This window comes from Callionymus lyra, chromosome 7, assembly GCF_982586985.1.
Source record: "Callionymus lyra chromosome 7, fCalLyr1.hap1.1, whole genome shotgun sequence".
In the NCBI taxonomy this organism is placed as follows: domain Eukaryota; kingdom Metazoa; phylum Chordata; class Actinopteri; order Syngnathiformes; family Callionymidae; genus Callionymus; species Callionymus lyra.
In genome coordinates, this window is record NC_141824.1 from 26,009,163 (window position 1) to 26,153,341 (window position 144,179).

Consider the following 144,179-nt stretch of genomic DNA (forward strand, 5'->3'; position numbering starts at 1 on the left):
ACTGATTGAATGTGTAAATATATACCTGATAAAAGTTTGGTGTGTGGTGTGAGAATCTATCAAATGAAGCAATTTACTAATGGTGGCCATTTGATTGAGTGTCAGACCCCTGGTCTGAAAGATCTGATGGACAAAGAGAAGTTTTTCATACTTTAACATTTTATTGAGCTACGATTCTCCCTCTACCGCATTTTTATTTTTCACTTAGTTTAGACCCACCAGTGGGACCAAGATGTTTTGTTGCCAGAAACCAAAAACCACCAGCGCAACAAGTCTCACCTACTCATGTATATTGTATTATTAAATCAGTTTTCTTACTACAGCTTTGAACATAAGAAGACATGGAAAGGAATTGGCACATAAAATGTTATTTTTTAAAACATTTTTAGACTGAGCTTGTCGAATATATATCAACACTAACCCTTTGAATTCAGGTGTTCCCATTGGGAATTCTCAATGTTCTACTTCGATTTTGTGCGATTTAAAGGGTAATGTGAACCAAGACCAAGGAAAATAAAATTAAACCATACACTTTTTTTTCCAAAACTTTAGCAATCAGTGCTTTCCAAAGAGGCATCTCACGCCTTTGACGTGTCCAAAACACCCCATACCTAAATATTGCATCTGGTATTTATCTCTACATACGTCACATCATATATGCCGTCATTAAACCGAGATCACCGCCACGACTGAGTGCGTAAATGCATTTAAAAGGCCGCCGACTCTCTCGCTGCATCATTATAGAAAGTGCTCTCCAACATAAGACAGCGAGAAGTCGCCGTCCCAAATGATTCTGCAGAGGCCATGCTAAAACCATTATGTGCTCCAGTCGTTATAGTCATTACGCCTTCAAGGCTGTGCAGCTGAAGTTCCAGGGATATCGAAATGACGGTCATCTTAATGACAGGTAAGTATGCCACTAGGAACATGTGACACTGGCCGTCCTGTGTACCATTAACACGGAATGTCGTAATTCGCATAAAAAGATCTTAAATGCCGAAATTCTCTTCTCTCCCATAATTTACAACCACATAAAGAGCGAAGTGATTTTGCTAATGGACTGACCTTCAGTAAACCTCTCTGGCTCAGAACTTGGATAAAAACATCAATGTAAAGAGCTAACGTAGAAAATGATTGTTGCGCCCAAGCAAAAGTGAGATGAGCTATTAAATGGATGTTTTAGAAACTTAATGTCCGTCCTCATTCTGGATCACTTAAATGAAGTGAAAGTCCGATATAAAGGGCAAGAATGAGGTAAAACAGCTCCGGAAAAGTTGACTATTTACCAAACACTTATACAAAAAACCATGTGAAACTCATAGTTTAAGTATGACTGCTAACATTACTCACTCAAAATTCTTTGATTTGCGATTGAAATTCTTTCTTGTTTTCTTTTGTTTGAAAAAACATTTTACATTGTGTTGTATGACATATTCGCAAATGATCAAAAGAGGTAGCAATAAACAGATGGCCTCTATGCAACTGTGAAATAACAACTGAGTTGTAATATATGTGAACGGGTGCACTCCCCTACACACAATCGGATGCCGTGGTACTGTGATGGTAACTTGAGGAAAATCAGATTACAGTTGTGTTAAAAACGTTGTATATACAATTTATTAGTTTATTATTCATTATTGTTGCGACATCATTAAAAAAAAAAACTTTTGGCAGAAACAGGGAGGCGGAACCATTGTCGTTGTCCAGAGTTGCGTGGGGAAGGTATAAAAGGTAGCACTCAGAGCGGGCCTCAGATGCAACTTTTGTGAAAACAAAATGACATCTTGTGTTTCTTCTCCCATTTCCACCTTCACAAACAGATATTTGTTACGAGGTCGACCACTCTTGGACCTGTAACATTAGACAAACTAAAATAATATCCGAAATCTCAACCACAGTCACGTCAGGGAATACAATGATTATTTACTTATCAAACCGACATCGCTGTTGTTGACTTCCTTTGGCTTCAACTGTCAACAGACCAGCCCCCTTTGTCGCTTGTCTACTTTCCCATTTTCATTCAATTTTGTCTATTAGAAATTATAGTAGAAAAACATCTCTCAGTCGCTCATAAATAGAAATAAATTAGAGTATTCTTTCTTTCACAAAGGTAACACACAAAGAGTTGTCCTGGACAGTAATTTCATCAGTACATTGTGTGAACAGAAATAAGAAATCATCGGAATTGGCTACAAAGAACACACAAACGCATGAAATTATTTGATTAACTTGTTCTTTCATGTGAGAATGGGATCAAGCAAAGTGACTCCATTCACAGCTGAAATGTTCTTGCCTGGAATTGAATCCTGGATGAATCAATGAGTGAGTGTCGTCGTGGCATATGAATGTGGCTCCATTCAAACCACATCCAAGTATTCAAAAAATAGACATTTTTTGTGTTTCTTCTCATATATTTATTCAAATGACTTTCAAGGCATTGAGGAGATTCATCGCACATTGTAGTGTGTTCTTCTTCTTCTGCCCTTATTTTCATATTAGTGAGTCGCCACAAGTTTGTTCATCTTCTATTCTTCTCCAGATAATTATTTTTGTCACTTAATTCTACTTCCTAGTTTTACCTTGAGCAATGGATTTCAACAGTTTTTAAGCTACTCTTGTTGAATTTTAATGTTTGACTTCCACAATAGTTGAGTTCACTAACAACAAATCTAGTAACACTCTCAGGAGTTTTATTTAGATTTAGTCGAAAAGCTGCGAGCTACAGTGCTTGTCTTGCTTTACCTATTGTTTTAAATTGTATAAACTAGATTTTTAATAGCCGTAACTGAGAAACAAAAGTACATTTCTGCAGTACACTTGGATTTTTCTGGTAGCCTTTCCAGGGTGTCCCACACCTCTTATGGAATTTGGTGTAGCAGGCTTTATGGTGCATATGTATAAACCCCTTAACGTCCTAGAGCTTTTCAAGAAGCATAATAGTTCAATAATTAGATTGAGACGCATAAGCATACGTGATGCATGACAGCAATATAGGACTAAGCTTTTGAACCAAAGTGCGCCTCTTGTACTCTTCAAGCTGAGATCTGAATATGGCTCTTTATTGGTGGAATTACTTTCCTGGCATAGCTATATAAATGCAAATGTGTCTGTGTTTGTAACATACGAGCAAATATCCGTCATTTTGAGTAAAACCTCATCATTTGAACTCTTCTGTGCAACCCATCCTCTCTTCTCAATAACAGTGCTGCTGTTGCTCGCCAGGACGGAGAGAGAAAACCTCATCACAGCGAAGATTGCAAGTTAAACGCCTCCTGTGTATAGAATTTGTGTTGACAGGAAAATTATAGATTCACCGTTTTGGTTTTGCTGGAGCTTCTCATTGAAACTCTGAGTGACGACCTGGTGTTTGCCCTCAGACTCACTTCATCCGAGCGCTGTTGTTGCTGTGTGTACAGTGACCGCAGTAGGTGCTGCGTTTTGGTAACAACATTCATCTTGACTGTGTCTGTTCCGGGCTGTGAGGTTAAAAAGAAAGTCTTAAGTACTAATATGAGACTGAAAACTTTAACATTAACTTGTCCACAACACTTTGAAGAACGTCTACCCCACCTTAAAACAATAAAAAAAGGCACTGATAAGGAATCACATTAAAACTTGACAAATGCAACAGAGACTTTTTGTAATTGACATACTTTAATCAGGCACTTGGCTTCTTTAAAATGAAACAAAACCCAGAGGAAGTCTTCCTCCATCTGGTACCTTCATATGTACAGTTTAGAGACAAAAATAAGTGGCGACAAGAGCAAACAAACAAACAAATATCCTTCATTCTAGTCAAATTAATTCAGATATATTTGACCACCGTCTAATTCAGTCCTTTTCCTTTCATAATAAATAATAAAGACATTAGCTTTCTAGCTGAAACTAACATCCCTAAGAGTCATAAAGAAATGTTTGGCACTAGAGAGTTGTAATGCTTATAGAAGAGACAAAGTTTAGGTCCAGACTGTTTGTAAACAATTTTAATTACATTTCTTCATGAGGTCCGGTACTAAAGTGGTAGCTTTAACACATTCTGCCGATCAAAACAAGCCTACAAAAGCGAGCACAATGGTTTATTTTTAACGCAGCAGCAATGTCAGTTCCATTCAGCCACTTCTGCAGAAACTCATTCATTCATCTTCAATTGATTCTGTGCGAAGATAAAAACAATTGAATCCAGTTCAGAGAAAGAACAATAGCCTCACTGCATTATTATAATATAATATATAATATTGCTGAGATTTTGAGAATGCTGGCTATTTTGTTTTCGCCAGTTTGTGTGTAACTGCAGGACATACATATGTACAGCCATCTTTGAAGCTCTTCTGAATTACCGCAATGTAAGAAAATATGATTTTGAGATGAAGTATGAACAACAATACAAGGTAAGGTAACATTTAAATGATGTTCTATATCATGATGGACAGAGTCCATTCAATACTGGTGCCAGAAACACGGAACCCTAGTCCATGTTGCAAGACTCAAATGATATATATATATGATTTTGCACTTGTTTCAATTATAACAAACTGTGTTTAGATTCTTTTATGCCAAGTATATTTGTGGCTAATTTTGTTTCCATCGTAACAGACTTTCTGTCGGCATTATTTTGGAGCAACAGTGTGTGTGCATGAGTGTGTGCATGAGTGTCTTTGCCAGATGAGTTCAGGTTAGGTCGGCCATTTATGTTATCTATTCCTAGTGCTACACCAGCAGCTGCTAATCCCCAAAATGTCAGGAGCATTTTACTACAAATACTCAATACAATCTATCTACAAAAATCCTTGTCGCGCTTTACCCTGGAGTTACAATTAATTTTTAGTTGTATGTTTTAATGTCTTCATGTAGAAATGGCTGTTATTATAATTTCGGCAGACAATTCAGAGACTATATTAAAGAAATATAATGAAAAGATTTCAAACATTAAACAAGATTACTACATATTTTTCTGACCTTTAGACTCTACAGGGTGTATAGAAAAGAAAGTATTTATCGACCTGGCCTTTTCGTATATCACTGACTTTGACTGACATGACAGAAGCTGCTGGTGACACAGCCGGAGGGTGCAGTGAAGTTGAGGCCAGCCAGTGGCAGAAGCAGACGTGATAGGTCAGTGCCCTGTGGCTCAGAATGAGATACTAGCTCTGACGGTTCATTAAAAACGACTGACTAAAATTTAGAAATCGCCATGAGGTAATATGTATTTCCTAGCATTTTCTTTCCACTGAGTTATCTTGTCTATATAGTTGTGGTAACGTTTTCAACTTGTCTTCATGGGACAAATTAAAAAGATATTTGTGGTTTCCATTTCAAGATTTTGTGGGCTGTTTTGTACCCAACTAGCTGAATGCAACAGAGAGTGGGGATCGGAGCAAGGACCAGCGACACAACTGCGACAAAGACGCACCGAGTGTTAAGTGGGTTTAGTTAGGAAGAAACGAAAGCTGCTGACAATGATCTACTGTGACATTTTTGTTGGTTCTCTGTCTTCAAATGTATCACATGTATAAATGGAATGATGTCAATGATGAGTGATGGACATCAAGCCAACATCAAAACATTCATGTTCTTTTATCAAATCTACCTAAAAAGACTACAGCTACTTCATTCTACCACGACCTTCATTGACCACCAATGATTGTTTTTTGAAGAAATTAACTTACAGTACAGATGAGTGTACAGTACAATCTACAAATATACAAAATATAGAAATATATTCTGAGGTTTAAGTTACATCGTTGAATGCCAGAAAAAACAAAAATGTATAAAAATATAAACAATGCTATGGTACAAAATATTGACATCATGTATGAGGCCCCATTAGCATGTGCAAATTAACACTGATCAACAGGAGTTTTCTTCAAAAAGTCACTGAATGCAACAGCTAAGTGGAGATAGCTTGATTGAATACTATTTTCTTGTGTGGCTGATAAAAATGTACAAGGTTAGATCCTCAGTTCTGCTTCCTCACTGTGCTCCAGATTGTGGTCCGTCGCACTGATCATGGAAGCCGATGGCCCCTGGGAGACACTGAAGGGTGTGACTGCAGGGGAGCGTGCAGCCAGTGGCGAAAGTGAAGGTGAGAAGCTTGGGGACATGGTGGCTGAGGAGATAGAACCCTCGGCACTGAGTGGCGACCTCCTAAAAGTGGAGAGGGTTGGGTACGTCCTCCCAACAGGAGGTTTCGGAGGAACTGTCTTGGCCCCTGGATGGGCAACTGAAGTGATCAAGGGAGGCGGGTCTATTCTTGTCTCTTTTGCTTTGTTATGAAATGACCGGCGAGGGTGAGGGGGGGTGGTCTCGTCCTTAAGGCGAGCTATTTCAGTAAAAACACTGGCCAGTGGCTGGAACTGTGGGCACCAGTTCAGAAGATAGTCCCAGTTGTAACTCCCCCTCAGCTCCTCATCGCTTGCCACTATAGCAGTTAAGGCTCCGCCAACTGTCGGTTTACCATCCTGTGGGAAAGCATAGTCTTTAGGGTGGGAAATGCTGAGTCCACGTCCCACACTGGCGTACCCGCCACCCTCATCCCTGTAGATTGGTAACTGGCCAGCCAATATGGAACCATTCAGGCTGCCCAGTTTCTTCCCTTTGAACCAGTCTATGGAGGGCTCACAGGACACATCCGACAGTTGATCAGCATCCTGTTGGATTCCAGAGTCAGGACCTCGTGCAGAAATCCGCTCCTGCATGGAGGAGGATATACTTGACACACGTGGGTATTCATTTATCATCCTTATCTCATCGTCCTCTGCCGCCTCAGCCTCTGCAGAGCCTCGCCCACTAGAATGGGATGGATCAAGAGATCCGCCTCGGATAAAGGGACCCCCACTGCTGCTGTTGCCCTGGTCCACCACATAACCAGGAAGAGCCTGGTGGTAAATAATTTCACTAGCTGCTATTTTTGTTTCCTCTAGCTTGTGCAACATGGTGCTGGTTGCGGTACATCGCCCGTGCATTTGACGCTCCTTCTTATGGCGTCTGAATTTAACACAAAACAGGGCCACTGCGATTATCGTCAGTATGACAATCGTCCCAAGTGACACAGCAATGACGCTCACGAGCAGCATGTTCATGTCTGTAGTCAGACCAAATGTTGTATGGGTTACATCAACCATGACTTTGGCCACCGCAGCACGGGACTTCTCCAAAGGACTGTGGGCGTTTATGTACATTGTCATGAGTCGCAGTTCTCTTTTAGAGCGCCCAACATTTCGGCTGTAGCTGTCCATCTTTAAGGAAATGGCACCAGTCGTCCTGTTGACCTCAAAATAAGGCGAAAAGTCAGCAAGAGAGTAAAGCACGACACCATCGAGACCGCCGTCTTCATCTCGAGCTTGCACTCGTCCTATGATATCGCCTTCTTTTGCTCCCTCAGGCACTTGGACTGAGATCTCAGGGGAGGTGAAAACGGGATCATACTCATCCTCTCCTTTTACATAAACATGCACTGTGACTGTTGCGGAGTAGTTGCCGGTATCCATGGCGACAGCTGTAAAATGGAAGGAGTTCACCTTTTCAAAGTCAAAGGTGGAGCGAGTCCGTACTTCCCCTGAAGTTTGGTTGATGACGAAGGCGTCTCTTCCATCTTTTGAACTGTCCAACATGAAATAATGCAACTGACCTTTGTCGTTGTCGATAGCGTGCAACATGGTCACTAAGGCATTCTGGGGCTGGTTTTCCCTGATGCTAGCTGTTACTTGTTTAAGGGGAAAATAGGGCTGATTGTCGTTAATGTCCTTCACTTCTATGGCCACTGGAGCTAAAGCGAAGTGCCCACAGCCGTCCGTAGCCTGAACCACGATCATATAAAACTGCTGTACCTCACGGCCAAAAGGACGCTTAAGCTTCAAAGCTCCCGTCCACTGATCCACCTGGAATAGATCAGCATCATCGCCTGAACTGATGGAGTACTGCACCTCTCCATTAGGGGCAGAGTCTGGATCAGAGGCGGACAGAAGCAAGATTTCCGTTCCCCTACTGGCGCTTTCGCTCAGCATCACGCTGTAATCTGCTCGACTGAATATCGGTGGGTTGTCGTTAGCGTCTGTAATGCTAATGAGGATCGGCACGCTGGAGCTACGTTGAGGGATCCCACGATCTGATACCACTACAGTCAGGTTATAACTGGATACGGCTTCAAAATCCAGCTCCTCCACAAGGATCAGGCTGCCCACGGTCTGGAAGCCTTTACCTTCCAAGAAGCGCACGCTGCTCTCAATCTGGAAGGCATTACCAGAGTTGCCACTGGCAATGGCGAAATCAAAACCACAGTTGTCCCTGGAGAGGTCAGCGTCCACAGCCTCTAAGGTCAGTACAGTAGATCCTAGAAGCCCATCTTCCGCCACAGTGGCTCTGTACTCAGACTGGTGGAAGGTGGGGGTGTTGTCGTTGACGTCGGACACTTGGACGTGCACGGTTGCGAAGGAGGAAAGGGAAGGAGAGCCCTGGTCCTGAGCTCTGATAACCACCAGGATGGATGGATTCTCGAAATCAAACTCAGTTTTCCTGCTAACAAACAGAGTTCCTGAAAGAGACAAAAAGAAAACCTGTTAGGAAGGAAGGAACTCCCTTGAAAGAAGAGGATGTTGATTACGATCTTGATTGTGACTCTGATAAAAGCATGACTCATCATAGGAGAAGGTAGGAACTCAAATTGACATCTGAATCTAGATCTCAAGTTTTTTTTTTTTACCATTTAAGGAGATTGATGAACTTCCCTGCGTCTAAGACAACGCCCAGATGATCTCAACCTCTTCCACTACAGTGTTGAAATATTTTGGACAGACACCAGGAGATTCTCATATTTGCTCTCATAATTCAAGTGACATTTTTTCCCCATTCTTGAGTTTAAACTGAATTAATATGTTTAATATATATTTTTGCAGCCATATTTCCACTGGGAAAAGCCACTTGGAAGTCGACAAACAATTTTAGTTTCGCTTTTAGAGAGAGAGAAGTCTTCCGACAGAAGCTTAAAACAACCACTAGCGTTCAAGTCCAGGAGAGAATGTTTGATTTTGTAAAAGTGTTCAGAAGTTCATATTCATTATCTCAGTTATTATTATCATATGTGTACTGTTCTCACCATGAGTTAGGTAGAGAAATCCAGTCGTGCTTTTCTGCATTTTTACCCTTTAACAGCTTTTACCCACAAAACATTCAGGAAAGTAGATTGAGTGCATATCTTGAAAATAGTAATGATCTTTAAAGGAACACACAGAATTAAAGAAACATTGTTTACATTCCTACAGTCTTTAATAGGAAGTATATCGATATTGCAATATTTTCCTTCATTATTGCAGCTCAATCCATCCTAATCACTGTATCTCTGTGTTCATCAAACACTGCCTTGGAATTCACAGCCTTTGATGTGTGATTTACTCTTTATGGAAGTAACAATATAATTGTCGACATAGATAATATCTGTTCCTTATCTTATCTTAAATACTGAACTCTTTATAGGTCACAAAATCTATGTTAACATTAAAGGGCAACTAATGTGTTGATTTAAGTGTGTCTTAAATAGATGTTGGACTCTATTGTACTCATCAGTATGTGTCTGTTTGTACAAAATTAATTTTCATATTATATATATATATTTACATTAGAAAATGTGCTTGAGCCCCGCCCACTGAAAAAATTTTATAACCTCTTGTTCGCTGAGATTTCAGGCGGTGCCAAAATGATAAAGTAATAACTTTAAACCATGGTCATGATGAGGTCTTTACTGCATATTGGAGAGGAAGACTTCAACATTTGAAACATGGGAGTGAGTCAGAAGAGTCTGGTTTTCACATTAGTTGCCCTTTAATCTACTTTGATATTATTAAACTATATGGAGGGCCATGTAAAATGACTCTGCAGGCCATATTTGACCTCTTGGCCTTGAGTTTGAAACAAGTGATTTAAAGGGCTGAATGTAAAAGAATCTTAGGGTGTTTTTATTTGTCAGCTTTTAATCTACAGTTTTAACTTGATGAACACAAAGGTAAAACCTTCATACCGTTGCTGGGGTCGACGTAGAAGACGCCTCTGGTGGACGACATGACTTTGTATGTGATCTTCCCGTTGTCACCGGAGTCGCGATCAGTAGCGGTGACTGTGACGATGGCGCTTCCCGCTGGAAGGTGCTCAGAGACAGTCACCTGATAGAGAATATATAGACTCAGTCACAGCATTAAAGCAGGACTCATCACCTCATGGAGGCATCTGTACCTGGTACAAGTCCTGGCTGAAGGTGGGTGTGTTGTCATTGACATCGTCCACCAGCACGGTCAAGTTAGCTTCACTCTGATGTTTGGAATCTGACGCCCGTATGGTCAGCGTGTACCAGGTCCTCTCCTCGTAGTCCAGCGGGCCAGTCAGGGACACGCCTCCACCATAGCAATGGATTCCAAACATTCCCTGGCTGTCTCTGTCCAGGTGAAGCGTGTAGGACAGAGCTGGACCAGAGTCGACATCATTTCCTGTGACCTGGGTGATGACGGTGCCGATAAGAGTGTCTGAGGAAGAAAATCAAAAGTGGATCAAGGCGGGAAAGATACGAAAGTTGCTCCTGAGATTCCTCCCGTTATGAGTAAAATATCCTGAGCTGCGATCACACAACAGGAAATGACCGGAGCTTTGGACCTGATGTAATCAGCGCAGATACAAATCTCACTTCCACTTTGACCCACCTTCAGGGACGCGGATCTCTCGTGGGAGGGGGATCATGGGACTGTTGTCGTTGAGGTCGACGATGATGACGGTGAGAGTCGCGGAGCCGGCCAGCCGTGGAGTTCCACGGTCGGTTGCCGTGACAACTAGCCTGGAGGTTACAAAGCGGCATTAGAAAAGTTGTTGTGAAAGTGATCACATAATAATGTTGAAACCAAATTGCCTTTTCATTCTTTAATTTTAATATGCCTTTCTCTTGTTAAACCTAAAGGGTGGTGTTGGCACTATGTTTTGAAATGAGTAAATGAAAACATCAACAAGAAACTCAAGGCGTTTTTCTTCAATGACAACTTTGTCATACTTTTCTTTCTTGGTTGTTTAAGTTTTTTTTCAATTACCTTTTTCAACATTAACACATCTTGTTCATAATCTTTTTTTTCAACAGTTCTTTTTTCAAGTTATTTATAAATGTTTTTACTACACGTGGGAAGGTGAAAGTGTTTTATGGAGGGCTGAAAAAGGAGGAAGAACAAGATGCTTAATCAAGAGTAGGAGGTAAGGAATCTGAGCAGAGGTAAGATTCCCAAGAACTTCCTTTTTGCCATGAGCCAACACAACTCTTAAATCACAAAAGTTTTTGTTTCAGCTTATTTTAAGCAGAGTTTTTTCCATGAAGCAGTAGCTCCTTGGTAGAGATACACATTAACGTTATTCTTTTTTAATTTTTGTGAAGTTTGACCTTTTTTTCTAGATTTTGGTCAAATCTTTTTCTAAAAATAATTAATTAAAAAAATATATATATATATATTCCCTTAAGTTAAAACTTAATAATTGACCTAATAAGATGTATTTCTTCTGATAAATATACAGATACAAAACTGAAAAAACGTTCTTACTTTAAAGAAAAAGAAAAAGATTTCTCCAGTAGTAAAATACATTTAAATATTCACAATAACAAAACGGACTCCTTATATTATTCTCATTCTATTGTTTATCATTATTGTTGCACCAGGCAAGTAGAAACACTTTCTGGTGTTGATATGATTTAGACAAAGCAATTTAAAGTCACACTGTGAGCTCCACTGTTCAAAGAAACAACAAAGACTCACTTTGTCTGAGTCCAGATCTCTCTGTCCATGATGGCCGCTGTGGTGATGCTGCCGGTCAGCGGGTCAATTTTAAACAAGCCACTCATGGATGATGACCTGATGGAGTAGGTGACCTGACCATTCTGCCCTTGGTCCAGGTCTTCTGCTGCGACCTGAAGACAGAAACAGAGAGGAAGTTTAGTGAAGTCCAGGAGTCATTTCAGCAATATTGTGCTTGGAACTGTCGAGCGTATGCGGAGAACATTATACTCTCTGGATCATGAAAGCAAAAGTCTTCCCATTCAACACTGAAACTATCCAGGTTTCCAACACTCAAGTGATTTCTCAATCCACAACTTCACACTTTGCACCAGCCAACTTAAATAAACTGATCTACTGCACCTGAATGATGGGAAAGTCGTGTCCCTGCGCCTCTCGGATGTAAGCCACATAGTTCTGGAGCTGGAATCGTGGAAGGTTGTCGTTGATGTCCTGCAGGATCAAGTTCACCGCCATGTAGGAGCTGGAGGATGCAGTTTCTGCTTTAACCACCAGGCGGAGTTTGGGGTTTTCCTCAAAGTCTATCCCATCTGACTTCTGGACCCAGATTTCGCCTGACGGAATAAGGAGTGAGTCAGACACACTCAGGATGAGGTTATTTGTGAGAGTCATGTCTGGACTTTACCAGTGATGGTGTTTATGCCAAACGACTGCATCCTGTTTCCACTGAAAATGCTGTAGCCGATGCCGCTTCGAGAGCCATCAGGATACTGGGCCTGAGTCTGTGTAACAACTGTGCCTGAAATAAAACATTTTAACTAAGTCAGTGTGTCGAGAGTGCTTACAAAACGTGTGAGATAGTGATCACACGCCTACTACATAAGACACGCAAATGTTCCAGAACTTTATCTTGAAAAAGAATCAACTTTTTGACAAGTAAATAACTCGATAGAGTATTGATCCGGTAGAAGGATGAACTCTGGTTTGGACTTCACCTCTTATTGCTGTCTCTGTTGGTGATGCACATGTAAAGATGACATTGTGTTATCAACCCTATTGTAACACACCCCCACCACACCTTAAGAAGTTGGCCTTCTTTGTATTCTCTCATCCAATCAATACTGGGTACTGGTTCTTTCATTAATGGTACAAACGAGACCGAAAAGTAACAGATTTCTGTGTCTTATTTTGGTGCCTCATTTCCTTATCTTTCCTTGTTTATGCCTGAACTATCTAAAGCACACACAATTTAGCCCCCAAATTACATGAATCCGTATCTTGTATTCATTTATGGTAAATTATTAATTATGTTTTTACCAATTTAGCACCAGCACAGTTTTAGAAGTACCCATTTGGCACAGATATTGGTTAAAACATAAATAAATGAAACACAAACTTTGCCCAAATATTTATATTTTTCCCAACAGTTTTGCAAAATAAAAGCTTAATTTAACAACTTTACTTTTGTACTGGTTGTATGTCCATTGTAAGATTCTTTACGGTTTATACGATTGTCAGTATTACTTTCAGGCAACATTTTCTTTTTAAGTTTTTATTTTAAGATACTTTCTGTATTTTTTATATTTTCTGTAATACATTTTTTCAGTATTATTTAGTTTTAATTTCCATTATATATCTTTATGTTTCTGTGAGAAGGTGGGTGAGGTCAAGCACTGATTCTTAAAGGACTATATATAAAATATGCTGTTTTTTTAATGAATATTTCCATAGGGAAAATTAAACTGACACCAGAATAAATAAACGGTTTCTCTTGTCTTACTACCATTTGTGCCTGTTTATTTGTTGTACCCATCTCTACCTTTTGCTTTGGATTAGTAAATCATGTTTTTTGTTTTAGTGTGTTGAATGAAGCCAAAGGTCTAGTGATGCGTTCGTGCAGTGTCTGTGGCTGTTTGTGTGTAGTTTTCCGCACAAGATGATATTAATGTAATTAGCATGTGTTTTATTTACTTCTGGTGTACACAATATTTCAAAGTATGTGAGGTCTTGTTCAAGTTCATCACCGGAACGAAATAAAAAGCAGGATTATTTATTTTGATACATTTAAATGAATCGCGTGAATTGAAGCATGATTTAAGCCTCGCTCAAAGGCACTGGATTCAAATCGTCATCTGTGTTTACGGTCTGCAGTATTTAAGCTGGCGAGGGAAAAGAGCAAAATGACAGATTAATGACAAATCATGCAAACCTGTTGCAGCGTTCTCCTGCAGGCTGACGTCTCTGGCTGTGCGAGAGAAGCGGATGCCCCTGTAGCTCTGCTCCCGGATATAAACGATCACCACTCCCAGTGAGGACTGAGCCGGGTTGCCCTGGTCCATGGCTTGTACGATCAGCGTCCTCTGGCTCTGCGTCAGACCCTGCAGCTTCTCTGTGGCCTGGATGTCTCCAGTCAGCGAATTTATGGTGAAACCCTTCACAGGGTTGGCAAAGCGATAAAAGACTGAACCGTTGGCTCCAAAATCCTTGTCCTCCGCCCTCATGGTGGCCAACACTCTGCGGCTGGACACGCCGCCCACGGAGATGTTGACGATCAGTGGGTCCTGAACGAAGAACGGCGCGTTGTCGTTCACGTCCTGGATGTAGACGGTGACTTGGACGCTAGAGTTTCGAGGGGTTGACGGAGAAGAGTCGGTGGCGCAGACGTTGAAGGTGTAGGAGGCGGTTCTTTCTCTGTCCAGCGGCGCCACCGTGATGATACGACCGCTCTTCTGGTCGATTATGAACATGCTTCTGGAGCCCTCGTCCAGAAAGTAGACAACCTGGCTGTTGGGCCCCTGATCCAGATCGACGGCTTTCACCTCCAGAACCAGAGAACCTATGGGCACGTCTTCGGATATGTCTGCTGTGTAGCTGCTCGCCTCAAACTGGGGACTGTGGTCGTTGATATCCAGGACTGTGACTTCTACTGTAGCAGTGCCACTGAGGGAGGGTTTCCCCTGATCGTGGGCGATGACAGTTAACGCATAAGATGGTTTCTTCTCTCGATCCAATGGTCTCGAGGTGGACAAGGCACCTGATTTTCTGTCCAAGGTGAAATCCCCTAACGGGTCACCAGCTGGAAACAAATTGTGAATGGATCAACATCAAAAAACAACCTTAAAAAACTGATTCATGATTAAGGATGGGCATTCTTAAGGTTGCAAAACTGATACATTGTGGTGCCAGTGATTTATCAGTGGCACCACAATGGTTCTTAACCCTTGTGCTATTTCCATTTCAAGGTGACCTGAAGGCCCCAAAGCAAATGTGTTTGTCAGAGACAACGCAAGGAATGCCACAGACACATTAATTTTCAGGCCGTAGGGTCACTTTGAACCTGGTATAACAAATAGTCAAATAATGGAAAATAAGCACTTCATTTAAATCTTTCTTTCCCCGAAAATGTCATTAAAGTACAATTAATTTTTTAATGTGTTTCGATCGCAACAGACTTCGAATCACTGATACTTTATTGACTCAACTTTTAAATACATTTGTATTCAAGATAGGAATTTTCATCATGAGCAATGACAATAAAATGAAGCACTGAAATCTGCACTGCTTTTTAATGTGATTATTACTGACATTTTTATCTATTTGCACCCATCCCTTATCATTATCCAAAGGAACCAAAAGTCTCTCACCTATAATTCGATAATTTATCTTCCCACTCTCTCCGGTGTCCTGATCTGTTGCTTTGAGGGTGAAAAGCAGCAACGAATCCAAATTCTCTGGCACTTCGATGGTGTAGAAGAGACGTCCAAACGCCGGAGTGTTGTCGTTCTGGTCCAGCACCGTGATCCTCACCGTTGTTTTGGAGTAATTTGGCGGAAGACCCGCATCTTTGGCGTAAACTAGAAGAGAAATCATCAAGACAAGAGAACTGTGAGAGGGTGTCGGTTGAAGATGTTTATTGTGTCTCTAAAAAAAACACCAGTTGTTGCATGTGATATGTATAAATCAACTTTTAACTTAACATTTAGTCTAATGTGTCCGTTAGGCTCATTGGAGAAGTGGTTAACATCTTCTAATAAACGGCAAGTTCAACCAACTCAAGGAACGGTTTTATATCAGTTCAAGTTTCACATTTTTTGTTGACAAAATCAACATTTAAACAAGGAAGCTATTGATGATCAGGAAACCTTTTTCAAGATACTGTACAACTGTAATCAGTTATGAAAGTAAGGATTAGTGACTAATCCTGTATTCAGTCGGATACATCTGAATAGCAAACAAAATCCATCTGAACACTGAGGTGCAAATTGTCCTCTGCTCAGTTTCAAAAATTCGATTGTGATAAACAGAAAACTACTGCATCATCCACACCAGCTCCTGAAATGAGACATATTGTGTCTCGTCAGTCTTTCTCTCCCTTCTGGTCGTCACTCTGGATGTTGTTTTTCAGAAGGCACGGCAGCAGATTTGTTCATTTACAAAATATCTTCAGGGTTGTTTTGCTTCCATTGCAGCTCAAAGAGCTCAGACAATTCAGGATTTGATTTCATGGAACATCTTCATGCGGCTTTAACGGGAATTTCCCAATCTCTTTTAAAGTTAAAGTATCAGAAGTGCATAAACAATTCTTGCATCTCCCTGTTGGAATTTAATGACATAATGACCCCTGGTCATTTTTTAGCTCTACCTGTTACTGTGTAGAATTCCTGAAGCTCTCGGTCCAGGGATTGTGTTGTTGTAATGACCCCCGTCACAGGGCTGATGGTGAAACCCTCCACTGAGATGCCCCCGTATGTCACCTGACCATTGGTACCTGCATATAAAGGGAGAACAGATATTTGAATAAACAATTATGGAATGAAAAATGTGTGCCTCGACATATTTTATTTTGCTCATCCGAGGTCAAGTCAGCAGCCAAAGTAAATAGACTTCCTTCTCCCCCAGAAACCTCCACCCCAAGCTTTCTAGGTCTGACCCAGGCCTCCTCCCAGGTAGTCGTGTTATTTATTTGATTTCAATCATAGTCAAGTCATTATATTTTCTACAACCTGATTAATATTGTAGAAGAACATTTTCAGTAAAGATCAAATTGACAATTTCAAAAATGTATTATGATATTTTTATTTATCTTTTATTCTTCTCTATCTTTATACATTGAACATTGAATCAACGATGACAGTTGCATTAATTTCCATTATAGGTGAAGTATTTAACTGACTTTAATCTTTCTAAAACAAATTCTACACTTTAAGCAAATGCAAATGTGGACTGTGGGGGAAAAAAAAGGATGTTTTCTTATTTCCTGCTGTACATATATATCCAAAATTAATATATATATTAAAAAGTAAATACATTTTTCTTGTCAAGATTAGTAAAAACATCGAAACTTGCAAAACATGGGTTGATGGTGAAATCATTTGTCGTAGCGTACCACAGCGCCACCTAATGTCTAATTAAAAAAAGGTAGTCCTTTAAGACGTCAGGGGACTGATGATCCGCCTTTTGGTCCTTTATTATTAATACAGTAGATACTTTAAAGTTTTCATCTAACCAAAGAAGCAGTCAATCATTTTGGGCAAAATCCTATAAAACTTTGACGGTCGTTCAGGTTTAAGAGTTCAACTGACTGGGCTCCTGTTGAACTCAGTCACTAGCTCTGTACAATACCACAACATAGACCAGAGTATAGACATAAAAAAAACAATTTCACAGTCAAAAGATTAAACATTGCAGGCGTCTGTTTGAAAGCAAACATTGTAATTGTTTGTATGTTTAGTTTTTCCGAGCATTTGGCTGCTTTTAATCAATTTGGGCGTCTGGCTGCCAGATTGTGCGAATAAAACTCACCCTGGCACATTCACCTGTCATTAATGGCCGTGTGGTGAGAGTAACGATTGTGAGTGACGTGAGTCTGATTCATCTGGTCGAGGATAAAGTTTTATTTTTTCCTAATAAAGTTAGCGTGTTTTACCTAGGTCCAGGTCGGAGGCGGACACTCGCAGCACTGTCGTCCCCGCGGGTCTGTTCTCCAGGATCTGTGCCTGGTAGAGGTTCTCCTCGAACAGAGGCACCTCGTCATTAACGTCGATCACGTGCACGCGCAGCTTTTGGCTGGTGGAGCGACGGGGCGTTCCGTGGTCCTCTGCCATGACTGTGAGGTTAAAGATGTCCTGCTCCTCACGGTCCAGAGGTTTGAAAATAGACAGGGAGCCTGCGGAGAGATGAAGCGAAATGTGAGCAGGGATTTCCTGTGGGTCTAAAGGGAGGGTAGGCTTTTATTACACACCATAGAGTAAGAGCACGCCATCCATAAAAAAGCCACTTTCCCTGGATGTGTGTAGTCATGATTTTAGAAAAAAAAGTTGCCGTGTGAGGGCCAAATCAGAGTTAATCTCCTCCACGCAAAGCTTCGCCTACCTGAACGTTACCAACACCAGCGCCGCTGAAACACCCCGACGGGCTGACCACAGTTTATGAGATTTTCCATTGAAGAATGCCACAGCCATCGAGAAAGAAGCTGTAAACACACGCTCTAGACACGCAACAGCCAGCCTTGCCGTGCCCTGTCGAAATTAGGGGAACTCGTGCCTTTTCATTATCCCTCGCTACGAGGGCAGAGCTTGCATTGATTCAATTTCAAGCTTTCAAAAAAGCGAGAGAAAGGACCCAAAGCTGTTTTGAACTTCTCTGTGTTTGTATTTTGCCGAGCGCTGAGATAACTTGCCCCAGAGCTTTCAATCTGGTCGGAGTTACTGACTGGAATATAATTTCTAACCACCTCTGACTCGCCTGTGAGGCTGCCGTGTCCAAATTCACTGATAACACATGGACGGAGAACACACACACAGCAGGAACGCCAAACAGATTTTTAATGGAATCGGTTTCTACTTTGGACTTCATTACGACAAAGATTCTGCTCTGGCTCCAGATAGGTTGTCAGTTTTGTTAGTCTAATATAGAAGACATTGCGTTAGAGCACTAAACCCCCAACCTTTTTGAATCAATACACTTTGTTTTCAGTCATCTGCTTAATTGAAAGACAAATTGCAAATTGGGAACAAATCAGGGTTCAGTGTTTTCCTGACAACTTTGCAGTGAAATAAAGCTTTCTGTTTGTATTATTATCTATGTGATGAAGTTTAAATGTTTGCCCAAAATAAAAAAAGTAAATGAAATGATATCCAATGCTAGTAAAACTGCAAAGCTAACCTGTGCTAATACATAGAAAACAAACCCTATTTTTCTACTTTGTTCAAAAGTAAACACATTATTCAATACAAAATATCTCAAATATTAAATGCTAATAAACATTAGCATGTCTAGGTTGTACTAGGAACATAAAGTTTTGATTAAGTATCAAAGGACCTGAGTGGATCAATGACAACCATCTAAAACATTAAAGCAGAAAAGTTGAGTAACATAAAAGTCCTAAATCTGATATGTTGGTGTGATTAATCTGCTTATCGAATCAAAACCTTGACAGGATCAACATAATTACAGACAAACGGGAAAAGATTTCAACTCCCAATCATCATTAAGTCAGTCCGTGTCACTGAGAGGTTCAACCAAGGTTTTCCCGACAAAAACCATTCATCTCACAAGTCTTTATCTTCAATCAACGCAAATGTCAGACTTATCGCAATCACATCTCTGCTGGTGAAATTCAAACTTTCTATCTGACAGTGAGAAATGAAGCTTTGTCTGCTTGTGAGATGCAACTTACTTTTCCCAACGAATAAAAAAGCTACTTGAATAAAAACATCGCTAGCACCATTAATAAATTGCTTATTTAGATTTGTGAACTCATTAGTGACTATATTCTACCAAAGTATGTTTCACACTTAACACCCACTGTTTATTAAAGAAAATGATAAGTTTGCTAATGTGTTCCATAAACAAAGTTAGGTAACTTCTTAGGTCTTCTGCCTACAATGCTGAAGCGCTAATTTCGTCCATACCACTTTATACTGACACTTTGACAATTTAGAAGTAAACCTGCATAATAAACACTGAAAACTGGGTAAAATGTTACCCTGTTACAATTGGAAAACGAAGTAGGAAATCACGTTTCCTTATTTTACATCTACTATTTTAAATGGTAATCTGGGACCAGTGATGCTGGTTACCGTTAATAGTGCGGCCCCACAGATTTTCTACATCGATCAACTTTTAGTTATTGTAAGTTTTTATGCTATTGTTTGTATCTTAGAAAAATGACAACAGTTTATTTACTTATGTGATTGGTTACACAAGATTGTGTGAGGGTGTATTTTTGGGATGTTTTTATATATAGATATGTACAGGAATGCGTGGTGGTAATGTGTATTACTTTCTTGACCTGTGTGGGAGTGGGATCTGTGCATCTGAATAGGGTTTTTGTGTCAGTGTTTTGCAGTCTGCAAGGTTGTGTTCTAGTTTTGTAGTGTATGTAATTGTGTCAGTAGGTGTTGTGAGTTTTTGGATTTGCCTGTTTATAAAGATCTGAACTCTGACAGTGTTCTGAGTCGCACGTTTCTATCCACTGAACCCCGAACGGTAGAAGCGCAGGTGCTTCAGGGATTAACTCAGACACCGGTGGTGTAGATAAGTAGTGTGCATGAAAACACTTCAAGATTAGAAAGCCAAGGATTGGGCCCCTACACTCCACGTCCCTGGGCTGCTCTGGAGGGGCGCTGCCTAAGGTGCACTTGGGATTGGACACGTGTCTCGCACGCCACAGCGGAGCCCACAGGACCAAATAGCTGGAGGTCATTGCAGACTCAGTGACACAGTCCCACACAAACATGTCCATGCCTACGCACACGTGCACACATATAAACACGCCGCGTAACCGATCCCACTCTAATGGTTCCCAGAAGCACGAGCAGGAGGTTCTTTGGTCTTGCCTGGGAATAGATCCACAACAACAGATGATCGCTTGTGTGTGTGTTTAATATTTGGCAGACCTCGACGTCTGTCTGGCCCTCCAACTGGTAGAAATAACTTGTGAAAGGTAAAGTACAAGACCTTTTGAGAAGATAGGGGGATGGTCTGGCTATCACAGTAGGAGGTTCAAAGACTTATTTAAACTTCTAAAGAAGTGAACGCGAGAATGCCAAATTAAGTTTTTAAAGTATTACGACTGAATGTAAAATGAGGTGAGGTGGAGAACTGTTCAGCCCAGGATGGAGATAAAACAAGGATTAAGACTGTAGAGCACAATCAGGAGCCACACAAATTAAACTGGAACTCTTTAAAAGTTTCTTTCAACTGTGATAAGATGATTAATTGATCATTTAAGAGGTCGCGTTCATTATATTCTCATTTTAGTTACTTACTCACATGTTTCAAAGGTTGAAGTCTTCCTCTACAAGATGCAGTAAGACCCTCATCATGACCCTGTTTTGAATTTATTAGTTAATAAGGTAACTATTACTTTATTACTTCTCTACTTATCACTCTACTCAGACTTATCACTAAGTCTCGGCAAACGAAAGGTTACGAGGCTTAAGCCTATGTAATAATGACTTCACTCCTCATCCAGCTGTAACCACGACCGCTTTGTTTATATAACGAGTCCCTTGGTGGTGGCGCACAGTGACAAACCTTAATGCTCGAGCAATGACAGCAGAGTGGGTGTGGTTTGGATGTTTTTAGGCATCTTTTTGGGCAAAGATGAAGACAACAGCAACCGAGCACTAGTATGGACTAACAATTTTGCCTACAACTCTCAAAAGGAATGACTATTCTGAAAATAATCCCAACCCATGACATAAGGTTGAGTCGTAAATAAGTGAAATTTGAGATTTTCGATTCTATTAAAAACAATGGCACTACAAGACTAACCTGTGTCAGGGTTCAGACTGAACGTTCCGCCAGTGTTTCCGGACTGAATGCTGTAGGTCACCCTCCCGTTCTCTCCTTGATCTGCATCTCTGGCCATGACGTAAAGCGCTACGAATCCCACAGGCTGGTCCTCCATCACGCTGACGGCTGTCGGCGAGCTAAATAAAGGTGAGTTGTCGTTCTCGTCGGTCACATAGATCCGCGCCGTGACAGAACTCCAGCGTCTCTGGCTCACATCAACTGCCGAGTCTGTTGCCTTGACGACGAGAATAAGGCTGGATGTGGCTTCATGGTCCAGCATCTTGTCTAACATCAAGACTCCAGTGGTGGGGTCGAGGGATAGTAGACCAGGTGTGTTCGGCCACTGGTGTAGAATAGAGTAGATTGGCTCACTGTTGGGTCCACTGCCATCCTTGTCCGTTGCCTGAAAGGTATAGACGGATGATCCGGGCTGCATGCTCTCGGAGATGACGACCGTAACCGGGTCCTCAGGGAACTCTGGAGCGTGGTCGTTGCTGTCCTGAACATCAATGTCGAGGTGAACCAGGGTGCTGCTGGGAGGCATCCGAGAAAAGTCGTCAATCTCTATCTTTAAGATGTAGTGCATCTCCTTCTCATAGTCCAGAGGCTGAGCCAGGTACACGTCCCCGGTGAGACGATCCACGACAAAAGTACCGTCTCTGTCCGTCCCCCCGACGACAGTGTAGGTCACTTCCCCATCCTGTGAAGGCTCCTCGCCGCTAAGACGGACAGAGCCGATCATAGAACCAGGTAATGTATCCTCGATGGAGTTGAAGGATACGGACAAAGAATTGGTCTTTGAAGTCGGTCTGTTGATGCTGAGTACCTGCAAATAAAACAGAATAACATTTAAATCACTAGAATTCTATACAGCTGACCTGAGATAAGTAGGATTTTATGGCAATAGATATATAATAAAATTCAAAATTAATCTTTTGTACCTTTAAGTATGGCAGATTTTTTTTTTTTCAACTGTGTAATAGCAGTTTTAACATGCATAGTTTACACCATTATTAAAATTACTTTGCTTAGACTATTAGCCACTATTAGCTTAGATTATTCAGTTTCCCTGCCGGTTAATCCTGAACTGAAACAAATACTTATACTTCTTTATTATTGTTTTGAGTGAGACTTGCGTTAAAATATAATCCCTTTCCGACTCATAATCTTGTTTTCCTCTCTCTCAAAGTCTCAAAGTGCCGTCATCATTGCAGCTGTGTGTATTAAGCAGATTTTAGTTATCATTTGTGACATACATCTCTTTTTTTAGAAACATTTAATTCAAACTCATCAAATTACTTTTGTGAAAACCCCACAAAACTATTGACATCTCTATGTTGACCTACACATGTTTGTTAGGATTTATCTTCTAGCTGTAAAAAAAACCTCTGATGAGTGACAGTTATTGAATATGTGCATGACACATATTATCAGGGGTGACATTTGTAATTAAAGGGTTACATCAGGACCAAACCAAGTTATTAGCGTACATTTAGAACCTTTCATCTCAATGGCCACTTCTCCAAGTCCCTAAACTTGTCATCCTAAATGATTCCTAGTTGCTATGATACATGAAATCTTCTTGAATTGTGTCTTTCAAAACAAATATCTTTTTAATCCTGTTACACCATGTTCCAGAGCCAGAGTGACCCTATAATAAAGTAAACAAATCCAGTACGATATATACAAACCGAAAATTTCATGGATTAAATTGAGAACAGATTTGGCTTACTTTTGAATGTGTTCACAGGGAATAAAAAAAGGGAACAGTTACAGGGTTTTTATGGACCAGAATAACACGGCTGCTAACATTAATCACTCTTAATCTGATACGGGCTTCACTGCCAGGAAAAATAATGGATGATAAAAGTACAACAAGGAGAGAAGGAAACAGTGGATGGATTTGAAGTCAGCCCTGAGACGCATTTGTGTTCATGCTGGGTGTCAACTTACACTTCTTCATAAGCAGTTTAGCCTGAAATGAGTTTAAAAAAAATCGAAATAGAAACACAGACATGTGCTGGTAGCTTAAAAAAACAGCAAGCACTACAATAAAACAAAGCCAATACTTCTAATAATTCTAAAGGTTAACATGGCAAGGACTATAATAGCAGTATAGCAATAGTATAATTGCTAACGCTAGGTTGTGATACTATAGTCAGAAACTTGCCCGAAAGGTCTATAAAAAGAACTAATATCGTTGCTTTGAACTAGTGATGAGTTTATGAGGCCTTAGGGTACATTATCAACTGTATCATGATACAGTGTTTTGTTTTGAAAGGCCACTAGATGGCACTCTATCTATATTCTTTGGCTCTGATCTACTAATTCAATGAATCATGGAATAATTTTCTAACCAAGAGTGCCATCTAGTGAGAGTAGGAGCACTTCAATTGCTCTCTAGAATAAATAAATAAATAAATATAACCTGATTTAAATTAATTAGTGTATTTCACCTAATTTAGTCAATTTAGACTAAAATTTTTTTTTGCATTAATAACAGAACTAAAAAGTAAACAATGCTACCTTGAGCTACAAGTTCAGCTACATTGGGTGTTTCCCTGATATTTGACATGGAACTGACGATAAAGAGATAAAGAACACGAAAAGGGAGGAAAGAGACAAGCTTATGGATCTAAATGGATCTTGATTCTAGAGTCGACATACAGGCCAGTGCTCATAGGTTTTAGACGGTAGCTTATGTGTATTTCATCCTCCATATATATATATATATATATATATATATATATATATATATGTATGTCTTCTCAAAATGAATGATAGGTTTGATTATGTCTTTTGAATAAAATAGCTAAACTGATTCATTGAAAAACGGATCGAAACATGATGAATGTCATCAAGTTTGACAAGACAATATTAAAAAAAAACCTGAATTTCAGATTTGCAACATGGCTTTGTAACACTGAAGCAGCTCTGAGCGACGACTGGGATTTAACCTCCATCAATCAGCAGCTGGACCTCGTCACACACCAGCTGGATGTATTTGATTCAGGGCCACTTTTTCCATTTTAGATAGAAATTTTTCCTTTTGAAATGTCATCAGGGGAAGAAAAAAAGGGAGTGGACGGGAGGGAAACTTGTCAGGAGTGAGGCTGACATGTCTGCAGCTTGTCCAAGGGGCCCCAGGACGTGGAGCCACTCAGCCTGCAGGCTAAATCGGCGAGCGGCGAGGGTGTTTGGGCTGGCGGGGGTCCAACAGTATACTGACCTGAATAGTGATGGAGCAGGAGGTGCTGCGAGGGGGGAGTCCTCTATCCATGGCCGTCACCGCCAAGGTGTACTCGGCTCGCTCCGAGTGGCTGAGAGGAGATGATGAATAGAGCTCTCCGGTGTTTGTGTCCAGGGAGAAGCGCTCGGCCCTGAGACCTGAAAAGGTGTTTCATGTAACTTAGTCCTTGATGCAGAGAACAACAAAGAGCAGATGGCGACGGAAGATAAACAAACTTGACTCTCAACCCTCTATCACGCCTCATCTCAACCTTACGTCGCACATTTTTACAAAAACACTCGAATAAAACATTGAAACACAGGGAAAGTCAGACGGCACACTCACCTCGGTCAACATATCGTCACTCACTGGAACGCACCAGAAGTGTTTTGCTTAAGGCAGAGTTGATGAAAACTCTTTTAAGTTATTGACCTTTTTAATATTCATCTATGGCAGACCTGGGCAAAGTGCAGCCTGAAGGCAACATGAGCCCCTTTGACTGAGACCCTTATGATGTCAGAGTGAACTATAAAATGATGTAGAAATGTTTGTGAAATTTAAAATAACATTTAACAAATAAATATGTATGTTTTTTCTTTGTCATTTGATTTTAGTTTTAACATTAAAAACAACTCCATGCGATTGTGATAACTAAATTTAAACAAATATAATATAAACCACATGTAATTTCATTATTAGTTAGTTAGTAGTTAAAAGAAAAAAAAAGTTATTTTTACATCCTGCAAGACACTTCAGGTAATCTATGGGTAAACTCATTTTTTTCTCATACATGAATAATACAGTTCTACAAAAGGCAGACACAGCTGTGAACATAAACACATAGATTCAAATGAAGCATTTTTCTGTCTTCTCTCTTGCTCTGATCATATATCTCTCTTATAAACAGCTTTTGCCTGACTCAGCTAACACTAATGTTGTTCCAAATATAAATGCATTTTCTTTTCTACGCCTCTTAGTTTAGCTGACATTATTCCAACAGTTAGAGTAAAGCTCAGTTAATGATAGTTTATATCTGTATTTTAAAGTGGAGTTTCGAGACTATATCTGTCGTGTGGTGATTGATTTTGGAAAATGCCTTGTAGGCTAGCATTGTCAAATGGTGAGCCTGCTGTATTCCCGTTTTCACATTTTATTTAAAATACTTATTTTGTAGTTTTTTTATGTTTAATTTTTTTCTTTAAAGAAATTAAGCAGATTTTATCAGGCTAATTCAGTGGTTGCAGTATAGTAAAATAGAAAAAAAATCCAAACAAATACAGAACTGTATTTGGTAATTCTAATGTAAATGAAGCATGACATATTTTTAAACATGAATAGTATTAAAACCTTTATTAGTTTCAAGCTCTTCTGTTGAGGCAGCAATCACATTTTCGGATGTACTTCGGGGTTGCAAGCTCCCTACCAAACTTTTTAATCATTTACCCTTATAGTGCAGGAGGTTGATCATACTGTTTTGAAAGGGTATATTTTGTTTATCTGTAGTTTAAAGAATGAAAGTACATTTGCTAAAACGAGTTCTTACCTGATAAAGAGTAGAACACGGTTCCGTTCTCTCCATCGTCTGGATCTTTAGCCTGCAGTGTGCCCAGCAGAACACCAGGGGGCTGTCCTTCTGACACCTTTAGAAAGAATCACAATGTTAAACATATAAAGAACAACTTCTTTCCATTTATTGTTGTTGGACTGAAATCACCTGTAGGATGAGATTCTTTCCAGACTGGGTGTGGGTGAAGGCAGGGTTGTTGTCATTCTCGTCCAGGACGCTAATAAAGGTCGTTCCAGTGGCACTTCGAGGGGGCGAACCTCCATCCTGCACCACCACCACCAGCTGGTAACTGGACTGCTGCTCTCTGTCCAGTGTCCCCCTGGTGCTGACCTCACCTGAAATTAAACATCCTTATCAATACAGTTTCCTAATCCAGACTCTTCATGTGAATGCTGAGATGACCAAGGGGGGTCTATTGCTGATGGTGTCCCCACAGGTGTGCAGCTGTACCCCTGAGATAAGTCACAAATCTGAATTCTGCTTTAGGACAAAGTCAGATCCAGACCTTGGGCGCAAAAGCCAAACACCCCGTGGTAGAACGAGGATGTTATACAGCTGCTCTTGAGCGCTTTCTTCATCCTAAAAGTTCTCCTGATACAGGCTAACGTTGAGAAACCAACCCTGTAGATGAAGTCACCAGCCGCGACCAGCAGGACTTGATCAGCAGCACTGGAGTATCAGACATTCGCAGCATGAGGCCGCACATAAAACAAGTTTTAGAGATCTGCCAGACTGTGATTTAAACGGTCAATGACTCAGCCAGACTCCGATCGCAAATCACAGCCATCGTCCACGCCCACATGTTAAAGTCTCAGTCGGCCAATTAGGGCTCAGCGAGGGGCCTGAATAACAGGAAGCAGATCGCTGCGGCGATGGCAGTGGAATGCCATAAACCCTTTATTGACGATCCTGACAGGATTTGATGTTTGCATTTTCAAATGACCATAACTCCTCAAAGGTTTATCTGATCTACAACATTTAGGGGCTATCTCAAAGCATGGCTTTACGCTCATCATAGGACCACCCAAAAACAGACCGCTTTCTCCTACACATGCATCAAGTGTTACGTTCACTCAGTAGAATAACTCCTGAAAAATCAGTACATTTAAAAAAAAAGTGTCAAATGTTTCTGAAATATTTCCAAAATATTTATATTTTATCAATGAATTCGAAAAGAAATCTAAACATACCTGTCTGGGAGTTTATCTGGAAGTTGCGATCAGGATGCAGTAGCCGGTAACCAAGGCGTCCGTTTGTACCGCTATCTCTGTCCGTGGCGGTCACATGACCGAATCCTGTACCGGCCGGCAGGTTCTCTCTCACTGCCAGGAAGACCCTCTCCTGCGTGAACCGAGGGGAGTTGTCGTTTTCGTCGGTCACAGACACTCGTACGGTGGCACTGCCAGTCTTCTTCATCTGACCCTGCCCTGTGCTCGCCATCACCGTCAGAAGATACATGTCTTTGACTTCCCTGTCCAGAGCACTCTTAACAAACAGCCAGCCGCTATCCGGAGCAATCCCAAATCCGGCTGCGTCACCGTCCGGACGTAGGTGGTAGGTCAGTGGATTAAAGTAACCAGCAGTCTCTCTGTTCAGAGCTCTGACTTGGAGGAATCGGGTTTTTATTGGCGTACCTTCTTTGAGCTCTACTCGGTACGTGAGGGTGTCGAACACAGGTCCTTGATTGTTTTCGGCCTGAACATGAACAACCAGCATGAAGGTAGCGCTCAGTTGAGGAACTCCCCCATCTTTGGCTGTAACTTGCAGATCATAGCGAGGGACGACCTCATAGTTGAGACTTCCGACAAGTCGTAGCTCTCCCGTGCTGCGCTCTAGACTGAATGTCCTCTGATGTCCACTCGGGGATGACAAGTCAAAGCTAAGTTGCCCGTTCGATCCCGAGTCTTTGTCCTCAGCCAAGACGCGATAAATTACAGTTCCCATTTCAGTATGCTCGGGCAGCAGCAGTGACTCAGCGGACGACGGGATGAAAACAGGCGGGTTATCGTTGACATCTCTGACTTCAACGTGCACATGTGTCTGCCCGAAGGCCGGCGGGTTTCCACTGCGAACCTGCACCTCCAAGTCGAACGTCGACTGCACTTCATGATCCAGTGAGAGACTGGTTCTGAGGGCGCCGGTGTCAGGGTCCACTGTGAAGTATCCAGCAGGGTCTCCTGAGCTGATGGTGTAGGAGAAATCTTTGGAGGTTCCTAGAATACGAGAGAAAGAGTCTGATCCATGTGGCTGCAGTCAAATCACTGAAGTATAAACAAATGCTTAAAAGTTGGCATTTATCAAATTGCATTGACGCTTTTCTTACAAATAGATTTGTTGAGATGAATTGTTCAAGAGTGCTCATTTGTACAAAGCATTGAGTTTAGTTACTGACGGATGTTTGTAAACAGCAGAAACTTGTTTTGTACAGTTATTACAAAATAACAAACAGAGCAATTTAAAACCCAGAAAAGACTGACTGGATAAAAACTATGAAACGTCTCTGTTTAAAATAGTTAACAAATATTTGAAACATTTCCTAATTGCTTGTTTAACACACTCCAAGAAGCTTAACGAAACAAAGTAGCTAAACTGCTAAGAAGTACTGGAACTAGGGGGTTGATTATTCACCTGACTTGCTGGTAGCCTGGACAACACCGACCACTGTCCCCTGCAGGACGTCCTCCATGATAGTGAAATAGTACTGCTGGTGCTCGAACACAGGTGGCGCCACCACACCTGCCACCACGCTGATGTTGACTTTGGCGTTAACCATAGCAGTAAGTCCTCCGCCATCTTGGGCCGAGATCACCATGGAGATCACGGAGTTGGCTTTCCCGTAGACGGGACGCGAGAGCGAGATCACACCTGGTTAAAAAAAAAATTGCAATTTATTAATGGCTTGTTATTGGAAAGCTGGGTTTTCAAGATAAGGCTAGTATTTTTTTTGCTCTAGTTGCTAAAGTAAGAACTTTTATTGTGTTTCAACATGTGTCTTTAATTTTGGTTAAAGTTTCCTGATTATCTATCAACCTGCTTATGTGGCTAGACGGTGGTGAATCATACCTGTGTCTTTGTTGAGTGTAAAGAAAGGCGACGCCCCTCCTGGAACTGTCTGATAGGTTATTTTGCTGTTCTCCCCGGCATCAGGGTCCACTGCCGTCACCCTTACAACCGAAGTCCCAGGAGCACTCTGGGTACTCAAGCTGACGGCGTAGCTCACAGGGTAGAAAGCCGGTCTGTTATCATTAATATCTAACAGATCGACCTTGACAAAGGTTGTGGAGCTGAGTCCACCCTGCACAAAAGAGACCAAGACTTTAAATCAAAAACTGTGAAAAAAATACAAATTTGAGCCACATTAATGGTGCGAGTAAAAGGGGGCTGTTAAAAATTCATTGTAGAGCGAGGCCTCTAGAACTCTAGATTGATAGTTTCCCCGGGGAACAAGTCGTATGTCACGACCCGTGGAAAGCGAGCGGACTCACAGCGGCCTGCGATCTGCTTCAGAGGCAGAGAGCACAGTGCAGGCTTTTCATTTGGACCAGGTGGTCAAAATAAAGGAGGCTGGAGTCCAACTTGTTAAAATATTACCACTTGACAGTTGACGCTTTTTTTCATGTGATTGCTTTAACATGTCTGCGACCATTTCTTTTATTTTAACCTTTTGTTTCGAAGAACTATTAGTAACATTTCAACCCTGAAACATGTAACACAAGTTTGTTCCAAGCAAGTTGGAATGATTATCAGAATCATTCAATAACTCCAAGGGAACAAAGTTTGAATTTATTTTTGTTGAAAGGTCCAAAGCTTTCACTCCTCTCACATGGGGTCAAGACAGAATGTGATACAAGTATTTTTTTATTAAGCAAATGATAATTTGATACATTTGTGTCACAATAAATGATCCTCCTTAAACTTACCATTTCCAAAAACACATCTGCTTTCCCATCTTTTATTGAATTGTCCTACATCTGCATCAGTTTTCTTGTCTTCGAACGATTCCAGATTAAAGTGATAGTTCACCCAAAATTCAAACTTCACTGATTTTCTACTCACCCTTATGTTTACTAAGGGTTGGGATTATTTTCAGAGTAATCTGTTCCTTTTATAGAGTTATAGGCAAAAATTTCTTTATAAATTTTCAAGTGCGCATTTTTGTACGAAGATGATGATGACAATTGTCACTCCAATTGCTACATTAAAATGGACATACATGTTTTCCTAAAAGTCTAAAAAGGAATTGATTACTCTGAAAAAAATCCCAACCCTTGGTCGAGGAGGGTGAGTAGAAGGTGACTTAGCCTTAAATAGTGAACATTTATGAACTTCAAAACAGAGGTTGCACATTGTTATCTCAAAATGAATACATAGGCAGTTTTTTGTGCATTTAAAATGACCATTTAATCGAATGCATTTCCAACTATATTGCCTGCCACATAAAGTGAGCTCCCAGGTTGGATTTGGCAAACAGGCCTTGAGTTTGACACATGATTTATATAAAAGTTTACCTGTTAGATCTTCAACCAGCCGTGGCATTCATTAACAACAATTTCAGTCTGAACACCAACTCACCCCATCAACTGCAGTGACGGTGAAGTCGTAACTGTTCGGCCCTTGATCTCGGTCAAGAACTGCGCTGGTGCAGATCTCACCCGACTCCCTGTTGATGGTGAACGGAGCCGTGACGACGTTGTTCGAACCAGAGTTTAGAGAGTAGGTGATGGATCCGAACGAACCGCCATCTTCGTCTGTAGCAGTCACCTACGGAGAAGATGACAAGATGTTGGTTAGAAAGGGCTGAAGAACTGATGAAGTTGGATGTTAAATTCAGCACAGCATTTAAAAGATGAGTTTAAACCCAAGGGTGTGGGATCTTCTGTATTCTTGCCTCACAAACAGAAAAAGTACTTTGTCAATGTGTGTAGTCTGAAAAACCTCCATGATTTGACATAAAGACAGATTTATCTTTTATTTTGAAGGTTCTTAAAAATCATGCCTGTTGAAACATAAACTCTGCTGCTAAAGTTCTGAGTTAAGTTAAAGTTTCCGCTGTCCTATTTGAGATATACAGCTCTGGTTTACTTTCACCTGGACTTCCTTTAAACATCGATATATTATTCTCGGGGAGCGTTCCGTCTTTCTGCAGAAGTAAAACAGCAGGGATTATAGTTTGACTTGCCATCAGGAGCAAGGGGAGGGTTTGTCCCGGCGGGCCAGTCATTCCGGGGGCCCAGATTAATGCTTTGTCGGAAAGATTTCAAGCACCTTGGCTCTGAACCCACCGCAGACCAAAATCTAGCTGCCATTAGGAGGGTATAGGAGCGATCCGCAAATTAAAGCAAGAGCACCAAACCAGGTGCTTTTGGAAGTATCGCTCTTTGTTGTTTATTTGAGCCGAAGAGGCCCCCGGGCAGTCGGGATAAATGAGGGTGGCGGGAAAGAGGATGAATTCTGCAGGCGCTGGGATCAATGCCAGCCGGAGAAATTAGCTTTTTACTGAGAGTGGCGTCGACCTGGAGGACAGTGACAAGGATGGCATATTAATAAGGCTGTAGTCCTCGGCTCCAAGGTGGAGGTCTGGATTTGATCTTGCCACTACACTACACAGACATTACTAGAGACTGATAACAGCAGAAAAGGATTGGGACAGATGTTGGCAAAATGGTGGCATTGTTTTTGTCAAGGCTGGTTGGTTATTGAAAAGAATAAGTGAATGTTTTTTTTACAAGTAAGGTACCCACTCCACCTTCTGTTTGAGTAAACTTGCATTTTGTAATCGTGGTTTGTTGGTTTTCTTTTTCCTTTTTGATTGTTTGGGCCATTCCTGTTCTGTCACAAGGTTAAAGTGACAATAACAGGTAGTGATGGTCTGATGAAGCTTTAATGAAGCAGTGTCATTGTTTTCTTATTTTCCTTTGTTTGGAAAAACTGTTCTAATGAAACATCACATAATTTTTATACTGATGGCGCCACCTACTGACCTCTAAACAACATGACACTGTTCCATGAAGCTTCATCAGTCCTCCACTAATAACAGGGAGCCTTTGTTAAAATCTAACTAAGAGAAAGTGAAATAATGTGCAATAGATCAGAAAGGTTATGTTCCTGACTACGCAAACAAACAAACGTCCGCCAGTTTTCCGAGGCTTTTTTTCCAACTTCGGTAACTGGAAGGTTTTCGATAATGAGGTACATTTGTGTCCAGCGATTACGTCACGTGGACGCTCGACTGCTGCAAGGTTGTGTTAGCGAGGAGCACGGATCGATCACACCAAGCCTCGGGTGCCCGTCGTATAATTAGACGATAGTTCACGACAGGCAGGCGTAGACTCTCATTAAACCCCATCAGTTTGTCAGACGTGTGAGGTGTGATGGGGAGAAGTAACCGGAGGCAAAAGTTTGGAACTATTATTCGTCGATCACCCACTAAGTGGACAATATGTGGAAATTTTCATGAAAGGTGGTGAGGCCATTAGTGGAAACAGGAGGCTATCATTCTGATAGGTCAGAAGTTTCCAGGGTGGATTCGTGTTTTTTGCCGTTAATCATTCAGCAACATTTGGAACCCTCAGATGGAACAGTGTATATGAGCGAGAGAATGCAAATGAATATCACAATCAGAAACAGATTTCTGTTTGGCCCCTGGAATACAGATGCAATAAAGCTAAAACCTCATCAGTTAATGAGAACTTGTTCCACCTTGTTATGAATGGATGACTTCAAGAAAACACTAATTACGAGAAAGAGAGGAGAGCAGAAGCTCGAACATTGGGCTGATGATCCGGCAGCAGCGAAACGAGAAGCAGCGATCCGGAGTGCTGCCAAGAACAACACGGCATCGTCAGGAGCGAGTGGACGGAGCGCCTTCATTGGAGGCGACAGAGGTTTTTAGGCCGAAGACATTCCGGCTCCAGCTCCTGCCCGCCTCGCAGATGAAGACAAAGCTGGTTCCTAAATCTCCCGCGTAAGTCTGAACAGAGGGCGCGAGGTGTGTAGGAGTGAGGGAAGCTGGCAGAGACGCCGACCAGAGACGGAATAATAAACCACATGAGGAAAAGGAAAAGGGGGGAGCAACAGGAGACTCCATCTCCGAGTAAGCGGGGGCATTGGCGAAGTAATCTATCATTCTACAGGAGAGCCGGTCATGTTGGTTGACCTCACGGCTTGTTTACTACACTGCTGTATGATAAGTGGCAGCTGGATGGAGATTACCAATCAAATCATGAGAAAAAAAAATAGATGTGTGCTTGAGGGACCCCAGATTCTATACTGAGAGTATACTATATATATAGTTTCAGTGGACAGAGGTCACATCAACATTCTGAAAGTTAACAACCATCGAAGATAATGCATAAATATGCTGATTGAAGTATAGGTTCTTGGTAAAAGTAAACTTTACAATAGAATCAATAGTCAGATGCAAATATAATAAAATAGTTTTGCTTAATAAATATTAGTTGATACTGAATCATAATAGAGAGAGAGAGAGGAAGTCCACAAGGGGAAATACTAACATAGATAGGTCCTATTGATCCTCAACTGTATTTATGTGTCTACGGTGAGGATGTGGGAATTAAACTATAATGGTGGAAAAGATTCAAAAATATTAATTTAATTATCGTCTTTTGAAAATTCTGTCTTTTGGCTCGACGGCCACCACAACATGAATAATGTTTTTATACTTTATAATGTGGCCCTTTTAAAAATGTGTTTGATCCTAAAGGTAAAGGGTTGATTTCCAAAAGCCAAGGGTTCTCTCTAGAGGTATTTGTTTCTCAAGCTACACCTAAATGTACTCAGGCTCATTAATTGTACTATCAGTTAAATTTTCAAAAGTTGTATTTACCGAACCTTAATTAAAAGAAAAATTATATGAAAATGAGTGATATTGTATTGAGAACTGAGATTCCTTTTAGCAGAGACTATTTGTCTATAGAGTTTACTCATTTATATTTAATGTGCTCACAAAGCATGAACACGATCATAAAAGAACAATCTCACATTGACACTGAACTGCTGTCCTACTTTACAAATCTAAAACCATGTCTGTCAGAACTATATTTTGAAATTTGACGGTCATTATTTTGGCCGACTCTTAGTATCAAATGTTCTTGACGGATTTTTTCCAAATACCAGGCAGGAAAGTCACACTTCCAGAGCGATGCAACTAATCTCTGGGCTCAGAACTTTTTAAAAAGTATCTCTGCAATCACTGCTATCAAGCTCAAACACATTTGATTGTGGCAGTTTTGATATTAAGTATTGCAATGAATGATTTATGTTGTAAAATAAACAGCTTCTAAAAACAAATCACATCATAAGTCAGGATTGTTGATGCATTGATGGTGATCTTGTGTTTGCTGAATTTTAAAATAGTATTTGAGACTTAAAACCACTTGATTTTGGTCCCTTGTACTTAATTTTGACACATGACACATGAGTTAGTTACATTCACTGAAAGATGAGATACGAGATGAGATACGTGGTCATCAACCTTCAGAAGGGGTTGAGAAATATAACTGGAAGGATAAAAAAATCATCAAAAAAACAAATAATTAAATGAGAGACGACTATGACAAGTATATCTACCAGATTGCAATATATTTCAATTTAATCCATGGTATAATGTACTGCACCATAACAATGATAATTTTCTCATAACATTGACTTTTCAAACATAATCTTTCATACAATACTTGTCGACCAAGACAACTATTAAAAAAAGGTTATATTTTACCAGATTTTATATTCTTTTTGCCCATTTGGTAGTCAAATGTAACACTATCATTTAAAGTGTTGTTTAAACAAGCCCGGATATTGATCTAGGTTAAGTGTGTCAGCCAGGACTCTTTGGTTAGTTTTGGTCTACCAAGTATTCTTACACATGTTGATAGCTACAGTTTCCACTGGTAGCCATTGAATATACAAAAATAAGAAAGAAGGATCCCTCTGTTAACATGTATTTTCCAACCTCTTGTTTTGATTTACATTTTAGAGTATAACCACGCAACCCACCAGGTCAAGCTTTAATGGTGGAAAAGATTAAAAAATATTAATTTAAATATATCATCAGTTACATTTTCAAAAGTTGTATTTACCGAACCTTAATTAAAAGAAAAATTCTACAGTGATATTGTAGTGAAAACCTGAGATTCCTTTTATCAGAGACTATTTGTCTATAGAGTTTACTCATTTATATATAATGTGCTGACAAAGCATGAACACAATCATAAAAGAAAAATCTCACATTGACACTGAACTCCTGTCCTACTTTACAAATCTAAACATCAGAGAAGCACTCAAGGGAATCTGTGTCGCCCTCCAGAGTAACAAGCGAATATCCTATAAGACAAAAAATCACAGTCAAACAGAATTCACTTCTTTAATCATGAAACCGCCTTAAATATTTAGACACAAAAGACACTCTCTCCAGGTGCTCTCTCAGTTCGGAGAGTTTCAACTGGAGCAAACTTCAAGTGAGTGCTACCATCTGACAGAAAAGTTAAAGTTGCCAGACGGTTTAAGAGAAAATCACAGTGTTGCAAAATCCAGACCGAAAATGTAATAATTGTTTGTTGCTGAGAGATAACATCAATTTTCCCGTGTGTTATTATTCTGCGATTGCTATGGGATTTCTAATCGTGAGTACAACGCCAATATTTAATGTCTGTTGAAGGAATATTGCGTCATTCTCAAGTTCTGTAATTCAGAAAGTTGTTTTTGTTCTATGTACAATTTCAAAAACTTGCAATTGTGTTAAATAACTCTCGGGTATAAAAGATAAATCTTTAGGGGCAAAAAACTCTCACTCACAACAGAGCACGATAAAAATACCTTTGGAACACCTGAATAAAATAAGAGTAGTAAAAGAGTTATTGAGGTTTAGCTTAAATACTAACATAGCAGTCGGTAAGTTGGAGCAATGTTGCAGTTTGTTTTCATCACTTCATGCTGATCTTCAGGCCATTCTTTCAGGAGAAATGTTAGCTTTGATAGTTTGTTTAAAAGAAAGTTGACATCCTCCTGTGACTTGTGACCAAAAATCTTGTCAACGAGGTTTTAAACCCAGGAGCCCTTTCTTGACTTTAAACATCTATGCTTCAAACCTTTAAAAGTGGAACGGATGAAAGGTAAGAAAGAGAGTTGCCGACAGGATAACAAGTGTGATGTTTCCTTTGGGAATCGCACGTTATGGCACAAAGTGCTTTCAGAGGTGTTCATATATCATAAGTGTTTTTGAGAATCGCATGTTTTTCCGGAACGCAACGGTCTCCGGAGGGTAAACAGTGAAAGCAGAACTCTGAGCAGCTTTCATGTCATTTTATGTAACGCTGCTGCTAAACTCTGCGGTCATCCATCATTTATCTTAACATTTGTGAGTCATTTAATTTCCATTTCAAACTCCCTCTATTAAGCCCATCTTCCAGGAAAGTGTGCATTTATAGTGTCCGTTGAGAATAATCAAGTGTGAAGGAGGTGAGAAAATAACAATCTGCGCTACGACATAAACACTCCAGAGCTTTTCCACTTCAGGAGTAGAACATAAACTTTATTTTTTCCATTAAAAGTTCAAAAGCGAGCGTAATCTTAGATCATCGGCTGCAGCAGCCAGCGGTATTCTCCCTACACTCCGGGTCTGTGAGTGAGGCATGATGGGAGATGCCTTATCAGCGGGGTAATGGTTTGGACCACTCTTCGGTAAAACAAGCTAAAGGAATCCAAAGATAACTCTGCTGCTTTGTGGTTCCCGTGAATCCTGGATCCAGAGGAGACTTTGTGCCGATGGCGCGATCATGAGAATTGGTTTTCACAAGCCTTCACATGTTTATGGATAAAATACCTAAATGGAATAATGAGCCGGGGGCTGTTGGGTGTTCTGGCTCAAACGTCCGGCTTTGTGGTCTGAGATCAAGCCAGATCGACAATCACTGATGCTGTCTTTATTTAAATCTCTGGATCCAACATACTTCTTAAATATGACAGCATGTCTGTCAGAACTGTATTTCGAAATTTGACGGTCATTATTTTGGCCGACTCTTAATATCAAAGGTTCTTGACGGATTTATTTCCAAATACCAGGCAGGAAAGTCACACTTCCAGAGCGATGGAACGAATCTCTGGGCTCAGAACTTTTTAAAAAGTATCTCTGCAATCACTGCTATCAAACTCAAACACATTTGATTGTGGCAGTTTTGATATTAATTATTGCAATGAATGATTTATGTTGTAAACAACATCATATCATAAGTCAGGATTGTTGATGCATTGTTGGTGATCTTGTGTTTGCTGAATTTTAGAATAGTATTTGAGACTTAAAACCACTTGATTTTGGTCCCTTGTACTTAAGTTTGACACATGACACATGACACATGAGTCAGTTATATTCACTGAAAGATGAGATACAAGATGAGATACGTGGTCATCAAGCAGAAGGGGTTGAGAAATATAACTGGATGGATAAAAAAATTATCCAGAAACCGAATAAATAAATGAAAGAAGACTATAACAAGTATATCTACCAGATTGCAATATATTTCAATATAATACATGGCATAATGTAATGCACCATAACAATGATAATTTATCATAACATTGACTTTTCAAACATCATCTTTCATACAATACTTGTCGACCAAGACAACTATTTAAAAAAGGGTTACATTTTACCAGATTTTATATTAATTCTGCCCATTTGGTAGTCAAATGTAACACTATCATTTAAAGTGTTGTTTAAACAAGCCCGGATATTGATCTAGGTTAAGTGTGTCAGCCAGGACTCTTTGGTTAGTTTTGGTCTACCAAGTATTCTTACACATGTCGATAGCTACAGTTCCCACTGGTACCCATTGAATATACAAAATTAAGAAAGAGGGATCCCTCTGTTAACATGTATTTTCCAACCTCTTGTTTTGATTTACATTTTTGAGTATAACCACACCACCCACCAGGTCAAGCTTTAATAAGCAATAATAAAGAAACACTTAAAGATTTAACAAGCTGTTGCTCTCTGGCTCACACTCTCTGCAATATCTTCAAATGATGCAATAGGTAACCTGAATACAGATATGGGTAAAATGCCCACTCTTTTGGAATTTAAGCTTTCGTGGAATACCCACAATCCAAAAGTGGTGGATGTGTGAGTGGTTTCCATTTACATCGAACAACTGGCACAATGAAAAACACCAGGGAAGAAAATGATTAGTGGGCTGAGAGTCGGTAATTGATAGAATCAAATGCTCGCTGAGGCAGGAGAGAGGTGAAGTGAAGGTGATGCTGTTTTTAATCAGACTTGAGTCAAACAAATGTTACACCGAAACCAGTCATTCGGGACTCTGCCAATGCTATTAGACCACAAATGAAGGGGTGAGAAGCGAAAGTATGCCAACTTGGAAATGATCAAATGGAGGTTTGCGTGTTCAAGGTCACCTGAGTGGGGTCACTACAAACAGATCCTACGACGAAGACTAATCCTTTCAAACCTTTTAATGTGAACCTTTTTAAACGTCGTACAAAGTGGATTTCTCAAAGTCGAACAGAAGCAGAACATTGTGTTGCTCAATTTTCGGTCCATCCTTGGAGAGAGGTAAAATACACATACTTGGTAATGGAACACTCTTTGGCAAGCGCCCCCACCACATTCTTCAAGTGCGCCCTTGAAACCGCAGAAGAACAACTTGTTTTACGCTTGTATATACACTTATATACCTCCTATTCAACCTTCTATTGGATCTTATAGCCGCTCTTCGCAAACAAAAGTTTTTTTTTAAACAACTGCATGTTCTAGTACAGCTACAGTAGTTATGTAGTTTTAAAAAATCGTCGCCCCTAAAAATTGTGAAAACATTGTTTGTAGGGATGGGTATATGAATGTATCTCAGACAAACTCATTTTCTTGGGCTTAATTTCTTAACAGACTTAAAGTTACTCTTCTCTCAATATACATTTGGGTCTAAATTTTCTTGGCGAGCGTCTCTTCCAGATGTTTTAATCAGTGTCATGAGTTTATTTTTAATACATTTCTATTGTTCGTATAGTAGACAATTTCATTATAAGGAAGATTACAACAAAACAAACAAAGTACTAATTATGCAAGAAACAATACTATTATTAGTACCCGTTCATCTTTTAAACTTGGAAATATGAATGACTACCATACAAATGTTCGGGTAAGATTAGGTAATACGCATAAAACCTTTACTGAAGTTCAAAATAGCCCAGTTGTATCTTGACCAGGGCCGGGTCTAGGCAGGGGCAAGAGGGGGCCTGGCCCCCTCAAATAAATGTTGTGCCCCCTCAAACTTACATGTAAGTAAGTAAGTAACAGCACAATGCCCCCTCAAGATTTGTGGCTGCCCCCTCATACATGCCTGTCTAGACCCGGCCCTGATCTTGACTGCTGAATACCCTGGTCTTTGAGAGTTTTGAGTTTTTTATTAGCTAATAAATGTGTTGCCAATTTGTTCATGATCTCAACGATAAGTACCATACAAACACCAGCACTCAGCACACACACACAGACATTTTACACGTGTTCTTCTTTTTCTTATGTTCTTGTTGACATTTATCACAAGCCCTTGCCTATTAAAAAAACCCCTCAAAAACAGATGAACCAAAAAAAGGTTCTAGATTTACACCATAATGATCTGAAGATTCATCCACTTCTACTCATTTAGATTAGCTTGAGGGACACACTCAGATGTGAGTAGTGAAGAAATTGTTTCCAAATGGTCTAATATTCAACCTAAACGCTCTTAAAAAGAGTTAGAAAAGAGAATAAAAAATAAATTCCTAATAAGCTAACAAAACAAGATTTTCTCTAAAGACGACACCAATATTCACATGCTAGTTACAAGACTTTACTTTTGTGATCAGTTGGCACGAGAGCGATAGAAGCCAGCGTGTGATTGACTGAGCCGGGGATCGTCTTGAAAGAAAAGCAAAGGGAAAAACAACGTGGGCTTCTGGAGTGGGCAGATCTGCAAAAATCTGGACCGAGAGTCAGCGTTGGCTGTCACAGCTGGCGTGAAGGCGTCTATTGTGTTGGCAGCGGTTCAGACGAACAGAGCGGGGTGCAGACCTCCTCGGCAACTCTTTCTCTTTACAAGTCTGTGTCCAGACCAAAGAGTACGGGACGTCGCCCCGTGACGGCCCCCGGTTGAAGACCACAGTGGAAGGAAGGAGCCCACACGACGCTGATTAATGTATGAAAGCAACCGCCATTCCCTGCAGAGGCAGAAGAGTGTCCTGCGAGGCTGAATCCTCTCAAATATTGGACAAATGTAACACACTCTGGCTGGCAAACCTTCAGCTGATAACTCATTTGTATTCAGCAGCGTTTCTTTAAGACATATCCAGGGTGAGATGAATCCTCAAGAGATCTGCGAGCAGATTAGTGCCGGCTTAGAGGAAGAAAACGCTGATGATTTTAATTCTATTAAGAAAGGTAAACAGTGTGTACAATTATTTATAAACAGTCGTGATGCAGCAATTTTCCCGTGGTCTCACCAGAGACTTTCTACTCACTGAATTTTAATCCCTTCTTCATTATAATTCCATAGTTATTTTTTTCATACAACGTCATCCATATCTTTCAAATCTATGACCCAGAGAGCAGGTACAACAAAGTCCACTAGATGGCGGTCTCTGTATTTATTTTACTTTGTTTTGAACAACTGTTCTAATGAAACATCACATAATTTTCTAACAAATGGCGCCACCTACTAACATCTAAACAACATTACACTGTTTCATGAAGCTTCGTCAACCTATCAATAGTATTCAGGCTATGACCATCCTAGAGGCAGTTTTGTAGACCACAATTATTAAAAAGAAACGATCTGAAAATGTTGATGAAAGCATTCAAGAAGGAGGTTGTGAGTTCGTTTAGATTACTTTGAAGGAAAAGAAGTTAAGGACCTATTTGAAAGTGGCAAGTTTTAGACAATGTGTAGTTACCTTGGTTCAGCAAGTAACTCATTGTATCTTAACAACAACATCTTAACTTACAATTATACTTGATAATAAAGCAATAAATGATTGGTTCATCTACCTTTTTAGTAAATCATATAGATAACTTTTAATACTGTAATGTTTCACTATCTTGTTTTTAATTGATTTCCCTTGTTTCTAATTTCTTTATCTTGTTTTTAAAACTGTAGCGCTTTGAGATCTGTTGACCAAATATAAAGTTCAAAACAAATAAAATAGATTATTAATATTATGATCCAGATGACTTCTCTTTTCTCCCTCTCTTTGAAGGATTACTAACAATACCATAAAGGGTCCACCTAGAAACGCACTTTATATATATCTATAAATGGAAATTCTATATGGCAACTACATAGGGTGAGAGGAAGGGGACACCCTGGACAGGTTCCTAGTTCATCAAAGTAGAAATGAAGATAGACAACCACTGATGCACACTCTCTGTGTGTTTCTGGACTGTGGGAGGAAACCGGAGTGCCTGGAGGAAACACACACAAACACCAAAACAACACACAGGCTGGACACAGACACGACACAGGTTCACTTAAAAAACCCAGAAGTGCCTGAAGCTTGAATCAACTTTCTTGCTGAGGAGTCGTACCGCTAACTCAGCGGTAGCTCCTGAGTGTTGGACCCTTGAGGGAAGATTGTATCTCCATCTTCAACTGCTCTGGATGTTTTCAACCAACTGTTTGTCCGCAAACTGCAGTCCCAGAAAGGACAATATTATCAATGATCGAGTGATGGACATGTGGAGTGGACGTCAGCCCTTGATCTGGTCAAGTCGTTAACCCCCCCGAAGTCTCCCAGCACATTTCCACTGGAACCAGTACAGTCGGCAGTGATAGGAAAATGCCAAGTGGCGTGAAATTGGATGTTTTGAGACAACTGTCTGTGATGAAGATTGTTATTGACGTGGACAGTTAGACGGCAGTTCCCGAATCACAGATGACAGATTTTATTAACAGTCTGGACGAAGCAAGTATCCTAGAAATCTGAACCCAAATGTTAAGTCATACTGGGACAGTCTTTTCCCCTCTGTGTTTGTTTGTTCTGCAACCTCTGCCGGTTTATGCCAAACTGTTGCTGAAGCTCTTCCAGAATCTGATGCAAAACCACCACTGGAACTGCCAGCGTGAGTGTTTGAATTCTGGTGGCATACACATCACATGTTTCCGCCAACATTGTTTTTTCTTACTCAACTGTTTGATTCCAACCAGCAAAACTATTATTAACCAGAGAGGGGAATATCTGCCAACAGAGCTCAGCTCCTCTGTACTTAAAGTTCAGATCGCTCAAGCATTCCAAACGTCTGTGGAAAGATTCTCGGGGCGTTTGGAGCTTTTATTCTGAGACTGCAGCTTTCACCGCGGCTGTTGTTCCCATATTTATGTAACATGTATATTTTAATGCAAAAGACAGACTTTTATCGAGGAAAACTAGACAATGTTTGGGATTTAATTCACCTCTGAAGATGACAATGTTGGTAGATGAGCAAAAACAAAGGTCTCATGAGTCAGACTGATAGCAGTCCAGAACTTCAGTTTAAACAATCGATAGTAGAGCCAGAATTGTTGATGCAGCCAGGTAAGCAGACACACAGTTAATATTTATCTGCACACATTACTGTGTTTGCAAACAGAATCACTCAAAAAGTTGAGTATGGATTTTCGTGTAATTTTTGTTTGGTAAGAAATTAAGTGTTTACAATTTGGTGGCGTTGTGGAGTCCATTTAGTTTAAGGTAGTGATGAGTCCTTGTGAATTGCAAAAGGCCAATTGTTAATTACGTACTTGAGACAGGGAATTGTGTTTGTGATTTTTCTTTCAAAAGAGCGTATTTGTACCTATTGGTCACGTCACTTTTCTTAATGCAATACAGGCATCGCAAATAGTACTCGCTCTCTGAACCTCATACCGGTTCTGCTCGACCCATCACTAGTTTTAGGATGTTTTTTTTAGGTTTTCTTATTCTCTTCTGCATCTCTTTGCTCATGCTCTGGTAATATCTACCAACAAAGAAGAACAAGAAAAAACTGAAAAATGTTGAGTTGAATAGCCTTAAGAACTGTTCATTCATGAGTCAAATAATAATAAATAAAACATAATTACAGTAACTTACTAGTAGTAAGTTACTACTGATAAAGATTAAACAGTACTTTGATATCAGATATTACTGTCATAGACAAAAAGAGAACTAGAAAAAAATACTTTTAATAATAATGTACTAGTTTTCAACCATGAAATTATGTTTTGGCCAATAAACTGATATAAAAAAGGAAATTTGACTATTATAGAAAATTATTTAAAAAGACTTGTAAACTCAAGCATGAGAAAAAAAATTGAGAAAAAAAAGCATTGGACACATCTTTGAATGACTAAAAGGGGTAGTATTGATGTCTCCAGAATTCAGAGTTGAAAACAAAACAATTTAGAGTCGAAGCTGGACACTTAACGTCTCAGTAATTTCCAAGATAAAAGAAAGTTTTTCACTACATCCCAAAAAGGTATCCATTTCTAAATCAACGAGAATTCGGTCAACTCGGACTGGCAGTGGGTTGAAGTAATCGATGTTAGGGCTTCACGTCTGGCGGAGGAACAGAGGGGAGGTGATATGGAAGGAGGCGGCAGAACGACACTGGCTCTGGAGCTAAGACACTCGAGAAGATCGGGTTTCCGGCTCTTTCCTTTCACACGTCAGTCAGCGAACGTTCACGCTGTGGGACCGAACGTGAGTCAAAACATCATGACAGCGTCTCCGTGCTCCAAGAGGGCGGAAGGTCGACGTGTTGACGATGATGTGTCACGAACAAACAGGGGCCAGCATAGTGTAATTTTAGCAGACTTAAATGTTAAGCCATTAAGATGTGGATCAGCACCTCAAAGTCTGGGGAATCTTACTTCTGATAAAAACATTTAAAAAGTGTGTCATTATTATTATTCTTTTGTCTTTTTTCACTTACTTTATATTTTAGTGAAATATCAATGTTAATATTCCAGTTATTTTCATTTTTATTAAAGTAAAGTATAATTTTATACATTTTGTCCTACTTTTACACGGGCATTGAAAATGTACTCACTGTTGTGAGTGACCATCGAGCAGAAATAAGTAAGTATAAAATATGCACAAAATGTTTTTTTATTGTATTTTATATATATATATATTTTTTTTTAATTGTATTTTATATATATATATATATATATAATATATATATAAAAACTGTCCTTCATATATATATATATATATAAAATACAATTAAAAAATATTTTGTGCATATATATATATATATATATATAAAATACAATTAAAAAGTATTTTGTGCATATTTTATACTTACTTATTTGATTAATGACAAATGCGGAGGACAAAAGTAACAAATACTCTATTGTCTTATTTAGTGACTAGTAATGAATACTATTAATAACTTCAAATTAAAGTTCATACTTCCTCATGAAGGCCTCATGATACAGTCAATTGGCTGCATCTTGTCACAGTTTGCTCAATACGTATAACAATAGGTTTAAAGTTGGCATTTCAATCTTTTCTTGCTTTTCTGCTACTTTGTGGCTCAAATGTCACGCGAGTCAAAAACTGTCCTTCATTTGATCAATACATTTTTCTTTCCCACGTTTACCCGAACTGAAAGCAGCGTGTGTAAGAAAACGAGCGCCGCTCTATTTATCCTGACTGACCTTTGCAAAATAAACAGGCCGACGTGTTGAGCCCGACCACTCAGACGGTCACCAGAGTTCCGTCTTCAAAGTCTTCGGGGTTAATGCCACTTTCCCCAAGTTTGCTTTCACTTCCCGTCGGAGTTTGGCTTCTATTTATTATTCCTCTCCAAGTAGAACCTTCCTGCCGGATTATCTCTGGAGTTGGATGTCGGGACGTTGAGAGTCCAGCTGCTGGCGCGTCTTGAATGTTCACCCGTGCATCTCGGCCCTCTACAGGACATTTTAGAGTGCAGCTACAAATCAACGTTCCACCGCAGGGATCAGAGCTGGTATCGAATTCACAACCGGTTTTATAAAAACATGTTAGAGTTGTCTTCACATTCCTCCGAACCGACTCTTGACCCCCCCGCTCCAGATATACAGTCGGAGACTCCGAAGCTCTCCCCGTCACGATTGTGCTCCTCATTATCCGACACTGATCACCCCTCGCTCTAAAAATAGTCCTGCGAGCGTTCTTTAATGCACTTTCCACTGCGCCGCTGCTCAATATCGCCGCTCTCGGCTCGTTTTTTGCCTGCTCTGAAACCCAATTCTCCTTAAATGGTTTGATGGCTAATCACTTCCAGATGTGCAGTCCAGATGAAAGACAGACACTTCAGGTTCGGAGGAAAGTCTAATGAAAGTTTGGGGCCGACTCACTGCCAACGCTGTCACAGTTCAGATCACAGAGGACAAAGAGCGGTTGTGTGCGTTCTGATGTTGTGACACTTTGCAGCAGAAGCAGAATTAACATTAAATAAACTTTGATTTGATTTTACTTTGCAGAACCTTTGCTATTCTCTCAGGTGCGAAAGATCGCCCCACCAAAAAAAACGTCCGTCACATCTAGATATACTGTATTACTTCTTCATGCTTCCCTGGTGAGGTCCTGCAGATAGGTGGAAGCCCTGATGTATACCGCGGACTGGTTAGATAGATACCTTATCTTAGTTCGCTTCTAGATGCCTAAATATGTTCCTATGATAAATTCTGGGAACCTTTTAAGGATGCCTCCTGATGGTGGTGGTGTGTCCAACTGGGAGGAGACCTTGTGGCAGATACAGGACACATTGCAAAGACTATGTCTAAGTCTCGGCCTTGTTGGTCTATCTGCTGCCCTCATGACCCAACCTTGAGAAACTGTGTTTGATGATGATGATGATAAGGGCTGAGTAAAAGACGTTGAAGCTTGCAAACTATATTGATCGCCAGCTTGTAGAGGGCAGAGAATGCATGAAGTATAACTGTTTAAAATGAGGAGACAAATTAAGTACATGATTTAGTGAATGAAGTGATGAATAAACTCCTGCTTAATCTTACTTTTGACACCATATGAATGATAGTGGCATCTTATGACAAGATTTTTTGATTTAATATAAAGTGAAATGTCTGAAATGCTCATCTTTATGTGACTTGATGGATAGGTTCCCGCTGCTGTGTTAGTATCTTCTAGATAAACTTCCTTCTGATAACATGAGTTGAATTCTCGGGTGGATCTTCAAACGCGAGGATCGCGGATGATGCATTCAAATGAGAATCTCTCCATGAAAGCAGCAGGAGCACAGCGAGCAGCGTCTCTCTCTGTCGGAGATCGGAGCAGAACTTCTCATGTAACCCCCAGCAAAGATCAGCAGCAGTCTGGCGCCCCCGGTGGCGCTGACCTGGTTCTGGTGTGAGAGGTGAGGTCCAGAGACTTCAACTTAAACCAGTGTTGCTCGGCCAGAAAACGATCTTGAGAATCGTTTACGAAGTTAGTGAAGTTATGCAAGAGAGGGGGCGGAGCCTCTGAGTGTTGTAGTGTAAGTAATGTGAACCAGGCGCTGTGTGTGTGTGCGTCTGTGTATGTGTGATGTGGTCGTGGACTCCAGCTGCTGCAGTGGGCGGGTGGAAGCCCACTGAGTACAAACACAGTGCAGATGCAACAGATTGTCTGATGAGGAGAGCCACACTCAAGCTCTCTTCTGGGCCAGTGAAGAACCGAAACACCATTGCTATCTATTCTCGTCGTCTTTGAACTCTTTCTGCAACACTCACTCCCAGCTAGCAAGGGTCTTAGATGTGTATAGTGTCTACAACTAGTCCTAGTCTCACCTGTTTCAGATTCAAACGAAAGATCACTGATATGATACGTTTTTTTGAAGGGCGCTCGACTTCATTATAGAGAAGATAGATCTGGCAGAGACTCAAAGTAGAACTGCAGTAGCCACACAAGTGAGATAAGCGGAATAAATGTAAAAGTTAAACAAACAAAAAGTTGACAACAAAATAAAAAAATTGTAATTAGTAACTTAATATTATTTTTGGGATGGATTATCACAATTTTTTTTCCTTTTCTTTTTATAAAAAAACAAAAGTGTATTATCAATTTTTTATTTGCTATAAATAATAATAATCCTAAAACCAAATGATGACTATTAACATTAAATAATAATAAAAAACATATTTATTTTTCTTAAAAATACATATAAATTATGTATTAGATGTATTTTTAAGAAAAATTAATATGTTTTTTATTATTACTTAATGTTAATAAATATAATAAATGATGGAAAAAGTTTTTAAAACTTTGTCAAAAAAGTTGGTCAGAAGCATAAATATGACAAAAGAAATGTAAATAATACAAAAATACTTAAATACTGTTCTAATAAATACACTAAACACTTATATATATATATTTAGAGAATTATACAACAACAGTATCAGTACATAATTTGACATAAAGACATAAATTGAAGAAAATATCAACTTATCTTAAGTTATTTAGGATTAATCCAAATGTTATTGTTAGTGTTATTTTATTTAAGCTAAACCTGGCTAATGCGAGCGACTCCTATCAGTACGGCGTGAGTTGTTTAATGAGTGACACTGACTCACAGGTTTGGAGGTGAAATGGTGTTTCTCTGGCAGTCGATTCATGAGTTTTAAATTCAAGAGTCTCAAGACGATCGTCGCACAGCTCCAGTCGTCTGTGTTGAATCATGTTCTCAGCTTTTCTTCTTGCATCAATCTTGCATCAATTCTTCTCTAAGTTTGAACATCTCTGAACTTAGTTAGGATAGTACTGAAAAACAAAAAGAGGAGAAAACACTGATTTGTCGTCCCCGCGGACCGGCTGGCGTCAGAGACTCAGCAGAGGAAGCCAAAATCTGTGCAGCATCAGAGCTGCGAGTCTTCCAGAAGCCACAACTCTTCACAAGAGCTCAACATCAAACCCCCCCAACCCTCTCCCCCTCACAGACAGACCGTCGTCATCACTAGATATAACAGAAAGATGCAACAGGGTCTTGGTCCGTTCACTTTTGAACACCGATTAAAAGTGGGTCAGAAGCAAAATGTTTATATTTGTTTACTGGACTCACTAATAAATAAATAATTTATTTCATATTGATTTTTCTTTCTTTCCTTCACTTAATAACTCCCCAGTTAGTATTACCATGACCTGTTGTAAATACTTACGACATACAGTGACTCCTGCTTTGAATCAAGATGTTCTTCTAAAAAATAAGATAGTCTGCGTAACATGCACATGCAATACCATCAGAACAACAGAGGAGGCGCTGTGAATGATCACATTTTTTGGCTCAGTTTTAAACTCACTGACTAAGGTAACATATTTGTTTAAGTTTATATGACAGTTTGTCATTTTTCTATGGACTATGTCGCATTTGTTTTATTAACTTTTCGATTTTTTTGTTTATCAGATTAATGTATATATCACTCTTATGTGTTACATATTATACATGTCAATATTGTTCATTTTGTTTTTCAAAATGAACATTAGGTTTTCATTCTGGTAAAATGTTATACATTGTATTTATTTATGATCTCGTTCATTCATTGTCTACCGCTTTATCCCGGGGTCGCGGGGAGACTGAAGCCTGAAGTATTTTTTTATACTCTTATAGGACATTTTTGAAAAAAGAAAATCGTCCGTCTTACCCGATGTTCCAAATTGAATAAAAAATAATGATAAATTCAGTGTCTCCGATGAGTTCTGGGATGATTCATAATATTATCTCTGTGTGGCTGAAAGCCCTGTAATTTCTGCAGCTTTTTGTTTTGTTTTTGACACAAATAAATCACTAAAGCAGTCGACATTCGCTGAGTCAGCAGGATTCCTGAGCCAAACGTGTGTTTAAGCGCAGTTGGCTCTCCACAGAGCCACTTGAGTGTCTCTTGACGGGACACACAGATCTCCGGTGGGAACTGTAAATAAATCAGCGGAGAATCGACTCACTATGTACACTCTCTTGAAGCTGGCGGAGACGATCGGCTCGGGGTGAAGTGGTTTTTACGTCGGGGCGCACATTTCTCTCACTCCAGGCAGTCGCTGCTCCACTTAGCGGTGACAGACTTGTTGATACGCCTGGAGGACAATTTTTATTTTCGGGGCTCGTGTCTCCTCTATCGACCGTTCACTTGGGAGTGAGAACAATTATTGAACTGCCATGTTTCTTCAACAAACGAGCGTCTGGTGATTCAAACTGAAATTAAAAGAGATTGTCAAAGACACGACTCGGAAACACCATCATCAGCGAGTTGTTTCAAACACAGCTCATAGACTAACTGTGTCATTTGCAGAGATCTGCTCTGTTTACACGCCTCATTTCTATTTCCACAGCAATGTCATTTGAGAAAATGATGTTTTAATGATGGTTTTATCCAATTCTTCTGTTAATGTGGAGTCTTTCAACTACTGTCTTGTCACGACATGAACCGCACTAGTGTAAAGTCAAATGAGTTTCTGATCATAAAGTTATATTTCTGGGTCTGACAGCCTCAAGTCCATGTACAGACATTTATGATTCAATATTCTTTATTATTCATTAGCAAGTTTCAGAAAGTAACAAGAGTGAGATTTAAGTGTCATGATTCACTCACTGAAGCGTTTTTCAATGTTCTATGATTAATGAGAGTCATTGATCATAACTTGACACACGTATGTATATGCATGCATCATAAACATCATTATCTTTGACAATGACATATACACATCATAACCAAAATATTATCTTTTCATTATCAGTTTTTCTTGATTTATTCATTCAATTTATTGTTTCACATCTAAAACTTGCCATTTTAAATGATCTGAAACCTGTCAACTCGGTATAAATGTAAATCTATGGATAAAAATATGAAAAAATAATCATAGAGCATTGAATTAGTAAATATAAGCATGGGAAATGTCAAGTGTGGCGTCAAGTCTGACTGTCACATTTGGCAGCTCTGATTTTAGTTATAAATATATGACTTTCATCTAAATTTCATGCTGTGTATATTCTAATACCTATCGCTCGTAACATACTAGCACGATTAGCTATTGATGCTCTAAGTGCGACAGTCAAGCAATTTAATCCATTCTTAGTCCACACACTTTGTCACACTTATATTTACCCATTCAAAATGTACTTTCTTCATAACTTTGGTCCTTTGTGCCTAAATCTAGCTAATCACAGAAGGCACCATATATGTAAACCTATCAGAAGCAACATAAGACGAAGATAGTTTCTCAAACTATCTTTAAATTTATTGTAAATTTCCAAAACTTTATTCAAAAGTAGAATTAGACGCATCATTCCTTATTTTGTTCCATAGCTATTGATTGTTCAATGCAAACCAAGATAGAGATTTTCATCCAGTTTAATGGTTTCACATCATTTAAATTGGAAAGTTTAGGATGCAAAAAAATAATACTTCCCGTGGGTTAAAATCAATGTCTGCCTCTTCTAGAGGATAATTTGAATGTAGAATTTGAGGGAAATTGATATTTAAAGCATCATATGTTGACTTTAGTGAAAAGTATCACAACTTTTGTGTGAGAGAAGCCTACGATCGAAAGACGTGACAATGTTGACTATGTCGCGTATATGTCATTCTGGAGGATGATAGGTTTACGATGCTATAAATCAATAATTATCCCTAATTAGGATCAATAACTTCCATGGATCCTTTCCAGAAGACGTAGATTACCATCCCACAAAATATGATAACAATGCAATGTAGAAGCTTTGAGAAATATATCATTAAATCATCATATTGTAACCATCTCAGCCATATGACATCGTAAAAGAGGACAGGTTTATAATACTGTGGCTGGCATAGAGGTGAGGACATAAGTCTTAAGGTATAAATGGACATTAAAAAAGGACAGTTCTTTTTTATTGGCCAAGGGTGTCTGGACATTTGAATATCTCTCTTTATTTTATGAAACTTGGCAGTCCTGGTGTTGCATTCAGGTTCATAGTAAACACATCTCTTAAAGGAAAAACAAGTTCATCCTTCACTTTCAACTAATCAGAATGAATTGGAATTCTCGGTTCCGGGCATTTCCTTCTGATTCTTCCAGAACTGGAGCAGGCACGGTGAGCGTCGAGGGGTGATTGAGGGCACAGGGGTCACCGAGGACTGAATGCAACCACAGGCGTAAACACGGCCTGTCAGTGACTGATAAACACGGCTAACAAATGACGACTGCCCAGGCAGAGCGAGCGCTTGGTTCCTATTAAACAGCAGGTATTGAGTCCAGTCATCGTCGGCTTAGACTCGCCGCTGAGACGGTTCCGAGTGTCTGTTTAGACCTCCTTCTCCTGTTTCAGCCCGTCTCTGGATCACACATGCAGTCCAGCCTTCCAAACACTTCTTGGACATCAACAAACAGCAGCTGTTGTTCACATCCCGACTACAGCGCCGTCACGTGCAGACCGTTTCATCTTCAAAACTGGAAAATCGGATAATGAGTTTTTCCACATCCACGCTAAACGATTCCACCTCCGAACCGAAACCTGTTGTTGTTGTCGTGTCTTCAACATGGCCGCCGCCCCTGCGTGCGTGAGTAATGGAGACCAAAGCTGGAGGTTTCATTTCCTCGCTCTGCTATTTATTTAGTTCCCGGCAAAATATTTAGGTGATAGTGTAATTATATTTTATCTTGTATACATGTCCGGCCCCGCTCCTTCATGTGATTCATTTCAAACAATCCCTCCTGAGTATACATAAGGTAGTCAGAGAGTCCTCTGGTTGTTTTTCGGATCTGAGGAGACTTCCACGGTAAACAGGGTCGCACTCACGCGAGCTCGCACAAGTCGGGGGAAAGAGAAAAAAAACATGTCTGGGTGTTACAGAAGACAAACCACGTCCAGGACTTCCCCTTCGCCGGTGTTGTCCCGCCACACGTCTCGCGACTGAGTGATTACTCAGGGGCTCTTCGGCTTCGGAGTCGGGAGACTCGCCGAGGTTGTTATGGTTCTGTGTCTGCAGCTTCAGTATTAATTACCTGCCCAGCTGGGCTCAACGTCCACCCATATGGATTTGATGTTAGGACGCTCGCCGATGGTATTAAACAAGCCTTCCACTTCCTGAGGTGTCAGCGAATCAAAGGCTCGCCGCGGCTGAAGCTCGTTTAAAATGTACAGAGTGAAAAGTTCAGATCGGAAAGTTTTCAGATGACGGACTCCAACATCAATCTGAGACAGCATTAACCAGAATAATAAATAAAGAAATGGGGATTCTGTAGGGGAGACAGTGGGTGTTCCTGGTTGGTCTTGACAAAGTTTGTTATTTTCATGCTAAATTAGCTTTTATGCTAACTAATGTGATACATAGTGTGCTACAAATGTGCCATTAGAATATTGAATAGTTGTATTTAAATTTCAAATGTTGAAACCTTTTGTTTATTTTATTATTGTTTTTGATTTGCCTTGAATGATTTTATTCATTAATTGAATTTCAATAATGTCTACATTTAAAGGTTTTTTTTAAACTAAAAAATGAATTGTTTTTTACAAGTAGAATTTTAAATTCTAATTCCAATCATTCAATTAAAATAAATACATTTTATATTTTTTAATGCATAGCCTTTTCAATTGAATACAAACATTTTGGTATAATATTAACACAATGATTGGCTGAAAGTTTGATCAAGTAGCTTCATATTCTTCTGGTTTTGGCTCTTAATTAATTTAGAAAAAAAATTGGAACGATTAAATGACTTCTTTTTTTTCAACTTTTAAAATAAACAGTTATTGAATTCAATTATCAAATAAGAATAAATCCATCCTTCCAATATAGAAATTATATAATAGGAAAAACGATTCAACAACAACATTTTCATTAGAAATTCAAAGTTTCAACATCTGAAATGTTAAATTCAACCATTCAATATTCTGATGACACTGATATACTTCAAGGACAAACATGGAAATGAACACGGACAAACCCATCTTTACAATTTTTAATAGTTTTTAATAGTTACGACTACTATCTAAGTTTTGAACTTTTAACTCTGACTAACAAGCATTAGCATTAGCAAGGTGTGTTTAAACTAAGCATGAAGTATACGTTAAAAGCAAGTGAGTATCATGTAAAGTCAATGTAGAGGTTCTATTATGTGTAAAAAACTGTTGCAACTCATACTGATAACAACAATAAAGGTTCAAGATCAATTTGAGAGAAACTTAAATCAACACATTAGTTGTGTGAATGGTTCGCATAAAACACACAGACATCATTACGAACTTGTGTGTTCCGTGGATGAAGACTAGAACTGGGGATAAACTGTCTGGAGAAGATGTCAGGTTGTTTGCTCAGGATCTGTGATCCTCATACTCTCCGACCAATTTCAGACTCAGCATGTTCTCTTTAATGACATCATCAAACCGCCGCAGACAGCTCGTTGCGGCACCTCAAGCAATCAGAACCACAATACACCTTCTTAAACGGACGAAAACCACCTCGTATTTTCAGAAGAGCAAAACCGCTTCTCGACAGCCTGGTCCGTCTCTCCACTTCTCTGGTGATATTTCTCTGGACGGGTGTTTATTTGTGTAAGAAAACACACATCCACCACTAGGGTTGCCTTTCAGCAGCACTTTTATTAGCTGCTGCCGGACTCACAAGTCAAATTGCTCCCAGAAGTGGAGATGACCGAGCCGCCCCGAACCGCAGCATGATGGACCCACCAGACTAATAGTGGGGTCCAGATCTGAGTGCTTGGTAAACAATTTTGTACCCATGGAGATGAGCATTGGACTCAAGGGACAAACAGGCTGGAGGAGCAGGTTTACAAGATCACTCCACAAACAGAAGATTTAACAATAATATTCCCTAAAAAAAAGATCCACTTCAGCTCCTCTATTTTACAACCCTTCTATTTTTACACTTCCCTTGACTACATAGCTTTACTCTTCTTGTACTCGTCTCACCTCAGACACATTCTCACTCTGTGTTAAATATTCAATACCAGCGACACTAACCTGAGCGCAGAGTCGGAAAATATACATCCACAATTATTCATCACCGTGCCACTCTACTTGTTTAATTATGACACGGATTTTACTACAACAATTCAGTGTTTATAAAGCTTTCTAGGATCACATTTTCCCTCCAATACCTTTCTTGATTAGCGTTGTAGCTTCTCTAAAGTTAGCTAAAGCTAAGTTTCCCAATTATTCTAGTTTCTTGTTATGATAATGAAAACACGTTTAACTTTTTTACGTCACTGCAGCTAGTATTTATTGGGACTAGCTAAGCTAGTTTGTATAGCATTTAGCTTTAAATGTCCTTTACTTTAGTTCAATTAAAAAAGTTTCCTTATATGCACTACATGGTGATGCAATGTATTTTTATTTTTAAACCAATAATACGTAAATGCACCTAATCTGACCACCTGGTGGCGTAGTGGTTAAGATAAAGCACTTTAATGCAGGCAGCAAGTTAATTGTAATATATTTTGAAAAAGAGGTTGAAGTTAGTATGTAGATTCTTTCTTTAATTATTCTATTCAAAGAAAATGTAATTCTGCCTAAAGTTATTTAATGAGTCATATTTCTCTTTTAAGGAAGTTTTGTTGGATCTTTTTTTGTAAAGCTGGGTCGTCCTTGTGGTTGTCCTCGAGCTCCGGGTCATTTGTGTGTTTCTAATCCTGTTAAACATGTAAAGTTCTGAGGTCAAAGGTCAGCCAAATGCACCCTTTTAACCCCTCGGCTCCAGCTCCTCTTCCCCCTTTCATCTGAGAGTGAAGAAGCGACGGTCTCAGAGGTCAGCGGAACATCTGAACTCTCAACAAGTGTGAGCATCATCAATACTGGATCTGGACGGCTAATAGAGATGACGGATGCTTTTTTTGGGGTCCAAATTTCTGCCAAACCCACCGTCGTAATTACAGGCCGCTCTGATGTTCCGGAGCGTTCTATTAGAGGGAGTCCAGGCCCGGTTAAATTATCATCAAATGAGCCACGAGCAATAAACCGGTTATTAGAACCAACGAGTGGAGTCGAGAGACAACGTGAGGTCAATTGGTTTAAAGCTGTAATTTGCTCCATAACATCTTGAAAATGAGATGATGCTTCGTCCAATAGATGGTTCAGATCATCACTGTTTAAAACGTTTCTGAAAAGGATGTGAGACTTTACCGTTTACATCCCATAATCCAAATACATGGATAACAAGAAGAAATGTTGGATTTGATTCAAATTTGATTTGAGAGGACATTTTAAATTGATTTCTTTGTAAATTTATAGTATTACATTTAAGATTAATATTAATGTTTGTTAATGCAATACTCCTGATATTTGTATAAGACTTTATATCATTGTAAGAAGTTCTTAAGATACACTTTATCCCCAAATTGTATATGTATTATCGAAAGCTTGTGATTTCCGAATAGGTTGTCAAGAACTCATATTAAAAAAGTTTCTCCATAGTGACTCCATAGTAACAAACAAAAAGAAGCCGTCACTACTTTGATTCTGGTCAACCTCCCTGACATCGTTGCCTAGCAACCTCCTCCCAGTTGCAAGAGCCACCATCCATATTCTGTTTATGCAGCATCACTTTCAGAAAGTTCAAGCAAAAGTTTTGCTCGGCATCAAATGTTATTCCAGTGAAAAACACACGACAGGGTGTTTGTGCTTCTCTCAAATCAGTGGCAGCATCCCAGAATTCAGGCTCTGGGGAATCTGCTTTCATCAGACCTGCTGCACCTTCAGCACGACGCCAGCGGAGTTGTCTGCTGATGTCAGGTTCTCTCTTGCTAGACTCATCTCATCCTCAGTAGGCGAGTCTGCTGATGAGCTCAGTGTTGAGAAACACTAACAAATGCAGAGCCGCAAAACCTCAGCTCGGTGAGTTGTCATCTCTATCCACCATCACTTTTAGCCCCAATTTAATTTACAGTTTCACAAATATAACCCAAATATTTCTACAAAAAACACAATCAAAAAGCCGTGTTTTCCAATTTAACAAAACAACATATTTTTAATCTCATTGTAAACAATGTTTTTTTAATTGATTTAACCTTATTTTCATTTCTAAAAATCACTACTCGAGTCATTTGTAAAACCTTGATTTGTATTTATATATATTTTCATTGTATTTATTATATTTAAATGATGTCTTTATTCATTTGTTGTTTTAATATTATTTAATATATATGGTTTATTATTGTTTTAAACTTTTTTTTTAATATCTGTAGGTGACTTAATATTTTAATTTTGAAAAAAAATATTCAGATATTATAATATCTTGATATACTTGACATGTAATGCATATGCTCATGTTTCATATTACTTTACTGTACTGATTTTTTTTTTAGTAATCTAGTTTAACTAGTAAAAAAGTCCTTCTTTCATCTATTTTCTATCTATTAATGTATTTTAACAAATGTATTCTTTTTTTTAAAGGTTCCGCTTTAACCTTGTTGTGTTGTCTCACAATCACCGTGGGGAAGCTGAGCTTCCTGCATCACAATGGCGAACACATATCTTTGGTCACGTGACTTGTGTATCATCAGCTCTTTTGTCGAATTAACCCAACAACTCATTGTCATGCAGATCCAACTGTCAACGTGGAAAAAGACAAGCAGCCATTAGCAGGACATCAGTGCTGGTCAGCCTGTCTTCTCCTGCTTCCTGACCTTTGACCCGGGACATCGGCAACAAGCGAGAGAATAAAGTTTGATTCATGGAGGCAGATTTATGGAACTGAGAGGAATGTGCCTTGGAGAGCAAAGACCTGATAGACACAGCAGAGGTCAAAGGTCACCATTTCTCTCTGGTCCTCGAGGAGGTCAGACCGTGGAGCAGAACAGCCTTGAACACAATCAGACATCAGTGAGTGACACACAACAAGACACACGAAAGGAGATTTGAACTGGAATATAAGAATATTCTGATATTTTAAGAGATGCAGAGTGAATGTTTTTTTGTTCTTTTTTTCTTTGATTCAGAAACTCACAGGTGTCCCTTATCTCACTGAGATAACCAAAACACACAAAGTAAGACCGAATTTTGCTTTGAAGCTCCGCTGTTCACTAAAATCAAAAGGGAAAACCAAATGATGGATTCAAAAACCCTCATACTATATTGAAGTTCTAGTTGGTTGCCAAAACTGGACAGCAGCCCAAGTTAAGGCAGCGAGGCCACGCTAGGGGTCACGGTGACGACGGCCAGTGGGCGAGCTGGTGTAAGTGGTCAAGCAGAGACGAGAGCGAAAAGGAAAAAAAAGAATCTAGCGAAAACACAGTTCCTGGAACCAAGATAATGAGCCTGAAGGGTTATAATGACGACAGAGATGCGTTGAGAACTCTGAAAAGCTAAAGGCCAAACAAACAAAATTAATGTTAAGCTGGTTCGTTCAGGATCGATTCAGCATGTGGAGCTGGAGCATGGAAGCGTCAGGAGGAGTCATTTGGGATGCATAAAGAAAAACTGAGGAGACCCGGGCAGAGCATGGCCTGACGGCCATATGTAGCCTTTAGTTTGTATTTGCAAACATTTAAAAATACGAATAACTAGCTCAACTTTTAATGCAATTGGTTTAAATTCTGAAATGTAATTTACACTTTTTTAATCATTCTCTCTTGAATGGTAATGTCCTTCGTTCTTTCATTTTTATATTAAAAGAAAATAGTATAATAAAAGAGTATAAAATCAAATACTATATATTACGTATACTAAGTATTTGTAACATGGCATTGTTAGACTTTTAAATCTACAAAAAAGTCGTGACATTGCACATTATTCTATTAAGAAAGTATTATTACATTACACATATACTTATATTACATACAATACTTTATAACAAAAAAATCATTTTACTTTTGAAGATGTGTCTGAACATATTCAAACATTTTTTTTTTTATTGTATACCAGCTATATATATTAAAATATAAATAAAATAAAATCAATATTTATCCATTTAATATGAATTAGATTCTAACCTACCAAAAAGTAAATTCCTTAAATGTACCATCACGTTTAGAAGCTTTTTCCTCATTCCTCACAACACTTAAACAATGTACCCAAAAAATATTTTCCAAATCTTTGTTACTGACGGAACAAAAAAGAACGCTCAGCTAGTTTCTTCAGAGAGTCAGGAAGTTAGCAGAGTCACAAATGAAGGAGTTAAGGGTTTTCATGGAAATAGACAAGATCAGATATAAGGACAACACAGGGTCATGTGGAGAAAATTGTAGGCAAAGTTATTAAGGACAGATGGTTTGGACACAAAAATATAGAAGAAGGAAGAAAAGGATGACCAGCAATGGTGCTTATTTTTATTAAATGTTATAATTTGTGAAGGAGAGGATGGGAAACTGCAACCTTTCAAACCTAAATTTAAGCATCTCACGTCGGAGGCGAACGGAATTATGGTTGGGACTCTGTTGTGGTTCTGGAACTGCTGACATCGGCAGAAAATACGAGGCCCAAATTAGAGACTACCATCAACTTATGAGATAAAATAAAACCGTCATCATCAGTCTGAGGTCGTATACCGACAACCTACAGAGGAAACCCCCGAAGGATTACGCAAGGAGCTGCTCATGCAGCGAGAGAAACTGTTTGAGCGTCTTCTTATCGCTGGAGAAAAAGACTCTCATACAACACACGCCAATGTTCTGAGTCCTTCTTGCCATCTGCTGATAGATTTGAAGCTCGTGTTCTGGCCGGACTCCACCGAGCCCATCAGCAACACATTGTGCTGCCGGAGCTGATTGCAGTGTTTTACAAGTGTGGAAGAAGTGGAGCTGCCATCAACTCGGCTGAATATATTTGCAAACTCCCCCGTCAGAGCGACACGGCGCCTCAGAAACACAGTTAACAACTGGCTATAGATGGGATGTAAGGGCGGAGAAAGATTGAAGATGGTTTTCTATGAATATAAAGGGACTTCAGAACACTCAAAAGACCACAACACGTCTTGATTTAGTTGTTTTTTTCAAATATAAAGAACGATATTAACCCTTAATTTATCCTGTAGTCGCCACTACTAAACTATTTCAACGCTGAAAATCTAAGCGTTGTGCTTAAATAATTGTCACTACAGTAGCACTTGGACCCCCAGAACTAGTGACGGGATGATGAAGCTTCATGAAGCAGTGTCTAGTTGTTTAGAGGTCAGTAGGTGGCGCCATCAGTTTAAAAATTATGTTACGTTTTATTAGAACAGTTGCTCAAAACAAAGGATTAATCGTGCAGAGACCGCCATCTAGTGGACTTAAAATAATGACACTGCTTCATGAAGCTTCATCAGATCATCACTACCCCGAACACAGACCAGATTCACTTGTGTCAAGAGTTACACTGCCATTTCTGTACAGAACCAAATGTTAAGTGTGATTAAAAAAAAAAGAATTACAACCAACAAGCCATCCCACATACTAAGTAAGGGAGATTTCCAGAAAATCCGATACTTTGCAAAAAATTAATTGCATCAAAACCAGAAGTAACAAGTCATACCTCTGGTATTTATCGTTCTAAAAATAAGCAATTTTCATTCTTTACTTGAACCATCAACACGTTTATATTCTAAAATAGTCAAAGAGAAACTTTTGAACTACAGAGTACAGTATAGAAAAATACTTGATTGACTCTGACGTAAGAAAACTTCACTCACAGCTGTCATTTCAGTTACTTAACGTTGAATTAGTCGTCACAGTGAATCAAAAGTAGGGGACTTGCTCTTTTAAACTTGTATTTTTCTAGCTAATATCCGACAGTAAAATACAGCTGCCATTCAAAGTTTTCTTCAGTGTTGGAGGGAATAAAGTGCATAAAGGTGCATTGTAAGACGGAGCCAAGGGTGAATTTACAACCCTTTCACATCAAGAGGAAAACAGGGGGGGGAACTACGAGGGGAAAAAAATTCTGGAATGAAAAGCCAAAGTCCTGGAGAGAGAAAGCCTCTAATCCTCCGGGCCTCTGTTCCCAGTTTCCTCTGAGGCTGGAACCTTCCAGTGCTACTTCAGCAACAACCGTACAATGTTTTTCTTCCTCTTCACAGATTACATCAGAGTCTCCCGTCAACTACAAACAGCAGTGTCTTAAAATACCGACGAGCTCCTACATGATGTCACAACAAAGACAAGCTAAAGATGCTAACGTTGTAAAAACCAGAACCCCATAATCCAGGAGACCACATACTAAGCTTGCAAAACATTTCAATAAACGCCTGAATGTGGGCTAATGAAGGATTAGCCGAGACCTTGGAAAAGAAACCCCCGAAGGCCGTTTGGACCCATTTTGGTGTTAATAGCAGAGAAGAAAAATGCCACAAAGAAAACATATTGTAATCCAAAAAGCCAAAGTGAAGCGGGGGGACTGTGGATTATTCTGCGAGTCATGGGATCTCTCTGAGACTCCGCGCTATAACTTAAGCTCATTTGATGGGTTAAAGATTCAGTCACATGATAGATTTGCAGGGAAACTAGTTCCAGTGTGGAGCAATAAGTAGATCAAGCGCTCTTTAAAGGGATTACCTTATTGTTCCAGAAACCAGCTTGAGCGCAAGAGCGGTCGAAGTGAAAGTTGGATTAATGAATCATTAGCAACATTTGCTCTTTTGCAGTTTCTGCACAATTAGGAATGAATCTGCAAGTATATGTGTGATTTATGAAAGTACAGTGGCTTCTAATCTATTCATCTCCTGGAGCTCTTACTGGAAGAGAAAACCTTTTATCGTCTGGAGAAAAGACTTAACACTAAAACGATTAACCCTTTAGCTTCAGCCATAAAGCCAGAGATGGCGGTGAATGGAATTATTGTGTTTCATCTGCGAGATAGTCAGGCAGATTTAATGAGGTTAAAATAAATACAGGCCTTCAATACCTTGTGTTAAAAAACAAGTCTCATGGGCAAAATCCAATCCACTCAATCATTTTATGTGGCCTCTAAGAGCTCTTAAATGTATAGTTTACTCGAAAACCTAATTTAAAAAGCAACGAAAATTTCAATTTATGTTAATATTCTCACCCCTAAAGGTCATTTGACAGGTTGTTACAGCACAAGCAAGAACCTCAATTTCAAACTTAGCTCAGTAAATTAAAAAGTTTTTAGTCACAAGTGGTTTGACACCCCTTTCAGAAAACATGGGTCTGAAGATATTTTATATATTAAAACAATAGAGTTTATCATTAGTTTCAACTGCAGGATATTTTCAAAAGCTAATTCTATTAGCATGCTAGGAGGAACCTGTTTTTTTTGGGTGCTGTTGTGGGTGGAGCCCACAACGTTATTTAATGTGACATGGACATCAAACTAAAACTTATCTTATCAAGTCCAAAAGATTAAGTACATTTATCTTAAAGTTGTTTCCTACCAGACTGAAATGCAATTTGGTATATAGCAATTAGCATCACCGGTAACTCAATTAAGTTGTCAATTTCATGTTGGTCGAAGATAGCTAATTTAACATGTTTAGAATTGGATTTTCTTAGGGGTAATACAAAAAAACAATTAATTTGGCCGTATTAACAGATTTAAAAACGGACGTAAATGGCCTCCAAGAAAGAGTTCATTCATTACTGGTGTTTGGTTTATTTTAAAGTTGAGAGTGCACAAAAATAAAAGTTAACCTTGTACTGTTACAACACTAAGTTTCATATTCAATCATAGAAAGGTTTTAAAAATCAAATGGTTTATTCAATGCACTTTTATGTCTTTGCTATGTTTTAATGGTGAGCTAAAGGCTTCACAACTAGCTACTAATTTGCATTGGGAACAAATAGTATTTTGACAGAATTCATGACTTTGAAAATGAATGGAATGTTTGTTCATCAATTATTTAAATTAAATGTATTTGACTTTATTTATCTTGACTTTAAATAATAGTAGTATTAATATTAAAGGCATAGTTTGCCAAAAAATCCAACTTTACTCATTTTCTACCCACCCTCAAAGGAAGTACTGCTGGTAAATATCGCGAGCGCTTCCAGTCTACTGTCTACACTGGCAGCAATATTTAACCCTATTTTTTGGGGGGAAACAAAAGAAAGTTAAAAATTATTATTAAAGGGATAGTTCAGGAAATATCCCTTTAATAATAATTTTCAATAGCTTGTGATGCTAACATTATGGATAACTCCTTCACAAACTCGGCCCACAATCCTAAAATTCTAACCGTATGACCATTTCTGAAAAATTCAAACGTCTCCTGTAGGTCTGATCTATGTATTCCTGACGCCGTTTGACTTTTGCTTCCCTTAATGCTCATTACAGGGTGAGAAACGACCTGAAAAGCCCCCGACTTGGGCTGCAGTGATAAATAAATAACGAGGCGCGATATCTGCGTCCGTTTACACCTCCTGCACAAAGCCAGCGTGCTGGTAGGTTTAAACTCTGAGGCCCATTAAGAAGTTTTGTGGGTGAAACGGTTATTTTTCCTTTGCCAAATATTCACTTTGGGGATCACAGTCTTTATTTTCGTGGTGATTTCTTGGATTTTCTCTCTCGGCTCGCTGTGTGGTCTTGTTTAAAATGGACATCACCGCTGGAAGCACACACACATGCAACGATTTCAGCCGTGTTGTTATGAATTGACTTAAGACCTTTTGGCTGACCAGCTTGTTCCTTTGCGCACCCCCCCCCATTCCCCTCTGGATTATTAGTCCCCAATTCAAGAAATTAAAAGCATGTAATACCAGCAGGATCTGGCACAGGATACTGAGTAAAATGTTAGAATACATTCTTGTAGAAATAAAAAGCATGGGGCACATTACTGTCTATATCAGACAATGTGTCTAATATCTTATTCGAAATACGTCTACAAACATTTGTTTTGACTTTCTATATCTTCATCGATTAAAAAACATTTTAGGTTATCTTTATCCTTTTTTTCTCCAAAGCCCTATTTTTGCAGTTTCGATCAAAGATGGGTTGACAATTAAGGAGCTTCATTTCTCCACCATAGCAGCAGATTGAGTGATTTTTAGCTTGGGGCAGTTGTTTTTCATACTTGTTCTTTAAAAAAGAAATGTCTAATTAGGCTATAATAGTGTACATATCTCCCCTATTTATTTTAGATTGAGCATTTCACTCAGGGACCTCAGGGGCAGCTTAAGTCGGTCCAGTATATCATAATTGATGACTGCATGTGTTTTCAGGAACATTATTAAAAGAACCCAAACCTTTACCTGCTAATTTTGTTTCTACGCGGCTCTTCTATAAAACATATGTAGCTCACCACTGAAGTTCCTGAGCCACCTCAGGCTTCTCATCTGTTCTGTAAAGGTTCTACTAGATGAATGATTTTCTGAGTCGTAAGGTCGACGGACATAAGATGTATATATGTGTTGACATTTATGAGCACCGGAGGGCACCACATTAAACAATACAGCTGATGGAGTCAGTCATCCCTTAGTTGAGATGAGGCTGAGTAGAAAATAAGGGAAGTTTGAATTTTGGGTGAAGTATTACTTTAAACATCAGAAATTGCTCAAGTAAATAATTCTCTGACACCACATGAAAGTTTCAAACTTAATTTAAAACAAAATCTAACAGCTATCATTTGTAGTGACGACGACGAGGACAGAAGCCTTCCGAGGATGTTTTAATAATGCAATGATGTCACACGGGGGCTGTGAAAACATCTTTCATTATGGCTAATGAGGACACGAGCTCGCAGGAATGTGACGATGATACGAGTGTGTGGGCTTAACTGATGGAAAAATATGTAAACAAGAACCAGACTTATTGCCATGAAATCCCAGAAAATGTGACAAGACTTGACATCCCTCGATGGAGGGGGCCAAACTAAGAATGGCCCCCATGGGTTCTGCATCTGTCAATGGTCGGTTTTTTTAAACAGGTGCTCATGTTGCACAGCTGTTAAGGCTCTGATTCAGCCACCGTTAGCTGCGACAGAGACGCCAACTGACACAGGTGTTTCTCTTTGGGACGATAAATGATTTTAGAAAGAAGTGAAGTTTTATGTAATGAGGGAGACAAGATTTTTGAAGTCTAAGGCTGTGGTTAGAAAAGGGTGGATTTTTATTGTGGAACCTGTTAAATTAAGCCTTATTTTGATTAATGTTTTTCATCATCTTTATCCTAATCCTTAATCTAAAATAAGTTTGTTATCTATATATTGTTTTAATGTTTGTTGTAACACTTGTGAAGTTTGACCTGCCTCAAACAACTCTGAAACATGGAAGGAAAAGAATAATTATAGCCTCACAACATCCATCAGAAAGTTCTTGACAAAGATTTATGTCTTAAAAGTTATATTCTCCATGTGGACATATGGAAGATCCTAGCGATGAGAAAAAAAAAGCATGTTCTCGGTGAACCGTTGAAAGCACATGGCACCAGGAGGAACCCCCGTCTTTGTTACCATATGTTTCCCTGAAAGTCACCCCCTCAACAACACCCCGGGTAGGATTAGGATCCTTCCTATCACCAGAGCCCACTGGAGGAACACCAAAGAGAGTTCATGCAAATCTAATCAAAGGGGAAATTAAAGACTATTCCTGCTTTTTCACCGACTTACTGTTAAGTCAGAGAAGGTGGGCCCGCGATGGAAACAAGATGGTTAGTTTTACACATATTGCTCTTGCTCTTGCTCCTATTTTTGGATTTGCTGGTTCATGCATTGAGCAATATAATACATCATGGAAGGAACCCTTAAGATGATGCTTCTTGATCAGGAGTTGTTAATTCACTCTGACCTGGTCACGCCTTTGGTTTTTATTTGATGCTGACTTGAAAAAAAAAAAAAAAAAAGATAACATGTTTTGGTAAAACAGAGTGCGAGTGATCGTATTTGTTAGCTTTACAGCTACAACAACATTTTGAGTAGCCCTTGATCCATAGATAATTTTGAACCACATACATATACAAATTATTCACTCTTAGGATTATAAACAACTACACATACAGTAGCTCAAAGATGATTGAGGTAACACTATTTTATTTAAAACCTCAAAGAAGAACGCGTCATCACAGAATCACCAGTTGTTCTATGTTGATTTGTTGCATAGAAGTTTAGAGGTTTGTTGTGTCTTTAAAATGTGAGGTTGTCTCTGTGTTACAACACCAGAATGGTTCATCGGCAGAGTTTTGACTTTGAGACTTTAATAAGGTGCATTCAAATCAAATGCAATTTGGCAAGTTGTCGTTGTTTTCTGACTACAACTAGTTTTCCCTGCAACTAGTAAGTTTCATCTAATAAGGTAGGACAGTCTGTTAGTGGTCTAAAGTTAGAGGAAGGTTAAAATGTCGGATAGGAGATGCAGATTTGTACGTAAAATTTGAAATCCCTGTTTCGTGTTCTTTCAAAATTTGACATCCAAAAATGTTTTTAACATGAAAGCAGTTGATCCCCGAGTCTCTTGGAAGTCCTCGTATGTGTTACTTTCCGCGTCTCACTGCTTCCTTCATCCCTCGACTACTTCTAAATCTGGATGAAGCCAGCAGAGCAGCGGAGAGTTTAATCTGGTTAATTAACAGAACACCATCGCCGCTAATGTGCAGAGTGAACTTTGATGACATTCATTAGCCTTGAATTGAATGATCCGAGAGTAAAACACAGACTTTGAAAAAAAAAAGTCGGAGACTGTCTGAGCTTTTATTTTAAAGTTCCAGATGCTTCCAAAGGCTCAAAGATTAGCTGATCTGTGCTGAGGAAACCTGACACTGTGGCGGGGAGCAGAAAACACACAACAGATGCTTGACGTAAGTATTGTGATGTTTCACACCTGGTCTCACACCAGACGACATCAGTGCTTGAATGAAAGTTATTTTGTTGAAAAGTAACACTTTTTTTCTTATTATTTTCTCTGCATGTCTTCACCTCACACAATCCCCACCATCCTCCCTTGTCACAGCCACAAAATGACTCCCCCCACCCTCCTAATTATAAACTAGCTTAATTGTTTGTCATATTTATTTTTTCTTTCTGCACATTTCAATAGTTTGTTGTTCTCTCTCTGTAATTACGAGGGAACGATCAGTCTGTCGCCCACACGACTGACGTGCTTGTCGCCCGCTTTGAAACATTAATTGGCCTCAACTGCTCGAAAATAAACGTCGCTGTCGTGAAGCGGAGGTCCGATCACACTCACAAGGGTCCGTCTGTCTCAGGAAACAAAGTTCCAACCTTGTCCGACACGTCTTCACGACGCAGTGAGTTGAAGAGCTGGAGGGAATATTTAACTTCTGTCAGATGATGTGATGGAAGCTCTGCAGACTGATGGATGTGTGTGTGTGTGTGTGTGTGTATGTGTGTGTGTGGGTGTGTGTGTGTGTGTGTGTGTGTGTGTGTGTGTGTGTGTGTGTGTGTGTGAGTGCAGAGTTAGCAGGACCGCACACAAAACACCAACATCCTATTAATCAACTTGTGAGACTTTGGGTAGTTTATTCTGTTTCTATTTTTTTCAAGGTCCACTTTTCAAAGAAGCTCTTTCCTTATTAGGGTGCAACGATTTATCTTATCAGCCATTGACTGAACTAGACTTTTAAAGTTTTGGTTTTCTTTTGATATTCTCTTCTCAACGTGCTAACATTTGCTTTTTCCTTTCCCCCCCCCCTTTTTTCCTTGTAAGGTTGATTTACTTTCACTTAATAATTATGTTTTTATTTTCTCTTTTCTTGGATGTATTGTTTTTTTTGCATGTGAATGTCACATATTTTACTTTTCATTTTAGATAAAATAAAATCATTAACGGATGTATTTTTGTGACCCATTCTTTTACTTTTGGTAAAGTTTCGTCATGCCTTTTTTAAGATAAACCTTCTATCACTTGTCCTTTTTCTGGATTAATTAACTTTTTTTTTCCCAACAGATTTTCTCTTTCTCAATTTTGAAAAGACACATTGATATATTTCTTATTTTGCCTTTTATTCAACTAAGTTACGAGATGTTTATTTTTTTTTTTTACAAAAACATTAGGGGTTCAAGTTAGTCTCTTTGTCTCTGCCACTAAATAAGTTGTCTACATATCTGACTATCTTATTGGTCCATTCACTTTCCTAAACTTGCTAATTTTTAAATCGCTTTAAAAAAAAGGAACAGAGGCTCATTTCAATTAAGGAAATTAATTTAACATTCTGGGATATTGAGTTACAAGCTCGATGACGCAAGAAATTAAACTCAAGGTTGACTCACTTGATTTAATATATGTCTGATGAGCTTGTCTAAACTAACATCTCACGATAATAATTATAATAATAAAAGTTTGCAAACTTCATGTGGCCAAGTTTTCTGGAACCTAACAATCTTGAGTGGATGAGTCAGAATACACGACTATTGCTAAGAGACGAGCTATAATCGGCATTAGGATCTGTATTACTGGGCAATAGTCTGGATGTTTGGAGCAACTGAGAGATAACTGGAAGATCTTGATAAGGACTTTCATTACGACCAAAGAGATGAAATCATGATTCTTAGTCACTTCAAGTGTTATGTGACCGTTTCTAAAATGTTCTCCAATTGGACAGTCCATCACCCACTGCTTTTGCTCTCTTAGACCGCTATACAAAACAAAAATAAGATCCTGGGTTTTCACGTTCTGTGGCGAATTTCGAAGACAAATATCGTCTGGTTGTCAAGTCACCAGGTACGTGCTGTTATTCTAACATGGTAGTTGGCAGTCGCGGGCCCGTCTGCTCCGAGCGATCCTGCTGAGATAATAGCAGAGCGCCTTTGATTTGGACGTAATTCCAGGTAATAGCTTCCAGAGGGAGCCGCTCGATTCAACCAGTGTGGAATGCGAAGTAATCTGGTCACACTGGTTCTGCTGGAGCTGCGTGAAGACGCGGCGAGGTCGTCACCTCCGTAATACCGCCGCCACGTTTTGCATCGAGGAGACTTCAAAGCATTGAAGTTTTCTTATTTCTGACCCCAACTGTCAAGGTCTCGCCTCAATGGGTAAGTACTATACAACAGGTGAACCAGCCTCACTACTAGGTGTGTCTACACATGAACACAGTTACACACCTAACAAGTCTTGAGCATTAAAAAAATCAATAACTGTACAGACGTTTTTTTCTCTCTTCCATCCGATCATTTCTCACCTATAAGAACCTCATTGGTCAAGTGACCCCGAGTTCTTGTCCAATGAGGCGTGTGTATTTTGATCATGTGATGGGTCACGCAGACAGAAGACTGTGGAGTCAATAAAGTTTTGTTAAAAGATAAAACCACTAGAACTATTGAGTTCATATAGAAGTTTTCATTTAGAATTGTTGTTATAAATACAGCGCAGAATTTTTGAGCATCGTGTACCGCCGTAAAATCATTTTTAGTTCAGTAGGTTATACAGAATGAATACAAAATTCTTATGAGGCGCACTTTCGATTTTTGAGGAAAATGAATTGCGCCTTTTAGTTTAAAACATATTGCAAATTAAGTTCTGTGATTTATCTGTTAGATTGGCTATCATTGATTTACTCTTTGAAGTGGATCTATAGGAATAAATGTCTGATAATTACTGTAATGGCTTTAGGTGATGTTTGAATGGAGACTGAACCCTCTAGTGCAGTGATTCCCAACTGGCCCCCTGGTGGTCCGCGAAAATATTGCAAGTGGGCCGCAAAATCGTTGTTATCGGCCGGACCACTTTGCAGTGGACCACATTGCGATTGACTTGTTTGCGTTTGACATTGATAGCAGAAACTGGAGTCAAAAAATGTTCCCAGCTGATGACAGGGATAATTAAAAGGAAAGATCGACAATTGACTGACGCTGAATCGACCGGTGATCTCCCTGCTGTGTGTGTATGTGTGCGAGTGTGTGTGTGTGCGTCTAATACTAAAGGTGTTGCAAGATGTTACAGATGCAGTGACTGTAGAGCTTCCTATATGGTTCTCCTTTATTGATTTCAGTCCTTTATGTTAAAAAAAAGGGCTCCCAGAACGCATTATAATGCCTTTGTACTTATGGGGTCAAAGTTGGGGCGCAAAAGGTTTTTCAGACTTAAAAGTGGGCCCTGAGTTGGAAAAGGTTGGAGACCACTGCTCTAGTGGATATATGGCGCAACTGCATGTAACCGATTAAACAAGCCTCAAGTACCCATGAAAAAAAAATTGTAAATGTTAACACCCTTACTCACTATAAACACACACACCTTCCAGATTTTAACGTTCAAGTTGAGGTAAAGTCGTTTTATCAGAGACTCAAAAACAGCTGCCGATCAATAAGTTGTTTGGCAGCACGATTATCAACAATCGTAGCAACAGAAAGAAAATAAGACGGTGGCAGGTTAGGAATGGTAAAATATTAAAGTCAATTTCATGGATCCAGCTTCACTATACAAATTATAAAGTCATTTCCAATTATAAATGGTACTGTGATGTTTATTGGAGGCTGAACCAGCTGCTGGACTACACTCAGATACATCCAGTTGTAGCCAGCGAGAGGCAGACGGCGGCACCAGTTGCCAGCCTCCCTCTCAAGCCAGCACATTAAGAACGCCCCACCAACTTTGCAAAATCCTGTTAAGGGCACAGTTGATCGTCGCTGGACAGACAATGGCTTCGCTCTGCTAGCGGCCCACTTTCAATAATTAACTAATGCTCTGATCAAAAAACTAATCCAATCACACAGAACTCCTTTCTCACGGCTCCAAGTCTGGGCTGCTGGATGACTTTAATAGACCTGCTGCCTCGGGCGGCACAACAGAGCTGGCAGCGGTGAAGGATGGTGAAGCGAGAGGAGCGGAGGGAGCATCATGGATGTTACTTTACATGAATACCCTCAGTGCCCCGGTTGAGAAAAACAATGTCTCTTGCTTAACTAAAAATGTCCAGTGATCTTCATGTGTTGATGTATATTTGGTGTCTAGTAAATAAATACATTGCTTATTATACCTGTATATAAACAGTAAAATAAACAACAATAATAATGCTATATATTCCGACTGTTTTGCCTGTTTTTTGTCATGACTATGTTTGGGGTCTTAAGATGCTCTTTATACTAAAGATATTTATTCTTACGCACCATCAGACACGCAAACTTAAAATACATCAACCAGCCAATAAAAACACTTGCAAATTAAGTTGCACTTTGAGGAGTTGAGCTGTCCCTGTTCTATTTTGCAAATTAGTTCTTTCATCTCTGTTTTTCAGGCAGAGTTTAAGCACCAGTACAGTTTTAAAACCAGTATCTGAAAAACTTCTTTGTTCCTGCTTCTCTGACCCACGCATCTATTTTCCTCTCCACCCATTCCACCCTGTCTGCACCCTCTTCCTCACCTTGAAGTTCGCCTCCAGCTTTGCTCTTAATTACTCTCACTTAAAATCCCTCCTTTTTCTGTTCCCCTCAATAGTTCTCCATTTCCACCTCCTTATTATTTGTGCAAAAGGTTTTCTATCGCTCTATGTTGATCAAATTGACTGACACTTTAACCTTCAACATCAGTAGTGAACACCTTTGCCTATTAAGCAGATAAAGAGCTTTTAAAAACCAATACTTTATTTGTGTGTGGTGCAAAGGCGCTCATGATTTAGTTGAATTAATGTTTTCGCAAGTGGATCTCTTCTGCTGAGGTCAGCCAGTGGGAGTTTGTTGCTATTCATGAGATTGATTGCGTTTTCACCTGGAATAATTAATTGCTATCTTGTTTGAATATTTAGTTTTTCCAGAACTGAACAGAAAATAAGCACAAAGGAATTTCGCTACGTAGCTTGTTCACTGACTTGTATTTTGAGTCTTATTAAAAAGTTCTGAGCTGCTACTACACTGAAGTCCATTAGAGCGATATCTAGTTTATAGAATAATAAAAGTAATATATAAAAGTGATTCATTAATTACTTGCAAAACACGTGCAAAAATGAATGAAATATTTTCTTGCGTATACTGTGTCTTGTCTCTTCAAGCTAGAGTTGGTCAAAACCAATAGAAAATACCTCACCCTCTCTCACTTCAATCACATGTTAACCTTTACACATGGCACAGAACGGTCTGTTCCTTCTATCTCCGGGTTGAGAGCTACCTTGAAGTAAACAAAGACCGATTCAACCTCCGCTCAAGTGGCTTCTTAAAGCTTTCCAAGAAAGAAGCTGTTGGGTAAGACGGTTTCTCAGCTTTATTGAAAATGCTTCATACTTTGAGGTGCTTGTGTTTTATTGACATGAACTCTTCTTCCCCCTCAACCTTCTGGAAGAATCATTTAGACCTCCAAAACATTCCTGGAGGTCACTCTACTCCTTGGCTATCCTGGTCGGCATAGCGACAAAAGCCTCACTAAAGAGCAAAAGACCACACCGCAGGCTGGCAGCGGGAGCCAAATGGAGTTGAAGAATCACAGCCTATATTTAAGGGCCTTCGTGGAGTCCATTACTTCTCTTCTGCCAATGTTTTTTTTTCATTTCAAGCTTGCATCAAAAGTCAGACATTTGAGAAGTAAAACTTTCGGGGTGCGGTGCAAGAAAAGTCAAATCTGATTAAGTAGTGAAAGTCAGTTTTTATCTTGTTCTCTTGCAGCATCATAAACCAAAATGAATTCTTTTTTTCCCCATTTTTTAATTCTCCAGCTGAGACGAATGGTCTCCATGGTAATTGGCTCATGACTCCCCCGACTGCCTTTTAGCACTTTCTCTTTTGAGGCCTTCACTTTTTCAATTCACTGTTATGTGCCAACAGAGCGTGCCCCGACTTGACATCTCCCCCGAGACAAAGAGCCACAGGACTGATGGAGGAAACAGATTGTGGTGGACGGAGATGAAAAGCACAGAAGAGAGCAGCTGAGGTGGGAGACTCAAGAGGAGCCCATCACAGTGTTTCTCACTCCCCACACACAGAACCATGGATCCTGGACGCTGTTTCGAGAAGTTGACTCGACTCCCCTGTAGAGTAGCCGGGACTACTGTTAGCCCAGGGCTGAACTTTGACCTCTGATCCGTTACTGAGCAACAAAAAGAGAAAACTATCGGAATCATCAAGTACTTCTCAAATCTCTCTGTGTTTGAAAGTGCCTCACTCCCACACAGGAGTACATTTTACTCGCTAGCTCAAGAGGACATTTACAAAAATGTGCTGTCAACCCAAACTAACCAAAGAAACTTAGAATCAAAGCCTTGATCTGGAGTTGTTTTTTTTTCGTGTTAGGTTAGCAGTGCACCAAACGAGAAAGTCCTTGATGTAAACATGGAGTACACTTTAAAACTCTTGCCATACTTTGAAAGTTACATTCAAAAGGTTCTTACAAATATTCTTCCCTCACTCACGAGGATAACAAAAACAAAAAAACTTTATTTCAATCGTTTTCATCTTCCATATAGATAAAGAAGTCATACCCACAAATGTCAGGTTTTAGACTTTTGAGTGAAACACCAAATTGACTCTTATTTTTTTTAAACCTGTGACCCATTTTGTTTTACAACTCTTACACTTTAATTCCATCAAAAGTATGAACAGGAAGAGTATCCAAGCAACTATATTGCACACATATAACGGACTCCTGGGGACAATGGGTTCTAGTTGAACTCATCAAAAACATCTGAGTGAGTCCCTATTATTAGGTAAATGAGAAGTACATTCATTTTACTGTATTCCTATGACAAATGTAGAATAATAAAATATTGAAGAGTCCTTATTAAGTAAGACATAAACTTGGTAAGTCTGGATGAATTATTTGATCAACAGGAGTAAGTGAGTCCCAATGTTGATTAAATTAAAGTGATTCCAATTCATTGGATCCCTCGACAACACATCCCTAGATCCACCACACTGCTCAACAGGAAGTGGTTAATTAATTGAGGTTGTCCCTTTAACTTCCAGCCTCTGCCTTCAGGCAGACGTTTCAAAATAATTAAATCACGGACAAACAGCCTCTTTCCATCCGCCATAGATTCACTTAATACTGCTAAATAACTTATAAATTCTGCTAAATAAATTATATATAACTTATACCACAAGCAATATAAAAAATTCTGTCAATGTGCGATATTTTCCTGCCCATTTGTTAGTAGAATCGTCTGTATAGTGTTGATTTGTATTCCTACGTTTCTTCTCTTATTTCATTTATTTTTGAAAGGAACTTTTAACCTTTTAACCTTATTGCTTGCTTTAACTTCTCTCCAACACTGAATGTGAACACTTTCCGTTTAACACTGACAATAAAGATGTCTGATCTGATTTTTTTTTTTTCTGAACTTCTCTAAATATCCGATTAAATTTTGATGCAAAATATCCACTTTTTGTCTCAGAACCAGCCAGTACTGAACAGCTTCATGTTGCGTGATGCTATACTGTACACAGGTTTAGCATTAGCAGCATGTGAGTATAGGCAGCTTTGAGTCCAGACAGTAAAAAACCTGAACACAACAAGAAACTATTTCAGCTAAGCAGATGAGACTTGTGAGTGAAAACTTGAAAAACAGATATGCAACTTTTTCGTCCGACTTTGAATAAATGCCAGTGACATTCACTGGCTGACTTCACCGCACAACAGCCTTATCTTCTGATACAGAACAACAGATTGCATTATCGCTACATCGTTTGTTTAAATTGAAAACCCCTCTGATGGGAGCGTCACTGACAGACACATTTGCTTCCAATCAGACGAACAACTGTGGGGTTAAAAGAAGAATCTGCCTGATGAAGTCAACAAAGGCTGATCTGACGCTCCTATTTTCACAACTGTCAGCTTCAGATTAGAGCAGCTGACGGATGTGACGCCGCCGTTGATTGAATCCTCGCTCAAGCTGCCGGTCATGAATACTCCCACCTGGGTAACCCCCAGCTGCCCGGAGAAACCAGCGACACTTTTCCTTTTTTAAAACACGTCTGGACAAAATGTGTTCTCCAAGAGCCCGAACAATAACTCATTCTTTCCTTTTACTTCATTTCATTTCACATATCAGCATGGAATGTGGAATATCTGTCAAATCCTATTAACCTCTAAAGCGAACGCCAAAAGAATTCTTCCTTTATTGTTATAACCGCAAACCGAGACAGGAACTTCACTGATGAGTTCCATCAAGCATGAACATGATCAGTAAAGGTTAGATTGGAACAAATTGATAATAGAATAGTGAATATATATTCATGCTAGTTGATGCTCAATCATGATGAATCTTTGTAGTTACTAATAAATTGTCTTTCTGAAAAAAGAATAATAAGTGAACTAACTAAGTAACTGAAATACAAGAATATACCAAAAATATAAAAGCTACGGTAAAATAGAGCTTTATGAGCTTTTTACCATGTCACTGCCATTTGCCCCGCCCACTTCCCTCTTTCTTCTGATCTGTGTGAAAAAGCCATGGTGAGAAGTTAAGGAATACCGTGGTTTCCGGGAACACTCAAAAGACGGTGTTTATCTTCTGAATTCCAATTGTTGTTTACTCAGAAAGTTTTAATGATCACCTACTCCACCTTGACTTCTTAGCTGTAGCTGAAGTGTTTCAGAACTTGTTTGTTCGCAATGGTGTGTGACAAAACCTTTCAAGGGTTGTGGATCCAGACTGTAATCTGTAACTCCACCAAAATGTTATGTTCCTCTTACCCATCATCAACATTTCCGGAAAATGTGATTGAAAGTTTAAAACAGAAGCAACTAAACATAGAATATAATCGCCCCCTTGGTGGATAAATTGGCTACTTCAAGAAAACAACATAGTTTTGAATTAAAATGGTTGACAATGATGATTGGTTAATTTATGTGCTAAATAAGGATGTTATGAAGCTGGATGTGACTATGGAAATGTTAAATAAAGACACCAAAAATGCTTTCGGTTGATCTTTGGTCTCCATTACCTACCTATTTTGTGACAGATTGCTGGTGTCATTCCGTCAGCTTGTGTGTGTCAGTATTGACCGATTGAACAAAAACAGCCAAGAGACACAATGGGGCAGTTAACATGCAGCCAGAAAAGAACCCTTCCTCTCCGGCTACTGGCACTCTGGGGCAATCTTGGAAAAATATTGTTCTGCAGTCTAGCCAAACCTTTAACGGACTGCTGGACTAACTCGTCGTGACATGGACTTGAGACGTGAAAAAAAACACAAATGTATAGAGTGTTAGAAGAAAAGGCAAGAGCAGGAGGGGAAACTCTGCCGTGCCACTGGGGACGGTGCTGGAACAAGGAGGTGAGGGGGAACCGACGGCCGTTCGCTCTCCGTTTCATCCCAAAGGAGTCCCGTACGACTCCCATTTCACAAACAACCAAAAGAACAGGATGCAGAAAGCTGAGGAGACTTGGAGGGGGAAACTTGTGAATCGAAGGCGCTATTGTTACCAGCAGGCGTACTGATCACAAACTGGCGCTTTTATTTTAGAACATTCAAAATAAATAATTATCAGATGGTTCATTTGCAAAAGAGTTTCTTCCTGGGATACCTCAAAGACATATTGCAAATTACAAAGACAGATAAATGAGTGTAGTTGTCCGGAGACAAGTTCTCTTGTGGAATAATGAAACGCTCAAAGTCTAATATCTCGGTCTCGGAGGGCTCAGTAGATACATGGGAGTTATGTGATACCCAATCAGAGCGGAGCCACAACACACATACTTGTAGAGAAAGATGAGAAGCAGCTGCTTTTCCAACGGCTACTTGTTCAGTCTGCAGAAAAACAACATTGAGTTGATGAGAAAACTGACGTTAATTAACTTCACTCAGTGTTGAGTACGCTTCACTCCAGCAGGGGAGCAGACAAACAGTGCTCTGAGCTCTATAGGCTTCACTGACGCACACTGTGAGAAGAGCACGGCGTACCTTCCCCGCTGATGTTCTTAGTGTGCCTGCGTGGGTTTCTACAGGCCACGGTCCAAAAAACATTAACGTTTAGTCGCCGTAGGTGTGAAGTTGTGTGTCTGCCCAGTCACAGGGTAATGATCATCCAACTCTCGCCCACAACCTCTAGCTAACCGGGACAATCTCGCTCATCATACTCGCGAGACACAGTGTTGCATCAGTCATAAAAGCTCCCCAAAGAATCCTTACGAAGTGTTGAGATTTCTGCCGTCAGTGCAATTTTGAAAAACACTGATTTAGCTGGACTTGATGACCATTTAAGTAACGACCAAGTCACTGCCAGAGAATGTTGCGACAAAGCCAAGACCATGACTGAGACCAAGACAAAACCAAGGCCATAAAGTGTAAGGACCAAGTCAAGACCAAGCTCTGGTTAAGACACAATCAACACTGAAAACACTGTTGAGATCAGGAGACCATCAGGTAAAGACCATTTTTATGTCTAGACATTACCAAGAACAGAGAGTGACACAATGATTAAGACCCATAAAACAGCCAATATCGAAGCATACGTCAAGACCACAATTAGGCCGAGACACCATCAACACCGAAGTGTTGGAACAAGGTCTAACCCTTATCGAGACCAAGACACTAGCAATACTGGTGTGTGTTGAGACCAACTCATTAAGAGCACAGGTGAGCAGCACAACGGATGTATAAAGGCTCTGTGGATGAAAACATTTTCATCACAAGGTCTTGACTTTTACAGCAGTGACTTTTCTTTGTGAATAAAGGCTGACTCACTGCTGACACCTAATCATCGTAGAGACATCCTTACGAAATTCTTACCACGTCTGACTCAACTCTCATAACTCTTTGGAGTGCCATGTCTTGAAATTGTATTTGATGTTTCCTCTCACAACATCAAAGAACACTTGACCCCCTAATTTAATTATGAAAAGCAAAAGTCTTTTGTTTTTAGCAGCTGTTGCGTGATCCTTCCCTCGGTGCTGACTTCCCTCATTGTTGTCTTGCCCTCTCCGATCCCCCGGTGATCCTACTCCGTGTGTAACTTCATTTCATCTCGAGCCACAATTGAATGCAGCGCTGGGCTGGTTCGCTTTTTGTCTGCCTCATTTCAACCAGCTTTGCAGAGACACCTCTCATTTCCTCGGCTCAGCGACGTGAGGGCCGACATCCTGCACCTCATAATCCTGCCTGCTCGGACCGACAAGAACGTGCTGCATCTTATTCAGCCTCTCAGCTGTTTAGATGAAAGTTGATATTGCCTTCTATCCCAGGTCTTACTCCCCAAAGTTGACAGGATATGATTTATTTGCAGGAGATTGCTTAAGGCTCTCTGTCCTTCTTTGACCTGCTGCTCCGCTATCATCCGTCCGCAGACCACTTGCGTCGGAAAGTATGGAAGCAGTTAGTCGGTTCTGTTACGTGATGACTTTATACAAACGGATATGTGCTGCTGACAGAAGACACATGGTCCATCTAATCTGGCCACAATCACACACTTCCAGCTAAATGCTGAGAGACACAACTTTCTATTTACAGTTTGTGCTGCTGTCCGACAATAATCTGCTGCGTGCAAGTCAGAGAGTCAAAGCTGTTATCATGGAGATAATGAGCTGATTAAAAGGGCCAAAAAAACTTGGTACTTATAATGAATACACAAACTGTAGATAAGAAAATGGTTCTGTCAACTTCAGATCTGGGTGAGTAAAACCATTAAACCAATGTAGAAATATTTCTTGTTTGTCAATAGAATTCTAAAGAAATGCTTTAAAATAAAGTGACTTGGCATTATATTTACATCTTTAATCCATATTTAACGTGTCCCATTCTATTGGGTCACTTTGACCCTGATATAACACAGGGGGTAGAGTTTTACATCAAATAATGAACAGACAGTAACATGTATTCAGTTCAGGAAGTGCATCGGTCAATTCAATTCCACATTTATTTATATATTTACACATTTTAAACGTATTGTTTTCCGATGGAATCTGTCGAAAATTGTATTTTTTTCGGTGAAAGTCCAACTCATCTCTGAGAAGTACCAAATGTAAGTGTCAACTCAATTGCATCACAAGTCACCGAACAACAACAACCACTGTAGAGTGTGTTCGCTCAACAAATCTCAGGATTTATATGTTCAGTTCTGATATGTCAATCCACCAGATGGGGTAGATTGTCTGAATCAACCAAATTTAGTAAGGAATACAATGACTGCTCAGAAGACTTTGCTGCTGTTTATCATGGGAGTCGTTTTTTCACCAGAGAACTAATAAACAGAGGGATGATCTATGGAAGTATATCAGTGCCATCGGAATATTGAAAGGTTAACTTTGTTGTGTTTTGATTTCAATTATTCAATATTTTTTATTTCGTAGCCTTTCAAATTCAATATAAAAACTGTCCAGCCTTGCAAATTCATCATAAATGCAGGTCTAACATTGCCACCAGACAAAACCAAACGAGTACAGAGCAACTTGATTGTACTTTCTGCCAATCATGCGACGGATAAATGATCAGGTGACAACATTGAAGCACTGCCCCGTCAATTTAGGAATTTTCCTGACAAGGTTAACGTCTAGAGTTTAAACAACTTACACAACATCTTACAATCAATCAGTGGATTGTGATGTCAAACGATTTTAACAGGAACGATGTTTTACTCTGACGGTCAGATCCTTCTCTATAAGACCGTTTGTTGAAGCCCCGCCCACAACGTCTGTTTAGCTTAGTCAGTTAATGTGTCAACACGTTTGTCTTTTGGAGTCATGGGTTCGAACCTGCTCTTGAACTTTTGTCAAGTAATATCATGTTTTAGAATAAGCTTGTATAATCATTTAATTGCAAACGTGAACTTCTCAACATGACTAGTGAGGCTGACGTCGATCTAAGCAGTAAATATGTTCGACACCTTGAAACCTGTGAAGTTTAAAGGTTTCATACTCTTTTTGTCGCTCAGTTCGAAAGGCTTCACCTTTTTTAAATATTTAATTTAAAAGGCTATGAATAAAAAAATAATAATAATTAAAATTAAAATATAACAAATCAACCTTTCAATATTTGAAATATTACATTCAACCATTCATATTCTAATGGCAGTGGTATACTTCCATAATGATTAAATTACACTGCTGGCCAGGTATATTGACATGCCAAATCACATTCTGTCCTCAATTTGTGTTGAGTTTTGTTCATCACTAGCCTCTCCCAGTTGGTGGCGCTGCCCTGCAATTGCAGTTCTTATGATGTATGAATTTTTAAGCCATTAATGTTATGTTATGTATGTTGTATTTTTATCTGTGAACTGTGCTGCTGAAACTATACACATTTCACTGTGGGATGAATGAACAATTATCTTATCTTGTTTGTTTTTTTTAGCAGCCATGGTTATATATGATATAATATGATGTTTAGGTGAAAATCTTAATTAAATGGACTCTTTGGAGGCAGTATGAAACAGTTATTCTACATTTCTCTGTGGATAAAATGGAATCCGTAAAACCACAAGAAAGCAAGACGTCTGACGCATTAAAGGGCAAGTATTGAAAGACGCAGAGTGTGTGATATACAGCCTGGTCACTTTATTATAACTATGGTCAGTTGCTAAGAGACACTTGTGGCTCTAGTTATTAACATATAGTATGAGATGAGACCTTCTGTGGCTCCCATCTAGATGATGACACTCTCATGAGCTGACTCACACAAGCGGAAGTCACTCTCCAACGCCACTCTCTTCTCTATCACCTTGTGGACTTATCTCTTCTTGTACTATGAGAAAGGCCAAATGTATTCTTTTTATTGGCAGCTGCTAATAAATTGGGCTTTAGATTGGACTGGAATGGCAGGGAGTGAGATTGCTACCAGATGAAGAGGTCTCGGAGTGCACGCTGGCTTTAAATTAAATGAAAACGGTTTCCTTCAACAGTGTCTGCGACAGGAACAGAAACTTTCTTGGCATAAATGCTCCATTAGTGAGAATTATGAGGGAAATAATACACAAAATGGTTCAAGAATTTCCAACCAAATTGCCTACAGCAACCAAACTTTGTGGAATTGGATTCTGACACAATTGAATCTGGGGAAAAGGGATTTATTGTGGGCTCGCGGCTTGCATTCAGTATTTTTTTGTTGAGTGATAGAGTCTGACATGGAAAACAAATCGCAGAAGCGGTTCACTGCAGGACGAGAATGAGTTGTCTTCATGAATCAAACATTGCTCGTGAAAGAACAGGCTTCGGTCAGGGGTTGAAACTTCAGCTATTCTACAGTCTTCATGGTGGTGAAGGACTCGCTCTATGCAGATGACAACTCGATGTAATCCTAGAAAAAGAGTTTTTGGTTTATGTTTTTCTCGAGTGAAGCAGTTGTTTTCCCTGTGCTTGCATAGGGTTTCTCTGGAAACTCCAGTTTCCTCTTTCAAACTTGGATGAAAGAATGTGCTGACTTAACAAAAAAAAACCTATACATTATTTTTGAATGAAATTGAAAGTGAAAATGTGAAAACTTTTTTCATCCTTTCTTCACTTCTTTCTCCACCTCCTTCGAGCATCTTGTATAATGTACACGTCAAAAACAAAATTCAAATTTAAATGATCAACTTTTTTTCAATGTTAACCAGGCTCCACGTAATTTAGCAAATTGCTTTCTTCTCTGGAACTTTTTCTAGTGTCTCTTCCAAATGGTTGCATCCTTCTTTCCATTGCACTTTCACTGACTTAACTCATTTCATCACAATTCTAAATTAAAAATGTGTTTTCTGGGCTTAATCCTACAATATGTGGAATCCTCAATAGTTATGAAAACACTCTGAATATCCTCCAGATGATTGAGCCGTCTACATAACTTCCCTCAGTTCCCAGATGACTCTACAGACTTCCTGATAAATCAGACTCAGGCGATTTGGATTACAGGGACTGCCGAGCATAAATAAGATGGGAAAATGAGGAAGAGGATGACGCATTAAGACAAGGAGCGTGGACGTGAAAGTCACTCAAAGGAGTCTGCAACTCTTTATTTCTCCCACTGGAACCTGCAGGAGGACCGTGACCTTCTGGAAATTCCATCTCAGGTCAGTGACGTCCCGCCAGGTCCGTGTCTTCTCCCACCTCTCACTGATGGATGTGATCCACACGGCAGCATGCAATCACATTGCCGAGGAGGTTCAAATGTCATGCTTCTGTCTCGGCACCAACTCGCTCCCACACTGAGTCGTCTTCTCTAAAATAACAAAACCATCCAAGTTGTCACACACAGATAAAAACCTGCTGGTGGCTGAGGACTTTCAAAGAGATGGCCCCCCCAAAAGACCAGACAAAAAGAGCGAGTCGGCCTGGCGCTGGAGACTTGGCAGCCAGCGGGATCTGCGGTGTGGCCCCTCCTTTTCACTGGGCCAGGATCAGCTCGGGAGTGTGGCGCCTCTGAGGTTAGCGGGCTCCCTCACCGAGACACCAGCTCCATCAGGAGCCTATTTTTATTCCATTGCCTCTTTTTTTTCTTTCTTTCCCCCCCTTATCCAGAACTTTTTTTCTTCAAGCCGCCACTTTCTATCTCTTCACCGCTGTCTTCTTCCTCCATGGTGTTGAGAAGTATTTCAGTCTGCGTCCATGACGGAGGGAAATAAAGAAAACCCCAACATGCTCTGGCCTCTGGTGCGGCTCCAAATCTTCACTTGCTCGCCTTTGCATCCTATTTACTTTGGAGAGAGTCTTGCAAAGATGGCAGAAAAAACTATCACTGGTTTGGCAGCACCTGTGAGAGCAAAGCTTCAAGTTCTATTCTGGCAATTTCTATCAACCAAAAGTATTTATTCACAACTACTGGGGAGGAAAACAACTCTCTAGTTTCCTCTGATAGTCTTTATAAAATCAACGCCATCAATCAACCCAGATTAACTTCCTGTGACTGGCGGATGTTATACTATACATGCACTACAGTCAGCTTTTCCACTCTTTCCTTCGACCTCTCCTTGTGTATCTAAAGTCAAAGTCAATCATTCAAGAGGCTAAAATGTGAGACAAAGGCAAGTCGTGGGCCAAACATAACTTTGATTCTGTTCTTAAAGTTTCCAGATTTATTGTAGGTATTTGAATCGGCCTCTGGAGCGACACAGACTGAACTCTTATCTCTGTAGGTCACAACAATTACTACTCCCTACTGTTGGCCCCATAAAATTAGTAAGTGAGACAGGTTTATCATTTACCTTTGTATTTAACTGGTCCCCTGATTTTTACTGTTTACATGTTTTTATTCCTTGATAACCTCTGACTAAAGCTAACGAGAGTGTGTTACAGTCACACACTAACAAAATCATAATCATATTTTCTAAACCGCAGAAAGACAGACAGAAGGATGGATATAGACCAACCGACAGAAGGACAGAGAGACAGACGGAGACATATTGAGGAACGATGGAGAGACAGGTTTAGGCACTAATATAGGTTTAGTGCGAAAGAGGGATGGAGACTGATGGTCAGATGAATGGGTGAAAGGAGTCAGACGGATGGAGGAAAAGTGGTAGAGAGACAGACAGGCAGGAAAAACATAGACACAGTGTGAAAGACAGACTGAGAAAGACAGCTTGATGGATCGATGGAGAGAGACGTATAGAAAGACTGAGGGAGACGGATAGAGACTGACGGATTGAGAAAGACAGATGGATTTAAAAATGAATAAATAATGGATGGAGACAGAAGGACAGAGACAGAAAGACATACATATAGATCAGACATGGGCAAAGTGTAGCCCTCTTGAGTATAACTATTCAAAATGATTATGAAATGTTTCTAAAGGCTAATTATTTTATTATTTTAATTACTATTTGTATAAAAATTCCATTACAGTTACATACAGTTTATACATCTTTAGTTATCTTTTAGTTTTGACCGTCATATTTTGGCTCTTCGCTCTGTTCTTCTGGCCTGACGGCCACAACACTCACTCTATAAAATCTGGCCCATGAGGAAATCCAACAGACCACCCTTGGACCGAGGGAAACAGACAGACATAAAGACTTGATAACATTTCCAAGATGTAAGATTACAGAATCCAACTGACCACTAACACTTCTTGTTTTCACGCAGCACACTATGAGCTCATTACTCCTTGCATCCTTGTTGCCATGTGTCTCTCACACACTCTTCCAAAGACTCGTCTAGACCTCTTTTCTCTCGCTCGCTGTTGCCAGGCTGTTGAAAAATGGTGTAGGAGTTTCCACAATGTGTTGTCTTGGACTCCTCGATTGCACAAACATGGTTCTGTTGATGTCAGACGGCGGCTTTTATGATGTTAAAATCTCCCCTGAAAGAAGGTCCCGGCCCCCTTCGCCCCCTCCGTCCAGCCAGTGTAGTGTACGTGCGTTGACTTGTCTTGCTCATGAGGCGATCAAGCTCATACGAAGAAAAAAAAACAACCGACGGGATGTTTGAAAAGTTGAGCACAAGAAGACTGTCTGCATCTTAACAACACGCAACATGTAAAGCCATTATTTACTGGCCATGCTTCCCGCCAGACCTGATGCTATCTGCGGTTCCTTTGGCAGCAGGACGAGCTGGATGACAGTGAAGATGGATCCTGAACATTAACGATGACTATAAAAATCTAATCTCTGTTTCTGTCACACTGAGAGGTTTACTGTCGCTCCTGAATGAGAAGCGAAGACATTCGTCTTTATCGAAGTCACGATGTTTACTTTTAAGAAGAACCGAGAGAGTCTTAACTGCCAAATTAAACTTTATTTAAACGGCACTTTTCGTACAGTTATGGGGCTCAAAGGGGGCCCGGTATTGGTTTTTAAGGCATCTGTTACTGGGCCGCACAGACAGAACTATTAATTTTATCCAATGTTGTATTAGTCTTTGACTATTGACATATCAAGATGGTTGTTTCGGTCAAATTCAATAAAACAATAAGCCTGTAAACTCAACCATCTTGTTTCAGGGAACCAAATCCAGGGCTCCTGCTGATTCAGCATTATGGTAAGAATTACTTTTCATTCTTTTTTTGCCAGTTTTGTGAATTTATTAGTCTTGTTTTTATCAGAAGGTCGGTCAAAGAAAATAATAACTTCATTAGACTGGTCCACAGTCCAAAAAAAGCTGCTTTAAAGATAAATAGTTCACCAAAAATTCAAACTTCACTCATTTTTACCCACCCTCGTGTGGACTAAGGGTTGGGATTATTTTCACAGTAATGTTCTTTTTAGAGTTATAGACAAAAATATATGTTCATTTTAATGTAGCAACAGAGCTTCCTTTGAGGATACACTTTTGATTTCCTATTTTTTTTGCACATAATTATAATCCCTTGTGTTATCTCAGGGTCAATGTGACCCAAAAACAAATGTCATTGTTGTTTTGCTAAAGACATTGTTAAAGACATTTTGAACTTACCCCCATGTATACATATTCATTGACTGTTTCTGCTCCTGTGTCATCTGTCATGACAAGTCTAACAGTGATATTAGCACCCGCTACCAAGCTAACACATGGATAAGCCTTACAAATGTGTGTCTAGCGTGATTGAGTAATAGATAACTTTATTTCTATCGCTCTTTGCGGATACATGAGTGTTTGAGAAATACTATAATACAGTAAATTACGATGTAAAACAGGACATGCCGTGATATATTCAGGAAATCCAGCGAATTGATATATCACCCTACTTTGTGGCCGGAAATTCCAGATCGCTGTGTTTTGAGAAATCGTATGAAAAGGCGTTGAAACACCCTGAGAAGCCATTACAGATCCTCGTGGTTGATATTTATTTGATCGGGTTTTCTAATTCTGAGCAGGAGTGTAAACAACCATTCCTGTTGGCACAAGACAAAGAACTTCCGCACAAATTATCTCGCCGCAGCCGAATTAATTAGAATAATTAAGTTGGTCGAATGGAGCGCACATCGTGCCGATCCATCAATCAAATTTGACGCTTTTTAGCAACCGTCGCCCCCTTCTGTTTGCTTTTGTGTGTCTAACGAGCTCAGGCAAAGAAAACAAAAGTTGTGAGTCATTAAGTCCCGTTTGGCAAGTCCGGACAGCAGAACAAAGTGGGTTTTGGGTTCTGTGTAAGTGAGCAATTTCCTTGTTGCCACAGTGTTCGTTTCCACTGGCAGCCCACATCTGAAGATTCCCAGGATTACGGCGGGATTGGAAAACGGTCCCACTGTCCGGCAAGTCGCGGCGATGCCGGCGTATCTCGCCGCCGCTCTCTTCCAGGACGCGGCTCGCTGACGTCACAGAATTAATCCCTCTCACCGAAACCACCCAGACCTCGGGGAGACCACACCAGCTCCAGCACGCCAGGGCAGCCGGTTCTGCCGGGATCAGTTTAATGAGTCCCATTACACACGCGCCACTTTCCATTCAGCTTTTTTCCGTATTAAAATCGGACCATTCAATACTTTTGACTGGAGTCGATGAAAACATGAATGTTGTTCTTGCAATCATGTGGTGTTGGATTTAAAGACACGTCAGTGGCCAACAACAAGAGCGCTACCACTTGTAAATCACGTCCACACAAAGACTCGAGACTCATGAGACTGTTGCTGCCATATGATTATGACCACCCAACTAATAATGCGAGAGACCGATTTCACGATTCTGATTCTTACGTCTGCCAATCCATACAAACAGTTCTGGATTTTGGATCACAGTTCCCACCTACTTCGGAACTCAGCACACACACAACCATTTATGTTTCTTGTTTTAATCTACTTAACCTAGCAGTTACTACACAACTTAATTAACTATTTGACCTACTGTAGCTCCTCATAGTTAACTACAATCTTCCTTCAGTAGGACCAGCCAAACACAGTTCAGATTTACCTGCACAAAATTGTACTGATAGTTCAGTTATACAGTTGATAAATTAACTTTATTTTGTTCTTTATTTTACTATTAAAACTGATAATACACAATTTAAAAACATGAACGTGTCATTTATTTTGGAAAAAGGGACACAAGCGCTTTTTCTTATTACATTTCTTGGACAAATATTCATCCAAAACTCTATATAGACACAGAAGACCTGTCAAAAAAAGACCTTGGCGATGATGCATAATGTTTTGTAGGAAACAGCGATGCAATAAAAAACAGCAATTTCTTTGCCTCATTCAGCCATGAACTCCAGGTGAAAGTTTAAATGAGTTCATTTTGATATAGCAACACAAGCTCAGTTCTCTTCGTCTTCATCTTCGTCCAGACACACTTAAAAACATCCAAATACCTGCATTGTGTTCGTCTGGAATGTCCATCTTTTATTGAAGCCTTGACATTAGGAATGATTCCAAAATGTTTTAATTAAGTCTTTTTATTAACTTTGTTTGTAGTGGAAGTTATCAGTCTCTCAGCTCCTTCCTTCTTTCTTTCCTCATTGAAACACATTACAGGCCTAAGTGTGCAAGGTTAAGGCTGGTGGGCTAGCAGTGTCCACTCAAATAAAGGTTCGAAATATAAACCTGTTAAATTTTTACAGGAACAATTCCTCTCATTGAGGCTTCAATACAAGATGGAAGTTACACCACAAAGTCATTTGGATGTTTTTAAGTGTGTCATTTTGGATGAAGATGCGACCTCCAAACGCTCTCATGAACATACATTCTTGCCTACCACTCTAAAAAGGAACAGATTACTCTGTAAATAATCTCAACCCATACTCAACATGATGGTGAGAAAATGAGGGAGGTTAGAATTTTGGATGAACTATCACTTTAATACACTTCTAAATGCTTTGTCTTCTGATTACTTTTGTCTGCAGTAGTGATGCAGGACCTACCAAAATCAACGTGAGTAAATCTATTGTACTTTCAGATTGTTTTTTAATCATCTCTGCTTGTTCTTTTTTTGAATAAATGCCACTAATTTGTAGGGTTGTCAGGATGAGAGTGGGGCTCGCAGGCCTTCGCTGTATTTATAGTCCCTTCATACACACACTTGGCTTCCACCGGCAGCCGTAATTGAACAACATCTGCAGAATAACTGCAGTTGTTTATGCCCGTGCTCCCCTGCTCGGACCGGAGTCCAAGTGACGTCAACGCCGCCTCATTTCCTCCCGTAAGCAGGGGTCTGCTAGCATTTGTCGTGTGATATAATATCATTAGAGGACTGATTTTACCGCTCTAAATGAATCACACGCAAGCTCGCACACGGAGGCTCAAACGCTAAATAATTAGGTCAGTAAAGTCTCGGATTGCCTTCTGATCCCGTCGCTCCTCCACCCGTGAGGCATGAATCTGCCTTGATTGAAGCGTCAGCGAGTGAGTGAGCCGGGGCCAAGACACACAAGAGTTCTGGCCTCTCCTGCTGACACCGGCGCTCGCCAAGGCTTCATCCCGGTCCACCTTCCCAGTTTAGGAAACAGACTCGCTGGCAGGCAAACCACAGCGTAATTATTCTCTCTCGTTCTTTACAATTTCTCAAATTTAGACTCCGTATCAAATGTAAATGGACCTCGTGAAGATGATTTAAATCAAGGTTTTGAAAATAATGAACTTAACACATTTTATGGACGTTATTTATCGGCTTTGGCAACAGCAGATGAAGAAATGTAAGGAAACAAGACGAGCGTTTAATTTTTTAATAACAACCTTAATTTATGTTAACGGCACCGGGTCAAACACTTGAAATGGAACTGAAGCACATCCAGACTCATTCCAGAGTTCAACTGAGGAAATCTGAACCCTTGTGATGTATATTCGTTTTTATTAATCATTTTATTTTATGGAGCAACTTAATGTGAACCCAGGGGAGTTTTATCAGACGTGAAGAAAATGTGGAATTTATTTGACATATTCATCATTTTAAAGACATTTTGTAGATCATTTTCAATGCATGTGTAATAGTAAAACTGAAGATATCGTTTTAATAAAGACAAGTCATAAAGAAAAACTATTAATTAAATCAAAATATTAATTTACTGAAGGTAAATACAAATTTGAATAATTTCATGACGTGATGAGATGAATATGATCTGTATTTTACATCATAATTTCAGATGCAGATATTATGATATTCTCCCAAGATCAATAAAGTTCTACCTAACCTAACCTAACCTAAATCCACAACAAGGTAACATTAAAGTGGATGTTTAGGTTATTTAAGTGTTTTTTCCTCTCAAATCTCAAGCCAAGCCATTGTTCTATCAATTTCTTTCTGCAAATAATCGCCAGCAAATGTATTTAACTTATTTCATAAATGTAATTTAGCAGCACTGGCAGGCAAGAGGTGAATAAACGTTGGGATTTGACTCACAAGAACAATAAAAGGCCATTACTTTACGGCCCGAACTTATGAATTTGACAAGCGTCTGTGTTCCGCTCACCAGACCAGAACGACGACCTGGAACCACAACCGTGTAAGTGGAGAGTCCGACTGTGTTGGAGAGGAAATGTCGTTTTCATGTTGCTGGATATCATTTTCCTTTTATTGTGTAGCTAATTCATGTCATTTGGTTTTTAAACGGTTTTAAATCTAGACATTTAAACTGTGAAGCGAACAAGTAGTGGTTATTTTCTGATGAAAACTGGATGTGTTCGTGTGTCCCTGAAATTAATCGACATCATCGTTACTCGCTGAGCAAATATTTTGTGACAACGCGGAAAGTATTTCAACACCGTGGGTGGTGTAAAGAACATGCTGTTTTTCCTCAGGTGTGAAAAGAAAGCAAAGAAAGAGCCGACCTTTGTTTTAGCGAGACAGTATTGTTTCAGAGCCTCACCCGATCTCCATCTTGGCAAGGCAAGAGAACCTTCGAGCTTGTTTACTTCCTTTAAAAACTCACATTGCCTTCTGACGAACTGTGAAACATACATTTGAAAGAAATTGACTATGATGTTAGTTGAGATATCTTTATATTTAAGAACATCTACCAAACTTCGACTCACCAAGACATTCTATATGGCCTGCTAGAGGTTAAAACATATATTCAATATGAGTTTAAAGTTTAAAAAACTAGGACACGCCTTGTCATGTTGAATTTTTTTTTATTTTTATTTAAGGATAAATTAGCCTGTAATCTTTATATAAATTACTGAGAAAACATTCAACATGAAATCCAATCGATTATTTACAGTGATTCATTAATAATAATTGCATCAATTATGTAATAAAATGAGAACATTTTTTGTTCTTTCTTGATTTAGGTCATGGCTTGTTGATAAAGTTAACTTTGTCGAATAAACAAACAAGTGTGAGTTGAACACATCATCAGTTCGGACCTTCACAAACTCATGAAATCAAGCCACACCATGTCATTTTGATGATAGTTTCAAGTTCTATAAAGCTCAAGGTGGACATAAAGTTTCAGTAAGAGAGTATTTTAAGAGCTGATCTCTCGTCTGAGCTTCACTCATTCAGCTGCTCTTATAGAAAGCTTATCGCCCGCCTTGATGTCCATCTGGTTCCCTGGACTCTTATCAAGCGTTTGCTGGCCTGTTGGAGAACAAATTGAATCTGCTTGTGTTATCGAGGAGGCTCGACGGAAGGGCTTCCTGTGCGGAGACAAAAAGCAGGGACAAAGAAGTCGGTGCTGAGATTTAGGTTTTGGAGTGAGAGCTGGCCTCGTGAACTCTCCTCATGACAGATGCAGAGGCCCTGCCACTGACAACAAGAGGATGTGTGTGTGGGGGGGGGTGATGAATAAACATACACAGTTCACTGCTCACCTCCGGACCCCCCCCCCTCCCCGTCATGTAGATCCATCTGATAGCTCCACTCGTGTTTATGCAGCAGGACAAATGTTCCTCCATCAGCTAAGATCATGATGTTTCTCTCTCCAAACAAACACACATGTTAACTCAACCTTCAGAGCGTGTTGATAGTGTGGCGTGCTAGCCGGGGGGAGCGAGGACAGAACACGCCGTGATTGTGGGAAACAGACGACAGCACGGACAGACACGGCGGAGTCTTCCACATCCCACAACAAGGATTCCTGGCGAGTGATGTGCCCCCGAAAACTTCCAGCTTTGGCTTAACAATTATCGCCATGGTAACGACCACTTCAAGCTTCATCTACATGCCACTTTAGCACGCACGCCGCATGAGGTAAATCGCCTCCCGTTCTCTCTCAGCATCTGTTTCCTTTCTCACTGCAATTCCTTCAATCATTTTTCCATCTTCTCCAGTGAGTCGATGACTCGTGTACTTTCTTTCATCAGAACTTTTCTTCCTCTGCCATCTCCTCTATTTTTGAGGAGCACCACGTCATTAGAGACTTCCCCGATCCGATCCGGCTCTTCCCGGGCCGGCCTGTGATGTGGTCCCTGTGCTCTTTAGTGGCGCTTTGACCACTCGGCCTGCCAAACACTCCAGTGACCCGGCGGATGTCTAAATTATTTCACCGCAACCTTGAGGGCCAGAGAGAGTTCAAGAGGCAACTCTGTGATATTCAATATCTGATACAAACAACAGTGACGCAGTGATGGAGAAATAATGAGCAGCTGAATGAAGTGAGCCACAAAACTGCATCTGCAACTCATATAAAAGCAAAGCAAGTTAAAATAGTATTATGTTTGTTCCTGTTCAGCTGCTAACAAATACTTCCAAAGAGGTATTTAAAAATCTGACTGTGCGCCCATAGGCCAAAACTGGTTGTTTAAATACACATTAATAAGTAAAAACTGATAAAAAAGTAACTATAAAAAAATAGACCAATCAACAAAGATTATAGTATTCAGACTTCGCTGTTACAGAGATTGTTTATAGCTGAGTGTGTATGATTCATCTGGGAAACTTCAAAATTAAAATAAAAAAATTAGATAGTGAACACAAGGATAGAAGATGAAAAAAGTCAATTTTGTAAGTAGGTGGAACCATTATTGAAGGAGGACAATTTATGTGACACAAACCACGACACACATTATCATTTTACACAAAGTTTTATTTTTTTGATTGTTTATTTTTCATACATATGTATTAAATGATTCCTCATAGTCTTTTCTCTTCATTTCATTTCTTTCCTCTTGCTTGCGCAAGTTGCGCACTGCTTCCAGGATTCTACCTTCATGTGAGAGCGTTCAGTCGTTTCATAGCTGGCTCTTGGCCATTGAAATCAACGGCAGCCGACGGATTTTGTTAACCAATCAGATTCGAGTTAACGAAACAACCTCAGCGCTTAGGAAGCTACACGCATCACAGCTTCCATGACGCGTTGAACAGGTGACACGTTCATGTCCTCTGATTGTAAATCACTGAAACTCGTCTTTTCAAGAAAAGCTGGACGTTGTTAAGAAAGTTATGCTAACTCCGAGACGAGTCTTTCACAAGTTTAAAAGGATTTATTTATTTCCTCCATGAACTACGTGAGTAAATGCATATTTTTCTTAATAATGTTGCGCTTTATGAGATCAATAGTGGTGCTTGTGTGTGTGTGTGTGTTTGTGTATGTTTTGGGGGGGTAGGGGGGTACTGGCGAAGCAGAGCCTGTGTGTCGTGGCCATGGAAACCACACAAACTAGTGGGAGTGATATTTTGATTCAGTTTCTAATAATGCACTGATGTTCATTTGATGATAAACGTCTTATTGACCTATAACAGTACACGCTTAGATCCCTGTTGTGTAAAATGATAATTTTTTCGAGGACGTGGTTCTTGGGAATACTACCCCACCTTTCTTCTTATACTTAGAAGTGTCTCTTCTAAGTGACACATCCAAATAGGGGATGTCATTTTGTTTTGTTAACAATGGAGAAGAAGAAGAAGAAGAAGAAGAAGAAGAAGAAGAAGAAGAAGAAGAAGAAGAAGAAGAAGAAGAACAGCAACTGGGGACAAAGACCAGAGCTGCAAGTTTTTTGTTGACTGCTTCTTTGTATTATTCATTGCAATCTTGGTTGAAAAAATATCCCTTTTTGTGGAGCCCCTAACACTCCCGCTGCTCTTGAGCAAAAACATTCAGTGCAGCTCAATGTATGTGTTGAATAGGGAGCGGAAGCTGCGGGGTGACTTCACACTTAAACAGCCTGTTTACAAGTCATTTACCCAACTGTTGGACTGGTGGTGGAGAGAACCCGATGCAAGGACGTTTTAGGTGGGGGGGTGAGTCAGAGAGAAAACATGCAGCTTGACTTTTGAGCTACTGACAAGTCTTTGATGAGTTGAAATTAATTTCCTCTGAAGGCTTCAGGGCGACAGCTGATATCTCACTAAGATGACGAGGAAGATTTAGGACGGTGGAGTTGGTCGGCTGTCATGTCTCGTTAATTTTGTTCAAATAATTCCCAACACATATTCACTCAAGTCGAGTTGAATTAGGGATAGTGTGGAATCTTTCTTATCGTTAGTGCGTCAACCGTAGTCTATTATACAGAACCTTTAGGATAAGAACTGTTACAAACGCAATGCATTATATAATGTATGTTTGAAAATCACAATATATATTATTCTTCCCTTTTTAGTCATTTTTAACAAGAAGGTGGACAATTTCTACAAATGGTAAGTCCTGACTGAACAAATCCAAATTAAAAACACATAAAAAAATGACCACCTGATATTATAGTTATGTATTCAAGTGTAATTTCTGATATACCACCCTGTTACACTTTCATGTTCTGGCTATTACAAATAAATTGTAACCTGAAAAGGCAACTAATGTGTTGATATAAGTGTTTCTTACATAGATCTTGGACCTCTATTGTACTCAGTATCAATATGTGTCTGTTTTTACAAAACTCTCTTTAAATTAAAATATATTTACTTTAGAAAATGTGATTAAGCCCCGCCCACTAATGACGCTCTACTCTTCTGCAGATGAAATCTTGTTTACCCTAAACACACCCACTCTGCTGTGATTGGTCGAGCAAAAATACCATCCAAATATCTATATGGTGCTCGTCGGTAAAAAAAATATTTTATTAAAGCCTAGAAAATGAAGAATTGTTCCGTAAAAAATAGTTTCCCTCATCAGTTTTTCCCTATGAAAACACATCAGTGTCAGATTTAGGCAGATAGCTTAGCAGCTTTTGCAAAAAAAAAAGCTAAAACTTCAGATATGTTTAATTTGATTTCGTAACAATTTCTAATGTCGAGGCTTAAATAGAAGATGGACATTACAGCCGAGCACTATAGAAGTATTTGAACATTGCTAGGTGCGTCTTTTAGGACTAAGATGGCATCAGTTTGTAGATTGACAAAGGTCGTCATTATCTTGTCATATATCTCTTTTGTGTAGAGGACAAATGTGTGTCCAGGATACTGAAAGAGTTTCTGATTGCTTAGGAACCCTCGAAAAATACTCCACAGCTCTCATCTTTCTGCTCACGATCCTGACTTTTGCTTTCAGTTATTTACTTCTCCTCCGCCTCATTTAAATGCCAACCATCTCTTGCAAAAGTTGGAAAAGTTAGTGGCAACTTTCCTCGATTGGTCTCACAAACCATCTCGGACATGTTGTCTGGCGACATCTTCTTGATGTATTTCTGCCACGTTGCCCCTCATTGGAGCCGACAGAATAAGCCTTTGTGACCGAGGCAGCAACACAATGTACGGCAAATCATTTCTGGTCAAACCGAGGTAAACAATGAGAGATTGTCTGTCGCAGAGTCGCTGTCGGGCACACAAACTTTTGTGTGAAGCTTTTATCCTGGACGAAATATTCTCTGCACAGCAGCCACCAGATATAAATGAGGCTTTTTTTCTAGTTGAAAAAGGTGACGGATGAGCCTTCCGGGGGAGGAAGATTGATGAGCATCTTTAAAAGTTTCTGAACTCGACTCTCCGGCTCACGATCTGGAAGGAACCGGCCGCGGCGATTAGATAATTTCCTCGTTGGGAAAAGTGTGCCTGCACCAACACGAACGCTCCAGTGCCTTGTTTTTCTGTTCGGCTGCTTTGATACCACATCACACGTCTGGAGGTCTGAGCTCCAGCATTCCACCGCCGGCTAATTACAACCGAGGCCCCGGCACTATCCTCGCCGCCTCCGGGCCGACAATCTAAACACAAATTGAAAGGCTTACTCAATGTAAACGTTGCAGCACCAGATCAAATTAGGCGCTCTGATAGGAAAGCAAGTCCTCGCGAACAAAACAACAGCAAACCCAACAGAAAAATACAACCAAACACTAATTGCTGACTGGGCAAACATGGAGACCACCGGGGAGCATGCAGACTGGGATCATATCTGGGTGCCTCCCTGTCTGAAGACGACGTGATCTTACAAATTTAAACATGCTGCGGATCTGTCCACAAAAACCGCAGCCTCTGTGTGGCGTGTCGTTGACCCCTTTTTTCCCACCGCGGCGAGCCAAACCCCAGTCAGAGCTTTTCACCGTCCTAATGGGATCATGGTTAGCAAAGACAGCTTGATCGTTTCAAACTGCGACGCGAAGAAAAGCCATGCAATATACAAGAAAATGGAAGGTAATTCAACCCTGAATGTCACAACGTCGCCTACGTCAGGAATAGCTAGTATTTTCATGGTAAAGGAATATCAACTGTTGGCCTTTGAAACTAATGAGATATAGAAAAATGGAATGGTTATTCCATGAGAAAGACAACTCAGACAACACAACAGATATAATATAACCATTAAAAAACACCAATATGATCTTCATCTCTCTATTCCAGTCCGTCAAGTCATTTTATGTGGCCCGCCGAAAGGTTTTTTTCAAAATCAAAGTACATAGATCAATGTTCATGATGATAAGTCAACGATTACTTCCAAAAACAGTTTATATGAGGTTGAAAGAAAGGATTGGGCACACACTGTTCAAGATATATTGTTTAATAAAAATGTGACCTGCAGGCAAGAGTTCTTTTTGGCTCATGTGATTGAGTTTGACACCCCAGTTCTGAACCAAGACAGTCATTTAATGTCCATCCTTCCTCCTCTGGGTAGCTGGGACTATCACTGCCAGCCCTTCTGTCATGGAAGTCCCCAGCCCCCCCACCCCTTCGCACATGCGAGGTGCTTGGCATCGCTGGACGGCGGCGGACATCAGGAAGCTCGTCTGGTGTCCTTCCTCCTCCAAACCTTTAGTAAATCACCCGCTCAATCTCCATCTGTCGGTCAGGAACCGGCAGACTAGAAAACAGACGCTAAGTAACAAGTTGCCAGGTTACCCAATATCAATCACCAGGAAACCAGATCTAGTAGCAACAATTTTTTTTTTTTGGCGGGTGGGGGGGGATGATGGAGTTCATTACTAGAATGCCAACATGTTGTATATTTCCCTCATGAAAAACCAACCGTCCTGAAAAGAACAGACGAAAATATCTTAACCACTGTGCAATTTGTCTCCATATTCAGGAGTCGACTGTGAAGAAAAATGTGTTTCTCCTTTCTGCCAGCGACCTCAGTCTGGTTTTACTCACCGACGACGCTCGGAATAAACGAGTACAAAGCGGAGTCATTTATTTACTGATCACAGACTTGTTTAATCACAAAGGTAAAACTTTTTTCTTTTTTTTTTAAACAGACATATTTTTCCTAAAAAACTTTTTTTTTTAAAGGCATAGAGTAGCAAGTGAATACCGCAAAACTTTCCCACAATAGTTATTATTCTGTAGCATAGGTAATGAAAACTAATAATTTGACTTGTAAAAAATGTTTGTGAAAGTAAGTTAATAAAAATTAGAATTAGAAAATACATATATTTGTTGCAACTTTTATTCATATCTGTAAAAATACATAAAAGTAATGAACAAAAAAGGTGGGGATTTCAACTACAAAATAAGGAATACATAAACGTTTAAGTGAACAAAGGAAATAAATCCTAAAAGATAAAATGTGTAATCATACATTAAGAAAGTAAGCTGAAATATTGTTAAAAAACAAAAATATTTTATCAAAAATACAAAAGAAAAAATATATTTAAATGAAAATAGAAAATACAATAAACTAAAAATAAATCACTTAAAAAAAATCAAGAACTTAATGTGTACAAAGATGTACTGTACTAGATTTTGTGGGTAGGCTGGTCAGCTTTCCAGGGTGTCCTTGTCCGTTTAGATTGAAAGACTTAATTTAATTTAATTGAAATGAACAACAAAACGATTCAAATGAATTAACAGAAGTCATAAGCAGGGCATTAGGATGAGCTTAAATCACATTTTTTATCATCTTATCAGTACTTACTAAAATTGAAGATTTTTAAAAATCAAATATCAGGCCCTTTTTTTTCTTGCTATGTTTGTTTCTGATCTGTTCATCTTCCTCTCTTCAACACCTGCAGTCTGACTTCACCGTGATGTCAGTTCCTCTCCAGTATTTAGTTGCATGGTTAATAAAGTAATCCCGGTTCTGGTCCGACTGGGACCAACACGGCGGTGCGTTCAGGCTCCTCGGGGGAGGCTCGGAACAACTTGTGCGTCAGCCGTTACCTGCTCTGGCGGTCACATCATCGCCCTGGGGGCCGAGCGAGGGAAGAGCAGCGGTGTCGCCGGATTAGTGGAGCGGACAGATCAGTGTGTGAACAGGAAGTCGGGAAAGATAAGACGTCCGGAGGACAAAATTTCAGAGCAACAGACGGTCACAGAGGACCTGCTGAGCCCGGACACAGCTGCTCAGAGGATGACGGTTCAATTCTCGTCTATAATGTCACCGCTCTGTGACATCATTGTTCACCTTCTTCCCCTTGTGGCGACGCATAGGTCGCATCACAGCGATTTACATCTGTATGTTTGGGGAACGGAGTGTGGAGAAGAAACAGCACCAAATGAAAGATATACTTTTTTCTCACACTGGGTCTGCACACGACACTCTCCGCCTCATTAATTCCCTTTTCCCTCTCGCCGAGTCATGTTCTGCTCACCTGCAGCAGACACCCGTCGCCCCTCGAGACGCCCATATAAGCTCGACACCTCGCGCTCGCCAGATGTGCCAAGGAAACGCCTGGAGCGGACACTTCTTTTTCCCGCTTCTCACTTGCATCAAAGGTTTCATTTTACAGTCACCTTGAAGTCTGGTTTCAACGAAGCGGCGACATAGGGTCGGGTCTTATCGGTCGGGAAGCCGCTCGCAGCTCCATCTTTGAACCTGCTGACATCCGTCAAACACCCATTACAGATGATTCATCGACGTGTGACAAGTCGGCGACATCTGACGCTTGCATGAAGGGGTCGCCACACAAAATCCTGCACCTTCACCTCACGATCATCCTCCAGTCGCAGCTGTCCTCGTCATCCTAAACCTCATTCGTCCTCCTCTTACACCCCAACATTCCGACAACATGAAAACCGTTCTATAAATCTCTCTCACTTCAGCTGCTTCACTTCTATATTGTAGTATTCCCTGACACTAGTCACGCGTCAAACTCAAGAACAAATCCATGCCATGAAATCATCCTGATCATATAGAGTTTGATACTAATATTACGCATGACTAATATGAGATTACTTCTAATTCATATGAGTGTCAAGACAGATACCAAACCACACACCACGGGCCACAATCTAGCACTCTATCTCCTCTTATGTGGCCCTAAATTTTATAAAATGTACTGTTTGCTCCAAATTAATTCAGTACTAATTTAGCACCAACTACTCCATTACTTGGACAACAAAGTAAAACATGTATCAAACACCAGGCACAGAGGCTGCATATGTCAATTTAGTAAAATGTTTTAACACTTAATTAAAAAAGATTACCATTTACTGGTCTGATGACGCTTCATGAATCAGTGTCATGTTGTTTAGAGGTCAGTAGGTGGCGCCATCAGTTTAAAAATGATGTGATGTTTCATTAGAACAGTTGTTCAACACGAAGGAAAATAGTGCAGAGACCGCCATCTTGTGGGCTCTTAAAATAATGACACTGCTTCATGAAGCTTCATGAGACTATCGGTACCGTTTACGACATAATGTTTTATGAGTGTACGACTGCAGAAATGAAAGTCAGGAATGAATGCGGATGAAAACAAGAATAACAGGTGGGACTTGTGTCTTGAGTTGGTTCGGAATTTATGTATTTTTTTAATGTTAAAATGATCCTTCAATAAATAACGGTAAACTGATGTCTTGTTCTTTTTAGACTCAAAAATGTGTTTCTTTAATTTACAACACGCTCTTAAAATCATCAAGCTAATCTCTTGATCATTTTCTCCGTGCTCATTCTTGTTTTGTCAATAATAAATCTGCTTTTCTTCCCAGGTCTCCTTCACATCATTGGAACCTCATGAATGTCTCACAAGTTCGTCTCCATCACTGTATTTTAAATCATTCATGCAGGAGTTCGATGAATATTCAGCATCAACTTTCTGAACTTAATACTTCAAATAAAAGCTTATTGTGTTCATCCCAAACCATAAATGAAAATCTTGTATGAGTGTAGATGAATAGAAGCAACATTCTGATTTATTCAGTAGCTAAAAAGAACGTTTCAACAAACTCCTGCCACTGAACCCAACTGAAACATTGGTAACTCTTTCTGAGCCGGGAATATGAAGGAACCATTTCATTTGCACAAACATTCGGTAGCATCAAATTTAACATTCCGTTAAAACGGTTCCACCACACTGGCTGCCGTCGAGGGAGTCGGAAAAACACCAGAGAAGAAGCAGAGTCGGCCGGCCTCGGGGAGACGGACCAGCTGACTATTAAAACAGACAAGTGAGTGTGAGTTTGTCGAAAACACTCCAGAGTAATTATCTGGCGGGAGAAGGATGGTGTGGATATAAATATTCCAACTTAAATGGCAATTCCACTGAAATCCAGAGCTGGCTTCAACAGTGCTGGAATATCATTAGAATTATCTTGGAGAAGATTCGAACAGTGAAATTCGTCCGCAGGGAAATGTGTGATAAATGGTGTTTCTGGTTGGAATAGACTGACGCCGACTCCATCTCACCGAAATCATTTGCCAAGGCTGGAATGGAGGTGGCAGCTGCACACTGAGAAAGGCTTTTTGTGTATCATTGTTGGATCTTTCGTTCAGCTTTCACTGCCATCTGTTGCTGGGTTGTTACTACTGTCTTCTTACTGGAAAATAACACATTCTCTACTGCTCTAATGATAGTCTTTTGTAGATGACAAAGCTCCTGGACCCATCTCAGACGTCACTTTTCTTCACACTTTTTTTGTGATATTTACTTCTGTCACATTTCTATACCTCTTTGATGATGATCCCACTACTGACGCCAAATATCAATTTGGTACTTCTCAATCCAAACTAAGGCTTTTACATTATATAATCCTTAGGAATTATTAAATTAGTGCATCAATCAATTCTCCATTCTTTCACACTGGATTAAACTGATGATACCAAGTCATAAAATAGTCAATTACAAATTTTCAGAGAATCTTTACTGTCTCTAACAAACTTTGATTACCCACATTTCCTCATCCCTTGGTTAACATCCTACTTGTGACGCTAGGTATAAATGTTAGTGACCTTTTTACTTATCTTTTATCGTTTATTCTTTGAACTTGAAACCTTGGTTTGTCACATTTATACAACCTTTCTCTTCTCACACTTCGGTTACAATACTACTTATGACGCCACGTTTTGTGACAATCCAAAGGTTTAAATATGTTTTCTCATCTTTGCTAAATAGAATTTTGTTGACATGCACTCCAAGATATAACCTTGTTTTACATGTTATCCCACTTCTGATGCCGAGTCATTTTTCAACAAATAAATGCCTTTTAAATCAAAATATATTTGTACTTTTTTTCCCCTAAAACTATGATCTCAAAAAGAAATCAAATAGAAAGACAAGGAGAAGCTTAAGATATACATGTCTAGCTTTGTCTCTAAGCTGCAAGTGGCAGTTTCTTCCCCCTCGTCCCACACATTTTCAAGATGCTGCACTAACTCTATGGCCGGCGTAGATGGCGTTCAACAAACGATAAGAAGAACTGATTTCACGGATGGCAACTTCAATATTAGGAAAAGCGGAGTCGGGATGCCGAGAGAAAAACTCGTGGCACTAAACTCTCTGGTTAAGCAGAAAAACAGCAAAAGTCCACAGAGTATGTGGACTGTCTCAGGACTTTGGATTAAAAATATTAGAGGGATGTTGCCGCGCAGCCCTCCAGAGAACAATGTAATGAAATCTGCTTTATTAGAGTCTGTGTTGCAGGCGCTGCAGCCTGTTCAGGACAAGCTTGAAAGAAAGCGGCTCCCGGTCGCCCATGCGTTTCCCTCTGCAGGGCAATTACCAATGTTTTCCCCCCACGGGCCGAATGCTTTTATGTTGTCAGGGATGGAGAGAGTTTCCGAGTGGCATTTACAGAGGGGCCCTGGAACGGGTTTGCTTTTAAAGATGCGGATGAAAGCGTGTGCGAGGAATTGCAAAACAAAAAAAAGTGGTCGTCAAGTAGTCGTCGGAGCGATGTGTCGGGCAGGAGACAGGAAGCTTGGTCGCAACAAGTTCAGATTTCAGTGTCCAGACAGGAATCTGTGAAGATCACTCGAGGCAATCAGCGAGCGTCTCGTGTTGCTACGATGACAAACGGCTCTTTCTGTTTCCCCCCGCAAAATCTGGGGGTTGCCGTGTATATTTGTTGCTGAACCGCCTCACACCCGGATAATGGGGAATGAAGTGAAATCAGATAAGAGTAAGGAGAAGTGCGGACTGACCGACGGACGAGGAAGCACACCCCTTTCTGGTGTCACTCACGCCAGTGCTTGTCAGGCCTCATTTCCTCTTCAGCTGCCCGGAGACCCCCCTCCCAACCCCCTGTTCAGTGGAGCCAACACAACCTCCGCAACAGACACAAGGACACTTTCATTACTGCCAATAGTAAGATATTTAAAATGTAAATTGATTTGTTTTGGTGTATAATTGTGGTCATAAACAGGTTGTTGCATATTGTGACCAACAAATATCAACAAATGTAAAACATTTTGAGCAATAGAATGACTTTAGAAGTTATATGTGTGATTCATGGTTAATGTAAGTAAAGTTTGCAAAGGTGGGGATGATATCTGCCTTCAAGGGCCTCAGTTTTTAAACAGAAAACTCTGCATTACTGTGTTTAAAGTGTGCTCTATTAGACTTCTGTAGCCTTGCAGCTCAGAAATGGAACCTCAAATCGCAGCTCCGGCACCGATTCACGACCAAAAATATGGCCTTTGTGAGGTTTTTATGAAGGTCTAGTAAAGTTTTATAGCTTCTCTGCAACACACTGATTCATAAGCAGTCATTTCTGTTTCAAAAATATTGAAATGAATCATTAGAAGAAATATTCTATTTCATTCTTTTAGAACATCAGCTCACAGTGGATATACTTCTCCGGATAGGGACACGGTATAAAGATAAATAATGGAGGAAAGGAATTTGTCATAGATCATGAAAGAAGCTTGTGGTTTGGAGCAGAGTTATTGTTTGATTACCCGTCTTAAGATGACCTATTTTCTTACTGATGTAGTTCATCAACTTCGGCATGTTTTTTTAAAGTCACATATTCAATCACGATGTAACTTTTCATAAAATCATCTGTCATCCGACTGATGTGGCGAAGAAAGAGTCCACCGTGGAATAATGATGAGCTGCTGTCCCGCTGCTCCAGGACAAAGACAAAACAATCCCCCTAGTATTTGGATATACGACTCTCTTGCTGACTTAGACGAGCACAAGCAGGATAAATAAGCAAACTCATATATGACAGGCATCTGAAATAGATGATAGTGACTCACAAGATGCTGTAAGCTTCAGTTCTTAGCACCATGGCTAAGCTAAGCGAGTCAATCGATGGGTCAAGATCAAGGGTTAAATAGTCTCCCTGCTGGCGATGACCAGAACAAATCTATAAGACATTAGTTAGCACACAAGCTACAGTCCAAGAGTGAAAGGGTTAGCGTTATCGACCACGATACGTCATGTCTCTGGCGGCAAATCTAGATGAAAAATCAACACCATCATCATCTCAAAAAAGACACAAGACTACTTCATATATAGTACTTCATTAACGTCTCTTCACTTAAATAGTTAATTTGTTTTAGGTCTCACTTTTCACTCCATTCATTTTATTCATTTTATTCGCCTTGATATTCCTTCCTTAACTTTTTGTTATATATGACTATTTTTCTCATCTTTTCATATTCTTTCATAAAAATGCATTGGCTCACAAGATAAAAAAAACTCAAATAAATATATTTAAATCCCATTTTGTAGTAAAACTATACAACCCACATAACTAGAAGTTAAAGCAAAATGTTCACACATTGACTGATTTTTAATATATATATATAAAGTAAAAATATACATAATTATATGATTTCTCTTTTATGTTATTGTACCATGAGAGTTTATCTTAATTATTGACTTGTTGACGTGTGTTTGGACAAGGGTTAACTTGACATTAACTAAAACACAACAGTCGTTACAGTTGGTCGTATTGTTGAAGCAGAAGTATTTAAAAAAGCCTCCGAAGACAAATGTTGACGGTAAAAATGAGAGAAATCAATCATCACTTTGAAAAAGAGGGATTTCATTGATGGAGAGAAAAGCAGCCATCAGACGTCTCGCTGAGCTGTTTGGATTGTATCTGGCACCCCGAGTCAGAGCAGTCTGTTCTCACATGGCTCGCCAAGCAGAGTCCAGGCTGGTCCAAAAGAGGCCAGCCAAGGACCCGACACACCCCCCCAAACCCCGTCTTTGATTCTGGACAGTGCGCTGGGGCGGAAGCTAGGAGACGGAAAAAAAAAAAACGACTCATCACACTTGTTTCGATTCCTGGTCTGCTCCATGTGATTTATCGTGAGCGGACCTCACACATAATCTCTCCCCCGCTGCTATTTCTGCATTCAGGCCAAGCGTTGTGGTGAACCCCTCCTCGTCCTCCTCCTCCTCGTCCTCCCATCAAGGCCAAACGCTGGGCCAGGATCCCGTTAGCCCGTTTCTGTCTCTCTATCCTCCATTCAAACTAAATCGGCCACTTGTGAAGAAAAGAAGTTGCACGAATGTGGATAAAAGGGGAGAAAAGCTTGAGTCCAACTTGAGACCAGAGTAAAAGAGAACGCCCCGCAGTCACTGGAGTGCTGTAATTTGTCTGAACCTTAATTCATCTTGTCGCCTATAGCCATTTTTTCTCACGCTCAACTAGCCTAATTAAGGTGCCTTTTGAGAGTGAAGTGACATCTTTGGATTAAGCCCTGAATTTGTCTCTCCCTCCTGTTTGGCGAGGTACTTTTAGGTTCCCCTGGAAACCCTTTGAGAGGTGAAAAGGAGGACAGCCAATAATCAGGTCATCTTGGTGCAGGTAAATCCGGTCTAATGCAGCCCTGTATCACAAATTTTCCCGAGGAGGGATCGACGGACTCTGATGAATTCCTCTTTAACTCATCAAGTTCTTGTTTGTCCCACGAGGCCAGGTCCAGATTCCTGGATGAGGTCAGTGTGAATGTGCGTATTTATAAAATCAATCAAATGTAACTAAATACATCTGCAGGAAATGTCAGAATTTGAATACATAATAGGTCCAGAATAGATACTGAGAAATGTTGTGAGAGCCTCGCTCGCACATATGTTGGAAAAAAACGTCTAGAAAAATAATCTCTTCTTGATGATGCTTCACTGCTGTGATCCACTATATTATAAGATGTTAAAAATGTAAACAAATGGTATGAATTTACTTGTTAAATAAGTTCGTTCCCCAAAAGTAATGTTCCTAAAATTGCATAAAACTAAGTGTGAACATGAATTATGGATGATCACAATCGTCACAAATTGTTTTGTTACATTCAAAGAAACAAGCAAGAACCAATAGAAGAGAAATGATTAGAAAAAATATTACACTTAGAGTTTAATAGTTTTTTTAAGCAAAATTATTATGATAAATGATTTATATATATTTTTTAAATGGCATAATATGTTAAACAATGGATTTTTTAAATCTATAATTTCACTCACAATCCACTTAATAGGAATTAACGCCAACAATTATGTTTATCTGTTACCCTTGGTTGGTAACATTTTCCAATAAGAATAACTTTGATTTTCAACTTTCATTAAAGCAAGACAATATTAGGAAACTAAACTATTTCAGGTATAATTATACTTTTTATATTATACTACATTGAGGAGTGTTGAATAAGGATGTTTTTTTTAATACCTTTAAAACGAAATTTGAAAAACCAAAGGTTTATAGAGGAAAATTGTAAAAATCTGATGTATAAACTTAATCTAAAACTTTATGAGAGAAAATAGATATTACAACAGAGTCATTTTCAATTCTTCAGTGAGTATATTAAATTCTTACCTTCTGTTGCACCAACATTACATATTCGACAAGAATGCTCAACAACTTAAAGGAGTAACTTTAAATAACTTCCTATTTTGCCCTCTAGGCTGAGTTCAGATTCCAGGATGAGCTCAGAGTGAAAGTGTGTATTTGCGTTATCAGTCAACCTCAGCTAAACAGAAACGTCCTACCTCGAGAACGCAGGTCCCTGGCGCGGTGTTCTCCTTGATGGACACGTTGTAGAAGTTCTTCTGGAAAACCGGCTCGTTATCGTTTATATCCTGAAGTACGATGTTGACCACTGCTGTGGAGGACAGTGGAGGTTTCCCGCCGTCTGTTGCCAAAACAGTGATGGAAGGGTTGGGGTTCTTTTCGTAATCCAGCTGGGACAACGTTGTGATAATCCCGTTAATGGCGTCAATCCCAAACCAGTTGGAGAAAGCCCCTTTGTTGTGTAGGATGCTGTAGGTGATGTCTCCATTGGGTCCCTGATCTTTGTCTCTTGCAGTCACTTGTAGCACAAAGCTGCCAGGGAACACCAGCTCGGGAATGACCTGTCGGTACACCGGCTGGTCGAACAGAGGAGGGTTATCGTTCACGTCGGTCACCCGGATCACGAAGGAAGACTCAGCTCTGAGCGGAGGGGTCCCTGCATCTGTCGCCATCACCCTTAGTTCGTAAGTGTCCCGCTCCTCTCTGTCCAGGATTCTGTCCACGCAGATGAGATAAATGATGTTGTCTTTTGTCGTCAGACCGAACTTTCCGTCTCCGCCCTCGAGCGACACGTTGACGTTGGCGTACTCCCCATAATCTGGGTCGGTGACTGAGATCCGGGCCACGTACTGACCCGGCTGTGCTCCCTCAGAGATTCGCGGAGACCCGTCTTCACTCAGAAAGATGATGGTCATGGTAGGCTGGTTGTCGTTATAGTCCCGGACGTGAATTGTCACAAAGGCGTTGGTCACCTCAGGATGTGTCGCGTTGTCTTGAGCTTGGACCACCAACTCGTGGACTCTCCTCATTTCAAAGTCCAGTGGTTTATTGAGGGTGATCACACCAGAGCGAGGGTCAATGACGAAGTAGCGGTCGGGGTCGCTCTGTCTGCGGTTGATCTCGTACAGCACGACTCCATTGTCGCCCTCGTCCATGTCCGTAGCAAACACCTGTAAGATGTTGCTGCCGGGCTGGAGGTTCTCTGTGATGATGGCATGGTAGCGGCTCTGATTGAACACCGGAGCGTTGTCATTAATGTCTTGCACACTTATGTCCAAAGTCATCTGGTCTGTCCTTTTCGGAGAACCGCCATCAAAGGCCTCTAAGGATAACGTGTAGGTGGATCTTTTTTCCCGGTCTAGAATCGAATTGACCACCAAGTCCAGGTAGAGGACTTCGTTACTGCCCCGTCGGGTCTCTAGGGTGAAAGCCTGGCCAATGTTTCCATCCTTGATAAGGTACCCTTGTGTTGTGAGAAGGCCTTTATCGGCGTCCACAGCCGGGTCAAGAGGAAACCGCGTCCCGATTGCGGTCTGTTCTGGGATCCTAAAGGCGGCTCGTTTATTCGGAAAACCCGGGGAGTGGTCGTTTATGTCGTTCACCTTGATGGTCACTTCTACAGTCACTCCTGTCATGGTCACGGCAAAAAAGTTGTATCGATCTCTCAGTTCTCTGTCCAGAACCTTGGCCGTTTTAATGATCCCGCTGCTCTCGTCGATGTCAAGGTCCGTCCCGACACCCGTGCCCTCGTGGTCCGAGATGAAGTACAAGGAGGCGGTGATGCCCGGAGGAAGCCCCGCGCTTATGTCGCCGACTATGGTTCCGGCCGGCTGCTCCTCATCCAGCTGTAGATCCAGCGTGGCTTGAACCGCAGGTGAGTTCATCGTCACCAGCTCCAAGGCCACAAACAGCATCAGCATAATCCTTCTGTTCCAGTAGGCCTCGCGGCGCAGAGGATCCATTACGGCTTTCCCGAAACCTCCAGCAGCTGACTTCACTTTGACCCTTTAGTTAAACCTGCACACACAGAAGAGAAAAGGCTGAGTCACGTCAGAATCTGACAACTGCAGAACATAATTTCTTCGCAGCCCAAGTCGGCTTCAGGAAAATAACTTAACTCCGCGAAGGATTCAGGCTCCTGACCACAGTCTCTATATAAAGTTTTCCTTCACTTCTTCACCTAATAAGTCAACACCAAAGTCCACTTGCATTCCAGAAACCCACCTTTGCTAGAGAAACATCAGAACCGCAGGAGAACCAGCTCTGGCTGTGAGTCGTAGCTTTAATTAAAATAACTTTTTTTCTCGCCACCGGGAGTGTTCACCGCGGCGGCGCTCTTTTACACTGCCGAGTTATAGAGACACAATTTTATTTGTTTTCTGCTTCACGTGTTTCTGAATACATCCTATGTTTCATTGAAGCAAATACAGATATTTTCTATCTTCATTTTAAGCTCCAAAAATACACTGTTGGCTATGTTTTGTTAATAAAAACAGTTGATAAGTTATACAATTTCTTTTTTATTGCCATTATGATGTCAACTTCGACCTTTTTTTGCATCTGTACTAAACCTAAACTTTTCTTTTTCCAGAAATGTTTTATAAAGCATGTTTATCAAGAAACATTAAATTGGTGTTAAGGTATTTTCCATTATAAAAGATTTTACATTTAAATATGTTGCGTGTAAGAAATGTTTAATACTTTTTGTTTTAATTTGATATGATTTAATTTAGTTATCCAATCCTCACTATAAACCACATTAAGTGTCTAATAATAAAGCAACTATCTATTGGCATCTAAGGGATACATCTCTATTATTACATACCGTATTTTATTTTTTGATCTTCGTCTCCTCATCACCAGTGCTCTGGAGGAAATGAGATTGAAATTGATGTTCGTTCTAATTATGAAGCAGGATCATCTTGTAGACACTCGACACGTCTACTTCAAACTCAACCTTGGTGCGTCTCTGAAGCACGTCAACAGGGAGCTGACGTGCCGTCAAAACCCTGATTGTTTTGTATCTCATGTGTGAGACAGAAATAGAAACATTTGCTTTGCTGTCGAGATGAGTGAACATCATCCTACAAGTGCCAGTTGTGATCTCTTTCATTGTCCCTTTTTCACATACCTTTGTCAAGCTTCTCCACATTCTGTCATCTTTTCTATTGTGCCATGACAACCTCAGTATCTTCAACTCTGACACTTTTGAATTCTGAGTCTCTAAACATCACGAAAATACCAATACACTATGTCATTATGTTGCCACCCTGCCTGCACTCTCTTCTTTACTTTCCTTTATTTGATTATCCTCAATTTTAAATGAAGCTGGATTTTATATCCAAACCGTGTATATCATCTATCTTTTTGTTTTTATTTAAACCTGGTTAACAGTATGAGCGACTCATAACCTTTCCAACAATACCAAATCAATATTGTTACCTCGTTTCAGGTCAATATTCTAAGACACTTTTCTAATAACTGAGGCTCCTATGAGGCCACATTAAAGACCGTTTTTAAAGGGGCTGTTAAGCCATTAGAAGGAAGTAGAAAGAAAAAATGTAAATGTCCTAGAACATCAGAATGAAGAGAAAATGGACTTTCACGTCACCACTTGATGTTTATTAATCCGCTGCAGAATTTAATCCGTCAGATTAGTCCTTCAATGTATCTCAAACAAGTATTAGAGGAAAACAGTACGAGATGGTACGCGTTAAATCTGGGATTGAATGTCCATGAACTTGAGGGATTACATGCTAATCGTTGAGATTCGGAATCAATACGGTAATCATCATAACGCTAATAAAATCGCTGAAGAATAGAGGATCTGTGCTTGTTCCATTTTCTGCTTCTCTGTCTCTCTCTCTTCTTATGCAGACAAACCTGGAAAACATTGATCGCTAGCATTATAAAAACTAGAGAAAAGAAAGAAAGAAGAGTTCGCATGACACCTTGACGCTCTCAGTAGCACTTGTACTTCTCTGCCCGGCTATTGATTCACTTCACACAAACGGCCGGCAGCAGTTTGAGAATCTCTTCCTCAGAGCACAAAAGGATATCTTCACAAGGTCAGAGTTTTTGTCCAAGTGCCTCGACTGAAAGAGAGCAGGGAGACCTGAAGGAGCAGCAGCCAAATGAATGTAGCAGATGTAGCAAGGACGGCTAATTGTACGAGGTTTAAGACGCGGTTTTAAAAATCAATTCGAGTCCTGGGAGAGAAAACTGATGAGAGGTTGAAAAGAACCGTTTAAAAGAAGGTTGATACATGAACGACTGGTCTCAACCTCCTGACACGCAACACAGACAATGAAAGTCGAGAGAAAATAATCAGAACCTTTGTTGGTAGCAACAAAACAAGTTGGTTTAAGACCGGTTTTTATATCAATTGTATCAACGAAGAGTTTTTTGAAAACTGTTGAATAGAACACGTATGGTAAGGTGGTTATGCGATTATCGATATTTGTCCCTCTTGAAAATGCTGATAATGAAGGACAGATGATGAATTTTGGTTCTTATCTGAAAGATTTGTCTTCGTGAAGAGAGAATTGCCACACTTTCTTTCTTCCTTGCTGTGTATTGTGGAAGCAAGTTCCAATTATAGAGATAACATGAAAGTATAGCAATTATATATGATACTTTTGTTTTTTATTAGCTTATTGAATATTTTCTGTAGGTAAAATTTTGGGGCAATATTTTGGTGCTGGGATATTTTACTTACTTGGTCAACTTTAAAAAGAATATTTTTAATGTTAAGCATTTCCTATCTTTGGTGATAATCCACCTTTTTTTTCTGTAATTTCCTTATGTTTAGATGTATTTTAAATGCTATAGTCTAAGATCAGTGACACCTACCTGAATTTATAGTGTTTTTATCGTGTTTGGGACTAAATTGGTAAACAAACAAAAAAAGTATTAGACAAGTTATGTTCTTCTTTAACCTGTGTACTGGATTTACCATCCACAATTATAAATGCAATGTCATCTGTGATATCATCTGTGACAACCACGTTTCTAATTTAACCACTCAACTCTTCATCGACCTTGCAGTAATTGAATGGACTATGATGATGATCATCATAATTTATTAACAAATGAAAAAATGTTCAAGTCTAAATGCATCCACTCATAGTGTATGAATAAAATAAGATATTCCTTTATCCTTACCAGAGTGAGGACATTTGATTTGTCACAACAGCACGGTCAAAAAACGGTTAAACATAAAAATATACATAAAAAATGGATAGAATAGAGTTAAACCTTGCAAAAATATGTAGGAAAGAGGGATGAAATCAGTGTGTCTAATATACCCAGTTAAAACAGAATGTAGTGGAGAAAAGTTTAAAAAAATTAAACTGGATGTCAGCTTCAAACTATCTCTAGCCTTTTCACATTTGTGTCGACTCAATTAGCATAACACGGATGTATGACTCCGTGTAGCTTCCAGCATCTGAACTAAGGACCTGAAATCATCCCTGAAGCTAAGTTGCATAATCAGCACACAGAAGTGTTTGCCCTAATGTCACTCTTTGTTCAGCACCGACCCACTTTCCCTTCAATCCTCAGCGCTAATTGATGCAAACAAATCCAAGGTTTTTGGGATTTACATGCAGAATGAAGTCTTTGTTCGGAGACGGAGCGGAGGATTGTGGGCACCTCGGCGGCCCGGGCAGCCTCTCCTGTGGTCCAGATCGTGTTTGGCAGCACTCAGCAGGTATTCATGTGCTCCGCTTCTCTGTTTGTTCTAGGCACCGCTATCGAGAGCGGCAGACCTTCGGCTGGCAGGACCCGAAATATCGACTACATCTGAATAAACTTCAGCTCCGGATTGAGCCAATAACTACATTACAAACGCTTGCCGCTGCCAAACCTCATGTGAAGTGCAAATATGAAATATAATGTTGAGCGCGAATTAGCCACAAATCAAATTGACAAATCTGTGAAAGCAGTTCCACGTTGAAATGTGATCCATATTGAATTATCGAAAGGAATCTCCTGGCGCTGTTCGACAAACACATCTCAAAGCACAGAAGTTTCTCAGGAATCTCTCCTTCAACACATCTGGAGTTGCCCACCTTCTTATTTCAAACATTGTTTTTCGCTCACTCTCTTGCTCTCATTTGTAAATCTCCAAAGCCTTTCGACAACCTTTACTGATTTCCATAATCACCAGATCACTTCCTGCCGACTCATCATAATTGAGGCGCTGATGTTTACACACTTCATTAACGTTTCCACAATTAGCATCGATGCACTTTTTTGAAGCGGTTATGTCACAAATGCTGCAACTATTTTTAGGTTTCCAAATAAAGTTCTGCCCCCTAAATTGGCTTCTATTTTTGTCTGGCTTGTAAGTCGAGGTTCCAGTTCCATGTTGTTTTTCCAGTTAACTGAAACTTTTGTGGTTTCGGGAACATGTCAAGCATGATGGGAACCGCAGAGAGAGCATTAGACGGAGCGGACACAAGCGTTTGACTCTAATGGGACAAAGAAAGAAAACAAAAATATGTATTTCAATTCAGCTTGTGAGGCAGTGTTTGTTCTGGCCAGACAATATATAATTATATAAATTTAAATCTAAAAAAAAAACGGATTTTCTTTTATCCTTGACAATTTGTTTACAACGAAGGTTGGGCAGGAGCCTCGTAACGATGTCAACTCTTTTGTTCAAGGAACCACTTTGAGATCTCACTGAGGACTATTGAGGTGCACCAAAGTCAGGCTTATTTCTAAATCTAAGCTCGGATGAGTGTCTTGTCTCGTGCCATTCTTTTATTTTGATTTTTGAGTTTGATAAAGTACTGCCCCTGTTGCTGCGCCGCAAGTCCACAACTAATTAACCCGACAGTTTAAAGCCACCTCTTCCCCAGCAACAGGCGTCAGATTGTAACGTAAATTGTATATAACCCCACGCCAATTCTTCTCCTGTTATCTTTTAATATTACTACTTACTTACTTATTTTTCGTTTATCTTTATCTTCGGTATTTCACGAAGTGCCTGGACCTGCTTTTTGTTGTGTGATTCAGTGTGTGTGTGTGTGTGTTTTCAGACAAGCGTTTGTTTATCAGTTTTTCTGAATTTGTTTTCCTCTTGTTGTGCCTTTATGTTGTGAGCTGTACTATGGACACAAGCAATCTTAGATGCTTCTTCGTTGAACTTGTATCTATTTGTAAATATTTGGATTCTGAATGAACCCATGTGTATTTCCTTTACCACACTGAAATGAAAGTGTTTGTTTGTTATGTTCATGTTTCCCTCATCATTGGTTTCTCAACAATAAACTAATTGTAGGAAGGATTTATCAAGTACTTGTATGGCTGCGAATCACTGCTGTGTCCTTTAAGATTTAAGAATAAACATATATTTAAAAAACATGCCAAAGCACTATTTGAATGAATCAACTTTAATGCTATTGTTTCAACTAAACGTGATGTTTATATCATTAAACATTGATAGCTAAACCTTCATAGTCATTTCGTTGTCTTTTGGCTACATTGCTACAAAAAAGTGCAGCTTGAGTTTAATTCCTGGTCAATTGACTTAGCATTAGCTTTGCAACAAAACAATTCTTGAAAGGTTGCATCATAGATGGTAATTGTGCACTGCGTTTTTATAAAGCTCATCGGAAAAAGGTTTGTCTTGTTTTAATAAAAAGAGAAAATGATTTATTCTATTAGTTGTATTTTCTTTCTAATCGTAAACCAAAACTGAACTCGGACCTCTGGACCCCCGAAAGATCCCCTGGTTCCCACACAGAGAGCAGCACGGGTTAGTTCTGGTGTGTTTTTTTAGGATTCAAAGGAGGAAAAACTAGCACACCTCACATCTTTGAAGACGACACCATCTGATATTACACGGCCGCATCATTGAAAACACATGTGCGTCAGATTACTGTGAGAGGGAGGAGGGGCAGTTGGGGGCGCTACAACCAGAGCCTCATGGGAATCTGTCTGTGACGGATGATCTCACATCTCTCTCCACCAGACTTGACCACTGTCCTCGAATCGTCTCACTTTTGTCAATTAAGTCTCTAATAAGCTGCAGCTCTGCTTGACTCTCCTCTGAAAGTGTCGGGCTGCGGAACAGAAAAAAATTGAAACACGCTTTATCTCCAGACAGACAAGCAGCTTCTCTTCCTGAGTCATCCACTCGTCACTTCCCCAGACGCGTCAGTCTGGATGACAGCAGATCCGCCGCTGTGTGTTTCTCATCACACGCCGCAGGGAAGATTTAAAAAGGAAATCACTTCTTCACAAATTGGTTAAAAAAAGGGAAACTTCAGAAGTTAATGGAAACTTGACATGAAAAAGTATTTTTTGTTCGTGTGCTCCTCTGGTACCATTGTTCTCGTGTGGGAAAGTTGATTGACTGGAGGACGGATAATGAGTTTTTTTAAACCCAATCCATGTGAAGATACTTCAAACTGTTCTTCAATATGGACTTCGGACTAGAGATAGCGGCTCAAGTGTTCAGAAGGGACCGAAGGTGGAACCACTGCTCATCCATATTGAGTAAAGAAAAAACCAATCCAAACATTTAGATATTTAACATCCTTGAAAAAAGCTGTTTCCGTTTTAGTGTTTTATCTGTTGCACTTGACTTCATAATAATATTGATTTTGTGAATCTAAGTTAATTTACAACTTTATTGATGTGACACAGTCAAGGGTCTTCGTGAAAGAACAGCTTAGAAAATGAACCAATGCACTGCTTTCTGTGACATAAAGTCGAGTACTAAACGATTTAATTGGATCACGGCAACCAATTAAAACAGCTGATTTGGCTTTTCATTGGATTATGTTATTTAGTAATATTGTGATTACAAGCAATGTAATTAATTTCTGCAAAAGCAGTTTTTTATTTTAAAGAGATCATGGAAAACAGTGCGGCCCTCTGACAGAACATCACCTTAAAATCAGTGCTGGTCTGATGAAGCTTCATGAAGCAGTGTCATTATTTTCAGAGTCCACTAGATGGCGGTCTCTACTATTTTCCTTTGTTTTGAACAATTGTTCTTATAAAATGTCACATCATATTTAAACTGACGGCGCCACCTACTGACCTCTAAACAACATGACACTGCTTCATGAAGCTTCATCAGACCATCACTACCTAAATACACTACATTCTGTGAAGATACACGATCGGCCACCAGATGGCAAGAAATACAACGTCAAAAAAATACAATAGGAAAAATATGACGCTTTTTCATCCATTGGAAAGTAGTTTTAGCAAACTTTTTCTTTTTTTCAAATTTCTTCTCAATTTTTTTTTTTTACATGTGATTCCATTTTTTTTATTTACACATGGCAATGGTTTTATGTTCTTTGCAAAGGATGCAACTCATCCTGCCCTTTTCATTTATTTTTTCCATTATATATTTGTAACTTCACATTTGTGTTGTTATAAATATAAACACCTTTTTAATATGTTTACCTTAAGTTAAAAAATATTTTTTAGTAAACATTGCTTTATTTATATTATTTTATTTAAGGAAAAAAACAACTAAAAATGTTAATTCTATCTGGCGTGTACTTTCAATTCCGTTGATTCTTCTCCTGTGCGATTTAATTTATTTGTTTTAAATCATTTAAATATTTTGAGAAAATACTGAACTGAGATTAAAAGGTAAATGTTTTAATTAATCTGGATTTACATTTTAATTTTGATACTATTTAACTATTTAAATCTCTTGGTAGCGACATTAAATAACATGGTTTGATGAATTTGGCGCCAGGGCTTTTAGTTTCAAAGGCTAACTTGTTGAACATCACTCTATGTACCACAACTAAAGTCATCTGTACGTAATCATCTGAGTGACTCGCCTGTCTTCTGGCGAAGCATCTGTGTGTGCTAGAATGTTGATGTACCAAATTTAATCTGACGCAGAACAATAGAGGGTTGGATCACGAGCAGATTCGAGCCAGACGGCAGCTGCTACGATCAGAACCAGAGCTGCTTCTCCCCTTCGTCTTCTGGCTAAACCCAACACCGTGACCACTCTTGTCCACGTCTAATGAACCCAGAACAGCCCTTCACCGGTAAGGTGCCTTGCTAATGACCCGCCTGGCAGATCGACGTTTAGCTTGAACTGAGTTTTGAGTTTTTTATAATTGACAGCAGTTGTTGTGTCACTTCGTCTGCCAATGAATGTTTTCATATAATTCGGAGTGAAACACCTGCATGTTGCTGTAACATCTGGATGTGATGTGATGAAAATGATACCTTTATCTAAATGATGGATGAAATAATTCAGGAATTGTTCTGATAAAATATCATTCATTTGCTGACTATTTATTAGTCCACTTTCTTCCTCTTATGTTGCCCCAACTTTTCTCTCTTGTTCCTTCCCTCACTACAAAAAACTAGTGAACATAAATGAATAGAAATCTACCGTTAGGTTGAGATTTTTGTCTTTTAGCTCAGCTCTTTCTTCAACACAATTCTCAGTCCCCTTGACTAAAGATGATCCTCTGACCTGTCTGTCGAGATGGCCTTTATTTAGTTCTGTGCATTTCCTAACAGTTACACAACCTTTACAAGTACACCTCACTGCCCAGTTCTTAGCCCCCAAGATTTATTTCTTAGGGGCACCCTAAAGGCAGAGTTGTGCAGGGATATCCAGGATCATCATGGACCTCAAGGGTGGATATCAGAGACATTCCAAGGTCAGTTTGTGAGGGCATAATAGATTTATTTTTTCTCAAGGAATGTGCAAAACGAAATGCAGACCATTGCGAACATTAGATGTTGAATGAAAGGAAGTCTTAAGAGTCTCGACATGACGTTTTAGACAAAATATAATTGGTATAACCAAAGTTGTATTAGAGAGGCATGGCTGGCTGTGAGATCATCGTCTTCTAGAAGTTGTGATTCAGTCGTAAAGATAAGGATGTTAAGGCTGTGTTTTAGATTGTATTCTTTGTAGAACCAGGTGTTGAAAATGTCTGGTTTCAGTGACATCTTTGTGTGGACCGAAGTTCCTCCCAGCACAGAATTTGTGCGCACTCTAAACACTTGGACTATCTTCAGTGAGGAGCAGCAGGGTGAAATCTAAGAGGTAAATCACAAAACATAAACCTATTTTCTTGTGGCGTCCACACTGATTGGAAAAGCTGCTCCATTATTCTTCGAAAACAAGTCCCTTTATTATCTTATTCAGATAATTATAGCTTAAACACAAGCATTGTTGTTGCTGGAAGCTGACTGATGTGGGCGTCAAACTGTGAAGCATCGCTCGGTATCAACAGTGACTCTAAATATTTAGCATAAGTGAAAGCTGTGACACAATCTACTGCCTGTTTTTTCCCATGCAGCTTCCACTCATTCTCCAGATCCCCCACCCTCGATAACAATGTGCTCTTAATCAAGAAGATGTCTGTACTCTGTAGTTCTTTAAAATTACACTCATTATTCTCCTACTTCAACGTGTGGGCGTCCAGCTCAACAACAAAGCCAGCAGCTCAACTTCAGTTGATGAATGGATCAAGAAAAACTCCCGAATTGAAAGTCTGCAAATGCCGTTTGATTTTGCTGAGTCGGTGGAAAACTGTGCCCCCAAATGAGACTAAACTTTCATTTGGCCCCAAGTTTGGGTGACAGCATCAAGTCAGAGACGAGAAACAAACACTGGCAGCGCCGTCTCACGCCGGGTCACACTCGACTTGTTTTCCTGATGACGAGGCTTCGGATGGCTCTGAGGGAAACCGCAGGGACTTGCAGCCAGACAGTTTTTCGAGAATCTGAAAAGACGCGTTCTGGGTGGCGTTTTGTAGCGGTGGTCCCTGGAGAAAATGTGTTTCTCATTCCTGTTTTCTTTTACGAGCGCAGCTTCGTCAACAGCATGTGTAATTTACCAATGATTACTCACACGCCGCACCGCAGTCCATGACATAAGCCTTGGATTATTACTAAAGCTACGTCGGTCTCATTGCTGGCTTTACCCATCACTGTTTACTCTCAAGTTTGTTTTCAGTCCATAAAATGATGACGGCGATTATAATTGTGACGGAGATGGATGCAGGTCGACCCGAAACAAAACTCTTACTGTATTTTGATGAATGGAAAAAATACCTGCTGAACACAGGCCATGCGTCATCGCCAGAGATTCTGGCTCTCGGTCCAGAAATCTGTTTGTCGATTCCATGGACTCAAATGTAACTTATTACTTACATCCAGATGTTGTTTGTGCTTTAACCATCACCTGAGTGCGTGACTCAACACAGATACTTGATTCTGGCTTCATGGTGCATCACAGTCTTTCCTGGTCGAGTTCTTAAAAAATAAAGTTTTGTTTTGCTGTTCTTGTAGTTTCATCCGGTGATCTGCCTGGGTCAGTGTTTACGACCTTGTCAACAGGTGGTATTTGCTCAGAAGATCCATGATGCCAAGAATTACTTCAAAACTACAGAACCGGAAAAGCCGGTCATTGACAATCAAAGATGTTTTCGCTGTACAATCAATACCTCAATGGAACAGTGTAACCAAACTTGGTCAAGGTCAAGTTGGTCTCCCACAGAGAACGACTAAAGATTCCGAAGATTTGTGGATCCACGTAATTCATGTGCTCCTTGTTTTCTAATGAACTCTTCCTGAAAAGTGTAAGTAAGTAATTGCTATTTATAAAGCGCCTTTCGCAGACCATGATCACAATTGATTTTTTATTTGGTAATAATAATAAACTGAAGCCAGCAAGGAAAATACTCAACTAACCAGAAATGTTGTGGAACATTGATTTTTTATTTAGTCCTTTAAATAGTGATTAAAACTGATTTATTTAACAGAGGCATATTTTGTCCAAACCCAAATGTAATCTTTCGAAAGTGAATGCAATCAATGCTACAGTTGTACATTTAGTTATTTCCCATCCTTCTTTGTGACATTGTCAAATGTCATATTTTCACAGTTTGTTATCGGTTTTAATAAATAAGCTCAGTCACAAACAATGATGGTAACTACAGTAGATACATTGTTAGTTCAGTGCAATTCTATGGTCTATGAGTGTCTGCTAGGTATTTTTATACTACTGTAAAAAAAAAGCCGCAGCTGACTTTTGAATCTACAATGTTAAAGCATAAAACATGAGTTCTGTCTGTGACCAACAGCTGAAATTCATAGCTGTTAAAAAATGTATGTCAAACTTGCCCTGGCTATGACACAGCGATGACAGTATTTCATCCTTCAACATTCTGAAAAGAATTCCATCCATTTCCTTTCCCTCAAATATACAAAAGGCAGGATTGGATTTCCCCAAAATCCTGGTTGATATGGAAGATATCACAATTTGCCAAAACATTCCACTGCTACACTAGACCTTCTTATGTAACAGAAGTCCGACAGCAGTCATCTGGTGAAGTGGTTGTGATCTCTGGACAACACGATCCTCAAGAGATCCATCACAGAATCGTGACAGGGTGCTCTGAGGAGGGCAAAACAATTCCAGATAACAAGCCCTATAAATACACTATGACACAACCCTCACACACAGAATCAGTGTTTGCTAGCTAACACGGATTGTTTGCTTCACAGAAGACAAAGAAGTGAAGCTCTCTGGCGCCCCTGGTGGACAGTACCTGTTCTATAATGGCTCATAGTGTGGATAACTTTCTTTTTCTACATTTAAGAGGCACAACACTCATGACAACAACAAAACAGACTGAAATTATACCCACACTGTGAGAAGCAAGTGATCATAATGTAATGGCTAATTGGACTATGACTAATCTTAAGAAATTCTAACAATAGTAATCTAATATTGCTTAAGACTAACAGGTTATCACACTAAAATTTCAACTCTTAAAAACTCTCAAAAAACATGATAATAAATCAAATTCCTTAATGAAGTTAAAGAAAGAAAAGAAAAAAAGAAAAGTCCCCCCCCCAGCCTGTGACCCAGTCTCTATTGGCCCCCCGACCATTGTCTTTGGGACTCTTCCCTTAAATATGTCAAAACCTGAAGGTAGAACAGTGGTTCTTATTTATCACTGCCAACCTAAAATTACAATGTATGTACATTTTAACTGTTGATTACTTTTTAGCGCCCCCTACCATCAGTTTATCCATTGTGTTATCTCAGGGTCTCAAAGGCCTTAAAACAATTGTGTTTGTTTTCGGCCTCTGGGTCCCCTTGACCCTTATAATAACAAGGGTTCACATCAGTGCATCAAGACCAGACTAACAAAAGTGTAATTTACAAGAGTAGTCGTCTTGAGGTTTTGTGTGATTAAATGAGCTCGGAAGGATCCGTTGTGGTCTTGAAATAAAACGCCGGGTCCATAAACAGAAGCAGATCAGACAGAAAATCAATCCTCAATGTCCTCGCTTGCCTCCTCAATCTTGGGAAAAGCCTTCAAACTTGCAACTTAACTGGAGCCCCTGCTGTGACTTACTTGATTTATTAATTGTCGGGGGGCGAACACCTCTTTTCACGGTCACTGACTACGACTGGTGTGCGAGTGGAGCGGCGGGCTCAGAGGTGAAAAATGCCATAACTCACCGGGGTTGACCAATTTAAGAGGAATGTCTGGGAGGGGGGGTGGACAGGAGTGTGACATGACGAGCAGTAAAAATTTCCTTCTTCTGAAGAAATATTTACTGCCAGAATTTCACGGTGTTTTCGCAGGTGGATGAAATAAGAATTGCCGGCGTCTCTCATGTGGTACCTGGTGTACTTTGATTCGGGTGGTAACTTATCCCTGAAGCCATATCATTATGACCATCTGTATGTGGGTCAAGACACCTTTAGAAGTTTGGAATTCGAGTGTCATGACATAAATGCGAAGAGAACTTAATGAATACCAGGTTTAAAGAAGCATCAGGAACAGAGCTAGGTGGTCCAGGTAGCTAGGCTACGGGGTCTGCAGGGGTCTCTCGTCAAACCAACACCTAGGTGCTTGACAAAACAGCCTATAAACCAGTGAGTAAGTAGTTTCTTCCAGTGCGATGATAGCATGATGGAGACATGGGTGCATGGGTCATGGTTCAAACAAGTGTGGTTTAAGAAGCTGTCAACCAAGTGGCCAATACTTTTATCTATCAAGAATTTTATATGGGATTAAATAGATCCAACCAGTACTAGATTGAAATGTTAGTCTAGTGTCAGGTAAACACTACTAGTGTAAACCCTTGACCATGGTTGCAACCCCGCTAAGAGGATGCATCCAGTCAAAGGTGGTTGTGTCGGACTGCAGACTCTCTTGACCTTTTCTTTAGCCAATATGAACAAGTGGATGTCACTTGATCAGGTCCACCATTGACAGGTACTGACCACTGCACATCATGCCTGTCCCGCATCATCAGGTGGTCATAATGTTCTGGTAGTCATTACCTGCTCATACTAAGAGCCAGAGTGAACTTCTCATGTACTCACACTCATCTGCTCCTCGTCTGGTTGAAGAAAGTCTCAAGAAACTCTTTTCATGATTCCTCCACGAGCAAAAGTGAAAAATCCATAGCGAGAAAACTTTTTTTTTTTACAAGATTCGCCTGTGTTAGATCCGGCTGGGTTTAAGTCCCAAAAAGAAAAGCAAAACTTCGGGGTTCCGGGGAAGTTCCGAACCTGCAGGTCGTCCAAGAAGTTCTGCGGAGTCTCTGCTCACTAACGGGCAACACGCTGACTGAACGCAAACAGTGTGTGGCCGAGCGGGTCTCTCCTCAAATCTGATTTATTCAACATGTGACGGAGACCCACCTCCTCTCTTCCTCTCCTCCTCTCTCCTCCTTCTCTCCACCAGAGCCGCCGCTGCAAGAGCTTCTCCGTCTCTGTGGGGACTCTGCTGCCCCCACGCGGACGTCGTTGCAACCGCTGTTTGCCTGAAGGAAGAAGAAATTATCCTTAATCCTCATTATCTACATAAAACTGATGCATAATTTTATTCTTCTATTTTTGAATATATTGACTATATTTTTTAACATTTTTGTAAAAAGAAAAAATAACACAAACAGGGATATATTTGTCGACAAATAAATCTGCTGAATATAAATAAAAATTAAAAAGAATATATATATTCAAAAAAGACAAAACACAATACAAGCGTCCTAAATATGTACTATTAAAATGGCAGTTTAATTGGTTAATAACAGGAATGTAACATTTTTGTTGAAGACAAATTTTTCAAAAATAAGCATTTAAGCTTTATCATTTAAAATGATTTAGAGACTGAGCTTACATGTTTTTTGTGAAACTTAAAGAGTCATTAGGGATATATGGCTGTAAGATTCACTGAGTTAAAATAATAAATACATATTTACACTCAACAAACATATAAACCAAACACTTTTGTTTTTGCTCCCTTAGACTGGCCATAATAAAAGGCAACTCTAAAATGTTCAGTTTTATTTATAACCATTGGCATGGTGACAGCAGAAATGTCCACCAGAGCTGTTGCTGGTGAATGTGATGTTCATTTCTCTGCAATAAACCGTCTCCAAAGGTGCTTTAGAGAATCTGGCAGTACACCCAACCAGTCTCACAACCGCAGCCACTCGGACAGCTGCTGCAACCATTGGTTTGCATGACCAAATATGCATATAATATATATAATATATAATTTCTGCACAAACTGACAGAAACCATCTCAGGAAGCTCATCTGCATGCTCGTCCTAGTATTTACTAGTGATGAAGCTTCATGAAGCAGTGTCATGTTGTTTAGCGGTCAGTAGGTGGCGCCATCAGTTTAAAAATGAGTTTTTCATTCAATTTAAATTTCATTTAATTTAAATTTAAAAGTTGTTGAAAACAAGGAAAATAGTGCAGAGCCTGCCATCTAGTGGGCTCTGAAAATAATGACACTGTTTCATGAAGCTTTAGACCATCACTAGTAAATACTACGTAGTCACATAGGTAAAGTAAAGTTTTTCATAATAGTTGTGTCAAGTGTTTTTTTTTAAATAAAAGCGAGAGAGTCATGCAAAGTGTAACAAATTAACAAAAAGGTAATGTAATGTTTGGTAGTCACACAAAATTAGGTTCAGCAAAACAGTAACTGAGCTAATCTCGCACTCGAGAGTCCTTTTTTAAAAAATAACATGAAAAGAAGAAATACTTAATTAAAAAATATGGGTGCATAAATATTCTTTCTAAATAACTTTCTTCTTCAGCAATTTTCTGTTTAGGAAAGTCAACTTGTATCTTTCCAGTCCCTCCAAATGACTCCCTCTGTTCCACCCTGCCTGCACTCTCCTATTCACCCCCCATCATCTCCATCTGTTCATATTTTCACTACCTCTCACAGCCTCCACAGCTCCTTTCAAGGCCACAACACTCTGCTCCAAATCTTCTTCAACCCAAGTTTCGCTCTTGGTGCTCTCATGTAACACAGCTCCACCTTGTAACAACCTCAGCAGAAAACCTACCTATCACACCCTGGTGTTTGAAGTCGGAACACTCCTGAGGGTGTTTTTCATCTCCCACTGAAGACACAATGCTGCGTTCAAACTTTCCATCTTTTGACGGAGACTCCATCTGTGCACAGTTCTTGTTTCACTCGGCAGCTCCCTTTTTGTCTTTATGCTCAATTATTCAGAGTGGTTAAAATGTTGTCACTTTTCATTCCAGCCTCATAAATAAGACACAAGAGAGATCCTTTGATACGTTGAGAGTAATTGCCTGATTCATTATCCTCTTAACTTGTCATCACCTCAGGTTGTTGCTGTTTAGCTCCAATTGTACTGTAAGAGATGAGGCAGAATTTGCAGGTAATTGCAGCTTTGTGATTACATTTGCATCTTAAGATGTCGTTTACAGATGAACTTCATTCCTATCCATGCATCCTCCACTATTTATCTATAGTTGTTTAGGGAGTAATCGAGCAAAGACTTTCCTGTTCACAGAAACCACTACAAAAGCTTGTTGGTGGACTATTGAATCTAAGGTAAGGTAAGGTAAGGTAAAACTTTATTGATCCCTCAGGAGGTCTCCTTTGGGAAATTGTTTTTTTACAATAGCCAGCAATTTTTCATAAACAATAAAAAATAATACATAAAAAATAAAATAAGAAGAACATAAAGAGGAAGAACAAGATGACACAATCTAAGTCTAAAGACAAAGACAAAGAACATAGGTCAAGGAAAGAAAAACAACAAAGACAAAGATACAAAGACTAACATGGAACAGAACATCCAGATACTCTCACTCCACTCCTGCCCCCGAACTCAGAATTGTACAATTTAATAGCCCGAGGGATGAATGAGTCCCTGAGTCTATTTGTTTTGCACCTGGGTAGGAGCATTCGTGCACTCATTCTGCTTCTCTGCTCACTGATGACAGTGCTGAGAGGATGACTGTCATCGTCCATGATGGACAGTAGTTTGTTCAATGATCTCCTCTCAGCAACTGTCACCAGTGAGTCCAGCTTCATTCCAACCACAGAGCCAGCCCTCCTGATCAACCTGTCCAACCTGTTGACACTCCTCTTGGACACATTTCCACCCCAACACACCACAGCATAGAACAGGACACTGGCCACCACAGACTGGTAGAACATGCAGAGGAGCTTCTTGCAGATGTTAAATGAACGAAGCCTCCTCAGAAAGTACAGTCTACTCTGAACCTTCTTATACACATGGTCTGTGTTGCAGGACCAGTCCAGTTTACTGTCCATCCACACACCGAGGTACTTATAGTTGTCCACTATCTCCACCTCGTCGCCTCTGATGGACACTGGACGTGGCTTTGTCCTGGACCTCCCGAAATCCAAGACCAGCTCCTTGGTTTTTGAGGTGTTCAGCTGCAAGTGGTTCCTCTCACTCCAGTCCACAAAGTCACGTATCAGACTCCTGTACTCGTCTTCGCTGTTGTCCCTGATGCATCCGACAATGGCAGTGTCGTCAGCATACTTCTGGACGAGACTCAGCTCTGAGTTGTAGCAGAAGTCTGAAGTGTAGATGGTGAAGAGGAGAGGGGCCAGTACTGTCCCCTGAGGTGCTCCTGTACTGCACACCATAGTGTCAGACTTGATGTCCTTCAGCCTGACATACTGTGGTCGATCAGTAAGATAGTCCGTAATCCAGGAGACCAGACCAGGGTCCACATGCATCTAGTGATGGGATGATGAAGCTTCATGAAGCAGTGTCATGTTGTTTAGAGGTCAGTAGGTGGCGCCATCAGTTTAAAAATGATGTGGTGTTTCACTAGAATAGTTGTTCAAAACAAAGGAAAATAGTGCAGAGACCGCCATCTAGTGGCCTATGAAAATAAAGACACTGCTTCATGAAGCTTCATCAGACCATCACTAATTGAATCTACTTCGATGTGACTTGGGTCTGTCCCGGGGCCTCCCCCTAAAACAAAATGCTTTCAAAAAAGAAACTGATGCCGCCTTAAAAGACTGAGAAGGTCTCCCTGATCTCTGGACTATTTAAATGACTAATTCCTTATTACATTTTTCACGTAACTCTTTCATTGTTAAAGTTTTGAGTTTTTGTATTCATGACCAATATTCAGATTCTCTTAAGGGACAAACTGTGAGGCCAAAAGAATGAAGCTCAAAAAACTCTCAGAGCAGTAAGAGGAGTCTCTTTATTTAGCGAACCACAAACATATCCACAGGCCACTATAAAAGATCTCCATTAAAAAAAGCACTATAGTCTAAAACGTGCCAACAGAAAAATAAAAACAAGAGCCTATAAGTGGCAACAAAAGAGCATAATGGCTTCATAAGTCATAAAAGAAGAAACAAAACAAGGTCATTAAAAAGTGGGTGTTCGGTGCTCAAACCCTGGATAGAGGGCCATTTGCAGCCCATGTGTAACTGTATTAACTGGCTTTTGGGTTGAACTGATTGAAGATCTAGGATATTTTATTTTGGAGTTCTAAATGAAAGTACTCTTGGTTTGTCATCAAAAGTGGCGGGAAAAAGTTTGAAACTATGCAAATAAACCACCATTAACAACAAGTTTTAACATACATTTGAACACTTATCCCTGGACTAACAAGTCAGTCATACTCCTAAATATCCCACAATCCATTGCTTGTTATATTTGCATTGTAAATTCATGATGAAAAAAGAGTCGTTCATGGTGCTTACACTATTATTTCGGAACAAATTGTAGTGCAGCACAAACATCTCAAACATTTTTACTTTGCACCCCTTGGTGCGTTTAAGTTACTTGATATTCTGCGGACATCTGGGAAACAGCTGCTCTGTTGTTTGTGCTGATAAAGAAAAATAAAAGTTTGTTCCAGAGCAGAATTTTTGCTGGCTAAACCTTTTTTTTTTCTTCAGCTGACCCATTTTTTGTCGGAGCTTCACTCTGAACTGCTGCATCACCGAGTGGAATGAGTTTTCATGTCGGCTGCTGCTCATTATTAGTGTGACAGGAGCGAAGAAGACTCACACACACACACACCAACACACACATTCCTATACACAAAACACTGACTTCTTCTCCAGGCTAGTCAGACTTGATCTGCGTCAGAGAAGCTTCATCCCAACAGGGATAATTAAGGATCACCTAGACTTTCTTACTTCATTAATTCCCAAGGTGGAGGAATCCCACATGGCAAGGATGGAGGGCTCCGGGCATGGAGCAATTAGAGGGCCCACTTTAGACTGTACACTTGAGCTGCAGGGAGAGAGGTAGGATCCCTCCTGGCGAGGATGAGAGGGAAAAGTGCTAATTACTGTTCTATCACGCACAAAAAAAAAAATCTTTGAAGTCAAATCAAAATTAGGGAAGTACAATTTGCCAAGAAATCTGGCCTCAAAAATAAAATAAAAAGTTGATATCGGAAAGATTTGGCCAAAAAAAGACAGGTTAGACAAATATATTTGCCATAAACTTGAAATTAATTAATTAAAATAACCTTTTTTAAAGAAATAATAAAACAAACAAGCTGAGAAAGAGAAATAAAAAAGTATGCCATACATCCAGAAATACAATTGGCATAAATTAAACAAAGAAAAAAAAAAATCAAATCAAAGAACAAAACCCAATAAAATAAATAACCATTCAAGTATTAAATCAGTGTTAAAATCAAGAATAAAAAAGGTGATAAAAATGTGGCCATGATGTAGAAAAAATCAAAAAGGCTATACAAAGAATTTTACAAAAACATTTTCCTAGAAAAAACGGGGAAAAAAAGGGGAGAATCAAGTGGATCCAAAATATTAAAAGTATATAATTAAGTAAGTAAGTAAGTAAGTAATATTTATTTATATAGCGCTTTTCGAGACCAGGGTCACAAAGCGCTTAAACAATCAAAACAATACTCAAAAAAGTACATACTTTAAAGATCAAGATAATACTGAGAACAACACAGGAGTTCGAGAAATTCAAGGAAAAGCCTGAACAAATAGAAACGTCTTAAGATGTTTCTTAAAAGAGTCAGTAGACCCCATCAAGTGCAAAGAGAGAGGAAGATCGTTCCAAAGCTTAGGAGCAACAGCCTGAAAAGATTTCTCTCCTCTGGTCCTGAGCCGTGTGCGTGGAACCATAAGTAGATTCTGATCCACAGACCTCAGAGCCCGAGCTGGGGTGTAAGGCTGGATCAGATCAGTGATGTAAGGAGGAGCCTGACCATGAATAGCTCTGAAAGTAAGAACCAGAATTTTAAAGTTGATCCTGAAAGAAACTGGAAGCCAGTGAAGGGTTTTAAGGACCGGAGAGATAATTAAGGCTATTTCAGTCATATTAGTGATTTTAAAAAAACAGAAAATAAATATGTGGAAAGAGTCAACTATAGAGAAATGATCGTCCATATTATACAGCAACAAACATACTAGTATAATAACTATTTGAATAATGAATTGATTGTCATTCAAAAAACAGTACAACATGTTTTTCTTATGTAGAGTCCACACCTCCACAAAACAATAACAAAAGATACTGCTGGTGATTTTGAGAGCATGACAAAAAACATCTATTATTTTGGGTTGTGCTGTATAGATAGGTGGATTTGGAGGTATCAAGAAATGACCTTTTTTTAAAAATAAGAAAATACGAAAACAGTTCTCATGTGTTTCTGAATAGAAATTCATTTCCAAACTTTACTAGCAGTCACCGGGCGACTTGAAGGTCACATCACTATTCGGATGAATATTTCATGTCGTCTCAGCATGCCGGAGACTCTTCTGTGCATATCATCATCAGAATCCCGCCCGCCTTCCTTCCCCAGAATTTCAAGAAGATGAAACCGAGCCGCTGTAATGTCGGGAGGATCTGTGATTTCACTCAGAGGTGCGTCGGCATCCCACGGTGGTGGTCAGTTTTCCAGCAGAGGCTCCGAGCATGAAGAGAAAGGGGAGCCATGTTCAGTGAAACTGATGTGAGAAATAAGGAGTTTGAGTCCATTAAGGGTTACATGAAAAATAGAAGGTAGCATTAGCGCTAAAACAACATGCAAGAGTTTGAAGCAAAGATTGATGGTTCGAGTGGAACTTGTTTTTTTTAATTTCTGACTGACTACTACCATTATCCAAATATATGCTAATCATGCATGTGATGTGTTGCTTTAGCTCACTGCTGAATGATAATTTCTCCAAAATATACTACAATTTTGAGTCTGCTCCTGCCCGACCTTCTGGATACCAACTCTGTACTCGATTGTTGTCCTCACTGCCTTTTGAGTCAGCATTTATTTGTTCTCCTTCGGTGAGTTGCCCACTTATTTTTGTTTCTCCTCTCCCCTAGTGGATCTTGCACCACCGCCAAGAACTGTCTTTAACTTTCCATTGGACAATTTGTTGGACTTCCTGGACCTTTGTTTAAGAATTGAGAAAACAGACTTGACAGTCTTAAGCAGTATTTTTATTTTGCTGACTTTTATTGTCTGTACTTTGTGATTAAACTGTGTATTTCATAGTTAGCTTTGCCGTGGTTCTTTATCTTCTTCCGCACTTGGATCTTTTGTTTAATAAATTGTTACAGTTACTGACTCATTCCAGCCAGTACGGGGCGATATGTGGCAGACTGTAGTTTTATTCTTTATTGAACAAGATGGCACCTCAGTTTTTTATTGGAAATTTTCAGCTCAAGATCCGGGATTTGTGAACGCATGTGCAATTACCTGTCACAATTCACCATGTTTCTATGACAAACCGAGTCGAACACGATAGTGGCAGGGACAGTCCGTGGCAACCTCTGGTTGGTTCGTGGCATCTTCTGACACATTCTCCCTTCACAGACACTTCTTCCATGTAATGATGACAAAACATAATAAAGGAAAAAATTGATCCATGTTTAAAGATTTTAAGATGGAGTCGATTGGATGGCAGCCTTTTTTTTTCTCAAATATCACCTTGTGGGCCTAATAAAGGAAAATATAGTTTCATTTGCAAAGTTTCTCTATGTTTTATAGTCATTGCCTCTTCCTGTTTCTCCAGTACAGTCACTGACGCTGAATAACAATAACAATCAGGCTTCTATAATTATATCCCACCCCCATGAGATTAAGGGAGCTGTACACAATTGAGTTATACAAGCCGTTGATATCATCTCATCATAAGACATAAATTGACTGGAGCTGCCACTGAGAATAGTAAAATATATACACTATTCTTTTTCATGCTATGGTAGCAATATTAATATACATTTATATTATGAGAACAAAAAATAAAATTGTGCAAAACACTGACTCAAATAATTGAGGTGATTTTTACTTTATACTTTTGTTTGTATTCATTATGATTCCATGGCAGAAGTGACTGACTGTCAAGGGAGGCGTATCGGAAATCCGAGCAGATGTCAGGAGATGGCTCCGACTTGGCAATGCCAGTGTGAGGATCTTGCTGTCTCTCCTTAATGATTCAATCTAATGAAAGATGGAGACGATTCTGAGTTTTTGGTTTGCATTTGCTCTCAACACCAGAACCCTTTGTCTTCTATTATGGACAATTAGTTGAAGCATGACACAATGATTTACCCAGTGATTAACTGGGAGCTTCCAAGAATTAATACGATGCTTGACAGGAACTCACAACTGCGGAGCTCACTGAATGTTTTCCTCTCAACTGGCCAACAAAAACCTCCAAAAAAACGTTTTAGTAATTATCTTGATTTTCACCACTAGATAAAATAGACTAATTTTCCTAAACATCTTTGAGGAAATTGATGGTCTTAGACTCAAACTGACATTACATTATCGGCTAAGCTGTGTTTGAATGCAACATACATGTGTCAATGGTTTGTTGACCTACATAATGTACTTTTTTTTCCGAAGCAGGCTACCATAAAAACATGACACGCCAAGTGAGTGTGAAAGAAATTATTCCATTCTCAACGTTCCCAAATTTTGGACATGTTAAGGAATAATCATTAGAAAAGAAAAAGTTATTTTCTGTATAAATGAAGATTGTAAAACTGTTTCTAATAGTAAATGCTGCCTAACCTTCACACTCATGTTTGGTACACGGCTAAAAGAACACACATCCAGTTTTGGTTTCATTAGAGTGCCGGATGCCCAGCAATCAAAAGCAAAGGTTTTAAAAAAGGTCACTTTGTTATCCACCATCCATGGCAGCTTTGTACTCACACAGGCCTTGAGAAATAAAAGCGATACATGAATCACCAGAGTGGTCTGAGGGAAGCATCTGGTCCGAGCAGACAAGGATATAGATTTAGAAAAGAGAAAGTCCTTCGTTTGTGAGACTCACCGTAACGCAGTTACACCCACGTTGTTCAGTTATAATAAGTATTTGAAGTTCATAGTCACCGCTTATTGTTTGACCCTGATCCCCGCCAGCTGCTCACCCAACTCAACCAAGCTTCATCACGATGGTCAGCGCTTTGAAAATGTCTCATATTGGAAAAGCTGGGAATTGTTGTGAACTACTTTTCAATGTCATGTCACGATTATTACAAGACTTGTTATTATGGGTCTCTCTCCCTTTACTCTACACTCCTCCTGGATGACCCGAGAGGTCACCAAATATCCACCAAACAGCGATGGCAGTGGGGGGTCGATGGCGATTGCATTTGATTTCATTCATTTCTTCTACGGACTGTTTGAATTAGCTTTAGCCACTTTTCTGACTAGCATTAGGTCGCACTTGACATACATTCTATCATTTTGGCAAATAAATAAAAAACAGATGGAAAAAGAGATAACTTCCATTAATTCTTGTTTTTTTATCATCAACAATGACACATTTTCTACATACTGAGGACATGGTCTTCATGGAGCTTTTGCTCTAAACCTGCAGGGATTTAGCCTTGGATATTGATGATCCTATTTATGTGTATCTTCAAAGGAAAGAGTTCAAGACAATGCAACTGTCACTACATCTTTAAAAGCTACATTTCATCCTCGCATCAATATTAGAGCTCAGTCCTGCTTGATCCAGTCACATCTTAAGCTTTTGTCATCCTTTCCAAACCATCTAAAGAATTCACACAAAGACTTCAATACTGTCACTGTCAGAGAAAATAACACAAGTGCAGATGTTTAAACTCCTTAATCAGGACCAGTCAGCTGCTCTTTTTCTTTTTCAATATACAAGTCATATTTTCACTCTGATTCCATCATTGGTGTTTTTTGGACCCAAGTTTTGAAATCTTACCATTATTGAAAAAACAGTATAAGATTGACACTCAGAGCGACAAAAAAAATCACAATTCAATAAATTTTATCTGACTTCCAAGATTGTTTTCTGTTGCTCGCGGCGCTGCTTTCTATCCAAAGATAAGTGTCAGTGATTAATGGTCGGCCGCGACAAAGGCGCTCAGCCGAAGTGCTCTTTAAAGACGCCGTCACGCCCCTGCCTGGTCGCTGTGGCGACAAATCACACCTACACGCAGCTAACAAGCAAGAGTTCGGAAAAGTCATTGTGGAATGTAAAACGGGAATTTCTTACTCAGGGAAACTCTCTCTTACAGCTTATGATTGACTGAAGAAAGAAGTGAGAATGAATGTTTAGGTCGGGATTTTTTTCTTTACAGCAGACTGAAATATACTTTTGATTACTAATTTAAAAGCTTGTTTTTCTACCTAAATCATCATAAAACATTCACATTTCCCGAATATTTGACTTGAAAACATTACAGAAGATTCAAGAGAATCCAGTAAACAGTCTTCTTCTCATGAGAAGCAATATATATAGATAAGAGGAAAATCAAAAAAACCCAAACCCCTGTTCCTATTGAGCCCCGCGGCAAAGAGCTTCTGTTGTACTGATCTGACAAACTTGAGAGGACCTGAGAATGATTCAGCGTGTCAGCAAATGGGTTTTAGTTGCCTGGAGATCTATCTGTGGCGAGAGAATTAAACTTCGACAACTCCTGCCTGAGCAGGGTTTTAATGCGAGAGCCACAACAGAAACTCCAGTGGAGTCCAGTCCAGAGAGAATTCAAATACTGAGGAAAATTACATGTGAGTATTCAAGAATAGAAGGAATTTGTGAATATATAGTCGGGATAACAAATCAGGGATGACAGCAACTGTGTTAAATACAAGATGACATCAAGGGGGGCCCAAGGGAGGACTGTTAGGGGATTGTGTTTTTTTGTCTGTATATCAAACTTCTTGTATCATATTTAGTATTGTAGTTAATAAAAGGCTCAATTGATAGAATTTGTCGGAAGGCATTTGAATCGTATTTGAGTGGTGAAGTCTACAGGCTATTCCAAGCTTATCAGGATCAGAAACAGCTTAAATTTGTATATTTATAAAATACATAGAATTTAGGTCCAATTGTAAGTGACTCCTTAGGAAATTTGCGTTTTAGAATATAAAATAAAAAAATAGGATTAATCATCATCAAAAATTAGTAGTCAAGACGCTTGGCTGCCCATGATTCAATTTCGTGCGACCTGTTGTCTCTGTTATTAATTCTTTTATTATTAGTTTTTCAGCAAGAGAATTTCAAACAGGATTTCAAGGAACAGGTCAACGTAAAGTTGAGCTGCTTAGTGTCAATGCTAATTTCAAAATACTAAAAACTTTTGTTTGTGAGTGAAGATGTTCTCACTTTTGCATTAAGATGGACACGCTCTTATTTCGAATTTTGAATGAGACAACTCTTTGTATGCTGTCACTGTTGATGTTTGGCCGCTGCTTGTTTTAATTTTAACACCACACTTCAGAATCACTTGTATAAGACATAATTGTAGTATTTGTGATGCCCCCCCGCCTGTTACTAAACTACAGTTTTGAAGGCAATTTATGGTGACGGCCATCTTGGAAATGTAAGTAATGAAGACAACTTTCATTATTTAAATTCAGGAAAACTAATTAATTTTAACATTATCATAAGGGAAATATTTAAATGTTTTCAATTTTTGAATTTTGTAGAAGTCAGTTTTGTGGCTGAATCGGTACCAAACTTCTGGTATTTCTGCAGCCAGCCTACAGTGGACACAGCTTTTTGCACTTCATCATTGGCTACACTTTTTAACACTGGATGTTGCCTCTTGGACATGGCTAGAATATTATATTACAACTTATTCAATTTACCTTAATCCGTAAACGCCCTGGGTTGTATTGTCTGCCATGTCAGAGTGACATCCATGTGAAGTTTCAGTCTGGCTTCTGTAAACATCACTCCACGGAGACAACCTTACTGAAATTGTCCAGTGACATCATGATGTCGGCTGATTCGGGTCAATACACTGTTCTGGTTCTCTTGGATCTGTCCTCAGCCTTTGACACATTTGATCACCAGATCCTGCTTAGGACTGTCTGTGTTAGAATGGTTCTCATCATACCTTTCTGGGCGCAGTTTTAGTGTATCTGCCAATCAAATGAGGTCTGAATCAGCAGATCTGTTGTGTGGCTCAAGGTTCTGTTCTGGGTCATTTTTTTTTTTGCTGTACTTGATTCCCCTCGGTAAAATCATTCAGAGATTTCCTGATGTTTCTTATCACATTTTTGCTGATGACATCCAGCTCTACTGCTCATTGCTAGAAATCAAACAATGGCTGAGTGAAAACACTTCGCAGCTAAATGTGGACAAAACTAAAACTTTGGTTATTACTCCTGATGATAAAGTTCCAGGGTTGAGTCAGTACTTGGGTGACTTAGGTCAGTCTGTCAAACTAAACCTGAGAAACCTGGGTGTTGTATTTGACAAAGACATGTCTCTAGTTCAACACTGCAGAAAACTGACCAGAAACTGTTTCCTTCAACTGAGAAAAATCTCTAAATTTAGGAAAATAATGTCACAACATGATCTGGAGCTTGTAATCCATGCTTTTGTGTCTTCTCGTTTAGACTATTGTAACTGTTTATTTTCGTGTCTAAACAAGAAGGAGCTGTCTCGCCTGCAGTTAAAACAAAACCTTTTTGACCTTACTATAGTAGAATAACTCACTCATTTCCCAGATCCTTAAAACTCTTCACCGGCTGCCAGTTTCTTTCAGGATCTATTTTAAAATTCTGGTTCTTACTTTCAGAACTATTCATGGTCAGGCTCCTCCTTACATCAGTGATCTGATCTAGCCTTACACCCCAGCTCTGGCTCTTAGGTCACTGGATCAGAATATAGTGATATAGTGATATAGTGAAATAGTAATTTATTTTTCTTATTTTCTTTAGCATTTCATAACATGAAAAGACAAGACTCTTGACCAGGTTCTTGTGAAAGTTATTTGGGAGAAAATAAATACACATAAAACAACTTTCAGGCAACAATAATCGATCTACAGCACTTTCTTACATGGAAAAAGCTGAGTAAACCAGGATGACTAGTAAGAAGTCTGTCATTAACTGTTGAAGCTGGATACCTAAAACCACATTGACTCTACGGATACAAGAAGACAAAGTCCAGACTGTTAATGATCAATGATTATTTTGTTGTTTTAGTAGAGTATAGAAACAGAATCATAAAGAGTTTCAAATAACTGGCTACCATATCCTTCTTTACCACACGGTTAAAGCCAGTTGTTTTGACTGTATCTGTACTTCAGCTTCAGGATAAACGCAGTTGAGTCGGATTGTTCATTCACCAGCACTCAGTCACACAACAAAGCCGCCCACTTGAGCTCCATCCTTTGGGCTGTCCACTCTGAATACGTTCTAATTAATAGTCTATCAATCACGCAGTCCGGCATGTTGTTCTCCCACGGGAGCACATTCCTCAGACATTGTAGGGAGTCTAACTAATTCTGACGGAGATCACTTTTATTCTCCAGGAATGCATTATGCCGTTGAGGGAAGGAATGTGGCACATTGAGAGAGAGATGCCCCGGAATTTCCAACCACAACAATTAAATTGCTCAAGCAAATGTTTCTTTGAGGGTTAGCAAAAGAGCGACGTCTTTAATCCCATTAGTCTGCACGTCACAATGCTGTCAGCGGAGTCAGGCGACGTTGTCACGTTTTTTTGAACAATCACCATCAGGTTCAATGTAGGGGAAAACTTGGAGGAATTTCTCTTTCTGCTGAATCACATCTGCTTTTTAACATCACAAAAAATGCATCAGTTGGTTACTGAAGCGGAAACCTTGTATACGCTTCATGAGGCAGGTGATTGGAGAGCCGGAAACAACCTTCACACCATTATCATCGTTTCTCATCAACTGTTGGGATTTGTTCGGCTGAATAAGTGAAGATTTCACAAAACCTTTTTCTCTGGGAGAAGTGGATTTAGCTTTATCACTACAGATGTACAAATTAACAATGATTCTTTGCACAATTTTCGCAAACAGATTGCAAAGGAAATGGCTTTAGTCTGAAGTTGACTTGAAGGTCCCCGTTTTCTGATAAGCAACACGTTCCATCTGTCTGGCATAAAAGGAAGGAGTTTAAACAATGATTCTAAACTGGTCTAGTCAGTACCATCATGAGCTATTAGTGACCAAAATCAAGAATAAAAAGAAGGATCACTTAGTCAAATAAATCTACAGAAAAACGATGCAGTTCTTCAATGAGATATTCTTATTTTGATCTTATTCTAAAATTTTACTTACCAGTCAGTATTCAGTTGATTGATGATAACTCTATTAGTTATGGGACAATTTAAGGCTAGGGCTGTTTTAACTTAATATTTATCTCAATGCATGGTCAACTTAAATTTTGACTAGGCTTTTTTTTTTGCAATGTAACCATTGCTCATTTGATTGAAAAAAGTGACTAAATCTAAAGCTCAGGTTTTCTATTGCCTCTGTGATCTGATTATGGGTGAGCAAAAGATAATAAAAAATTTAAAAATATTTTAAAAGGGTTAAATAGCTGCACTAATCTAGCTGACTAGGAGGACTGTTTTACTGAAAATCATCACTGGTCTAATATGTTGATCTTGTTGAGCTGACACAAGTGTTACTATTAGTTACTACTAATTTGAAGTGGAAATATTCTGTATGCGGTGAAATGAAATAGAGAACATAGTTACATACTTGTTCTCTGTACTTGCAACTTGTAATAAAAAATGTTTGATTTTTTTGTGGATCAGAACAGACGTATAGCTTCACAGAGGCGATCGAAACACTCATGACTTGTCCTCTACAATATGGAAGCTGGACTAATCCAACTCTGTGGACATGAGAAAATGTTATGCAAAATATTTAGGCATGGTTCCAACATCATGTCACAGATGCTTTAATATGATTTAACTGTTGCCTATTTCTGTGTTTTCAGCTTCGTTATTCATCAACACACTAGAAAACACTCCTTATTTGGAGAGAAGCACAAGCTCAAGAGCACAATTTAGCCTTAAGTCAGAACAAGTGTTACTGCTCCTGCTCAAGATGACATCCTTCACTACTTATTTTTCCAGCGATGAGACCGTACACCTGTGAAAACTCATGTGTGCATTCAGGACTGGAGAAATCGGACTGAATCACAATAGAAGTCGCTGTAAGACTTGAGTCAACATTGGCGTGTCGGCGCACAGATGCTGCAAATTCCTGGATTTTAAAATACTGCGAGGAAAAATAAAGGTTTGCAGGTGTAAAACAGCTTCTGTAGTTTTCCATCTCGGCCGCTGACAGCTTGAGGGCAAATGTCTTTTTTAATTGTCCAAGAAAAAGAGGAGCAGTTCAGACTGACTCGTGCACGCAGATGGATAGAGTTGACCTCTAAAACTCATGCTGCACATGCTTGAGCAATGGTGACAGCAGCATTTATTTTTCATTTGAACGAGCAGAGAACTCTTCTCCCCGTCTTTGACCCTTTGAGAGAGAATAAATACATTTCTCAAGTGTTGTTTTACTGGATCTATTTTTGTTTTAGAATGTTTTTGTACATGGACTTGAGCCAATGTTGGAGGATGTGATAAAAGGTGTAGTGTAATGTAGAAATCATGTGAAAACTTACAAGAGCTTGTTTTCTTCAACTTCTTGTTGATTTGAATGGCTGGTAAAACCAAAGGTTAATTTGTTTAGAAAAAGATTCAAATATATCATAACAGTTAAATCGTATCTAGAACATTTCCACGTGTCTTTGATAATAACCACTTAAGGTCCAAGTCATGAAAAGTTATGATATCGTGCTGGCAAAAACTGTGCTTTTGGGCATTACATGTTTGTTTTTACATGATGCACACATGATTCACTACTTTATTGATACTCATTTCACATGAGTATGTATTTGATGCATATTCTGGGAAAGTGAAAAAAATAAATATTGGCATTAGGTGGAAAGTAAAAAGTATTAGATATTTGTAGAATACATAAATATTACATATGGATTTAAAATAGAAAAAAATCCAAGATTAAGATAATTTTTGTCACAAAAAGATGATTTTGTTCTTAAAAATGGCTGTAAAAAAAGATTATAATCTTAAAGTAGCACATATATTGTTGAGGTTAAAACAGCACTTTACATTACAGATAATGAAAAACTAATTTCAATGTCTTTATAATGGCAAAAAAAAGCATTACGAGGTGGTGAATCATACAAGTATGAACCATTGTTTTTGTTAAAAATATTTAGTATCAGTTTATATTTTAATAATATTGTAGCGTTTGCAGAGATAGAGAGCGTGTGAGAAGTTTACCAACTTAATTGATAATGCTGAGCTGTGGGTCACATCCAATGCCAAAAAAACAATGAACACACACTTCCTCAAGCCCGCCTCGAACAACAACCACTGTCCATTTTCTTCTTCACTAATACAGACTCGCGATGCCACCACAGACCTCCCTAAAATCCGAACTTACACTGTTAACCCTTCAACACTTCAAACCCCACCGTTACAATACAACTCCTAAAAAAGCCAGAATGTTTATCAGAGTCGGAATCAGACAACTATTGCCAGCCTTGTGAAAAACAACAAAGAAGTTTGTTGTCTGTGGAATTAATACAAACTAAAAAGCATAAGCATAAAATAAAAGCATAAGAATAAAAAATGTAATAAAATGCAACAGTTTAAAATAAAATAAGATACAATAGCATAAAATGGAATTCAATAAATAATAAATAAAATGCATAAAATATAATTAAACATTATTCATGATCCAACAGCAGATGGGTAGAAAGAGTTCATGAAATCTGCGGTGCCATCTTGAATTCCAAGATGATATATCTATATATTGATATATTGTTGAACATGAAAATATTGTCGATGTTTTAGCAAAATGTCCATGGTGAGGGTGAGGAAGTAGATTGATAGGTATACAGAGAGCTTTTTCTTTAGGCTTAGCTCTCTTTTCACCACCACCGATCAGTTGTGAACAAGACCCCAAGTTTCTTACCTCCTCCACTTGGGAGCTGAAATGTCATCCAGGTTAAGCAGCTACCTAATCCTAACAACACCTAACTTCACCCCCTTAAGTCCCTGGCAGCGACTAAAAATCCAGTCGATTAAAGTTAGGAACAAAATCTATTACAAAGGGCAGCTGTGACACCACTTGTGGAGAGAATAGACAGCCTTTTTTAAGGTATTTGATACGCCATATTCCTAGAGCCCCCCCACCCCCATTGGACTCCCCAACGGACACGGTCGAATGCCTTCTCCAGATCCACTAAACACATGTTGACAGGTTTGGCAAACTCCTATACATCCACAAGGATCCTGTCGTATGTAAAGAACTGATCCATGGTTAAACATGTAGATTAAGATTCCCAACTGAATCATTTCTCTCACCATATTTTAAATATCACTTTTGAAAAAAAAAATCTATTCTTGAGAACTCAATAAAAGGACCAGGCAAACAAATGAACAAAGTTCCTTAAAATCAATTAGTGAAGTTGCTGCATAAACTTTTCCGGATCTTTGTCCAGGATAATAACGAGTCATGTATTGACAATACCCGACCCGGAGCTGAACTGTAGCTGCAGACGAACTCTTGCATCAGAATGGATATCGAAGATTTATTTCTTTGGCTGAACTGTGAAAGTAGAAGTTATTTTTTCATGAGAATCGCAGAAGAATTTTTTGACATCAAAGCAGAATATTCCACAGATGTGACCAAGCACGTCCAAGTCCGGATCCATCATCGGGTATTATTCGAGGAGCCCGAAACAAACGCAACAAAGCCTGTAAATTAGGCCCATTATGTCTAAAAATAATTGTTCCGCCTGAGCAACAAAACATGGAGGAAGAAGAGTGATGAGGTGGAAAGAGACAGACGATAAATCTGAAATATTATTTGTCATATTTCTTTTTTGTGAGCCCAGATGTGAGTGAGAAGCTCAGTCCACATGTGTTCTGGTTCTGGTTTGCACAAACACTATAATCAGTCTGCCGGGCCCATGACTAAAAATATCCACAAGGTCTCACATGGCAAATATACAGTAGGTACAAGACCTTCTTACACACACTCCATCACCACATCCTCTTAATTCACCTTCCATAACTCGCTGAGGTTGGAGTCCAGTTGACCTTGTACGTTATCATGAGCTCGGAATAACATCAGTGATACGATACAGCTGATGGATTATTGATATGACTGACAACATCAATATTTATGTTGTTATTTCAATGATCTTGAAGAAACTTCTTTAATTTCTAAGCTTATTTGGACACATCCTTACTATAAAAAACAACGTCCATCTGTCTGTCACGCAGAAATATGCTTCCTCCCGGGGCATCGAGAGAGCATGGATGATTGAACTAAAAGTTAAGATTGGAAGGGGTCACTGAATAGGTGGGTTGGAGTGCCGCAGGCCCCGCCCAAAGTTTTAAATTTTGGGGGGGGAGGAGTCGAGACATAGTCATGTTCCAAGGCCTCACATTAGGTGGGCAGATGGCAAAGAAGGTGACCTCAGAGGTCGGTGGAGGTTCGTGTAGAGGCCAAAAGGTTGCTATTCTCGGAACGTTACTGTGGCAGAAAATACAGACTGAGGCCATAGCAAATTTTAGGGGGTCACAGATCATCGTCTGAACTGAATCGGTGCAAAGTTTTGAGTTGTTTGGTTTTCTGAAGACACCACTGCAAGTTTAAAAATAATTGGCCATTCGGAAACGTAACCCTTTCAGCCAGATTGCAGCCATATTGCAGCCATTTTGCGCGAAAATAACAGTATGTGAAGCTTCGCAATTGTATAAAGAGTATCAAGGAAAAAATTCAAACCGATTCAGGGTCGGCTTCTGCAGCAGCGATTGTTTTACTTAATGACCATTTTGCCCTGACTTTAAGTTTTCACACCATTCAAAGACTTAAACTAGCTATTTTTTTAAATACAGCCACAGTGGGAAATTCCATAATTTCTTTAAAGTTTTACACTGCATGGAAATTGCGATACACTTCCATGTTCTGTTTCAGTGTTCTTCTTCTCATCTTCAACATTTTGGGCCCCAAAATCTCTTTTCTCAGGTTTAAGGTAAGCAGGGACCCAAAAGTGACCGTCACAGAGCCTAACCATGTCATAGAGTTACTAAAATGTTGTTTCTCTTTTTAGGCAAGACAAGGTTTTATTTCCCTAATTTCCTTTCTTCCTAATTCCTATTTTTAAAAATCCCAAAAAATTCTCAATTTCTGGGTCTAGTTTTTTCCAAATTCTTCACCCTTAGTCAAGAAGGAGGATATTGTCATGATCTTGGTGAAGGTGATGTGATAACCTGAAATGTTAGCAATCGCCAAAGCTTCATCATAATCCTCTATAACTTGAATATATCCCAGGGACACTGAAATGAACTCAATATGTGGTGCATCATCTCAACAAGAGGACCATCCAAGCCAGAGGTGGCCAATGATTTCTACAACGGACAGATGCTCCTCAACCCCCATCTCTAGTTCCTGACTGGAGAGGAATACCCTTTCCAGTTCTCCAAGAATTCCTTTGGCATTACAGCCTAGAGTCAACTCCTCATTGGAAGATATTGACATCAGTGTGGGCAAAAAATGCCAATCTGATGGAAGGAACCTCAAATGTTGTTGCAAAGACTTGAAAACTCTTGGAGTAGGATGTATTTATTGTCCAGGAACCAAGGCTGCCGGTAATTTTTAACAAAATAACTCCTTTTTCATATGAATTTGTTTTCACACATATTTATTGAGCTCATAAACAATCTCATAACATAATGGGATAAAAAATATAATCCATAATTGCATTTACTGACCCCCCATTCCGTCCATATATTTATTATTTTACAACTTTATGAAATTTTCTTCCTTGAATATACCTGAATATAATTTTATTTTACCCACCACAATGATTTTAGCTGCTTCTTTATTCTCATCATCTTTAAGAATCTATTGCTTCCTACCTAACTAGTTTGAGGCATTTTATTCTCAGAGGAAAAGAAAAAATTATACGTATATCTATATATAAATATGTAATGAAATGGTTTGTGTGCATTGCCAACTGCTTTATCTCGCTTTGCATCAGAAATGAAAACTCCCTCTTACTAGTGAACTCTCTTTTCAAACAAGCCTCACAGTTTACATTAGAAACATGACTGAAGTGTAAATTCATCTTCCTTCTTTTTTTAGAGGCGGCAAAAACCATCATTGCAGTATGAAATAAAGAATTGAACTTTCTGTTTAATTAACTCTCGGAACTCATTTACATTTCTTTCTATACGTACATTATGTCAAAGAACTGTTTAATAATTCAGACGTTCCCTCACATAAATAATTCTTGAAATATTCATCTGGGCTTGGAAGAGTTGGTATCTGAAGTGCAGGATCTGTTTCATCATGTTCCACTTCCTCACGTTTGTGCTCAGATGAAGTTTTAGCTGTGGCTCATGACTGACACTCTGTTCTTACAAATAGTAGATTGTTGAATTGAATACAGTCAATGTTGAGCTTGTCTATGGTAACTTTTTTAGGACTGACGGATGTGTTCGGCTATAATGGGTACTTTTTTTAGTCACATGGCTCAATCACAACAAAATAATGGGGTGTGAGAAAAAAAATCAATACACAGACAAATCAAGTTATGGTATCAATTTTCAACAGCATTGTATCGATTTTATCTTTTTTTTTAATATACATATTCTTTTTGGTAAATGGGTCTTTCAAATCCGATAAAATTTTTTATCATAGTTCTTTTTGGTTTATGTTTCAAAGCGTGTGTAAAGTAAGATTTGATTGTTTTATCTAGAATAAATGTACGTTCATTTCGGTGTTAAACTTCCTGACGCTATAGCCAAGAGATCTCTGCAATGACTGAGGATGAGAGGATACAGCAGGGCCCATCTGCTTTTAAAGCTGATGTTTGGACATACTGTATGTTTTAATTTAATCAAGAGAGAGTGAAACAAGATTTCACTAAATTTGAGTGTCTCCCTAATTCTTTACGAAAATTATTCAAGTGTATTGAAATATATTGTATTGAATCACATTGTGAGATGAATATATCATATTGAATCACATCATGAACTTAATATATCGTATAGAATCATGAGATTTGTGTATCACTAAAGCCCTAACTATGAGCCTGAATAACGAATATGATTTTCTTGTTTACTTATGAGTGGGACTTGATAAAAATAATAATATATTTAATTAGACAATCTGTGATCATCTCTATTAATCAAATTAAATAACAAAAGTAATTGCAAAATGCAATACATGGTATGATATTTATTTATTCATTCTTTATTTATCCAGGTCAGTCTCATTGAGATTAAAATCACTTTTACAAGACAGACCTGGCCAGGATGGTCAGCAAAACACAGTTACACAAAACAATTGCATACAGTATTAAGAGCGTTGGTCCAGTAAAAGAAAAATATACAAGATTACTGACTAAAAACATTCACATTTGCAATAGAGTTCGACGTCAAATTTCTGACAACAGCCTTGAATTTGTTAAATGTCACTAGATTCTCAAACTTGTGCTGCTTCTGCAGCTTATTCCACGATGACGGCACAGAAAACTTAAAAGCCGTTTTACCCAGCTCTGTACGAACTCAAGGAACATTCATAAGCACTGTATCCTTAGACCTTAACCCCATGAGGGACACATTTTTGAGACAAATGTAGTGACACATAACACGGGAGTTTACCCAAAACCACCTTGTAGATAAAAACATGCCAATAACTAAGTCGTCGCATAGAGAGCGAGGGCCAGTGAACTCTTGAGTAAAGTGTGCAGTGATGGGTTAAGGGTCTGCAGTTTGTGTTGAACCACAAGGCTCCATGGTATACAGTGACCAACATCTTTAGACAGTGAGCTGTTGAATTCATGTACAACACATCTCCATAGTCAATAACTGGCAAGAAGGTAGCTTCGACTAGTCGTCGTCGAGCCTCAAGGGAAAAAACATGATTTTTTCCTAAAATAAAACTTAAGTTTCAGTTTATTGACCCATTTTTTATGTACATTTTAAAGATATCATCAATCATAAAACCAAGGTACTTGTAACACCACCTCAATTGCATGACCTTGGGAAGTTAAAATATTGTGATTTAGCTCAATCTTTTTGTAATTTAAAAAATGGCATAAGTTCGTTCTTATCAGCATTGAGAACAAGCTTTAGTTGAAGAAGCTGAGCCTGCACTTGATCAAAAGCAGAAAACTTGATGTCTGCCAGAAATCCATGTACTCACAAAAGACTCTATGCTCTGGAAAAAAACACATTTTTTGGTAATTATTATTATTATCTTTTTTTTGAAGCCCAAAACTTCATCATTTTAGTTGATGAAGGTCTTCTGTCTGAAATAAGCTGAAATTCAAGAAATCTTTCTTACATAGTTTTTAATAAACATGGTTTGAATTTTATCAAATCAAAATGGATGTACTTGAATTTCCATGGAGGTCTTCTGGTCCCCTTATTCAAGATGTCCTCTTCCTTGAACCTTCTCTGAAAGGTCAGTAGCAGACATGTTAATTTTATAGCAATTTTGTCTTCATCAAAAGTGAAGGTATTTGAAATTTAATGGGGATCATCTGCCAACCCCGTTTTGTGCCCTTTCAATACAGAAGTGCTGGAAATCTTCCTTCCGGTTAAATCATTCGAACAATGTTTTTTTCAGTCTTATTCGACGAATAATAATTCAGGGGTCTCAAACTCTCTGACCTAGAAATGTCCCTAGAAGTATTTCAGCATGGAACAGATTGACTTTGGAGGTTCTAATATCTTGAAGGAGAAGATGCAATTATTGGTCCACAAAGACACAAAAGGGAATATTAACAGATTGTCCAGTTTCAGGGCATTGAAGAGGGAAACAAAACCTCTCTTTTAGGAAGTCGACAGAAAGCGAATCAAGAAAGATATGTCACGTAGCACCTCAGCCTCTCAGCATCACCTCCCTGGTCGGTTATCATCTTCCACCAGAAGTCACGACTGGTTCTGGATTCATTATTAAGAAACCGACAGAAGGTACAATCAGTGTCATTTTAAAACTTTTACTTGGAAACTTCAGAATTATCCCTCTCTTCCTGGCAGCTACACTCAGCTCAAAAGTTCTGCAAGAACATTCAGCTGCTCATCAAACCCGGGGCCACACACAGGAAGTGAAATCTTTCTTCTTTCTCAAAAAAAAAAACGTCTCGCCAAAAAAAAAGAAAAAAAAAAGAGTTCACTTGCAGGCTACTTTGCTAAAGTCTGCTTCCGTTGTCATGCTTGCTGAGCGCCGGCCAGAGGAGGGGGACAGGACAAGGCAGCCGAGGGAAAGAATAACAAGGTGTAATATCACCAAAGTGTTTTTTTAATCCCCGCAGAGAGACCACGGGAGCGGAAGAGCCTCTGTGGACCGACCCAGGTCTGGTATGAACATCACATCCACTGCATTAATATGTCAGCCCTGCAATCGCTCCAGAGGTGTCGTCTTGTATCATTAGTTTTACATGTTCTCCAGAGAAAATACCCTTTTCAAATCCTAATTATTTAAAATCATCAAAACATGGGACTCCGAGTCTTGTGAGTCAACACTCGCTGTGTTTTTATAAGTAGTCTTAGAATGTGTTTTCGTTGAAGGTTGTTTTGTCCATTCCTCTAATTTTTAATTATTCTTTTAAAGTTGAAAGGAAACGTTTTTTCTCTTCTTCCGAGTCTACTGGCATTGTGACATCTGAGTTTCATGTGCCAAAGAAAAGGTTTTACGAAACATTCCAATCATGAAAACGTGAGAGTTTAATTCGAAATTCATGCTATTCCAATAACAGTCTACACAATCAACATTTAACACATCTAAAGGTGACAGATAATAGACCCAACAAAAAACCTTCACGTATACTAACAGCCGTTTTAAACCAGATGATGACATTTTGTTGATGATGTGTTGACAGATGAGGTTAGGTAGTAGTCTTCTTGGATTATGATGTTTGTGGATGGTGTAGTGATTTATATAAAGAGTAAAGTAGGTGGAGGGGAGGATGTGGGAGCTGCAGAGAAGATGGATGATCAGGAGAGGCAAGATACAAAATATATATTAGTAGAGGTCATAAAACAAGGGAAGTATTCAGGTCGATTATCCAGAGGAGCGATGAAGATCAAGGGAGGTGAACAAGAGAGTGCAGGCAAGGTGGAACTTGTGGAGATGATTGTTATACTTAAGTATAAGCAAGTGGGAAATTGAACCTTTATGTGATTATAAACAGAAACTCATAGCTCTCAATTCAGTTTGACACCAGTGCTTTAAAAAATCTGAACTTTATCACTTACAAGACTTCCCCATCTGGAAACATTCATCTGAACTTCATTTTAATGGGATTGTTCTCATCGTATATAGAACATCGTATTTTATTCTCTATTTCTTTCTTTTTTTCCACACAGGGCTCGGGACATTTTCCACAACAATTGGAGTGTAAGGACAATATAACAATTTCAATGAGACATGGGTGTGATTTCTAATGAAGCTACTGAATGTAATTTATTATTGCAAAA

The 144,179-nt window shown here is 39.5% G+C and overlaps 1 protein-coding gene across 1 annotated transcript; it reads right to left on the reverse strand.

Moving 5' to 3' along the window:
• Positions 1 to 3,635: 3,635 nt before the first annotated feature.
• On the reverse strand, positions 3,636 to 106,142 carry LOC148075814 (protocadherin-16-like). Its single transcript, XM_087795169.1, has 20 exons — positions 104,285 to 106,142; positions 30,920 to 31,108; positions 29,411 to 29,642; positions 28,976 to 29,212; positions 27,538 to 28,560; positions 26,495 to 26,682; positions 26,324 to 26,420; positions 24,781 to 24,938; positions 21,531 to 22,377; positions 17,677 to 17,916; positions 16,393 to 16,518; positions 15,395 to 15,604; positions 13,960 to 14,826; positions 12,436 to 12,549; positions 12,153 to 12,364; positions 11,772 to 11,923; positions 10,683 to 10,813; positions 10,222 to 10,508; positions 10,010 to 10,151; positions 3,636 to 8,530 (listed from the first exon to the last, which is right to left on the reverse strand). Exons 1-20 carry the CDS (start codon positions 106,046 to 106,048, stop codon positions 5,949 to 5,951), a joined length of 9,798 nt encoding a protein of 3,265 aa, XP_087651295.1. The 5' UTR covers positions 106,049 to 106,142; the 3' UTR covers positions 3,636 to 5,948.
• Between the last annotated feature and the right edge of the window lie 38,037 nt (positions 106,143 to 144,179).

Excerpts from the sequence above, each read along its gene's own strand:
- LOC148075814 (XM_087795169.1), bottom strand. The coding sequence starts at position 106,048 with ATGGATCCTCTGCGCCGCGAGGCCTACTGGAACAGAAGGATTATGCTG. Across the intron at positions 29,213-29,410 it reads TACACTCAACAAAGACACAG|GTGTGATCTCGCTCTCGCGT; the intron begins GTATGATTCACC and ends TTTTTTAACCAG. Across the intron at positions 26,421-26,494 it reads GAAAGAATCTCATCCTACAG|GTGTCAGAAGGACAGCCCCC; the intron begins GTGATTTCAGTC and ends TTCTTTCTAAAG.